This window comes from Musca autumnalis, unplaced genomic scaffold, assembly GCF_047663935.1.
Source record: "Musca autumnalis isolate F117 unplaced genomic scaffold, ASM4766393v1 scaffold_3, whole genome shotgun sequence".
NCBI classification, from domain to species: Eukaryota; Metazoa; Arthropoda; class Insecta; order Diptera; family Muscidae; genus Musca; species Musca autumnalis.
Genome location: NW_027411866.1, coordinates 83733894 through 83878072, shown reverse-complemented (window position 1 = coordinate 83878072; position 144179 = coordinate 83733894). Strand labels below are relative to the sequence as shown.

Genomic DNA, 144179 nt, shown 5'->3' with positions numbered 1-144179 from the left:
TAACCAGGTAATTGGATAGTCTTGGGAAGCTCAATTGTCCCTTCATTGCATTACCAGTAACCAGTTAAATCGATAGTTAGAAATGATAGCCAATATCACTAGTATGTTTTGATCAACTAAATGGGTAAATGCTTAACGCGTAACGGATATTATATAAGTTTAAAAAAGATAATTATAACAGTTAATATGTATATGCGCTAACCACGCTTTATTTATTTTCATGACGTGTATATACGTACATATATCACAAAGGACAATTTAATGTTAATCTTTTGATTCTTGTTATTGAAACTTGTGTGTGAATCCATTAACTAGAACTGTATATTTGGTCCTGGGAATGTTCATCTCAAGTGTCCTTCAGATAATTCAGAAGTACCTGAAATAAAATGTACAAAATGTAATGAGATAATAAAAAAATATATTGTCCCAAAAATATCGAACTTACCAAATATTCTTCTGTTCTTCACGTTTGATGTATCTTCATTTAACAACAAATTTTTGCACATCAACGCATCAAAATACGTCTTTTATAAATTCAGAAAAAATATTAAATTAAATTGACATTTTTTTATTTTGTTTTCAAAAAGAGAAATAATTTTGAAAAGAGATTACAAGAGAGAAACATTGTTGATTACACTATCCATCGGTAGTCTATAAAATAGTCAATATATTACACTCCGCATTACCTGTAACTAGTGAATTGACATGATAGTTAGGGAAGCCTATTTCCAGTGACAAAAGCAGGCTATAGGCTATTTTGAGTGCCATTTTGGGTGTAAAGTAACTAGGATCAATGAGTAACTAGTTACATGCCTATGTCAAAGTAGACAATTGCTATTTCTTGAACAACTGGGTTGCAAAGGAAAATTATTTGTTTTACGAATGAAAACATTTAAGTAAGTTTCGGTCGCGGATATTGTGTTTTAAATGTGAATTGGGACTCAACGTATTTGGGTAATACAGACGCTCAGAGAGCGTTGTTTTGGTAGGTTGGTGAAATATTTGTGTACCACCCGTCGTTATTTAGGTTTAGCAGTAACAATTATATTTATAAATTAAATTACAGTTGAAACTCGATTATCCATGAATCGATTATCCGTGATAGAAAAGAAATGTTGGACTTTTTTCCATTTCTTCTATCTTCACGGTGCTCTTGAATCAAATTTAAATGGAAGGTGCTTACACCTGGGAAGTTTTTGCGGATTCTGAAACTACAATGTTCATAGGTGAGATAAATATAAAAAAAATCGCCGGAGCGCTTTTTAAATAAATCGCGATTCAAGTTGACATTTTTATGGGTTTTTTAGGTTTTTGCGATTTTGTTTGAAAACCGCAAGCCCTATCAAAATGGAAATAAAGAAAATGTTGTAGCTATCAAAATTCTCTACAAGATTGACCTTAATGATATTTTCGTAGGTTTTACAACTTTTGAGATATAGAAGTTGAAATTGGGACAATTCAAATTCAATTCTGTATCGTCTCCTTATAAAACAATGCCACGACTGCAATTTCCCAACTTAAACTAAAACCAGTAAGGAAAAGACCAAAGTCGGGCGGGGCCGACTATGTGATACCCTACACCAGTCGAAATATGTAAACATGTAGAAAATAACAATATCCAGGTGTACTGCAGTAGGTACCATTTAAGTGCTACCTATTACAACAATTGTAAACAACATCATAAAACAAGTACAATCGGCAAAAACATGTTACAACCAATTTTCTTTTTTTTAAATCAAATTCCATTGAATTTCCCAAATTTTGTAAAAGCAATCGAACTAGAACATTATATGTATATATGGATTGGGTAACGCAATTAAATATAGCAAAAAGGTCAATACATTAAAAACTACCCTTGCCAGATTTGATGCACTAAGCACGCTAAGTTTGTCGGGATTTGCTCTATAAACAATGTTGTTATTATCGTCGAAATTGAACAGGAATAGGGCGAAAATATTAAAGGAAACCGATTTGAACCGATTTCGATATAATTTGGCAAATTTGTTTCTAGACCGAATTCCGTTGCACATTCCGAATTTCATAAAAATTGGGAAGGTGTTTCGTGCATCAAATTCATGAAATCGGCCGAAAACATATATGGAAGCCGAATCTGAACCGATTTCGATATAATTTGGCACATTTGTTTCTAGACCAAATTCGGTCACATATTCAAAATTTATTGAAATCGAGCATATATAGTGTATTAGTGCATCAAATATATGAAATAGGGTGAACATATATGTGGGAGCTACATCCAGATCTAAACCGATTTCAATGCAATTTAGCAAAATTATTTCTAGACCAAATTCGGCCACACACTCCGAATTTCACTAAAATTGGAGAGATATAGCGTGATTCTAGCATCAAATCCATGAAATCGACCGAAAATATATACGGGAGATATAGCTAAATCTGAACCGATTTCGATATAATTTGACATAGCGTGTTGCATGCATGAAATACGTGATATCGGCCGAAAATATATATGGGAGCTATATTCAAATCTGAACCGATTTCGATATAATTTGGCACATTTATTTCAAGACCAAATTCGGTCGCACATTCCAAATTTCATTGTTTTTAGTGCATCAAATACATGAAATCGGCCGAATATATATATATATATTTTCAAATTTCATTGAAATCGGATATATATACCGTGTTTCATGCATCAAATACATGAAATCGGCCGAAAATATACATGGAAGATATATCGTAATCTGACCCGATTTCAATATAGTTTAGCACATTTATCTATAGACCTAATTCTCTCATACATTCCACATTTCATCAAAATCTGGCAGATACAACGCGTCTGCTGCTTCAAATGCCTTAAATCGGACGACCATATATATGAGAGCTATATCCCAATCTGAATCGATTTCGATATAATTTGGCACATAGATAAATATGACCTAATTCAGTCATAATTCTAAATTTCATCAAAATTGGACAGATACAGCGTGTTTGGTGCATCAAATACCTAAAATCGGACGAACATATGTATATATGGGAGCTATATCCAAATCTGCACCGATATCGATATAGTTTGGCACATTTATCTATAGACCTAATTCCTTGATACATTCCAAATTTCATCAAAATTGGACAGATAGAGCGTGCTTGCTGCTTCAAATACCTTAAATCGGACGAACATATATATGGGAGCTATATCCAAATCTGAACCGATTTCGATACAGTTTGGCACATTTATCTATAGACCTAATTCCGTCATGAATTCCAAATTGCATCAAAATTGGAGAGTTACAGAGTGTTTGGTGCATCTTACTTACTTACTTAGTTGGCCCATTACAGAACATTTGTTCCATAGACCGAACTAAGAAAAGATCTCCATTCCTCTCTGTTTTTCGCTTGACTTTTTGGAATACCGCGCCTTTCCATTTCTTAATCCACTTGTTTGCTCCATCGATGCTTAGGCCTGCCGATTCTGCGTGCACCGCCATGGGGCATGTATTCATACGCCTTTTTAGCGGGTTCATCATCGCTCATTCTCATGATATGGCCTAGCCAACGCAATCGTTGCATCTCGATACGTTTAACTATATTAATTTCTTTGTATAGCTTATATAGCTCGTGGTTCATACGACGTCGATATTCACCGTCAACGCAAATCGGCCCGTAGATCTTTCGAGTACCCATGCTTCGGAGCCATACATTAGCACGGGTAGTATCAGCGTTTTGTATAGTGTTATTTTTGTTTGACGAGATGTGGCTTTGTTTTTAAATTGCTTACTTAAACCATAGTAGCATCTGTTGGCCAATACAATTCTTCTTCTTATTTCACAACTGATGTTGTTTGTTGTGTTTATGGCAGTGCCGAGGTAGACGAAGTCTTTAACTACCTCAAAATTGTAGGTACCAACTTCCACGGTTGGTCCGAGCTCTATGGACGCTTTGCGCGTCGACACCATCAATTTGGTCTTTTCGCCGTTTACCGCCAGACCCACTTTCGCAGATTCTGCTTCGACCTTCATAAAGGTATCAGTTACTTCCTTTAGTGATCGTCCCATGATGTCTATGTCATCAGCATAGGCAAGTAACATGTGGCTATTGGTGTAAATTGTGCCATTTCTTTTGACATTTGCATCTCGTATTACCTTTTCCAGCAAAATGTTGATAGATCACACGAAAGGCTGTCTCCTTGTCTGAAACCTCTTTTGGTACAAAATTCTTCGGAGAGGTTCTTTCCAATTTTAACTGAGGACCTAGTATCAGTTAAAGTCATCTTACAAAGCCGGATGAGCTTTGCGGGGATACCAAATTCAGACATTGCGTGGAATACCTTTGATCGGAGGGGACTGTCGAATGCTGCTTTATAATCGACAAAAAGATGAAATGTGTCGATCTGCATCTCTTGGGTCTTCTCTAGGATTTGCCGCAGGGTAAATATCTGGTTAATGGTGGACTTGCCAGGTCTAAAGCCACATTGGTATGGTCCAATTATTTCGTTGACCATTGGCTTTAGTCGTTCGCACAATATCCCTGACACTATCTTATAGGCAATAGGGAGAAGACTTATGCCCCTATAGTTTGAGCATACAGTCTTATCTCCTTTCTTGTGGACGGGACATAGGATACTCAGGTTCCAATCGTCGGGTACGCGTTCTTCCTGCCAGATGGTGCTAACTAGCTGATGCATACACCTTATCAGCGCGTCGCCTCCGGTTTTAAACAGCTCGGCTGGTAAGCCATCGGCTCCTGCTGCTTTATTATTCTTCAGCCGGTTGATTGCTGTTTTTACCTCATCTTGGCCGGGCGGTATACATTCTATACCGTCTTCTGGAATTGGATCTGTGGTATCATCGTCTTCACTACTATTGGATACCAGCAGATGGGAGAAATGTTCCTTCCATATCCTGAGCACGCTATCTGTATCTGTTTCCAGATTACCTTGCTCGTCTCTACAGGAGGATGTGCCTGTACCAAAGCCATCTGTTTGATGCTTCACTCTTTGGTAGAATTTTCGGACTTCGTTCTGGCTCCTGTACATCTCGATTTTTTCACACTCCCGCTTTTCCATTTCTCTCTTTTTCTTGCGGAAAAGATGTTTCTCTTCTCTCCCGATATCTCTCTCGTGCGCTACGCGTTGCTACTGATTGTAAAGTAGCTCTATATGCCGCATTCTTCTCTTCGGTAGCAGCACGACACTCCTGGTCATACCATGAATTCCTTTGTGGAGGTCTCTGGAATCCAAGTATGGATTTTGCGGCTGTTTGCATGGAGTGGGCAATATGTTGCCATTGTGTTGTTATGTTATCGGGACAAGGAATGCTCGCGTTAAGCAATTGGGCTAGTTGAGTGGAATATGCTGTGGCTATCTGTTGTGTTTGCAGCCTATCGATGTCCAACTTCCGCGTTGTGTCTGTTCGTGCTTTATTTGCAACGTTTAGACGGGTACGTACCTTTGCTGCAACAAGGTAGTGGTCCGAATCAATGTTTGCGCCTCGGAACGATCGTACATCCAACACGCTGGATGAATTTCTTCCATCTATCACAACATGATCAATTTGATTACTTGTTCTTTGATCTGGAGACAGCCAGGTGCACTTATGCATATCGAGATGATTAAATCTGGTACTGCTAACTACCATGTTTTTTGCAGCTGCCAAGTCTATCAGTCTCATACCATTGTCAGATGTTTCACTGTGGAGACTGATTTTCCCGACTGTTGGGCCAAAGATATTCTCCTTTCCAATTTTGGCATTAAAATCGCCTTGAATGATTTTAATGTCATGGGCAGGGCAACGGTCATATGTTTCTTCTAAGCACTCGTAAAATATATCTTTGGTCTGTTCGTCCTTTTCTTCAGTGGGAGCATGAGCGCAAATAAAGCTGATGTTGAAGAATTTAGCTTTTATTCGAATTGCAGCAAGTCTTTCATTCACTGGGGTGAAGCTGGATACCAGATGTTTTAGTCTCCGACTAACTACGAATCCGTAACCAAACTCATGCTTTACTCCATGGCAGCTATAATACAGTGCGTCGCCTTTAGGTGTTGTTGTGACGCCTTTCCCAATCCATCGTATTTCCTGTATGGCAGTACTATCGGCCTTGTACTTTTCAAGTACGTCTGCCAATGCGAAGACTGCACCTTCTCTATAAAGAGTGCGAACATTCCAGGTGCAGATTCGCAGATCATGGTCCTTAAAACGTTTGCGGGGTTCGTCAACTTTAGAGGGGTTAGTTTTTCTTTTCTTTTGTTTTTTCATAGTAGGATGTTTTTTCTAGGGGAGGGTTACTAACCCGACGCCCAAACCCAAGTTTTTAACGTTCTTATGGGTGAACGCGCGGCACATGTTAGCTCACTACCTTTAACGGGTGTTAAAGGCAGTTCCCCAGGTGACACCACGGGGAGGTCAGTGTCCACTTGAGATGAAAGAGGGACCAAGATAAATCCTGGGCTTTGCCGTGTTAAAGCCGGTCAAGACCGTTGCTTGGTATCATTCATCCCCTACGTCAAATGCATCAAATACCTAAAATCGGACGAACATATATATGGAAGCTATATCCAAATCTGAACCGATTTCGATATAGTTTGGCACATTTATCCATAGACCTAATTCCGTCATGAATTCCAAATTTCATCAAGATTGGACAGATACAGCGTGTTTGGTGCATCAAATACCTAAAATCGGACGAACATATATGGGAGCTATATCCAAATCTGAACCGATTTCGATATAGTTTGGCACATTTATCTACAGACCTAATTCCGTCATGAATTCCAAATTTCATCAAAATTGGAGAGTTACAGCGTGTTTGGTGCATCAAATACCTAAAATCGGACTAACATATATATGGGAGCTATATCTAAATCTGAACCGATTTGCACCAAAATCAATAAGGCTCCTCTTATTTTTTAGCCTAATTGGATAATAAATGCGATCTGTGGGCTGCGAACAAAAATACATGGACAGACAGACGGACGGACGGACATGCATAAATCGACTCAGAAAGTGATTCTATGTATATCCCTCAAAGGAACTATATGTCTATCTCGCTTCCTTTTGCACGTTACATACAAATGCACAAAGAAATAATACCCTTACCACATACGAGCCCTAACCACTATTAATTCGTACACATAGCATTTTTCAACAATGTGATATTAAAATATGCATATCTTCAGGACTATAATGACTACACAAACAATTTTTTATTATTCTTAAAGATATTTTTATTCTCTTTAGATACATATTTATAAAAATATATATTATTACAAATAGGTCCTTTTAAGAAACAAAAACGAATGTTCATTATTTTAAACAAAACTATTGTGACCACTATTAATTCGTACAGTAACCAATTATCATTATTAGAATTATGTTACGCCATCATTGTTTTTTACAACGGTCTCGACCCACTTTGGCATGGTACTGGCTAGCTTTTGACAATCTTCTCGGGTTATCTAGTCCCAAATTTTCTGAATTTTGGACTTTAACCCGTTAACAGTCCGTTGGAGTTCATTTCGAAGCTTTCTTTTCATAATAGCCCACAAATTTTCTATTGGATTAAGGTCTGAACAAGAGGATGGCCAATCCAGGACCTCGATTCCATTATCTTCAAGCTACTTTTTCGTATTTTTAGCAGTATCGGAAAAACCACCATCCTGTTATAACATGCATTCCCCATAGCCTGCTAATGTCGATACAGACGGTATCAGATTTTCTTCCTAGATTTTTATATATTTTTCTGCATTTACGATTCCATCTATGAAATGGAGCTGACCAACACCTTTTGAAGGCATACATCCATATACCATAACGCGAACTGTAAACTTTACTGAACGTTTTAAGCAGTTTTTATTGTATGCCTCGGCGCTTTTACGTACTATCCATTTTCTTACATCACCAAAACAGACATATATATAACGTGGATTCGTCACTAAAGATAATGCTGTCCCATTGCCGTTGTACTCAAAATCGTCTCTTTTTAGTCCATAATAGACGTTTATTTCATTTGAAACGCTGTAAGCAATGCCTTTTCCTTGGCATAAAAATTATGTAAATTATCAGGTTGATTTCGAAATACCGGCTTAATCTTTAACTTACTTTATAGAAATTATAACCTTTTCATATGCAGTCGGGTCCACTCGCTTTCCAATTGCTTCAGATCATTTTATGGCTATATCTAAAACAGTGCTTCTACGATTTAGGTTATTGATATTTGCCGAAGCTCTTTTATCGCGAGGACTTATTTTGGAAGTCCGGGCTCCGTTTGAAACATTATTACTGAAATTTCTTAATATTTTCACTTTTTTCATATTTTCTTTTCTCATATTTACTTTGTATTGTAGATCTTGGAATTTTAAGATCAGTCGAAATCTGTCCATATGTCGTTCCAGATTTGAATTTATCGACGATTAAAATTCAAATTTACTCCCAAATAGGTTTGCCACGTGCCTTATTTAGAAACGATGAAAATTAAATTAAAACAAAGTAAAAAATTTTATCTTTTTTGACTCCTTTATAAACATATTCTCTCATTGTAACGATAAATTTACATTTTTTTTTTATTAAATTTTGCTTTTTCGTTTGGCTTTAGCGCAATTTATAAACTGAACGAATAAAAAGTGGTCAAATAATTTGCAGCAATAATTAAAGACCTTTTTGTTTACTTAATATTTTTAGCATTTTAACACCGAGTTTAATATTATTTCTATATCATTTTAGAGGAAATAAAATGACCTTTCAGAAAAGTATAAATATGTCGGTGTTATTATTATAATTAAACCTTTATTCTGGCGTTTGATGCTAAAGAGTGGAAAAATACCTGGTGTACGAATTAATAGTGGTTAGGGCTCGTAGTGGTGTAGGGTATAAAAATGGTACAACCTAGGAAAAATTACATAAGCCAGTCTTGTAGAGAATTTTCACAGCTTTAAGATTTTCTCATGCCGATAAGACTTGTCGTATTCAAGCAAAATCGCGAAAACCTAACCAAAAAACCTACAAATGTAAACTGAGCTTCTTTATCTCAAAAATGGTACAGCCTGAGAACAAATCATAAACGTCAATCCTGTAGAGAATTTTCACAGATACAACATTTTCTTTAGCTTCATTTCGATTGGACTTGCGGTTTCCAAGCAAAATCGTGAAAACCTAAAAAACACCTAAAAATGTAAATTTTGACCGCGATTTATTTAAAAATCCCTACAGCTATTTTTTCTTGTTTTTGGATTTTTCTCATCAATGAACATTACTGTTTCAGAATTCACAAAAACTTCCCATGTGTAAGCGGTTTTCATTAAAAGTTAGTTAAGGCCCACCCTTCATGACATTGTTTTATAAGGGGGCGATACAGTTAGTACATTGTCCCAATTTGAACTTCAATGTCTCAAAAATGGCAAAACCTACGAAAATACCGTAAAGGATAATCTTGTAGAGAATTTTCATAGCTACAACATTTTCTTCAGTCTCATTTTGATAGGACTTGCGGTTTCTAAGCAAAATCGTGAAAACCTAAACAACCCCTAAAAATGTCAACTTGAATCGCAATTTATTTAAAAAGCGCTCCGGCGATTTTTTTTTTGTTTTTTGATTTTTCTCATCAACGAACATTGTAGTTTCAGAATCCGCAAAAACTTCCAAGAGCACCGTGTCTTTCGTTATAAACTTCATTGCCCGGGAGTAAAAACACACTTTCAAATTAATCTGATTAAGGAAACAAAAGGTAAACAATCGAAAACTGGAAATTCTCCCGTATTACACAATTTGTATATTAATGGTATCACAAAAACCATGGCACAAAGTCAATTCAGATGAATCTGATGATGATGATATTATGTATCCTTCTAAAATTTGGTGGATTACCGTAACAAATTTAATAAAAATTTGCAGATTTTCATATTATTGTACAATATTATGTCATTTTTACTTAAAAATATGTTCAAAAACTGCATAAAAGCATTGCCTCCATTATCCGGGAAAATCGATTATCCGTAATGCCTCCGGTCCCGACCATCACGGATAATCGAGGTCCAACTGTACAAATATAATGACAAAGCTCTGGCTACTAAGGCCTTAAGCTTAATTTTTGACTTTATCATACCCTACACCCCACTATGTGGGGAGGGTATTATAAGTTGGTTTTGGCCAAAAAGTTTATAACGCCTCGAAATAATGGTCGTAGACCCATACTTATATATACCAAAATGATTGTCTCGACGAGCTGAGTCGATCTGGCTATGTGTGTCCGTCCGTCCCTCTGTCCATCTAAACCTTTGGGTGTTGATGAGGGTCCCGGAGGGGAAGAAGCCTATTGATTTTGGTGATGGTCGGATAATATTTAGGGGTCGGAATGGGCAAAAAACTTGTTAAAAATTAAAAGCACTCCGAGGATTCTTTTTTATAAAAGAATTACAACGTTTATTATAAAGGGTTGAAAACAGACTGTGAAAATTTGTCAATACAATATTATGAATACACATTTTCAATGACAATAAACATTTACAGAAATCAATGCTACATTGATAAATTTGAACAAGTAGAAATTATTTAAGCTGTTATAAATACATAAAAGTCAACACGCCTCCTCAACTTAAATAGTTTCTTGAATACCCATTGATGTGATAAATTGTTTATGTTTAATTCTTGGTAGTGGTTTTGTTAGCACATCTGCAATCATATCGCTAGTTGGCAGGTATTTGATATCAACAACTTTTTTTTCAATTGCTTGACGTATGAAATGATATCTGTAATCAATATGCTTCGTACGCGAATGATGTCCTCCAAACTTAGCAATCATTTGAGCACTTTGTGAATCACAATGTAATAGGTGCATATCCCAATTCAGAAGTAAAGTTTCGTAAATAGTTTGCCTCCTTTGCTGCTTCAGAAAGTGCTATATATTTAGATTCTGCGCTCGAAGTAGCAACAATAGGTTGTTTGCGTGATTCCCAAGATATTGCAGCACCCGCTAATAAGAAACAAAAACCTGTTTGAGATTTTCTGTCATTAGTGTCAGTGGCCCAACTTGCATCAACGTAGCCGGTTATTGGTAAACCATTTTTGCAATAAGTAAGTTTAAAATTTGGAGTAGAATTTAGATATTTTAAAACGTATAGCGCGGCAGTCCAATGCTGCTTTTGGGGAACGTTATTGAACTGGTTGGTTGGTTTACGTGGTGGCTATACTTTATAGCCTCAATTAGTATGTAAGAGATACCGTTTTGAAAAACCACACCACTCGTTCAGAGATTGCTATTTCGTTGTTGCATGTTGGCAGTTAAATCCAGCCTGATGAGTTAAGGAATCGCAGAAGGTCTCCCAGACCTACTTCTGTTATCTCTGTGATATCACGAAGGAACGGTTGTCCTAGAGCTTTAAATCGTCGTTGCATTTGTGCAGGACAGGAACAGAGGAGGTGCTCAACAGTTTCCTACTCTTCTTCATTCCCGCAGCTACGGCAGTGGACATTGTGCGGTAGATTTAAACGTTTTTCATGGTTACCAATTGCCCAGTGACCGGTTAACACTGCAATAAGTCTTGCAAGGTTCCGTCGCGTTTGATTGATTAGGAACTTAGTTCGTTTGGCGTTGTATTGAGGCCACGTTAATTTTGATATCTTGCATGTTGCCGTTTTGTCCCATCTACTTTCAGCCAGTGATAGATAGTGTTTGAAGATATCCCCTTTAACTACTCCCATTGGAATTGCGACTGACGCCTTTGGGAGTTCGTTAGAGGCGGATCCTGCTCTAGCAAACTCGTCTGCTTTTTCGTTCCCAGCAAGTCCCTTGTGGCCCGGGATCCAAGTGAGAACTACTCTTGACAGACGCCCTAGTTTGGCAAGTTCTTCTTTACAATCTTTCACTAGCTTTGATGTGACAGCGTTGGATTTTAGTGCAAGGAGCGCCGCTTGAATGTCGACGAAGATTCCTATTGAGTTTGCTGTGTCATGCTGTAAAAGTTATTGAACTGAGACAACATATTAACACTGCAAGCTATGTCTGGTCGGCTAAATACTGATAGATGTAGTAATGATCAAATAAGTTCCTGCTATTTTGTAGAATCAATCTTTTCGGATTCTCCTTCAATTTTTGGTTCTTTCTCCAAGCACAGTTTAGGTTGCATTGGTACTTGTGATAATTTCGAATTTTCTTGACCATACTTCTTAATTAAATTCTTGGTATAACCTGGTTGCGAAATCGATATTGAGTTTTCAGTTACTTCAACTTCCAAACCAATACAATTCTTAGGTTGTCCCAAATCTCGTATTGGGAATTGTTTTTCAAGTTCCTTAATTAAACGTTCTACTTCTTTTGAATTATTGGATGCTATGAGGATATCATCAACATATAGAGTAACTATCATTGTGCATCCGTTGACTCGCTTGTAATAAAGGCATTGGTCGTATTTCGATTGAATTAAGCCAAATAATTTGAAAACAGAATCTATTCTTTTGAACCACTGTCGTGCCGCCTGTTTTAGGCCGTATAGAGCCTTTTTCAGTTTGCAAACTTTGTTTTTATCTTCCACAAAACCTTCTGGCTGGTGCATGTAAATTTCTTGTTCAAGGTTTCCATTGAGAAAAGCTGAAGAAACATCCAGCTGTCTTTACTTCAATTTGTGTTCAACGGCTAATGCATATATAAGTCGAATAGTACTTTGACGAACTACTGGTGCAAAAGTATCCATATAATGGACTCCGTATTCTTGAGCATATCCTTTTGCGACCAATCTTGCTTTTCTCTTTTCAACACTGCCATCCGCTCTACATTTAATTTTGTATACCCATCTGCAGTCTATTGGTTTTTTACCATCAGGCAAGTCAACAAGCTCCTAAAAATCATTTTCAAGAAGAGATTCTATTTCTTTCGCCATTGCTTCTCTCCATTCCTCAGAATTTGATGAATTTATTGCTTGCTTAAATGTCTTTGGGTCTTGAAAATCATTATTCACAGCTGCACTTGCTACATTCTTTCCTTTAGTCCACGATCTAAGACTTTGCCTTATTGAGCTTACCAATGGAATGTTTGATTCCTTCTCTTCAGGTTCATTATCTATTTCTTCAGTACTTTCTTAGTCTTCAGGTTAATTTTCTACTTCATGTTCAGTACTTTCTTCGTCTTCGCTCATATTGGCATTATTTGTACTATTATCAACAATCGGATTTTCTTCTTCTATTAAAGGTTCTTCGATTTCTTCATTTGATTTTGAATCGCTAATATTCTTAAATTCATATTCATATAACCGTATTTTCTTCTCAAATTTTTCGTTGTCAAACTTATTTTCCAAAAATTTCACGTTTCTATTCTTGTAAATGTTCTTAGTTTCTTTCTTCCATAAACGATAAGCTTTCGAATTTTCGTCATATCCTACCATGATGTAATGTTCACTTCTGGCTTCAAATTTCGACTTTGTAGGTTTTTTCTTCAGTCCATACGCAATACAGCCAATTCGACGAAAATGAGACACTGTTGGAGTTTTTCCTGTCCAAAGTTCTTCTGGAGTTTTATTCATATTTAATTTTGTTGGACAACGATTCCGAATATATGCTGCAGTAAGAACTAGTTCGCCCCACAATTTTTCTGGTAAATTTGCATCCGTCATAAAACAGCTTATCATTTCCACAAGAGTTCTATTCATTCTCTCTGCAACTCCGTTTTGTTGAGGAGTGTATTCCACGGTCAGTTGGCGTTTTATCCCACATTTTTTAAGAAAAATTTTAAATTCACGACTCACCAATTCTAGAGCATTATCACTGCGTAAACATTTTTCTTCTTCTATTAAAGGTTCTTCGATTTCTTCATTTGATTTTGAATCGCTAATATTCTTAAATTCATATTCATATAACCGTATTTTCTTCTCAAATTTTTCGTTGTCAAACTTATTTTCCAAAAATTTCACGTTTCTATTCTTGTAAATGTTCTTAGTTTCTTTCTTCCATAAACGATAAGCTTTCGAATTTTCGTCATATCCTACCATGATGTAATGTTCACTTCTGGCTTCAAATTTCGACTTTGTAGGTTTTTTCTTCAGTCCATACGCAATACAGCCAATTCGACGAAAATGAGACACTGTTGGAGTTTTTCCTGTCCAAAGTTCTTCTGGAGTTTTATTCATATTTAATTTTGTTGGACAACGATTCCGAATATATGCTGCAGTAAGAACTAGTTCGCCCCACAATTTTTCCGGTAAATTTGCATCCGTCATAAAACAGCTTATCATTTCATTCTCTCTGCAACTCCGTTTTGTTGAGGAGTGTATTCCACGGTCAGTTGGCGTTTTATCCCACATTTTTTAAGAAAATTTTTAAATTCACGACTCACCAATTCTAGAGCATTATCACTGCGTAAACATTTGATCTTTTTCCCAGTTTCCAATTCCACTCTCGCCTTAAATTCCTTGAACACCTCCAAGTAGTCGCTTTTGTTGCGCAAGCAGTAAACAAAAATTTTTCGGGAAAAGTCATCAATAAATGTAGCAAAATACAAATTTCCTCCTAGTGATGGAACGAGCATTGGTCCACAAAGATCCGTATGAACCAAGTCCAAGATTTCATTTTCCGATTTACTATTTTTGTTAGGAAAAGGGGATCGTGTTTGTTTTGCCGTAATACACACATCGCAAAATGGATCCGAAGAATTAATTTTAGGCAATCCACGAACAATTTTCTCCTTGTGTAGTTTCACCAAATCATTGTTATTCAAGTGACCAAAGCGTTTAGCCAAATTTCGAATGTGACGTCAGATTCAGAAGACTTTTTACATTTGAAATCATCAGTTTTTGACCTTACCATATACAATCCATTCTCCTTGATTGCTGTTCTTTTCGTACATACGCTTTATTTCCTTTCATTAACACCTCGAAGCCTAAATCAGTAATCTTCGATATTGAAATTAAATTTCCTCCAAGTGATGGTACAAACAGCGTATTTTGCAATTTTTAGGACTTCATTTTGTTTTCCACTAACACGTTTAGTTGTATAGTTCCAATTCCTTCTGCTTTGACATTAGTATCATCAGCTAGTGTTACTTTACTATTATAATTTTTATTTAATTCCATAAATAAAGATTCATCGACGCACATGTGAGATGTGGCGCCACTGTCAAGACACCATGTTGACAGATTTTGTTTGCTTTTCACACTCCTTTCTCTGCATCCCTTTGCCCTGTCAGATATTTCACAAGCCGTTTTTATAGAATGATTGCCACCACTGATGTTTACTCTGCAATCCTTTGTTTTGTGGCCTTTTTTACCACACCTATGACACTTAAACGGGAATCTTTTATCTGACATACCTGATTCAGGTTCATGATATTTGCTTTGCTTTGGATTAAACTTCTTTGCCTTCATTGCATTTTCTGCATCTTCATCACTTTTTTCAGATCCAACTTCCTATAAACGGGACCTTAACACATTGAGCGATGGGAACTCATTGGCAGTATCAAAAGCGGCACGGATTTCTTTAAATTTATCCGACAAACCATCCAGCAAAATAACGCTTAGGAGACTTTCGTCAATTTCTGACAAACTCGACACACAAATATCATATTCAATGAGATATTCGGACAGATTTTGGGAAGGGGCCATTTTCAAATTGAGTAACTTACGAAAAATTTCAGCCTTACGTCTCGTTGATTTTCGTTCATATGTTTCTTGAAAGTATTTGCAAATTTCTCGAGCAGTCTTGAAATTCCTTACCATTCTTACTATATTTGAATCCAGCGAAATAATTATTTCTGAACGAGCATCGAGTGCCAATTCATCGTAGGCTATTTGTTCATCCAATTTCTTTTTATATTCAGCTCGTTGCGCTGGTGTTGCTGATTCTTGTACTTCTGGAACGATGTGCCTGTTTTCTTCTCCAATTACATATTTCAACAATCTTGCCTTTTGAAGAACTGCTTCCATTTGAGTTTTCCATGTGGCGTAATTTGACCCATTAAACAATGGAATTCGTCCATTAAAATTGGCCATTTCTATTCCTTGATTCTTCGTTATAATATTTCCAACACTATTTCTTCGCGATGGTTACGGATTAAGGCCCATAACCTGTTAAAAATTAAAACACTCCGAGGATTCTTTTTTATAAAAGTATTACAACGTTTATTATAAAGGGTTGAAAACAGACTGTGAAAATTTTTCAATACAATATTATGAATACACATTTTCAATGACAATAAACATTTACAGAAATCAATGCTACATTGATAAATTTGAACAAGTAGAAATTATTTAAGTTGTTATGAATACATAAAAGTTTTATTTCAAAGCGAATATCTCTCCTCTGTAAGAGGAATATCGAAAGAAAATCTGGCAAGGAATGAAGAAAATATCACGTTTACCACGATGTGAAGTAGGTTGTCATAGGTGGTCAAACAACAGAGATATCGCAATAGTCGGTAATGCATCCCTTTTTCCATTTTTTGTGCAATCACACTACAGATCGGAATTTTGATCGGATCCTCAGGAAATTTTGGGGGTTGATGGGGGTCTAAGAGGGAAAGAAGGCTATTGATGGTTGGCGTACATCCCACTTTTCCATTTTTTTTTATTTGAGTTGAACTGACGATGCACTTAAATGAGTTTCAACAAAACTGACATGTATTAATGAAGACATTCAGAGCAAAGGCGCTAAGCTATCCCAATTTTAATACTTTGAATGTTACCAGTCAAAAGCTTATGCACAGGGGTAGTTGTGTAGGGTATCACATAGTCGGCCCCGACCCGACTATAGCCTTGGCTCACTTGTTTTGTTTTCCTTGTATATTTCTTATATAAATTGGATTTTAATGCAAATGAATGACTAAGTTTACTCCAAACACATGAAGTAAAATATACTAAAACTTAAAAACTTCATATCTTGTATAATTCGGAAAAAATGGAAGTTGAAAAAAATTTTGCAGGGGGGTTCTATTCAAGTGAGCGGCAGTGTATGTTTCCTCTAATTATTGATATGAATCATGGTGTAATAATATAACGTGTAATTGACAATCATACGGTTACTTTTTTTATAAACTGAATTGTCAGAATATATTAGGATCTACACCGAATATTACAAAATTTTATAAATAGATTTCCAATCTATTCTATTCAGTGCCGCATAATAAATATATAAAATGTATTCACATTATGTATATAGTAATTATGTATATTGTAATTGGGTGCCACCGTGGTGCAATGGTATGCACACCCGCCTTGCACGCTAAAGGTGGTGGGTTCGATTTCCCGGTCAGGCAACATCAAACATTTTTCAACGGTGGCAAAATACCCCTCAGTAATGTTGGCGACATTTCCTGAGTATTTCAGCCTTGTAAAACTTTTCTACAAGTGGTGTCGTAGACACGCCGTTCGGACTCGACGATAAACAGTAGGCCCCATATCATTGAGCTAATATGAATCGGGGTGCACTCAGAGAAGTCTCCCTTGTCCCGCATGGGATGTTTGTGGAACAATTATATATTATAATTTCGATGCCAATTAAAATTAAATTTTAAATCTTTTCATTTGTTTCCTGTAAATTTTTCTGAACTATTTTGGAAAGACCCTAGTATTCAAATGTTGCCATTAGGTGTGTTCGTTTACTCAACAATTTGTACAAATTTGTACATGTTCAGTAAATGCTTGTAATCGGCTAAGGTATTTTGCATTGTACTGTAGAGTAAACGAAAAACATCCAGTAACAATTCGTACCAATCTTGAGTAAACGAACACACATATTGCCATTTAGTTCCCATAAAACCATGTTGTTATTGTAAAATTGTTAGTTGTTGTAATTCATGCAAACACCTTACTTCTTATAGTACGGTTACACTAAAGTTTTTTTGCCGGGTTAACCCACTTCATGAGGATTTATTTGACGTTTGCGCTATGGAATTGACATTTGAAACCCAAACCCACTGGGTTAATCCGGTTAAGTGTTACCGAGGTATAATATGCTGTTTATAGCTTTGTTCCTTTACTTTTTTAATGGTAAGAGTGGTAAAAGAGAAAAGTGTCAAAATTGCTATCTCATGAACATTTTTACCAGAAAAGAAAGTAAGGGAACGGAAAAATGGCAGATCTGGCAGCAATGTCAAAAAGAAACATAAAAAATCAAATTTCGTCTTTTATTTTACAGTTTTTAATTTAGTTTTGTCAGCGTTCGACTTTTTCTTCTGTTTTTCGTCCATTTTCTTCTTCATTGTGAAATAATCGTCAAACAAAAGTCGAAAAATCAGTTCTGCCATTTTTGACCTGCAGAAATTTTGCTGGTAGCCTGTGGTAGAAGAATTGCTCTTAAAAATTGCTTCCAGTTTTGCAACTTCTTGGGGTTAAGGAACGCTTTGCAGGTTAAAAATGGTAACAAATGGTAAAAATTGTAACCTCAGGTAAGTAAAGGAACACAGCTTATATTAGAGCTTTTGCAGGGTTAACCTTCTTTATAAGGATTTGTTTGAAATATAAGCAATGGAATTGACATTTAAAACCCAGTCGGTTTGTTAAATCCGGTTATATATAAACGGGGTATAATAGTACGTTTATATATAACCAGATTTAACAAACCCACTGGGTTTCAAATGTGAATTCCTTTGCGCATACGCAAATAAATCTTCATTAAGAAGGTTAACCATGCAAAAGGCTATAATATAAGCCCTGTTTCTTTAGGTGCAAGAATCTTCAAGTTTTACAACTTTTTACTCGAAAAACGTTCCTTTACTTCAGACACCATACAATTCATATGGAAGTAGATTACAACTTTTGCTACTTTTGCCAGTTTTACCATTTTTAAAAGTAAAGGAACAGACCAATAAACATGGAATACCACCATGGTATATGTAAATGAAATGGAAATGATTTCAATGTACCTCTTATGCCATGTTCATACCAGCATTTGAATAACGTTGTTCGCTCTCATAACTACGTACACGAATTAACCCGTTCATACGACATGGTACTCAATTCATAGCAACATAATTCGCATTTTCATACTTTTTATTTACTGATTTTAAAGAAAGTTTCAGGCAAAAGACGAGTAAAATTAATTGAAATGAACTGTCCTTGAAATGAATATGTCCTTCTTTCAGATATCTATTTAATATTAAATTATATTATTTTCATTCATGTTTTCTATTTTTCTCACAATTTTGGTGTTTTCAGAACATTTTTTAATTTTTCTATTTTCAACATTAACGAGGGAGAGACTTGCCAAAATAACTTTTTGGTATACAGATTTTTTTCAAAGAATTTGATTTTTGTTTCTAAATTTATACCCGTTTGGGTTTTAATAAATTTTTAAATTTTTTATTTTTCCTGTCATAATTAATTTATTTTGATAAATTTTCTCATTTGTTAGAGATGGGACATATTTTATCGGAGAGTAATTTAAATTGAACAAAGTACAAAAATCGTTCGTTCTCAAAATTTTGTGTGGGAAATGAAGTAATTATATCGTATTTGGATTCGAACAACGAATAGAGAACGAATTAGCCTTAGTATGAACAAGGCATTAGGTCATAACAGCTCAACTCGAAAGATAATTAAATAAAATCACTATAAATGACCTTCGCCTTAATAAGACAAAAATAAAATGATTTCAGACTTGGCGAGGAGTATAAACTCAATTTCAACAAAGTTCAAATAAGATTTTGTGCACAAAGATTTCTCAACAGGATTTTGTGCAAAAAAAAAATCGTTTTCAAGTCACCACCGTCAACTTGTCAAAACTTTAGTAGACAATAGGTGTGTTCGTTTACTTAACAATTTGTACAAATTCAGTAACATCTTGTAATCGGCTAATGTCTTTTGTATTGTACTGTAGAGTAAACGAACAACATTCAGTAACAATTTGTACAAATTTTAATTAAACGAACACACATAATAAGTGATGATAAAAAACTTCGGTAGTGCGATGCTCTAAAACGCCTGTTATCTCAATTTATTTGACATATTATGCATGGTATAATAAAGTAGACGTAGGCCAGGTATGAAAATCGCTGAAAAATACAACCCTGTAGAGGTATATGCGTAGTAAGTCGGTTTTACAAAAACATGTGACACGGTGCGCCTTAACTAATATTAAATGAAAGGTGCTTACACCTTGAAAGTTTTTGCGGAATTTGAAATTCCAATGTTCATAGATGAGAAAGATACCCAGCAAAAAGTTTGCCTCCAAAGAGGCAATTAAATGATATGTACAAGTGATCTGGAAGTGCATCAAATTATGCATTTTCACTCATGATTTTTACAAGAGCGTGACTACTGAAAGAGGCACTCCATTGCACTGCATTTTAACTGACCCTTTGGCACTGCATTCTAACTGACCCTCTGGCACTGCATTTTAACTGACCCTTTGGCATTGCATTTTAACTAACCCTTTGGGGTAGAATAGGAGGCAGTCCAAAGCACGTGTTTTGATACAGGCATTCTGCGGAAATTGTGCAAGCCATTACAAAATATGCCAGAACAAATAAAATGCATTTATTATTTGTGTAAAACAAAAATATTAAGAACTTTATTACATTAACACAAATTATGAAAATTCTCCATTGAATTCAATCGCAAACATGCTGTTTCCTCCGCTCTCCATTTGTTCCAAGCTGAACTGTTTTTACTTCACTTGCTTAATGGGTTGTCTTCCCTTCACCAGTTAAGATTTCGACATGTACTCCAACAGCACTCCACTCGGAAATTTTCTTCTCGTGAGTTACCGGAAAAATGTTCACAAATTAAATATTATTTAGTTTGTATTAACAAATGTTTGGAAATGTTAACACGCTTATCTCTTTTTGGAAAATGTATGTAGAGATGTACAAACTGATTTATGTACATGTAGGATCTCTAACAACTGCTAATAAAATGTAGCAAACGGAGTGCCTTTTTCAAGACTCAGCTTGGACTGCATCCGGATGCTCTTAAATTGTGAGGAATTGGAGTGCCTTTTTCATGACTCCGCTGAACTGCATCCGGATGTTGTTAAAATGTGACAAGTGGATGTGATTCTTTGGATTGCATCCAAATGCGGTTAAAATGTGAGGACTGGAGTGCCTTTTTCACGACTCCGGTTGAACTGCATCAAAACATGCCGTGACAGAACTAGTCCACATTGCACTACTTCCAATTTATTTTGCTGGGTATGTTTGTGGATAATAATATAATTATGGATAATAATGGAAATAATTGTGTGGCCCTTTGGTGTGAAATTTGCTGAAATTTTGTGGTGCAGAAATTCAATTGCATCCATTTGTGGAGAGTTTGCCGCCATTTTGAAAAATTGTTCGTTGCAAAGATTATGTGTTTTGCTGCCATTTAAAAAATTGTAATACTTTTTTTGTAATACCTAGTGTGGGTGCCACCGTGGTGCAATGGTATGCACACCCGCCTTGCACGCTGAAGGTCGCGAGTTCATATTAACTGTGGCCAAAAATAGAAGGAGTTGTCGTAGATGCATCAATTTTGGTACACGTACCTATTATTGACTTACAATCTTCAGGACAAAAAATTGGGTTTGTCGGTCCACGTATTGAGATAGCCCCCATAGAACCGTACCTCCCGATTTTCGGTATTTTGAATGTCTTAGACACAATGACCAACCGAAATATTCAAATTTTGTGGTTAGTCTTCGGCAGAGGTATGAAACATTCCAACAGAGAATTGTGGGCTTAGGTCCACGTTATGATATAGCCCCCATACAACGGTACCTCCCGGTTATCGGTATTTTGAAGATTTTAGCCTCATTATTACACCGAAATTGCTGAAGTTTGGTATTTAGTCTTCGTAGAGGGCATTATACCTTCACATTGAAATTTGTCTGCATAGGTCCAAGCCTTCATATAGCCCCCATAGGACGGTACCTCCCGATTTTCGGTATTTTGGAGCTTTTAGCCTGATTATCACACCGACATGGCTGAAAATTGGTATTAAGTCTCCGTTGGTGGACTTATAACCTTCCACCAGAAATATGCCGGTATAGGTCCTCGTCTTCCTATAGCCCCATAGAACCGTGCCTTCTCATTTTCGGTATTTTGAGTGTTGTATCCTCAATATCCACCCGATATGACTGAAATTTGGTGTTTAGTCTTCATATTGTTTGTGAGCATATTGAATATATCAAATGGTCCGTTCCAGTACTGCAAGAATCTACTAATTTTTACTATTTATTTCGATAACATAAAGGAAAAAATGTTATCGTAGTAAAAAATAGTAGCTTCTTGCAGGTTCTGGAACAGAGCGAATCTCTTGTCTTTATATATAAGAAATTTCCTTTAATAATTTTTTTGACCGATTAGTGGTCAAAAAACCGTCAATTTTTTTGTAAAAAATCGAATTTTGATTTTCGCTGTTCACAATTTTTTTAAGAATATATTTAAAATTCTCTCGTTTTGAAGCAAGATTATTAGGTACTTAACAAGCCCATAAAAATATATTTGTTTTCGCGCTATAGCCAACACCGCAAAACGATTTGTTAAAAAAGGGGTATCCTCTCAGTGAGGTGGTCGCTGAAAAAGAGAAATGACACATTCGTCTGCAAACCTCTGCAGCTGGGACCTTTATATATTTGAAGTACTCACTTTTTACTACTCATACAGCAAAAAATATCGATATACACTTTTATACCATTTTTTTCCCACTCCACTCAATTTAAAATTTGATTCAGAAAATTAATAAACTTATGGCCTGTTCCCAACTTTTACGACATTTACCACTTTATAACGTACGGGAACAGGCCATTAGTAATACATGTTTGGGTAAATGTGAACACCATGTAGTCAAGTTTATTCATCCCAAGAGAACTTAGGAACCATTTTTGCAGCGACCGTTACTTTTAAGTTTTAAATATTAACGCATAATATAATTTTTTAATTTTAGAAAAAAAAAAACACAAAAATACGTATTAACAAAAATTGTCGGATTTAAATCCTCATATAGCAAAAACTACTTCACGTATCAGTACCAAAATGCAGATTCTTTTTAATTAATATGTTTTCTATTACTCCCCATCAATAAATTTGTTCAACGAAGTATTTAGTTTTTACCATTTTTGGCCACGGTCGTGACACTGTGGGCCGTGGGGTCGATTCCGCGGCCAGTCAACATCAAAAAATTTCAACTGTGGAAAAATACCCCTCAGTAATGTTGGCGACATTTCCTGAGTATTTCCGCCATGTAAAACTTCTCTACAAGTGGTGTCTTATGACACTCCGTTTGGACTCGGCGATAAACTGTAGGTCCCATATCATTGAGCTAATATGAATCGGGGTGCACTCATTGATATGAGGGGAGTCTCCTTTGTCCCGTATGGGATGTTTGTGGAACAGCAGCAGCCGAGATCAGCACCAAATAAAACAAACGCGAGATGTACTAAAAGTGTTCCAGTGGGTGCCTCCGCTTCAGCCGGAGAGTCAACTGTGGCTACCACTGTTGGAACTCCTAGTACGCCAATTACAATTGTCGCTACAACAATAGGTGTTTTCAGGCAGTCGATTGCAGGAACAACAATGCAAAGTGTTTCCCAAGGTAAAATGCAAAGTTTGAGGAAACAAATTGATGTGTTCCAGTTACAATTGCAAAATTCACAGCGTGCATTGAAAGTTGCAATGACTTCCGCTAACGGATCAACGCCATGTTCAGCACAATTGGTTACTGGTAACATTTTGAGTGAGTATGGTGGTGGTTCCAGCAGTGCCCAGCATGAAGTAGACACAAATGTTCCGAGTCTAACACCACAATCTTACGTAACCAGTGATCAGCCTACAGTCTCCCGTAATAGCCAGCCGCCGCCTCTGTAACCAGCTCCGTCGTCCGTTGCTCAACCGTCGCTGCCAGCGTACCAGTACCATTGCAGAAAGCATTGAAGGGTGACGCTAGGGAATGTGTGAAGTCGTTGCTCATACATCCCGACAATGTGAGTACCGTGATGAAACAACAGAAATTCCAATATGACCGACCAGAGTTGTTGATACGAGGGCAGTTAAAGCAGGTGAGGGAAATTCCGTCCATTAGTGAAAATACCGTGGAGAAGTTGGTGCCATTTGCAATAAAAGTAGAAAATATTGCCGCCTTTTTGGAAACAGCAAATGGTAATCAACATTTATCAAACCCAACACAAATGGATGAGTTAATTCAAATTGTGTTGTTAGTCGGAATGATCTAGATGCCGAGCCAGTGTTGAGTTGTGTTTCCAGTATTTGTGAAAATTCAAACTTGTTGTTCCGTGTGGTGCCTGTGAAGCTTTATAGTCCGAACTGTGTTGTTGAAACTTTTGCCTTGTTGGGTGAAGGTTCGTCGGTGTCCATGATAGACAGTTCGTTGGTGAGGCAGCTTGGACTTAGTGGCAGGGGTACCAAGTTGGTGTTTTCCCGATAATTGTGGTGATTTTTGACGTACAAAAACTACTTTTTAGGGGTTGTATCGATTTTTTATTTTAAATCGCTACAGTAGCGATTGAAGAAATAGATAAAAACATGTATGGCATTTTTTTTTTTAAATTTCACTCTTTCATTTTTGTAGTGTTTTTTGGTTTTACTCAGTAGAGATTTGTGGTGGTTTTTAACACATCTTTTCTGTAGCGATTTTTACCTCGGAACAGTTGGCATCCCTGCTTAGTGGCCGTCAAGGCAAGTTGAATTTAAGCTGGTATGGTGGTAAGTCGTCTCAAGAAAGTGCACTGGTGGTTGATCTTCATGTTAGTGGTACTTCTAAGAGGAGGAAGTATGCTTTGAGTAATGTGTATGGTGTTCCAAATTTGAAGTTACCCACTCAAAGTTTCAACATGAAGTCAAATAAGCATAATGATGTGCCCGTGCAGCCACACAGCAACGTTACGCCTAAGATGCTTATCGGACTTGATCATTGCCATTTGGGGTTGCCAGATGATGTCGTGCTATTGGAAGAAGGTGGCCTTTTGCAGCGAATACACTCCTAGGATGGGTAGTTTTATGTCAGTTGTGTGGAAGACAGCCTGCATCCCACACATGATTACTGACAGCTCAGCCAGAGCAAAATGTATATGATTTGGTGTCAAGTTACTTCGAAAAGGAAAACTTGGTTTGAATGCCCTGCTGACAATATATGGTAAGAATGATGTTCGTGCTAGACAGTGGCTCAAGGATTTTATGATAAAGGTTGCCGGAAGATTTCAATCCAGACTACTATGGCCTGAAGAAAATTTGGTTTGGTTCCGACTACAAGCGAATCATTCAAGATTATGTCACCAAAGGGTTTGTACGAAAGTTAACTTCATCTGAAATATCTATTTTTAGCCCGAGAACTTGGTATCTGCCACATTTTGGCGTGTTGAATCCTGGGAAACTTCGCCTCGTGTTTGATGCTGCCGCCAAAGTAGAAGGAGTTTCACTGAATTCGAAATTATTGTTATTATTGAAATTATTGTTCAATTTTCGAATCGGGAATCTGGGGAAATGGTTATTGCCCCAGAAGATAGGTGTTCTCAAAGATTTCTTTGGCGTGAAGATGAATGTTGTTCCCCAAATGTTTATGAGATGATTGTGATGACGTTTATAGCCGCTTGCTCGCCTTGTATTGCCCAGTATGTGAAAGAGACCAATGCCCTAGAATTTCGTGATCGTTACCCCAGAGCAGTGAAGGCAAATATCGACATCCATTATGTTCATGATTTTGTTGACAGCTTCGAAACTTTAGAGAAAGCCATAGAGATATCGATGCAAGTGGGTGAAATACATATGTCAGCTGGTTTCAAGTTGTTTCAATTTCACATCGAATTCAAAAGGGGTTGTCGTGGCTCTGGAGGGTAACTTAAAGCTTTGCTTGCTTCTTTAAATGTCAAATTATAAAGGAATGCCAGATCCTCTTTGCAAATCCGTCTGCGTTCCCCTTTAGGAGGCTCTAGCATTCCTTTATAATTTGACATTTGGGAAGCAAGCAAAGCAAGCGACGATTGATTCTGTTCTGGCCATTAGGAAGAATTGTTAACTTCTGTGATAATCTAGCCGACGTCCAGTTTTCCACAGAAAAGATTCTAGGAATGTATAGGAATCCTGGTGAAGACGCATTTAAGGGGTCGATTATGGAAAGCAACTCAACTGTAGTTGCGTTGCCAGAAGAGAAAATCATACAATTAAAATAAATGAAACGACACAAATTGTTGTAAAATTTATTCAATATCAGTGTTTTGAACCTTCAGCTATAAATTTAATTAAAAAGTATGAATTTCAATGCAGAAATGGAAATTCCTATTACTAAATTTGTTGGTGGCAACGCAACTGAAGTTAGGTTGCTATCCATAATCGACCCCTAAGTTTTAACTGAGATTTACGTGTAATCCTGCACTGTAATTTATAAGATCTTGATCTTGTTGTGCAGGAAGTAAAATAAATAAATAAAATAAATTTCATCGAGTCAAACCAGACATCATCAGTGAGAAAGGTGTCCAACAAAAAGAGAATTGTTGAGTGTTGTCATGTCGGTATACGATCCTTTGGGCTTATTAAGCCACGGGGCCCGGATGTCGCTGCCGCTCATGTATTTTTATGTTTGTTTACATTTTTGTTTGATCTTGGTTTCCACACAGCATCATACGGGTGAAGGTGTGACGTCATAGACACAGCCATCCATATGTTTGCATATGTGTGTTTCTATGTTTACATTTATTTAGTTTTGAGTCGTCTCCTTATTGATCATTTGAGCCTTTCTTTATTATTGTCGCCTTTTTTCATAAATTTAGTTCGTGACGGATAAAGACTGCGGTATGTCGTGTTGCTCCTTAAGCTGAAAACAGATACAACGTTTGATTAAAGTTTTGCGTTGGGCGTCGAGAAAAAAACAACAACAACAGGGCGACGACGCTGCCAAAGTCCAGCGTTTATCTGTTTGTCGGCATATATTTCAAATGAATTTGAATTTTTCGGCATCATGCCCAACAGTGTAAAAACGGCCAAAACGACACAAAACTTTACCCAAACGTTGTATGTGTTTCCAGCTTTATATTTATTTTTAATTATAATTTTTGGTTAGAAATAAACGCCCATTTACACAGCATATACATTTATGAAAGTGTTTTATTTGGCCCATGGGTTTGTGGTTCAGTCGGGAGTAGTTAAATTCACAGCCAGCGACAAATATACGTATATCCCTAATATACATCGAAAATAGAAATATATATATAAAATGTTATACGGAATTTGACACTAACATTACAGCTCAGTTCAGTCAGCTGGGTGTTGCCGTTAGCTTATATTGTGCACCGAAAACCCACAGTCTATCTCTGGAATGTGTGACATATATTTGATAGCGATTTCCTATTTTCCTCGTGTTTACCCAACTTTTCAGACCATTTTCCTTTAAAATTTAATGTCGTGCTTCCAAATTTCGAGATAGTTTTGCAACCCCCTTCAAGTTTTGTTAGTTATCGTAACTGGAATTGGGAAAATTTTAAGTATGATGTAACTGAAAATATTTTGAATCACTATCCAAATTCAGTTACAAACTTGTCTAACAATGAGATCGACGATTATATGCATGAATTTGTTCGTACCATAACTTCTGTTTCCGATGATCATTCAGAAAAAGTCGTAACTGGGAAAATGATAGAATAAAAAATCTGTACAGAATTTACCAAATTTCTGGTAACAGGCACAGTCCTGAATATCGTTTATTATCTAAACAAATTCAATTATTGGGAACATGTTGCGGGCGCCCCATACCCGCAAATACGGCCCTGACGCAAAAAAAAATTTTGCGTGGAGCTTCGCTAGGGTGTAGCTTTTTTCCATGGTGGAAGCTACAAAAACCACCTTCAAAAAAACCATTATTCTTTTTATATATCTTAGGGGACCGGGTGCTTTGCTTTGGAGGGTCTAATCTTCTCCCACCGGGGGTCCCCTAGTCCAACGTTGCGATGCCGCCAGCGCGTTGTTATGCCAAATATTATAAGCTGGAAGGGCACCGTCTGTTTATGGTTTCCATCGCTGGAAACCATTCCCAAATATAGTCCACCTGAAAAAGAAAAGAAAAATATGTTAGTAAGGGCGAAATAAATATAAATAAATAAACTAAATACAAAAAAAGTAAACAATGCAGACGACTGCATGTGGAAACTTTGCAAATTGACAGAAACTTAATGCATGAGGCAAAACAGCTGATTAGGGTAGGGAGTCATAAGCTGAAAAATGGTTTGGGGATACGACCTATAAAAATGTAGGGCGTATAGCGTAAGGGCTTACGCCTTGGCATACGTTGGGGAAAATTTATGAATTTGAATTTTCAACGGGTATAGATATGGTTGTTGTCCGGAAAAACTGAGGGGCGCAAACATTTTTACTTTAATTTTCCAACTGAGGAAATAAATAGGGACGAATGTTGTTTATTTATACGCCATGAAGAAGACAACAAGAGGTGGTAAAACTAATAGAAAAATGGCTAATTTTTGGAAGCTGACTAAGCATTTGGCGCTTGTTTGTGGCCATTTCTAAGGTAGCCAGCATACGAAACAGTTTAATAAGCGAACGTGTTAATACAAAAAAAGAAGAAACGTTCAAATACAAGCAAACATATTAGAGCCTTGTTTGGAAAAAAAAAATAAAAGGACATTAACATATAAAATTGAGTGCTAACTATTATTACACAGAGGTTAGTATAGTGAAAAGTGGCCCAATTAAAGAAAAATGGAAAATTTATAAGAGAAATTGTATGTTCCATACAGGTTAACCTGAGAAGTCGTGAACCAACATTTTAATCATCCAAGCCCGAAAGCTTCCATAAAGGCACCTTGAAAGAGGGAAGCACAAATATCCTGAATGACTCCAGGTAACCTCTGTTATCTTTTTGTCCCGAGCAAAAACGAGCAGAGGATTTTTATTATCCCTATATCTAAGCCGTTAACAGGACATAATACCAAAACGACAAATTTCCCTTTAAGAGTGCGCAAACTAAAGAATATACCGGCAGAAAAAAAAAAACAAATTGATTGAAACATTACCGATACATTTTTTACCGATTAATATGATTTGATAACCTGCAAAACCATTTGATAGTGACAACAAGAAGAAAAAAGTTAGTGTTAAAATAAGTAGGGCAGCATTAAGGAGTTTTGTTTTGTGTAAACTGAGATCATATTGGCGTAGACCAAAAGTTAGTGCACGGTAGCTGTTGGAGTTAGCCCATTTTATGATATAAGTTGCTAGCGTTTGAAACCATAAGTATTGAGCTCCTTTAGGTCGATATATGATCAACATTTCCGCAGGCAATAGGGTATCGTAAGAGAGTGGACAGACAGTGATTAGTGGTGCCGAGTTAAATGAGATTAAATTGACAAGAGCATAATATGATTTCAGGGATTTTAGTCCTGTTTTATTTAGTTTGAGATTTATAAAAAAATACATTTTTTTGTTTGATATTAGATTGATAGTTCAAAGATAATTGTACTTTGATTTGAGAATTTGAAGTGCAGTCACTACATTCCGGAACATCCGGGTTCGAATTGGCCAGTGAGCCTGAAAAGTAAAAAAAAATAAATATAATAAAGATTAGACGATAAGAACAAAGATAAAAAAAAAAATAATAGATATATTTTAGTTTTAAGCGAAAGTTTATAATAAAATTATGTTGTCTTAATGAATAGTGAAAAAGTAACATAATTATGTGTTGGTAAAGTGACTTGAGGGGCGTATGGAAGAGTGAAGTGTAAGTGTAAAAGTGTGGGCGGTCTTATGGGAGTCACTTCAATGCATTTCAAAGGAATCAAGTGACCATGGTTGGGATGGGCGATTGGTAGGTCCACCTCCACCCTACTTCTGTGTGTTTCCGTGATAGTTGTGTTCATTTGGTTTAGGATAATTGTGACTGCCGTGGGTTGCCAGATGGGATGGACCTATACCCAGGAGAGGAAGCCGGTTGAGCTAGCTGGTCCTGAATCTGGTCAACGCCTATAGCGGCACGTAACAATATGGCGCCCAAAACGAAAGTTTAATATGATTTAGAACAATGTGTATTCCATCTACACACATTATAATAGCCCACTAGATTGAAACGACAATAGACCAGTATCAGGGTGGAAGGATTTCTGGAGAGGAATTGTTGGGAGCTCTATATCCTGTCCACTCTTATCGTGGATGAAAGAAGTATAGAAGTTTACAACAATTCCAACCCAGATGTCTAGAAACCAGGATTCCAATAGCATATTGTGCAAAGTACAGCCTAGTCGTCCGTAAAATACTAGCTAGGACATTAGTAGTATATGAAGTGCAATATTTTTGTTTTAGGTTTAGATTTTTTTATGTGTAGTATAGGTATTTTGTGCAATAAATTAATATATCGATAGCCGCTCCAGATCGTATTCTAGAGGACAGGTGTATCGGAGTGATTTATTGATCTTTGGTGTCATAAATTTAGACTACCAAAAGAAAGCCTTTTACTATATGAAATAGTTATGTTAATGTTGACTAGAAACACACTCTAAGGAGTAGCTTTCTTATGAAAGAGTCAAATTTTAAAATTTTAGTAAAAACCGCACACACTACCATTCAATAATTGCCAGCCCCCATTTATATCTATCAAAGAAAAACGAAAGACTTAAGTGATAAACTTGATTTGGGAAAATATTAGGTTATTAAGATAATTTTTTTGGACTTTTCAGTTGTGAAAAGTAATGCTAGGAAAAACTAGATCACAAACAAGAAAAAGACAATTAGAAAAGGATTACAGTGATATTGATTGTGTGGAACATACGGCACCGAAATTAAGTAAAATGGCTAACAGTGGAATGAACATGGCCACTGGTAATGAAAATTCAAATGAAGCAATAACCGTGTTTGGAGAAGGGGATGCGAATATGGCCTTTAGACAGGCTTTTGCTTCGCAGTCCACCTCGAGTAGTGAGGCAAGCTCTAGATGTAGCTCTGAAGTCCCTGAGACTCCAAATACTGATATTTTACTATCCCAAAAGGCACTACAAGAAGAAATGAATAAGATCAGGAATGACATGTCAGTTTTAATGAGAACTATGGGTCAACTAACAAAAAGCTTTGAGGCCTTAACAAAAACTAGCAGCCCCTCTTTGGACAACAACCAACCACATAATACCCCAATAACAAACCCGATAAATAACTTACCAAATGTCAATAATAATCCGGGTACCAGTACAGGTCAGGCACAAGCATGGTACAATAATACAGGTAGCATTATCATGCCAGCTGATGGTAACATAATGTGTCAATTGCATTGAATTTATGTCAAATTTTGACATCTTATGTTGCCAACAATTGCCGATGCGGCTACCTGTGTATTTGTACCATGGGCACAAGCATCCAATAAAGAAAGTGAAAAGGGTTACCCTGTTCGTCAAAATCGTGACCTAAATGGGGAACAGATAAGAATTAGGGTTGATAAATTTGGTATAGAATTTGATGGTATTACCTCCCATATGAGCGTGGATGACTTCATTTTTCGTTTGGAACGTCTTCAGGCTCAATATGACGTTCCATGGTCTGAAATTTTGAGGGATTTTCGCCTTTTAGTTGTTGGGCAGGCACATGAATGGTATTGGCTGTATACGAAGACACATTATGTACGTGATTGGCCTGAACTTCGGCATGCTTTGGAGAGCCAATACAAAGTTGAACGTTCAAACTTTGAGATCATATTGGCGTAGACCAAAAGTTAGTGCACGGTAGCTGTTGGAGTTAGCCCTTTTTATGATATAAGTTGCTAGCGTTTGAAACCATAAGTATTGAGCTCCTTTAGGTCGATATATGATCAACATTTCCGCAGGCAATAGGGTATCGTAAGAGAGTGGACAGACAGTGATTAGTGGTGCCGAGTTAAATGAGATTAAATTGACAAGAGCATAATATGATTTCAGGGATTTTAGTCCTGTTTTATTTAGTTTGAGATTTATAAAAAAATACATTTTTTTGTTTGATATTAGATTGATAGTTCAAAGATAATTGATTTGATTTGAGAATTTGAAGTGCAGTCACTACATTCCGGAACATCCGGGTTCGAATTGGCCAGTGAGCCTGAAAAGTAAAAAAAAATAAATATAATAAAGATTAGACGATAAGAACAAAGATAAAAAAAAATAATAGATATATTTTAGTTTTAAGCGAAAGTTTATAATAAAATTATGTTGTCTTAATGAATAGTGAAAAAGTAACATAATTATGTGTTGGTAAAGTGACTTGAGGGGCGTATGGAAGAGTGAAGTGTAAGTGTAAAAGTGTGGGCGGTCTTATGGGAGTCACTTCAATGCATTTCAAAGGAATCAAGTGACCATGGTTGGGATGGGCGATTGGTAGGTCCACCTCCACCCTACTTCTGTGTGTTTCCGTGATAGTTGTGTTCATTTGGTTTAGGATAATTGTGACTGCCGTGGGTTGCCAGATGGGATGGACCTATACCCAGGAGAGGAAGCCGGTTGAGCTAGCTGGTCCTGAATCTGGTCAACGCCTATAGCGGCACGTAACAATATGGCGCCCAAAACGAAAGTTTAATATGATTTAGAACAATGTGTATTCCATCTACACACATTATAATAGCCCACTAGATTGAAACGACAATAGACCAGTATCAGGGTGGAAGGATTTCTGGAGAGGAATTGTTGGGAGCTCTATATCCTGTCCACTCTTATCGTGGGTGAAAGAAGTATAGAAGTTTACAACAATTCCAACCCAGATGTCTAGAAACCAGGATTCCAATAGCATATTGTGCAAAGTACAGCCTAGTCGTCCGTAAAATACTAGCTAGGACATTAGTAGTATATGAAGTGCAATATTTTTGTTTTAGGTTTAGATTTTTTTATGTGTAGTATAGGTATTTTGTGCAATAAATTAATATATCGATAGCCGCTCCAGATCGTATTCTAGAGGACAGGTGTATCGGAGTGATTTATTGATCTTTGGTGTCATAAATTTAGACTACCAAAAGAAAGCCTTTTACTATATGAAATAGTTATGTTAATGTTGACTAGAAACACACTCTAAGGAGTAGCTTTCTTATGAAAGAGTCAAATTTTAAAATTTTAGTAAAAACCGCACACACTACCCTTCAATAATTGCCAGCCCCCATTTATATCTATCAAAGAAAAACGAAAGACTTAAGTGATAAACTTGATTTGGGAAAATATTAGGTTATTAAGATAATTTTTTTGGACTTTTCAGTTGTGAAAAGTAATGCTAGGAAAAACTAGATCACAAACAAGAAAAAGACAATTAGAAAAGGATTACAGTGATATTGATTGTGTGGAACATACGGCACCGAAATTAAGTAAAATGGCTAACAGTGGAATGAACATGGCCACTGGTAATGAAAATTCAAATGAATGACCTAAATGGGGAACAGATAAGAATTAGGGTTGATAAATTTGGTATAGAATTTGATGGTATTACCTCCCATATGAGCGTGGATGACTTCATTTTTCGTTTGGAACGTCTTCAGGCTCAATATGACGTTCCATGGTCTGAAATTTTGAGGGATTTTCGCCTTTTAGTTGTTGGGCAGGCACATGAATGGTATTGGCTGTATACGAAGACACATTATGTACGTGATTGGCCTGAACTTCGGCATGCTTTGGAGAGCCAATACAAAGTTGAACGTTCAAACTTTGAGTTGATGCGTGATTTGATAGATAGAAAACAACAAAGTCACGAATCCATAGATGCTTTTTTCTTCACCATGGGTCAACTTCGTTCCAAATTGTTGCAGCCTATATCGGATTATGAAATGATAAGGATTATGAAACGAAATATGAGAGAGAGTATTGGACGAATAATTTACCCGATGACTGTTTCTTCAGTGGAGCAATTGAGAATGGAGTGTATCGAGGCTGAAAGAAATTTTCCAAGGAGGGATACACGAACATTTGCCCAACCACCACAACGTGTTAATAGGCATGTGAACGAGGTTTACGTTCAGGATCTGGTAAGTGATGAAGATGATGAATCGAATTATGAAACAGCCGATGTTGCTGCCATCGATTCAGGCCGTGGACAACAAAGACCGTTTGTGTGTTGGAATTGCCAAGCATCGGGACATGGTTTCATGGAGTGTCCTTCGATGCAAAGATCCTTGTTCTGCTACAAGTGTGGAAAGCAAGGGGTCACAAAAGTTCGGTGCCCAAACTGCAACCCGGAAAACGTGAAAAGGGGCTTGGGAACTGCAGGAAACCAACGCCGAACCGAGAACCCTGCGAAGGAGAAACCATAACGATATTATCATCCAAATCTGAAAAGAAAAATATAAACGTTAAATCCAGACTAATGAAAGCTAATGATGAAAAATGGAATCCGAATGCAAGGCATTGTTTTCCGGTTGAAATAAGGAAACAAAACTATGAAGAAACTAGGAAACGTATTTTTGATAGTTCTACTAAAGTCAATGTTTCAAACAGAATCCTCAAGGTCCGTAGGAAATTTGCTGAACGCAAGAAAAATAGAAAGTTAGTAATAGAAACTATAAAAAGGGCTTCAGTGGGATCTAAAGACCCTAGAGTTTTCTTAGAAGTCAGTATAGAGGGTAGAAAACTTAATGGTCTTTTGGATTCAGGAGCATCTGTCAGCATCCTAGGTAAGAATTGCCGAGAATTTATAGAGGAGTTAGGCTTAAGTATTCAACCAATGGTGACCGATGTGAAAACTGCTAGTGGTCAGCATCATAGAATACTAGGCAAAGTAAACCTATCCATAGAGTACAAAGGTGAACAGCATGAACTGTTGTTGTATCTTTGTCCTGATTTGGAACAGTTTCTCTACTTAGGAATAGACTTTTGGAGAATTTTTCAATTGGCTCCAGATGTAATTGGGATTGAGGAAATAAATATGGAACAAATTCAGAAAGATATGGTAGAAGAGAATGTAGAATATAAGTTAAAACCACATAACCTTACACCTGAGCAAAAATCACAGTTGGATATGGTGATAAAAAGTTTTGATAGCTTCGAAGAAAAGGGTCTAGGGCAAACATCACTAGAAAAACATTCAATTAAACTTATAGATGGCGCTGTACCCGTAAAAGGTAGATATTACCCCATCTCTCCGGCAATTCAAGAGATAGTTTATAAGGAAATTGATATGATGTTAGAATTAAATGTGATAGAATTAAGTGATAGCCCATGGAGTAATAGAACTACGGTAGTTAGGAAACCTGGAAAGAATAGATTTTGTTTAGATGCTAGGAAATTAAATAAGTTAACAATTAAAGATGCGTACCCATTACAAAATATTGATGGAATTCTGAGTCGAATTGATGAGACGCACTTTATCAGCAGTGTCGATCTAAAATATGCCTTTTGGCAGATCGAACTGGATGAGGAGAGCAAACAATATACAGCATTTACAGTGGCCGGGCGACCTCTATACCAGTTTAGAGTAATGCCATTCGGCCTCTGTAATGCCGCTCAACGCCTTTGTCGTCTAATGGATAAGGTGATACCTCAGAAGCTGAAAGACAATGTTTTTATTTACTTAGACGATTTGTTGGTGATTTCTAGTAGTTTCGAAGAGCATCTACGTTTATTAAAAGAGGTGGCTGATTGTCTACGAAAAGCCAACCTAACTATCGGGCTGAAGAAATCGCAATTTTGCTTTCAAGAACTTCGCTACCTTGGTTTCATTATTGGAGGAGGCACTTTAAAAACTGATCCCGAAAAAGTACAAGCTATAAAGCAAATCAAAATGCCAAAGAGTACAAGAGAAGTGCGCAGCTTTCTTGGTACTGCCGGTTGGTATCGGCGATTTATAAAAGATTTTGCCACCATCGCCGCTCCACTCACCAATACACTTAAAAAGACCAAAAAGTTTGAAGTTACACCAGAAGCAATTGAGTCATTCGAAAATTTGAAAAAGGCTTTGACTTCGGCTCCAGTTTTGCGGCATGCAGATTTCACGAAAAGATTTTATATCCAATGTGACGCATCTGATTATGGAGTAGGAGCAGTCCTCTATCAACTCAATGACCGAAATGAAGAACATCCAATTGCGTTCTATTCGCAGAAGCTAAATTCCTGCCAAAGAAAGTACAGTGTTACTGAAAAGGAATGCTTAGCTGCGGTATTAGCTGTTAAAAAGTTCAGGCCATATGTCGAAATGATGCCTTTTACGGTCATTACCGATCATGCCAGCTTGAAATGGCTTATGTCGTTGAAAGATCTAAGCGGTAGGTTAGCTAGATGGTCTCTGCAACTACAGGCCTTTGATTTTGATATTGAACATAGGAAGGGATCAGACAATGTAGTTGCAGATATGTTATCACGGTTGCAAGTAGAAGAGTTGTCCAAATTCGACTTACTAGATTTTGAAACAACCGAATTTGAAAGCGACGAATATCTAGATCTGATTAAAACAGTCCAAGATAACCCCGATCGTTTACCAGACTTAAAGGTAGATGAAGGTATGGTATTTAAGAAATGTAGAGTTGATTTAGAATTGGAAGATGAATACATGTGGAAGTTATGGATACCATCGAATATAACCTCTACCATTATTGAAAACGCCCATACGACAAATACTGCTGCTCATGGTGACATTAGAAAAACTTTAGATAGGGTTAAACGATTTTTCTACTGGCCAAATATGGCATATCAAGTCCGGGAATACGTTAGGTCATGTCAAATATGTAAGGAAACTAAGCCGGCAAATCAAAACCTTATGCCAGAAATTGGCCAAGAGGTCAAAACAGATAGACCCTTCCAAAAACTCTATCTAGACTTTTTGGGGAAGTATCCACGATCGAAGAAGGGAAACTGCTATATCTTCATCGTGGTAGATCATTTTACAAAATTTACCTTCCTTAAGGCTATGAGAGATGCTACCACAAATAACATAAAAAAATTCCTAGTTCATGAGATCTTCCACAAATTTGGAGTTCCCGAAGTTATCCATACGGATAACGGGGCCCAATTTGTAGCTAAAGGATTTAAAGAAATGATAGAGATGTATAAAATCACACATATGCGTACCGCGGTTTACTCCCCTCAATCTAACGCCTCTGAGAGGGTTAATCAGTCGGTGTTAGCAGCTATCAGGGCCTACCTCAAAGACGACCATAGAGATTGGGACCTCTATCTGTCGGAAATCGAATGTGCTTTACGCACTTCGGTACATTCTGCCACTGGAGTATCCCCATTCTTTGCCCTTTTTGGGTATCATATGTTCTCCAGTGGTAGCGACTACAAATTGGCCCGAAAACTGTCGTCAATGTGTGACCACGAATTAAAGGATTTGGATAGAGGAGATAGATTGACACTAATCAGAAAAAAAATTAAATCAAATATGCATTCAGCTTATCAAAAAAGTGCCCAAAGGTACAATAAAAGAGCCAGAGTGGTCCGATTTGTACCTGGTCAAGAGGTGTATCGGAGAAATACTGTGCTTAGTGACTTTGAAAAGAATAGAAATGCAAAATTTTGCAAGAAATTCGTAAAGTGTAGAGTCACGAAGCCAATTGGGAACAATTTGTATGAATTGGAGACGTTGCAAGGGAAAACTATCGGTGTATATCACGCCAAAGATATCAAGGTTTAGTATTAAGATAAGGTGCAATAGTATTTCTATCGGTCTGTGATATTTTAGTGCAATATTAGGGTTAAGAACACTTAGCCTAATATGCCTGTTTTCATGTTCCTGATAGAATTAAGTACCGGTTTTAATTATACACCTAGTGTCCTTGTCCTGCAATTATACATTCCTTTTTTTTCTATTATACACCTAGTGACGTCGTGCCCATTTATACACTTATTTGTTTCAATTATACACCGAGTGCCCGTTAGAAATTTATACACACATCCATGTTGAATTATACACCAAGTGTCCAGTTTATTATTTATACACCTCTATGTCTAAATTATACACCTAGTGTTTCCCGTCCATTACTTATAACTTTTTGCATTTATACACCTAGTGTTTCTCGTCCTTTTTTTATTTCTTTACCACAATTATACACCTAGTGTTTCTCGTCCCTATAATTATACATTTTTGCATTTTTACACCTCTATGTCCAAATTATACACCTAGTGTTTTCGTCCTTTAATTATACCTTTTTTATCGCATTTATACACCTAGTCTCTTCGTCCGTAATTCTACACTGTCTGTTTTAATTATACACCCACTTATTCTTAAACCCTTATAAGTCTTAATTAAACATCAATGACAAACTGCATATGCATATCTACTTGCATTGTGGCGGTACTCACGGTGTATACAAAAAGATTGAGGAAATCCCATGATCATTTTCAGGCCCACGAAGAAGTCATCTCATCTATGGGTATACCTAAAATGACACAATAATACCACCAAGTAAATGCTTAAACTCCTATTTACATTTACAATACTTCCCTAAAAATCATCAAGAATTGCCCGGCTGTGTTCTCAGGGTGTGGGAGTTCCCCACGTTGGGCACAGATCCATATAAACCCCGCACACCGTCCCTGTCATCGTAAATTCGCCAGGTTCGGAGTTTTGTTGCGGGCGCCCCATACCCGCAAATACGGCCCTGACGCAAAAAAAATTTTGCGTGGAGCTTCGCTAGGGTGTAGCTTTTTTCCATGGTGGAAGCTACAAAAACCACCTTCAAAAAAAACCATTATTCTTTTTATATATCTTAGGGGACCGGGTGCTTTGCTTTGGAGGGTCTAATCTTCTCCCACCGGGGGTCCCCTAGTCCAACGTTGCGATGCCGCCAGCGCGTTGTTATGCCAAATATTATAAGCTGGAAGGGCACCGTCTGTTTATGGTTTCCATCGCTGGAAACCATTCCCAAATATAGTCCACCTGAAAAAGAAAAGAAAAATATGTTAGTAAGGGCGAAATAAATATAAATAAATAAACTAAATACAAAAAAAGTAAACAATGCAGACGACTGCATGTGGAAACTTTGCAAATTGACAGAAACTTAATGCATGAGGGACAAAGACGTATAGCAATAAAGACCCGAACAAATGCATTTTCCAAAAACATATGCTAATAGTTCCATATTTTGGTTACAGATGGCTACACAACTCACTGGAATTGATAACAGCAATGCCAATCGTTTTTGATTCCCATTTCTCGCGGCAGAAAAAATTAACGTCGTGTTTTGTGGCTGAAATTTATTTCTTCACTATTTCTTATTTTTTATTTAATAAAAAATCAAAAGCGAATGCCGTCAAACTTGAGTTTTAATGTTTTTCTTGTCAATATTCCAATGAGTAACAGTTTTCGTTTAACAGAATGTTGCTATGATGTCGTAGCAACAGAGGTTAACTCCCTCTACAGTTAATTTTTCACAATTGACTTTTCCTATCTTATAATATTGACATCTTTGTGAGGGATTAGGGTAGGGAGTCATAAGCTGAAAAATGGTTTGGGGATACGACCTATAAAAATGTAGGGCGTATAGCGTAAGGGCTTACGCCTTGGGATACGTTGGGGAAAATTTATGAATTTGAATTTTCAACGGGTATAGATATGGTTGTTGTCCGGAAAAACTGAGGGGCGCAAACATTTTTACTTTAATTTTCCAACTGAGGAAATAAATAGGGACGAATGTTGTTTATTTATACGCCATGAAGAAGACAACAAGAGGTGGTAAAACTAATAGAAAAATGGCTAATTTTTGGAAGCTGACTAAGCATTTGGCGCTTGTTTGTGGCCATTTCTAAGGTAGCCAGCATACGAAACAGTTTAATAAGCGAACGTGTTAATACAAAAAAAGAAGAAACGTTCAAATACAAGCAAACATATTAGAGCCTTGTTTGAAAAAAAAAAAATAAAAGGACATTAACATATAAAATTGAGTGCTAACTATTATTACACAGAGGTTAGTATAGTGAAAAGTGGCCCAATTAAAGAAAAATGGAAAATTTATAAGAGAAATTGTATGTTCCATACAGGTTAACCTGAGAAGTCGTGAACCAACATTTTAATCATCCAAGCCCGAAAGCTTCCATAAAGGCACCTTGAAAGAGGGAAGCACAAATATCCTGAATGACTCCAGGTAACCTCTGTTATCTTTTTGTCCCGAGCAAAAACGAGCAGAGGATTTTTATTATCCCTATATCTAAGCCGTTAACAGGACATAATACCAAAACGACAAATTTCCCTTTAAGAGTGCGCAAACTAAAGAATATACCGGCAGAAAAAAAAAACAAATTGATTGAAACATTACCGATACATTTTTTACCGATTAATATGATTTGATAACCTGCAAAACCATTTGATAGTGACAACAAGAAGAAAAAAGTTAGTGTTAAAATAAGTAGGGCAGCATTAAGGAGTTTTGTTTTGTGTAAACTGAGATCATATTGGCGTAGACCAAAAGTTAGTGCACGGTAGCTGTTGGAGTTAGCCCTTTTTATGATATAAGTTGCTAGCGTTTGAAACCATAAGTATTGAGCTCCTTTAGGTCGATATATGATCAACATTTCCGCAGGCAATAGGGTATCGTAAGAGAGTGGACAGACAGTGATTAATGGTGCCGAGTTAAATGAGATTAAATTGACAAGAGCATAATATGATTTCAGGGATTTTAGTCCTGTTTTATTTAGTTTGAGATTTATAAAAAAATACATTTTTTTGTTTGATATTAGATTGATAGTTCAAAGATAATTGTACTTTGATTTGAGAATTTGAAGTGCAGTCACTACATTCCGGAACATCCGGGTTCGAATTGGCCAGTGAGCCTGAAAAGTAAAAAAAAAATAAATATAATAAAGATTAGACGATAAGAACAAAGATAAAAAAAAAAAAATAATAGATATATTTTAGTTTTAAGCGAAAGTTTATAATAAAATTATGTTGTCTTAATGAATAGTGAAAAAGTAACATAATTATGTGTTGGTAAAGTGACTTGAGGGGCGTATGGAAGAGTGAAGTGTAAGTGTAAAAGTGTGGGCGGTCTTATGGGAGTCACTTCAATGCATTTCAAAGGAATCAAGTGACCATGGTTGGGATGGGCGATTGGTGGTCCACCTCCACCCTACTTCTGTGTGTTTCCGTGATAGTTGTGTTCATTTGGTTTAGGATAATTGTGACTGCCGTGGGTTGCCAGATGGGATGGACCTATACCCAGGAGAGGAAGCCGGTTGAGCTAGCTGGTCCTGAATCTGGTCAACGCCTATAGCGGCACGTAACAAACAATGATAAAAAAGAGGTAGAATATGAACAAATTTCGTTGTTTAAAGAAAAACTTAAAGGCATTAAATCGGGCCCGAAAGCGCACCGACAAGTTTTTAATATTGTTACGAATGTAACTGATAGGTTTAAGTTAGTTTAGTTTAATTTCCGTTAATTTAAAAATTTGAATCGTAACGTAAAGTTTTTATTACGCAGTTACTTTATTTAAGCAACAACAACTACCATGTAGAACTCTCTTCATTATTCTAGATGTTACTTTTCCTTTCATTAATGTGCTTTTATTTTGTTTTGCCATAATCATGTAATTATCGTTTAGTTGCTACTTCTTTCTTGCATTTGTTTGTTGTTGTAATTACGTCATTACTTTGCTTGTCGTCCGCCTGTATTCCCCCCATGTATGTATGTGAGTAAGGTTGTTCGCTTAGTGCGAATGTGCGTCTGTTGCACAGATTCGAGGTGTTGCCAGACTTTCTGGATAATTCTAGACCAAGGAGACTTTGGGGACTTTGGGGGAACTGGCAATGACAAGTGAGTTGTGTTTTAAGCGTTGAATTGAACAGATCGGTAAAAGGATAGCTGCGTGCTAACTAGAGACTTGCTGTGTGCTTAGTAATTAAAGTCGGTTCCGAATAAGTGTAATAAAGTAAATAAAGCATTGTAGAAACGTAATCTAAAACGAACCCTGTTTTATTTGGTACAAATCGTACTGGGGAATAAAACAACGTCTACACGGAGATTAGTTAAATCTAATTCCGTAACAATTGGTGTCAGCAGTGAGATTACGATCATCCTACAATGAAGTTTAAGGATCTACGAATGGAAGACTTGAAGAAGGAGCTAAGTAAGTTGGAGTTGTCTTCTACTGGCAACAAGGCCGAACTACAAAAACGCTTGTTGGAAGAGTTCGAGCGCCGTGGAATGAACATCGATGCATATGAGTTCGACAGTAAAGAGGAAGTCGAGTTATCGGCAAAGGGCGAATCCAGCGTTAAGGAAGTTTCGTCGTTAGCTGCCAGGGGTGACGATTTGAAATCAATGCTGGCTATGATGATGGACAAATTAGATGCTAAAATGGAAAAAAATTCCAGAAAGAGTGAAGAATATTCCAGGAAATTAGAGGAAAAATTAGAGGTAAATTCTAGAACAATTAACGAGAAACTCGAGAACATCACGATGGTGATTGAAAAGAGAGTAGAAAACGTGGAGGTACAAATTAAAGAGTTGGATAAAAAGATTTTGTCTGTTGACGAGAAATTTCTGGCTCAAGATGAGAAGATTCTGGGCATAGAAAAGAAAATGTCGGAACTGGAAATTAAAGGCGGTCCAGTGAGAGCTATCCATAACGCGTTAAAAATTAAGCCTCCAGTGTTCGACGGCTCTACCTCTTTCAATGTGTTCAAATTACAGTTCGAGACAGTGGCTGCTAGAGATTCTTGGAACGACAACGACAAGGCGGTATCACTCCTTATGGCATTGAAGGGTGATGCTGCTGATGTATTACAGAGTATTCCCGCCGCTTCTAGGAACAACTATGGAGATATAATGGCTGCTCTTGAACGTAAGTACGGTAGTGAACACAAGCAAGAGATCTACCGAATGGAACTGAGGGGAAGAGTCCAGAAGCCAAATGAGACCTTACAAGACTTTGCGGCTGATATAGAGCGATTGGCGCAGCTGGCATATCCAGGAGAGACACATCCATTGGTGGACCGCATAAAGATTGAGACATTTGCTAGTGGTATTCGTGATCCAGAGATAAAATTTGCGACGTATGCGGCACCGATGGGAACATTTGCAGAAACCGTGTCATTTGCCCTGGCCCAAGAAACCGCGAAGATGCTGGTGAAACCTAAAGCTTACAACGTGAGGAGGCTGGACGTTGAGGACTACAATTCCCAGACCGTTGTCGACCCGCTGAAAGATGCACTAATGCATGTGAAACGAGGGGCTGCTAGAACGAAAAAGACTTGTTATAACTGTCGGAAACCTGGACACATGGCCCGAGAATGCAGATTGCGGCAAGCAAGGCCCATATCCACCTCACCGCCTTCAAAAAGCGACGACCGACCGGTGGCCAAGAATCTGCAAAGAGAGACATCAAGTGAATCAGATACAGCAAGTTCTGCTAATCACGAGACGCCGCCGGTAGATGATGAAAACGATGGTCCCACAATTTCTATAGCCATAGTCCAGCAAAAGAATCACAACTTAACGGTTAAAGGCTTCATCAATGGTGTATTGCGTACCTTGACATTGGACACCGGTGCAACAAAGTCCATTATTAGACCGGATTTGGTAAAAGGGAAGGTATTGCCGTTAAATGGAGTCAAATTGCGGACGGCCACAGGCGAGAGTACAACGGTGCATGGAAAGGCCTACCAAAGGCTGAGCATGAGTAGAAAATCTGTAACTTTCGATTTTATAGTGGCCGATATTGTGGACGAAGTTATACTTGGCGTGGACTTCATGATTGCCTTCGACATCAACCTGGACATAAAGCACCGTGTGATGACTTGGTCCAATGTGGAAATACCGATAAATGTGGGCTACAACGAGAAAAGCAAACATCGCCCAAAGGCAGAATCCGGCGAGATCGCTGTCGATGTCCGTACGCTGAAGGTGGAAGCCGCCGACAAATGGCCCGTAGGAAAATGGCAAAATCTCGCAACGAGGAGGAAAAAGCGAAGATGTACGTCGAGGAAAGGTCCATCGAAAAGTGGCCGTACAACAAGGAAGGACAAGCCCGATGAAGACCAGGTGGCACTTAGGAAGGTGACCACACAGAAAGAAGGTATAACGTCAAGATTCCTGAAGAGAAAGCAACGTTGTCCAGTAGAGGGTACATCTAAATCAGTTGCCACCTCTACGAAACGAGAACTGCGTCTAGTCAAGAGGAGCAGGCTTAAGCGGGAGGCAGTGTTACCAATGCCCATACCACCGAGAGGGAACTGTGCCTATTCGGGACGAACAGGCTTAAGCGGGAGGCAATGTTACGAATGTAACTGATAGGTTTAAGTTAGTTTAGTTTAATTTCCGTTAATTTAAAAATTTGAATCGTAACGTAAAGTTTTTATTACGCAGTTACTTTATTTAAGCAACAACAACTACCATGTAGAACACTCTTCATTATTCTAGATGTTACTTTACCTTTCATTAATGTGCTTTTATTTTGTTTTGCCATAATCATGTAATTATCGTTTAGTTGCTACTTGTTTCTTGCATTTGTTTGTTGTTGTAATTACGTCATTACTTTGCTTGTCGTCCGCCTGCAATGACAAGTGAGTTGTGTTTTAAGCGTTGAATTGAACAGATCGGTAAAAGGATAGCTGCGTGCTAACTAGAGACTTGCTGTGTGCTTAGTAATTAAAGTCGGTTCCGAATAAGTGTAATAAAGTAAATAAAGCATTGTAGAAACGTAATCTAAAACAAATCGTACTGGGGAATAAAACAACGTCTACACGGAGATTAGTTAAATCTAATTCCGTAACAATATTATTGGTCATCGGAAAAGTAAACCCATTGAAAAGTTATCCGTCGATGGCACCATTATAGCCAATGATTCAGAGTGTCTTAATGCATTAAAATCTTATTTTTCGAACATATACAATAATTCATCTCCTAATTCTCCATCTAATGAAGAAGTAATAGACAATTATATTGCAAACATTCCCCAACACAGTTTTTTATTTTCAATGGATTCGGATGCAAGGAATCAGGACAGATGTGAAGCCCTTACAACTACAAATTAAGTCTTTGGTATTGTAGCTAACTTAAAAAATAATAAATCGTCAGGAATTGATTCGCTTTCCAACTTTATTATTCGTAAACTTCCTATGAAAGCATTAGAATTTTTAGCAATAATAATTAACAATTATATTTCCAATGGCTACTTTCCTGATTCTTGCAAAATTTCGAAGATAATCCCAATAAAGAAGAAGCGCAATAGTGAAGATATTTCTAACTTGAGGCCAATATCTTTGTTATCCAACTTAGGCAAACTATTTGAGATGGTTCTTCGTGCTAAAATGGATATTGAAGTTAACCTTCCGTATATACCAAATTCCCAGTACGGTTTTCAGAAGTGTCACTCGACCTTTGAAGCCATGTTGAAATTCCACAACGACATCGTCTTGAATTTAAGGGAAAAAAATTGTACCGTCGCAGTACTGTTACATGTGGAAAAAGCTTTTGATCATGCCAGTCATATTGGAATACTGACCAAAATGATCAGAATCGGGTTTAGTCCCTTTATTATTAATATATTTAAATGTTTTTTCACAAATAGACAGTTTTGTGTTCAATTTCAAAATCAGGTGTCAGATTTATCTAATGTAAAATGTGGGGTCCCTCAAGGGTCTGCATTGGCTCCCCATTTATACAACATTTTTATGTACGAATTTCCTCACAACTTTCAAAATTCATCTGGTATTTTGTATGCGGATGATTCTCTATTGTATTCGCACAATGAATCCCCTGCTGGTGCATTGGTAAACATTTCACATTATCTTGACAAAGTGAAACAGTTTTATGATAAATGGGGTATACAAATTTATTCTGCCAAGAGCGAAGCCATTTGTATCAGAAATGCTTGGGGAAAATGTTAAATATTCGTTGTTCCTGAAAGCAAATCCTTACAGCTGTTTTTAAATGGGGTTGAAATACCATTTAAAGATGAGGTCAAATATTTGGGTGTCGAATTTAATAAACTTTTTAAATTTAATGGACATGCCAGGAAGGTCCGAAATAAAGCTCAAGGTATTTTTGCCTCTTTTTTTAAATTTTTCAATAACAAAAATTTACCTACCCCCACAAAATGTATGTTATATAAGACTTGTATTCGGCCAGTCATTCTTTACGGGTTCCCTATTTGGTTCAACATATCCCGACTGTTATGAAAGAACTTGAGATTCTAGAAAGAAAAATTCTGAGACTATGCATCGGTAAAAATTTCAAATCCGTTAATAGAAGATTTTCTAATAATTTCACTTATACACATTCTAAAATTAAGCGGCTTTCTGGCTACGTATGCGACCTCTTCAAGATGCGACCTCACGTATGCGACTCATTCAAAGATTGGCTCTTCATGAAAATTCACATATGGTTGAAGTTTTAAATAGCCAGGTGAACATTGGTTGGTCAAATACTTACTATTTGTCCCCAATGGGATATACCTACCTAATGGTATTTCTGGGTTTTTAAAAAGGCTCTTGCCGGAACTCACCGAGGGTAGTATATTGTTTACCCTCTTGTGTCTGTTTAATTTCTTTTCTTTCCGTTTGTTTTGTTTTTATTTATATCTTTTTTATTAATCTTCTTCCCTTAGTTTTAAGTACACAACCTCTAGAATTAAGAAACTCTTTAATCAGCCCCTGGAGCAAGGGCGATATTCATTTCTGTAACAAGCTCTACAACCTTCTCACATTCATGTTAAAGCCTGATGCTGAAGACACCTTGATATAATTACGATAATACATTATAGTCGTAAGTGTTCATTATTATGTGTAAAAATATCCTTTAATGTTATTTATTTGTCTCAACTAAATTAATTCCTATCAAATAAAAAAAAATGTTGAGATCCCCTAACACCGGGGTGTTAAGCGACCACGTGCCCATCGGTGTTCTCAAGGTAAGGAGGCTATGCCATAGTAGACCTCAGCTCCTCCATAACTCAATATCCCATGGACATTCGAACTAATAATAAAAAAAACCCAAAACCCTCAAAATGAACCTTCGACTGATTTAGGTGTGGATGCGTTGGCACCCTCAGTCTTTTCACTCACAAGTGCAATCTCCTCTTTATCCCTGACAATCACAAACATGGACATTGACAACGATTCCCAAAATATTACTGCCAGCAGCTCTAAATCTGCTACAACGCGGACTTAAAGTATGGGCGGGGACGACACTCCGAAACTGGACCATATAAACGACAGTTTAAAGAGACAGAGCCTACTATTCCTCAATTTAATTGAGGAAAGCGTCCCCTTGACACTCAAGGAGGAAAGCATCCCGGATGAAATGTGGGAAAAATTGTCGCTGACTGAGGAGGTGGAAGATATAGACGCGACAGTGATCCATGTCCCTACATCTAGTCTAGCTAATGAGCCTCTGCTTCTAAGGCAAAAAGCAGTAGAGAAGTAGCGCGATCGAAGAACCTATCGATAAGATGGATGATTCGCTGAATCCACAGACCTCCAATTCTGTCAAAGCCAAGGAAGCAAGAGACAAAAATTCATACCGAAGGGCAACTAAATATTGCAATCGGTATGCCAATAAAGACCCTAACACCATCAGCGTAAGGGAATTTCAAATGATACGTTCTAATCTCAAGTTCGTGAGAAGATTTGAAAGCGAATATCCTTATGTAACCCGAGCCAGAAATACTGGAAAAGGATAAGGGGCATAATCCGACACCAAAAGATTCTCGTAAGAGTAGTCAACTGGAGAAGGTGACTGTCCCAAATCCGGATCCTACCCCAACTGACGAGGGTAAAGCGAATGAACAGTAGGTGTCTAAGACCTGCGCAAGCCACTCGGGAGTAACGACGGGTGGATCGACTGGGACACCATCGACTTCGGAGAAGACTAACAAGTCCTCGCAGTCAAAGACTTTGAAGCGGATTCGCTCTTCAGAAGGCCCACAGCCTTTGCCAAAGAAGACGATGATCTCCCAGACGGTCAACACGGCGGACTCCTATGCTGGTGTCCTTGCTCACAAAGCCAAGGGAAGAAGCACCAGTACTGAGAAGGCGTCCACCTCTTCAGGAAAAGCTGCTACCTAGGCCCGTGATCAAGGACGCAGGAAACCCTACGCCAAAACGGCCACGGTGGCAAACGATGACGAGCTCCTAGTTGCAATCATCGACCGAGCTGACCCCTTCGGGAAAATCAGCGGAAGTCACTGGTTGCTCTTCGAGACTCGGCTTCGTTTCGCCATTGTGTCCACTGAGGCGAACCAGGGTGACCGCCAGTTTGGTGGTGCCTTCCTTCATAAGGGAGTTAAAGTTATTAAATGTCTCAACAGGAGCTCGCAAGAGTACCTTAAGAAGACCGTTAATGGCTCTGATGAACTTTGGGAGGGCTGCGGTGTCTATAACGGAGATTCCGTCTAGGAAGGTATTCCCAGCATGGGTTCCCCCACCTACCGTGGATGAGGAACTTCTGCTGAGGATGCTGGAGCTCCAGAACCCAGGTCTCCTTACTAAGGACTGGACTGTAATGAATCTAACCCCTTGTAAGGAGAATGGAGGGATGGATGTCAAGATGGCTATAGACTCCTCAGGAGAGGAGTACCTTATGGTTCGTGAGGGAAAACTGAACTTTGGTTCAGGATGGGTGAAAATCAGTAGGAGTAGGTAGGCGGCAGGTGCTTCGCATTTTGCAGATTAATCTGCATCATTGTAAAGCAGCTGCCGCCGAACTACTCCTGTCCCTCAGAAATTCAGAGGTAGACATTGTTCTAGTCCAGGAACCTTATATATACAAAAATAAGGTCTCTGGACTGAACAATGCCAACTTCGAGATCTTCGCATCGTCCGAAGGGGACAAGGTGAGGGCCTGTGTGGTAGGTAGGAAGAACCTCAATCTAATCTTTCTATCTAATTATAGTAATGGAGACATGTGCACGGTGCGACTGGAGAACGGCAGAGAGAAGGCGACTCTCCTGTCCTCAATCTACATGCCATATGAGGTCCCTGATCCACCAAATCAGGTGGTACACAGGCTGCTAAAGGAGAACCTGGGCGTTTGTAACGTAATCCTTGGATGTGACGCCAACGCCCACCATTTTCACTGGGGCAGCAAAGATACAAACACTAGAGGTGAGTCGATTTTCAACTTTATATTATCTTACAATCTAAGAATATGTAATAAAGGAAACGACCCTACCTTTAAAATTAGAGACAGGGAGGGGGTCATTGATCTAATCCTGTCAAATTTAAATGATTCTGTCGTCAAGAACTGGAGGGTATCCAACAAATGTTCCTTTTCGGATCATATGAGGATATACTTTGAAATCTCTTTCTACGGAGTCCGCCAAAATCCTTATAGGAACCCGAGGGGCAGGTTCACTGATCTGACGAACCATCAACTGTCACTCTCCGGAAGGATAGAAACAGTTGCTGAGCTTAACAGTAAGGTGTCCAACCTAACAGAAATCCTTTTTCGCTGCCATAAGGATGCCTGTCCATTAACTTATCCCGGGAAGAAATCCCAACCGGTGTGGTGGAACAAGGATCTTGGCGAACTGCGGAAAAACACCAAAAAGCTGTACAACAGGGCGCACTCGACTAAAACTTGACAGTGACTGGGAATCGTATAAAGCGAGTTTCACCAAATACAAGAGTGAAATCAAGCGCGCCAAAAAGAAGTCATGGGTTTGTTTCTGTGAGTCTGTAGAAGGGGTAAACGACGCTGCCAGATTCCGGAAGATACTCTCGAAGGACCCCAAAGCCATTGGTACTGTCAAATACCGGACGGCACGTGGACAGACTCAGGTCTTGAGACTCTAAACCTTCTAGCTGAGACCCACTTCCCAGACTGCACGGACGCCAGTAACCTTCACATTGAATGTGAAAACTTCCAAGTCCAAGAGTCAGTGGACGAGAGCCTCATTGATAAGGTTGTAAGCAGAAACAAAATAAAGTGGGCAGTAAGTACATTCAAACCCTATAAGTCACCTGGTCCAGATGGAGTAATTCTGCGATGCTTCATTTTGCCGCACCCCAGATATACCAAATTCTGGAGGAGATCTTTAGGGCCTGTTTGTTTCTTTCCTGCGTACCAGATCTGTGGAAAGAGGTAAAGGTAACTTATATCCCCAAGGCGGGGAAAGCCAGTCACTCTGCACCGAAAGACTACAGACTTATTAGCCTATCCTCCTTTCTCCTCAAGACACTCGAACGACTGATCGATCTGGAGATTAGGAGCTTTGTAGACACTGCCTCGCTGAGCGACTCGCAGCATGCCTACATGAAAGGTAAATCTGTCGAAACTGCTCTTCATGAGGTCGTGGGTTTCATTGAGAGAAACATGGAGGATTCAAACTTTACCTTGGCGGCTTTCCTGGATCATTAATTCCAGCATTGGGGAGTTGACAACAAGGAAGACAGTAACTAGAGGTACTCCCCAGGGAGGTGTACTCTCACCGCTGCTGTGGCTACTTGTGATAAACAATATTTTGTCGGAATTCTACAATCAGGGCATCAAGGTTGTCGCATACGCGGATGATGTAGTTCTACTAATAACTGGCAAATTCTTGTCCACAATTTCGGAGCTTATGCAAAGAGCCTTATCAAGGCTGTCCCGTTGGGCCACCACAAATGGCCTTGGTGTAAATCAAACGAAAACAGAACTGGTATTGTTCACCAGAAAGCGTAAGCTCGGCGACTTCATACCACCAACATTGGATGGAGTGCAGTTACATCTATCTCCTGAGGCCAAATACCTATGTAGGTACAATCCTGGATTCTCAATTGAGATGGAAAAGGAACGTCGAGGAACGGACGAAGAGAGGTATGATCGCACTCTATTCATGTAAGAATTCGATTGGGAAAAGTTGGGGGTTAAATCCAGCTATTATACACCGGTTGTATAATACTGTTGTGAGACCCATCCTATCCTATGGATGTCTTGTCTGGTGGCATGCGCTTCGACATAAATCGAACTCTGGCAACATAGACAAGGTGCAAGGGCAGCCTCTGTCTTGATAACTGGAGCTTTTAGAAGTACACCACAAGCAGCTCTGAATGCGATGCTAAACCTCTTGCCCACGAGACTTAGCATCAAAGTTCAAGCAGCACGTAGTGCCCTAAGGCTACATGAATTGAATCGTTGGCGTGACAGCACCTATGGTCATGCATGCATTCTTCGGGAGCTAGGGCCAAACCTTAGCTTGAATCAGCAGGGGAAATTCAGCGACTACTTATCACCAATCCATAGATTTGATGATTTTGAGGTCGTTATCCCTAGTAGAGATGACTGGATCCGTAGTAACCCTCCTCTGGACGGTCTGGCTTTCTATACAGACGGTTCCAAGATGGAAGAAGGTACCGGAGCTGGCGTCTACTGCGAGAAGCTTTGCCTCGAATACTCATATAGGTTGAACAGCGACTGTAGTGTTTTCCAAGCAGAAATCTTCGCGATCAAAATGGCCGCAGAGTTGATAAAAAGTCTGGATGCTGAAATCTTTGAACCGGTGACTATCTTCGTTGATAGTCAGCCGGCACTTAAAGCCATCAAATCCACCAATATCAAGTCTGAGGTCGTTCTGGAGTGTAGAACTGCTTTGGCGAACCTCACTAACGCTGTCCGACTCTGCTGGGTACCGGGACACTGTGACATTGTGGGAAACGAGAAGGCAGATGAACTGGCAAGACATGGATCTCAATCAACAAGTCAAGCTATCACTGATTCTATCAAACCACCCATATGTCACGTTTTTCGGAAGGTGGAGACGTTCTTTGAAGAACAGTCAGTTGGCAACCCTGTTCGCTGTAGTGTCAAATTTTTGTGTGCTCTGTGCATTTTCTAAAAAAATTAAATTTTTAATTAAATTAGCGTGTATACGTTATCAAAAGTTTATTAAAATTATTAAATAACTTATTGTCTAAATATTGTGCTAATTGGTGAAGTGTTATTAATTACATTTGTGCTAATAAGCTCCTTTTTTGTGTTGAATTTGTCTAATTGGCTATTTCGTTTTGTGCATATATTCTGTTACATTAGCTTATTGTGTTGTTGTAACAGCTTGGTTATCATATCAAAACAGAGTTGCCAAAGATTGCTTTTTTTTAATTAAAGGATTAAGAAATTCAGCTACAAAATCTCCAAAAAATTTTAACTTATTAGTAAACTGAAATATAGTTAACATGGTCTGTTCATACGAAATATGTAATATTCGTGATGATAGTGAAGTTTGTGTTACATGTTGGTTTTGTTTAGATCAATGGCATTGTAAGTGTGCTCGTATGAGAGTAATAGTTACTGACATAATTAAAGAAAATGATGGAATTCGTTGGTGCTGTCCCAATTGTAGAAAAATCTCTGCTGATTTTTACAATTTTGCAAAGAATCTACATTCCGAACTAGTTTCAATTAAAGGGGAACTTTCCATAATTTGTTCCCGTTTTGATAAAGTTTCAAATTTGTTTAGCAAATATCCGGATTTGGACGAATTTCCATCGTCACCATCGGTTATCGGGCAGAAACGCAAAAGGTCGACGAAAAAGAGTACAGGTAAAACTGTTTCTAGTCGTAAACCTAGTGTTTCTCGGGATACTGTAGTACAATCGGATCCAGTTAATATTTCTGATACAACTGAATCTGGTCGTGCTCAGTTATACGCCAATGTTGTGTTGGATAAGCCTTTGGAAGTAAGCAAGCAGTTAAAGGAGGTTGTAGCAACTCCTGAGTTAATGAGTACTGATGGTGCTAGTCTTGAAAAGACCTCACAATCTGCTCAAGGTATTCAGGAGTTGGCAACATCCTTGCCTGTTGTCTCTTCAAGGGGCTCATCTGCCAATGTAGGCCATACCCAATAACCTGTGCAAAGATCATTATCTATGCCTCCAGCTATGAAAATGGTATTTGCGTCAAGGTTCCCTCCCGAAACGACGGCTGACGAAATTTATGATTATATAAGATCAAGTATTCAAGGAGATTACTTTCTTAAATGTTACAAGCTTCGTTCAGCATTTTCGGAAAGTAGATCTTCTTTCAGGATTGTTACTAATCAGTCAATATTTAATCAAATTATATCGAGAGAATTTTGGCCTGTAAATGCTTTTATAAAAGAATTTGTGGAAAGAAACGACAAGTTAGCACATTTGCCTCCGCGAACAGCTACAGTTTCAAAAAACTAAAAAATTCTATTTCTATATGCTATCAGAATGTAAGGGGTTTAAATACAAAATTAACTCGCTTATATACTGATAGCTTCGGTTTTAATTATGATGTAATTGTTTTATCTGAAACTTGGTTAAAAAAAGCTGTATTAAATAGTGAAGTTTTATGTCCGAAATATCAAATATTCAGAAATGATCGTGTTGCTAAAAAAGGTGGTGGAGTCCTTATTGCAGTTGACTCCTCTTATTCCACTAATTTAATTGAAATAAATAATATTCCTGATATTGAATTTTTAAGTATATCCATTGAACTAGGCAATTTTAAATTATTTATAACTTGTTCCTATATTCCTCCTTCTTCTCAACTTGACATATATAAAAAACATATATCCGCAATCAGTTCAATCGTTGGAAATATGAATGAAACCGATCGAATTTTGGTTCTGGGCGATTTTAATATGCCCTCTGTTAAATGGCTCTTATTACCAGATTCTGAAGCTCTAACACCACTAACATCCCGGGCGAATGCTAATCAAGATACATTCGAAATTGTTAGTCGATTTTGTGACCTCAATCTTCATCAAATAAACGATATACTGAATAGTTACGATAGAATCCTTGATTTAGCATTTGTAAATGTTACTCAATATTTTGAAATAATTAGAATTCCACCAATTTCTATTCCTGAAGATATTCATCATCCCTCATTATGTATAACCATGACCCATACTCATTCCTTTGGGGAAAATCAGTCCAAAGTGTTAAAAACTGTCCTTAATTATAAAGCCAAGGAACTATGGCATAATGAACCAAGGTGCAACGTGTCAAGGGCCATTTGGCCGAATCTTTCAACAAAGAGAACAACTTCACTTTTAAGTTTGAGTAAATCAGAAATCAGGGTATTGACGGGAGTCATTACCGGCCATTGCAACATCCGAGCTTTTATCGGCAAATGGCAGGATGATGGCGCGGACTATTGCAGGCTCTGTGAAGATGAGGAGGAAACGGAGACGATCGAGCATATTTTATGTCGTTGCCCCATGTTAACTCGAAAGCGATATAGATTAACAGGAATACGCTTTCCTCCAAGCTTAACCTTCTACTCAAACATGGAACCAACAATCTTAAACAACATCATCAAAAATCTGAATTGGCTGGGACGGCGCGACCCATAAGCGTAACTACTTCTCTGACCGTTTTTCCACCATCGGCAAATAAACCACCCTCTCTTTCTTTATTATATCTTCATTTTTTCTTTTTAATAATTCATTTATTACTACTTTCCAAACCACACCCTTTTTTCTTTATTCTTTTCTCTTTTCTCTTCTCTTGTCTTTTCAGGTAATTCTGAACCTCTTTTTTCTTTATGGATGATCACAATGGACCGAAAGGTCTCCGAGTGGCGTAGTCAATATATATATATATATATATATATATATTGATTACACATCCCCAAACCTAACCTAACCTACGTAACAAAGAGGGAAGTGCGTGTCAGTGAAATCCCTACGTCAAGAGCGGGAGTAACCCCCATCTAAGTGACTGCATTGACTTCCTCAATGGATAACGGACCTCGGTCGACCGATCCAAAATCACAACCAGTGTTTGTGAAGAGGATGAGGTCGTCTGAGGAACAACCTCCTTCTGCGAAGAAGTCTACGTTGTCACAGCGGGTCTATCCGTCGGCATCGTTTGCTTCGGTGACGAGGAAGGCTAGTGAGAGGATCACTATTGTGAAGGTTAAAGCCTCCTCATCAAGTGCTTCTTCTCTGAAGCCTTGTACGTCTGAAAAGGCGAGGATACCGCGGAGCATAGTGCGGAACATAGACTCCTTGTTCATCTGTAAAGGCGAGTGAGGACAAGGCAGAACCTAGTGCTCTGCAGACTCCGTGCTCGTCCACAAAGGCGAGTAAGGACAACTCGGAAACTAGTGTTTTCCATAATACAAGCTCGTCTGTGAAGCCGAGTAAGGAAAATGCAGGACCTAGTGGTCTGCAGATTCTCTGCTCGTCCACGAAGGTGAGTAAGGACATCGCGAAGCCTACTTGCTCGTCAAACCCGAAGCAGGATGACATCGCTGCTCGACGGATTGTCCCAGGTGATATCCGGCTGGCAATCATAGACAGGGCTGACCCCAATGGGAGTATTAGCGACTGTCATTGGTTGCTAGTTGAGGGTCGTCTTCGGGACATCCTCATCTCGGACGTGGTTGACCAGACCAATGTGTGGCTAGGCCAGGCTGCTCTTGACAAGGGAGTCAAGGTAATTAGCTGTGAAAACAAGGAATCGGCAGATTTCCTTGTTAAAACAGTTAATGACATTGGCGGTTGTTCCTTTGTCTGAGATACCATGTGGGATGATAACCTCAGTATGGGTCCCTCCTCCTTCAATGGAGCTAGGACGAATACTGAAGTTGGTTGAGAAGCAGAACGTCGGTCTTCAGATGGGAAATTGGAGGATTCTCGCTTCCTTTAAGAAGAACGACGGACTGGTCATCAGATTCGCCACTGACAAGTCCGGAGAGGACTTTTTAAGGAGTCGAGGAGGGGTGCTGAACTTTGGATTAGGACGATTATGTTTCCAAACCAGTAGGTAGGAAGCGGCAAAAGCTTAGCTTTGTGCAGATAAACCTGCATCATTGCAAAGCTGCTGCTGCTGAACTACTGAAAAACCTCTCGACTCAAGATATCGATATCGCCCTAGTCCAGGAACCTTATTTATAAAAATATAAGGTGAGTGGGCTTAGCGGCAAGAACTATTCTGTTTTCGCGGCCTCGAATGGGGACAAGGTGAGGACATATATAGTTGCTAAAAAAATCTTAACCTAATCCTTCTGTCCAATTACAGTAGAGGTGATATAACCACGGTACGGATGGAAGAAGGTCGGAGCAAACCCTTAGTTTTGTCTTCGATTTACCTGTCTTATGAAGACCCCGAACCACCAGGCAAGGTCACTCAGGATCTAGTGGATGAACTAGGAAGCATAGGCTGGAACGTCCTTGAATGTGATGCCAATGCCCACCACTTCCACTGGCGGCCTCAAAATTATGTGGAAATAACACTCTCCACACTGTCGAGGAGGTCGAGAGAGCTCGCCTATCCGGGGAAGAAATCCCAACCGGTGTGGTGGACCAAACAATTAGCCAAGCTGCGTAAAGCAGCAAGGCAATCCTACAATAAAACCAGTAAGACGAAACTCAGTACAGATTGGGATGACTACAAGGTCAATTTCAATAAGTACAAGAGTGAAATCAAGAAAGCTAAGCGAAATTCTTGGGTTAGATTCAGTGAGTCGATAGAAGGAGTTAGTGATGCTGCCAGGTTCCGTAAGATACTATCTAAGGACCCAAAATCCAAAGGTAGTATCAAACGAAGCGATGGTTTCTGGACTAACTCCGGTCTAAAGACTTTGGATCAGGGGTTCATTTTTCCGGTTGCGTAGACTTCGACGGAGCCTTGCCAACAGCAAGTCACAGTCGAGTCCGAACTGTCGAAGATAAACAGCTGATTGACAGAATAACTAATCACACAAGAATTCGGTGGGCGATCAACAGTTTCCAGCCTTATAAATCACCGGGACCGGATGGTATAATACCGGCAATGCTACAGAATGTGGCTGAGCTGGCGCTATCAATCCTCGTAGAAATTTTCAAGGCTTGTTTATTGTTATGGTACATACCTGGTTTGTGGAAGGAGGTAAGGAAGCCAAGTCACACTCTACCAAAGGACTACAGACCAATTTGTCTTTCTTCCTTTCTTTTAAAAACGTTAGAAAGGTTACTGGATCTTGAAATTAGAACACAATTAAACCTCAATAACATCAGCAAATCACAACATGCCTACACTGAAGGCAAATCAGTGGAGACTGCCTTGCATGAGGTGGTCGGAAGATTGAATCAATCCAAAATCCTACATCCCCAAAGCGGGGAAGCCAAGTCACACTCTACCAAAAGACTACAGACCAATTTGCCTTTCTTCCTTTCTTTTTAAAACGTTAGAAAGCTTACTGGATCTTGAAATTAGAACACAATTAAACCTCAATAACATCAGCAAATCACAACATGCCTATACTAAAGGCAAATCTGTGGAGACTGCCTTGCATGAGGTGGTCGGGCATGTCGAGAAGCATATGGAAAATTCAGGCTTCACGCTGACGGCCTTCCTCGATATAGAGGGGGCTTTCAATATCGTGAAGCTTAAATCAATCCACAATGCTCTCAGAAACACAGATATTTCCTCCATCCTTATGGAATGGATTGATGAGATGCTGAAAAGTAGAATCATCAACTCTTGCATAGGAGAGAGTTCCGTGAGGAAATCTGTTAACAGAGGAAGATCAAGGTGGTTGCCTATGCTGATGATGTGGTTGTGCTGATAAGTGGCAAATTCCTGCCAACCCTGTCTGAACTCATTCAAAGAGCCTTAGTACAACTTGCAAACTGGGCCCAGAACAACGGTCTGGGAGTAAACCCGGAAAAAACAGAGATATACTATTCACTAAGAAACGCAAAATTCCTAATATCGAGCCTCCAATCCTCGACGGGGTGGCCCTGGAACTTTCTACGGAAGCTAAATACCTCGGCACTATTCTGGACGATCGCTTGTCATGGAAAAAAAATGTTGAGAAGCGAACGAAGAAGGGACTCATGACACTCTACTCCTGTAAGAACTCCATTGAGAAAAGCTGGGGATTGAGACCACAGATCATACACTGGCTGTATGTAACCATGGTCCTGCCCATACTTACCTATGGTGGACTGGTCTGGTGGCAAGCACTTGGGAACAAAGCGTTACTCTCCAAACTACCAAGTGTACAAAGAACCGCGTCTCTGCTGATTACCGGATCGATTAAAAGCACTCTTCAAGCTGCTTTAAACGTCATCCTGGATCTCCAACCTTTGGATAACCTAATCCAGTTTCAGAACTACCTTTAGACTCCGGAAGTTAGGTGTTTGCGTGGTTAACACTTTGGACACTCGAATGTCCTAAAACTAATTGATAGTCGACTTGAGTTAGGTGAGGTTGCGTAAGCGATTATATGCCTACCTCATTCAAGTTTGACTCCTTAACCGTTATCTTCCCAAGCAGAGACGCATGGTGCATATCTCCTCTGGACGGTCTGGCAATTTACACAGACGGGTCCAAGATGGAAGAAGATACTGGGGCTGGCGTCTTCTGCGAGAATTCACTAATTAAGAACTCATACAAGCTCAACGATAACTGTAGTGTTTTTCAGGCGGAAATTCTTGCTATCAGGAAAGCGGCTGAATTGGTGAAAGGGCTTGAAGGCAGCCTTACAGGACCGGTGACTATATATGTCGATAGTCAAACGGCCCTCAAGGCTCTCAAGTCATGGAACATAAATTCAACAGCTATTCTTTATTGTCGGAGAGCAGGTTCCGGGTCACAGCAACATTATGGGAAACGAGGTAACACATGAACTGGCTCGATGTGACTCTAGGTCTATCGACTTATCAGTTGATGAAACCGTTCGGCCACCGATGTGCCACTACATCGCAAACAGCGGGAGATCTTCAATGAGAGAGCACATCAAAGGCTATTGGAACCTGGTTGTAGGGTATCCAAGGCGATCTTGCCTGTGGTTTCTCGTCGAAGAACGGCTTCCCTCCTCTCACTTGATAAGTTAGGGATGAAAATCGCGGTGGGACTTCTAACAGGTCACTGCAAACCTACAAACCACGTAAAAGGGCGTTTGCATTTGAGATTTTTGACGGGTTAACCTTCTTTGTGAGGATTTATTTGACTTTTACGCTATGGAATTGACATTTGAAAATCAGTCGCTTTGTTAAATCCGGTGTTCTATCAATCACACTAAACGTCAAAATTTGTTCACAATAATGCATTGCTGTGTTAGAAATGCATAAGTATTTTATATTCTTTTGGCCGCCCGTACAGAGGACATCTCTATATTTTCCCTTCATTACCTTTGAAGCATTATTTACCCCTCGGTTAGAAAAATATGTTGCAGAAGCTGTTCAGAGCATTGGTGCTCGCGCCTTTACGCTACCATAAATGCAAGATACTCTTAAGTTTTGTTAAGCAATCAACACATAGAATCGGTTGAATTTTTTGTAAATAATTTATTTTAGAAACTTAAAATAAAGTTAAGGTTTAAAAATGTAAAATAACTTTTGAAAACTGAAGAAAAACGGCATTGTAGGTTTCTCTTAAATACAATTGTGAGCACCCCTGGTTCAGAGTATGCCCCATACATTTCTAATAAATATTCGTCTCCAATGTTGTCATTTCGTTGTTTCAGGGAATCTTCTTATCTATTTATTAATTTTGGTCTGAGACACCTTGTCATTATTGAGAACTAAAATATTCATAAAAAGTGTTAATATATTCATTTTTTTAGTTACCGACAAAAACCGTTAACATTAAAACGCAAAATTATAAAAAGTTGAAATAAAAGTTGACAACGCTCTTGCTATCGGTAGAACTTTACGAATACTTTTTATTCGTCGCTTAACTTACCGAAGAATATCGTTAATTGCCGTAATTATAAGCATTTTAATTTTACTGATTTTGGTCGGTAACTCAAAAATGTGTTAGAGAATCGCAGTTCAGGTTTGATACCTATAGTGCACTGTCTACCTCTAATTTTTGCAAAAAATTCGACATGTTTGCTACAATCATTTGAAATTTTTCGTTTTTTTTTCGAAAACATTATCCTGACAAACTGTATGTTACTCTTTTTGGTCAATTCTTATAATATTCGAAAATGTGAATTTATCCATCAACTTGAATTGTTTCAAATTGGTTAAAAAATATGTCGATATTATTGAAACACAACAACTACAAATTTCGGATATAAGTATGTATTTCTTTATTAATCTACTATAATTTAATATGAATTAATACTTACATAACTATTTGATTGGTTACTTCTAAAATATTAACTTTAGGCAATTGCAAACGATTTTTCCTAGCTTCTTCCCATTCGATTGGATGAGCCCTTTTACGATGATGATGCATATTAGCGCTGACTTTAAATGTCTGCGGGCAATGGGGACATTGATACAAATCGACACCAGTGTGGGTTGCTATGTGTTCCCGCAGGTCTTTTGGTCTTTTAAATGCCTTTTCACAATAAGTACATTTGTGTTTTCGATTTTCTTCGTGTACTCTTTTTTTATGAGCTCGCAATGCGTTTTCACTTGATGAAACTTTTCCACAGATACTACAAATGTAAGCCGTTGATCCATCATGGTGATAAGCGGCCTTGTGCCGTCGCAGGTTATTATTAGTGTTCAGTTGAGCGCCACAAATTTCGCAGGGGTACTTACGTTTTGGAACACCAGCGTGATCCAATAAATGCTTTTTGAGGGCATTGGCACTGTGAAATGTTCGCCCACATTGATCACAAACACAATCGACACCATGAACTGTTTTGATATGTGAATTCAATTGTAGCTCCAAAACATATCCTTTGCCACATTCTTTGCAGAAAAACTTGTTTTCTCCTTTTACATGAGTTAACATATGACGATCCAATGTGGGTTTTTGATTGAATAGCCGATGACATACTTCACATTCGAATTGGTTCAAGTTGCCATGCATTACCTGTTTGTGTAGCTTCAAATTGTGTTTGGTCGTACTGGATCGACCACAAATATCACATTTGTGCGTTTCCGGATTTATATGAAGCCGAATGTGATCCATAAGCACACAACGACGGTAAAATTTACGGTCGCAACATTTAATGTAACATCTAGTTTTATGAACTTCCCGAAAGTGTTCCCGCAGGTTATTGAAATTAGTTGCTGTGACTGGACATAAATCGCAGTCCAAGTTGGGTTTCCATTGGGCTATAAAAGAGTCATTCTCTCGACATTTATCCATATATGATGTACGATTAGGATCCTTAATTTTTTTAGGTACTTTGTTTTTACCTCTAGATTTCTTCTGTTTTATCGCTGAAGGTGTTTCTTCTCCATTTCCATCCTTTGTTATACTTTTGGGTTTCCTTCCTCTTTTTGCCTTTTTATCGATATTATCTTCAGTTGTATCGTTCAAATCGTTTTCTGTTTCTGGGCATACGTCTCTTTTTTCATGTAAAGTTATGTCTGGCGATTCCGTTTTCATTTCGAAAATCTCGTCCATAGTAACTTCTTCTTTAAATTGCGACAAAACCATGGGCATTTCTTCTCTACCCTCCGAAAAATTATTTATTTCCATCTTATCCACATTTAGTGTATTATCTTCTAGTATTTGTAGTTTTTGCTCATTATTACCTTCATTCTCCGCCAAATTATTTGGAGATGGTGACAAAACTTTTATGTCTCCATGCGCTTCCAACGTCGGCTTATTTAAAAACATTTCATTTTTAAATAATTTTGTTAGCGGAACATCATCAATATCAGAATCAGTTTCATCCATACATCCCCTATCAGACATTTCATCCTCACTTATTTGCTTATTATGTCCCAGCTGCCCTAGCATAACTTCCAACATTTCAGTTCGAGTTTTATGAACTTGCAATTGAAAATCATGGAAGTCGCTAATATGTGTCCAGCAGTTATCACATAAAACTTTTGTCAAGGATGTGTTTGCTTCATGCTGTTCCTCACTAAGAATCTAGAAAGGAAAGGATATATGAAACAAAATTTTTAACAATTCTAATAAGTACAAACCATTATAGGATCGAAATATTTAACTGTGACATCGTATGCTTCAGTGCTCTCTCCTTTCTCATTTTGGATTAATTTATAGCTGTAGCTTGCTGTGTAGCACAAACAACAACATACTTTTGTTGTCATTGTACTGCTATATTTATATTTTTCTATAAATTAAATTCTAATTTAATTTTTTAATTAAAATTAAAATAAAAATTTTTGTTTGTAAACATTTTCTATGTACGGGTTACCAGATTGAAGAATCCTGAATTTGCCATAATATCCCCCAAACAGTTGAGCTAAATTATATAGTCGTGTTTTATTTGCCCAATTATTATTTTGAATAAAAATTTTGACTTTTAATTTATTTATATTAATGAAATCAACTGGTTTGCAGATGAGGATTTATTTGACGTAACACAATGTCGCTTTGCAAATAGGCCTGTTCGATAACTTGCAAGTAAAAAGCCTTTGCAAGTTCTTGCAAGTACTTGTAACTACTTCTCATTTCTCTTTTACTGAACAGGTTTGTTATCGAACGGCATTTTGTAAAAGTTTGTACAAATAATGGCCCAATAATAGGTCCTCCAAAAACATCAGATGATTTCGATTTTAGCTGTCAAAATTCATATTTGACATTTGAATTCGCTTTGAGGTATAGAAGTGTCAAACTGTACAGAAACAGGTAGATGTATCTCTAAAAAAGAAAATAAATAAACTTATGCCAAGTTTACGCTTGCGCTCCAAAATCCACTGGATTTCACGAAATCCTGAAATACACCCCGGTGTTTACACTTATTTTTTGTTGATTTCAAAGATATCACAATGATCAAGGTAGACGCATATGCGAAGCTGATCAAACATGAATTTTCAAATCAAGTTTTTGCAAATTGAAATAATCATCAAAAATATACGACAATATAGAATTTTACAGCTTTCTTTGGAAAATTATAGTAAAATGATCTATATATCGTATTATTTGTGTATAGTACTAACAAATGAAAAAATAAAAAAATGATTTTATCGTTGAGACATCGTTATAATAAATTTTGTTAGATAAAAGTTGTGCTCAGATCCTGCACAATATTAGTACTTGCAGTAGTTTTCCCGTTTAGTGCTAAAAATGCGCTCCAGTAATCCGAAATCTAGTAATACTTGCACTTCTCTTCCAACAAAAATCGCGCCGAATAACACCCTCTTCTCCTGTTTTCTGCCATACACTTTTGGCCTAGTAGAAACTAGCAGCAAGCATGTTCATTGGTTTCTAATATGATAGCTGATACGTTGATTTTGACATTTATGCTGGAGTTTTTGCAATTTCCGTCATTTTTCCGTTTCCGTATTTTTTAAGAAATTTGTATAGGGAAGCAATTTTTGACAATTCGCTCTTTTTTCTAACATTACCTTTAAAAAAAGTACGGGAGCACAATGAAAAATAGCATTGTAACAAAATAATTTAATATTTTTCACATTGTTTACAATTTTTAATACTAAAATTTTTTGTTGCAGCAATTGACCATCTACCTTATTTATTGTGATACGTGAAAAGTGTTGCAACTTTTGGAACTTTTTTATGCAAATACAGGGTTGTATATCATGTGTACTGTGATTTCGATGTTGATTTCGCTGAAATCACGAAATGAGATGATTTCATTTTTGTATGCGAAATCATGAAAAATTTTGTTTAATTCCGCGCGAAATCACGAAACGCCTTCGAAATCACGAAACGACGCCAAATGTAAACTAAGCATTAATGTTGTAGACGTAGAATGTCAACATTTGTTGTGTTTTGTATGATAATTTAAGCTCTGTTCCAGAACTAAAAAGTTTTTACAATTTTTACCATATTTACACATTTTGCGTTCCCGTACACAAAATTTATATGAAAATCGTTTACGACTTTTACAAGTTTTACGACTTTTACCACTTTATAAAGTACGGGAACAGGCCATTAATTTACAATAACTTATTTTAGCAGTTCAAGTTCGATCAGCTGGTATATTCTGTTTCGTCAAAAAAAAAAATAACTCTTCTTCAACTTCTTCTTTTCTCGGAAAATGTTTTGTATGTATCTACCTGAAATGACAGAAAAGAAATTCGCCTCAAAAATTTTTTTCATCTAGAAAGGAAAGGATATATGAAACAAAATTTTTAACAATTCTAATAAGTACAAACCATTATAGGATCGAAATATTTAACTGTGACATCGTATGCTTCAGTGCTCTCTCCTTTCTCATTTTGGATTAATTGATAGCTGTAGCTTGCTGTGTAGCACAAACAACAACATACTTTTGTTGTCATTGTACTGCTATATTTATATTTTTCTATAAATTAAATTCTAATTTAATTTTTTAATTAAAAATTAAAATAAAAATTTTTGTTTGTAAACATTTTCTATGTACGGGTTACCAGATTGAAGAATCCTGAATTTGCCATAATATCCCCCAAACAGTTGAGCTAAATTATATAGTCGTGTTTTATTTGCCCAATTATTATTTTGAATAAAAATTTTGACTTTTAATTTATTTATATTAATGAAATCAACTGGTTTGCAGATGAGGATTTATTTGACGTAACACAATGTCGCTTTGCAAATAGGCCTGTTCGATAACTTGCAAGTAAAAAGCCTTTGCAAGTTCTTGCAAGTACTTGTAACTACTTCTCATTTCTCTTTTACTGAACAGGTTTGTTATCGAACGGCATTTTGTAAAAGTTTGTACAAATAATGGCCCAATAATAGGTCCTCCAAAAACATCAGATGATTTCGATTTTAGCTGTCAAAATTCATATTTGACATTTGAATTCGCTTTGAGGTATAGAAGTGTCAAACTGTACAGAAACAGGTAGATGTATCTCTAAAAAAGAAAATAAATAAACTTATGCCAAGTTTACGCTTGCGCTCCAAAATCCACTGGATTTCACGAAATCCTGAAATACACCCCGGTGTTTACACTTATTTTTTGTTGATTTCAAAGATATCACAATGATCAAGGTAGACGCATATGCGAAGCTGATCAAACATGAATTTTCAAATCAAGTTTTTGCAAATTGAAATAATCATCAAAAATATACGACAATATAGAATTTTACAGCTTTCTTTGGAAAATTATAGTAAAATGATCTATATATCGTATTATTTGTGTATAGTACTAACAAATGAAAAAATAAAAAAATGATTTTATCGTTGAGACATCGTTATAATAAATTTTGTTAGATAAAAGTTGTGCTCAGATCCTGCACAATATTAGTACTTGCAGTAGTTTTCCCGTTTAGTGCTAAAAATGCGCTCCAGTAATCCGAAATCTAGTAATACTTGCACTTCTCTTCCAACAAAAATCGCGCCGAATAACACCCTCTTCTCCTGTTTTCTGCCATACACTTTTGGCCTAGTAGAAACTAGCAGCAAGCATGTTCATTGGTTTCTAATATGATAGCTGATACGTTGATTTTGACATTTATGCTGGAGTTTTTGCAATTTCCGTCATTTTTCCGTTTCCGTATTTTTTAAGAAATTTGTATAGGGAAGCAATTTTTGACAATTCGCTCTTTTTTCTAACATTACCTTTAAAAAAAGTACGGGAGCACAATGAAAAATAGCATTGTAACAAAATAATTTAATATTTTTCACATTGTTTACAATTTTTAATACTAAAATTTTTTGTTGCAGCAATTGACCATCTACCTTATTTATTGTGATACGTGAAAAGTGTTGCAACTTTTGGAACTTTTTTATGCAAATACAGGGTTGTATATCATGTGTACTGTGATTTCGATGTTGATTTCGCTGAAATCACGAAATGAGATGATTTCATTTTTGTATGCGAAATCATGAAAAATTTTGTTTAATTCCGCGCGAAATCACGAAACGCCTTCGAAATCACGAAACGACGCCAAATGTAAACTAAGCATTAATGTTGTAGACGTAGAATGTCAACATTTGTTGTGTTTTGTATGATAATTTAATTTACAATAACTTATTTTAGCAGTTCAAGTTCGATCAGCTGGTATATTCTGTTTCGTCAAAAAAAAATAACTCTTCTTCAACTTTTTCTCGGAAAATGTTTTGTATGTATCTACCTGAAATGACAGAAAAGAAATTCGCCTCAAAAATTTTTTTCATCTAGAAAGGAAAGGATATATGAAACAAAATTTTTAACAATTCTAATAAGTACAAACCATTATAGGACCGAAATATTTAACTGTGACATCGTATGCTTCAGTGCTCTCTCCTTTCTCATTTTGGATTAATTTATAGCTGTAGCTTGCTGTGTAGCACAAACAACAACATACTTTTGTTGTCATTGTACTGCTATATTTATATTTTTCTATAAATTAAATTCTAATTTAATTTTTTAATTAAAAATTAAAATAAAAATTTTTGTTTGTAAACATTTTCTATGTACGGGTTACCAGATTGAAGAATCCTGAATTTGCCATAATATCCCCCAAACAGTTGAGCTAAATTATATAGTCGTGTTTTATTTGCCCAATTATTATTTTGAATAAAAATTTTGACTTTTAATTTATTTATATTAATGAAATCAACTGGTTTGCAGATGAGGATTTATTTGACGTAACACAATGTCGCTTTGCAAATAGGCCTGTTCGATAACTTGCAAGTAAAAAGCCTTTGCAAGTTCTTGCAAGTACTTGTAACTACTTCTCATTTCTCTTTTACTGAACAGGTTTGTTATCGAACGGCATTTTGTAAAAGTTTGTACAAATAATGGCCCAATAATAGGTCCTCCAAAAACATCAGATGATTTCGATTTTAGCTGTCAAAATTCATATTTGACATTTGAATTCGCTTTGAGGTATAGAAGTGTCAAACTGTACAGAAAAAGAAAATAAATAAACTTATGCCAAGTTTACGCTTGCGCTCCAAAATCCACTGGATTTCACGAAATCCTGAAATACACCCCGGTGTTTACACTTATTTTTTGTTGGTTTCAAAGATATCACAATGATCAAGGTAGACGCATATGCGAAGCTGATCAAACATGAATTTTCAAATCAAGTTTTTGCAAATTGAAATAATCATCAAAAATATACGACAATATAGAATTTTACAGCTTTCTTTGGAAAATTATAGTAAAATGATCTATATATCGTATTATTTGTGTATAGTACTAACAAATGAAAAAATAAAAAAATGATTTTATCGTTGAGACATCGTTATAATAAATTTTGTTAGATAAAAGTTGTGCTCAGATCCTGCACAATATTAGTACTTGCAGTAGTTTTCCCGTTTAGTGCTAAAAATGCGCTCCAGTAATCCGAAATCTAGTAATACTTGCACTTCTCTTCCAACAAAAATCGCGCCGAATAACACCCTCTTCTCCTGTTTTCTGCCATACACTTTTGGCCTAGTAGAAACTAGCAGCAAGCATGTTCATTGGTTTCTAATATGATAGCTGATACGTTGATTTTGACATTTATGCTGGAGTTTTTGCAATTTCCGTCATTTTTCCGTTTCCGTATTTTTTAAGAAATTTGTATAGGGAAGCAATTTTTGACAATTCGCTCTTTTTTCTAACATTACCTTTAAAAAAAGTACGGGAGCACAATGAAAAATAGCATTGTAACAAAATAATTTAATATTGTTACGAGTGTAACTGATAGGTTTAAGTTAAGTTAGTTTAGTTTAATTTCCGTTAATTTAAAAATTTGAATTGTAACGTAAAGTTTTTATTACGCAGTTACTTTATTTAAGCAGCAACAACTACCATGTAGAACTCTCTTCATTATTCTGGATGTTACTTTACCTTTCATTAATGTGCTTTTATTTTGTTTTGCCATAGTCATGTAATTATTGTTTAGTTTGTCACTTCTTTTCTTACATTTATTTGTTGTTGTAATTACGTCATTGATCATCCCCCATGTATGTATGTGAGTATGGTTGTTCGCTTAGTGCGAATGTGCGTCTGTGTGTTCGTTGTACAGATTCGAGGTGTTGCCATATGCTCTAGATATTTCTCGAACAGGGAGACTTTGGGATATAAATTACCGGGGAAATGGCAATGACGGAGTAGTTGTGTTTTGAGCGTTGAACTGAACAGATCGGTAAAAGAATAGCTGCGTGCTAACTAGAGACAATCTGCGTGCTTAGTAATTAAAGTCGGTTACGAATAAGTGTAATAAAGTAAATAAAGCATTGTAGAAACGTAATCTAAATCGAACCCTGTTTTATTTGGTACAAATCGTACTGGGGAATAAAACAACGTCTACACGGAAATTAGTTAAACCTAATTCCGTAACAATTGGTGTCAGCAGTGAGATTACGATCATCCTACAATGAAGTTTAAGGATCTACGAGTGGAAGACTTGAAGAAGGAGCTAAGTAAGTTGGAGTTGTGTTCTACTGGCAACAAGGCCGAACTACAAAAACGCTTGTTGGAAGAGTTCGAGCGCCGTGGAATGAACATCGATGAATATGAGTTCGAGAAGGAGGAAGTCGAGTTATCGGCAAAGGGCGAATCCAGCGTTGAGGAAGTTTCGTCGGTAGCTGCCAGGGGTGACGATTTGAAATCAATGCTGGCTATGATTATGCAGGAAATGAATAAGAAAAGTGAAGAAAATTCCAAAATGATGGAGAAATTAGATGCTAAAATGGAAGAAAATTCCAGTAAAATGATGGAGAAATTAGATGCTAAAATGGAAGAAAATTCCAGGAAGAGTGAAGAATATTCCAGAAAATTAGAGGAAAAGTTAGAAGAGAACTCTAGAAAAATCGCTAAGGGCATGGAAGAGAAATTAGAGGCAAATTCTAGAACTATTAACGAGAAACTCGAGAACATCACGATGGTGATTGAAAAGAGAGTAGAAAACGTGGAGGTACAAATTAAAGAGTTGGATAAAAAGATTTTGTCTGTTGACGAGAAATTTCTGGCTCAAGATGAGAAGATTCTGGGAATAGAAAAGAAAATGTCGGAACTGGAAATCAAAGGTGGGCCAGTGAGAGCTATTCATAGCGCGTTAAAAATTAAGCCTCCAGTGTTCGACGGCTCTACCTCTTTCAATGTGTTCAAATTACAGTTCGAGACAGTGGCTGCTAGAGATTCTTGGAACGACAACGACAAGGCGGTATCACTCCTTATGGCATTGAAGGGTGATGCTGCTGACGTATTACAGAGTATTCCCGCCGCTTCTAGAAACAGTTATGGAGATATAATGGCTGCTCTTGAACGTAGGTACGGTAGTGAACACAAGCAAGAGATCTACCGAATGGAACTGAGGGGAAGAGTCCAGAAGCCAAATGAGACTTTACAAGACTTTGCGGCTGATATTGAGCGGTTGGCGCAGGTGGCATATCCAGGAGAGACACATCCATTGGTGGACCGCATAAAGATTGAGACATTTGCAAGTGGTATTCGTGATCCAGAGATAAAATTTGCGACGTATGCGGCACCGATAGGAACATTTGCAGAAACCGTGTCATTTGCCCTGGCCCAAGAAACCGCGAGGATGCTGGTGAAACCTAAAGCTTACAACGTGAGGAGGCTGCAAGTTGAGGACAACAATTCCCAGACCGTTGTCGATCCGCTAAAGGATGCACTAGTGCATGTGAAACGAGGGGCTCCTAGAACGAGAAAGACTTGCTACAACTGTCGGAAAACTGGACACTTGGCCCGAGAATGCAGATTGAGACAAGCAAGGCCCAGATCCACCTCACCGCCTTCAAAAAGCGACGACCAACTGGTGGCCAAGAATCTAGAAAGAGAGACATCAGGTGAATCAAATAAAGGGAATTCCGTCAATCACGAGACGCTGCTGGCAGAGGATGAAAATGATGGTCCCACAATCTCTATAGCCATAGTCCAGCAGAAGAATCACAACTTAACGGTTAAAGGCTTCGTCAATGGTGTATTGCGTACCTTGACATTGGACACCGGTGCAACAAAGTCCATTATTAGACCGGATTTGGTAAAAGGGAAGGTATTGCCGTTAAATGGAGTCAAATTGCGGACGGCCACAGGCGAGAAGACCCCGGTGCATGGAAAGGCCTACCAAAGGCTAAGTATGGGTAGGAAATCGGTAAATTTCGATTTTATAGTGGCCGATATTGTGGACGAAGTTATACTTGGTGTAGACTTCATGATTGCCTTCGATATAAACCTGGACATAAAGCACCGTGTGATGACTTGGTCCAATGTGGAAATACCGATAAATGTGGGCTACAACGAGAAAAGCAAGCATCGCCAAAGTGCAGAATCCGACGAGATCGCTGTAGATGTCCGTACGCTGAAGGTGGAAGCCGCTGACAATTGGCCCGTAGGAAAGTGGAAAAATCTCGCGACGAGGAGGAAAAAGAGAAGATGTACGTCGAGGAAAGGTCTATCGAAAAGCGGCCGTACAACAAGGAAGGGCAAGTCCGAGGAAGACCAGGTGGCACTTAGGAAGGTGACCACGAAGAAAGAGGGTATAGCATCGCGATTCCTGGAGAGAAAGCAACGTCGTCCAGAAGAGCAAGAGTCCAAAGCTGACGCAGTAGAGGGTACATCTAAATCGGTTGCCACCACTACGGAACGAGAACTGCGTCTAGTCAAGAGGAACAGGCTTAAGCGGGAGGCAGTGTTACCAATGCCCATACCACCGAGAGGGAACTGTGCCTATTCGGGACGAACAGGCTTAAGCGGGAGGCAATGTTACGAGTGTAACTGATAGGTTTAAGTTAAGTAAGTTTAGTTTAATTTCCGTTAATTTAAAAATTTGAATTGTAACGTAAAGTTTTTATTACGCAGTTACTTTATTTAAGCAGCAACAACTACCATGTAGAACTCTCTTCATTATTCTGGATGTTACTTTACCTTTCATTAATGTGCTTTTATTTTGTTTTGCCATAGTCATGTAATTATTGTTTAGTTTGTCACTTCTTTTCTTACATTTATTTGTTGTTGTAATTACGTCATTGATCATCCCCCATGTATGTATGTGAGTATGGTTGTTCGCTTAGTGCGAATGTGCGTCTGTGTGTTCGTTGTACAGATTCGAGGTGTTGCCATATGCTCTAGATATTTCTCGAACAGGGAGACTTTGGGATATAAATTACCGGGGAAATGGCAATGACGGAGTAGTTGTGTTTTGAGCGTTGAACTGAACAGATCGGTAAAAGAATAGCTGCGTGCCAACTAGAGACAATCTGCGTGCTTAGTAATTAAAGTCGGTTACGAATAAGTGTAATAAAGTAAATAAAGCATTGTAGAAACGTAATCTAAAACGAACCCTGTTTTATTTGGTACAAATCGTACTGGGGAATAAAACATCGTCTACACGGAAATTAGTTAAACCTAATTCCGTAACAATATTTTTCACATTGTTTACAATTTTTAATACTAAAATTTTTTGTTGCAGCAATTGACCATCTACCTTATTTATTGTGATACGTGAAAAGTGTTGCAACTTTTGGAACTTTTTTATGCAAATACAGGGTTGTATATCATGTGTACTGTGATTTCGATGTTGATTTCGCTGAAATCACGAAATGAGATGATTTCATTTTTGTATGCGAAATCATGAAAAATTTTGTTTAATTCCGCGCGAAATCACGAAACGCCTTCGAAATCACGAAACGACGCCAAATGTAAACTAAGCATTAATGTTGTAGACGTAGAATGTCAACATTTGTTGTGTTTTGTATGATAATTTAATTTACAATAACTTATTTTAGCAGTTCAAGTTCGATCAGCTGGTATATTCTGTTTCGTCAAAAAAAAAAAAACTCTTCTTCAACTTTTTCTCGGAAAATGTTTTGTATGTATCTACCTGAAATGACAGAAAGAAATTCGCCTCAAAAATTTTTTTCATCTAGAAAGGAAAGGATATATGAAACAAAATTTTTAACAATTCTAATAAGTACAAACCATTATAGGATCGAAATATTTAACTGTGACATCGTATGCTTCAGTGCTCTCTCCTTTCTCATTTTGGATTAATTTATAGCTGTAGCTTGCTGTGTAGCATGGTACAATAATACAGGTAGCATTATCATGCCAGCTGATGGTAACATAATGTGTCAATTGCATTGAATTGATGTCAAATTTTGACATTTTATGTTGCCAACAATTGCCGATGCGGCTACCTGTGTACTTGTACCATGCTGTGTAGCACAAACAACAACATAGTCCCAATTTACATTGGGCGAGTTTACTTGCGGCAATTGTCATTTTGTAGGAGAGAGAGGTGAGGCATATGGTAACCCTTTACCTCTCAGCACCCTCTCTCACCTACAAACTGACAATTGCCGCAAGTAAACTCGCCTAATGTAAATTTGGACATACTTTTGTTGTCATTGTACTGCTATAATATTTTTCTATAAATTAAATTCTAATTGAATTTTTTAAATTAAAAATTAATTTTTTAAATTGATACAAAATAGGTGGTAATGGTGGGTAGTGTGACGTTTGTTTTTTGGAGGTTATGCTTTCGTTGTTGGCACAATTACCAGGTAGGGGAGCATCAGCCAACAACCACAGCAAAATTTTTGTTAGGCAGGTATCAAATCAAAAAAGCAGTATTAAAAAAAGCGTCAAAAATTCACTATTTTAAATTTTGTGTTTTCTTCAACAACTTTTTTGACAGCTCGCAGTACATCAGCTGGGCTGATGCGGGGGGTATATGATTGTTGTGCCATGTACTGCTATTGTTATGCATCCGAATTTTGAATGATTTTCCGAATCATGGCTGATTTTTGTGATTTTTGTTCAAGTTTTGAAGAGAAATTTTGAATTGCATGTTCAATTTTTCTCTTCTTTTTTATTTGATTCTCCTCCCTCATAATTAATTTTTCTCTTTTTTTTAAGGTACTCTTTGTTCTCTAAAAGGCGGGCATTGAGACAATTTCTTCCGACGTTGTATCTTTCACTGACAGCTAATACTGACATACCCCGACACCCGAAATTAGTGATACATTCATTCATGGCGATTTTCATTCTCTCCTCTAAGTTTTCCTTCTCGACTTGTGCATTTAAAGCCGTACCAAGAGATGAAGCAGAAATTGTACTAATTTCATCATCTTTATATCCTTGCATTCTTCGTTCCAACTCCTCTTGGGAGACGTTATAAATTGATGCCGCCTCTGCCTCGCTTCTTTTGGTGTATAGGCATCTACGCACTGCACGTGCGTAAACATTTTCTATGTACGGGTTACCAGATTGAAGAATCCTGAATTTGCCACAATATCCCCCAAACAGTTGAGCTAAATTATATAGTCGTGTTTTATTTGCCCAATTATTATTTTGAATAAAAATTTTGACTTTTAATTTATTTATATTAATGAAATCAAATGGTTTGCAGATGAGGATTTATTTGACGTAACACAATGTCGCTTTGCAAATAGGCCTGTTCGATAACTTGCAAGTAAAAAGCCTTTGCAAGTACTTGTAACTACTTCTCATTTCTCTTTTACTGAACAGGTTTGTTATCGAACGGCATTTTGTAAAAGTTTGTACAAATCATGGCCCAATAATAGGTCCTCCAAAAACATCAGATGATTTCGATTTTAGCTGTCAAAATTCATATTTGACATTTGAATTCGCTTTGAGGTATAGAAATGTCAAACTGTACAGAAACAGGTAGATGTATCTCTAAAAAAGAAAATAAATAAACTTATGCCAAGTTTACGCTTGCGCTCCAAAATCCACTGGATTTCACGAAATCCTGAAATACACCCCAGTGTTTACACTTATTTTTTGTTGATTTCAAACATATCACAATGATCAAGGTAGACGCATATGCGAAGCTGATCAAACATGAATTTTCAAATCAAGTTTTTGCAAATTGAATTAATCATCAAAAATATACGACAATATAGAATTTTACAACTTTCTTTGGAAAATTATAGTAAAATGATCTATATATCGTATTATTTGTGTATAGTACTAACAAATGAAAAAATAAAAAAATGATTTTATCGTTGAGACATCGTTATAATAAATTTTGTTAGATAAAAGTTGTGCTCAGATCCTGCACAATATTAGTACTTGCAGTAGTTTTCCCGTTTAGTGCTAAAAATGCGCTCCAGTAATCCGAAATCTAGTAATACTTGCACTTCTCTTCCAACAAAAATCGCGCCGAATAACACCCTCTTCTCCTGTTTTCTGCCATACACTTTTGGCCTAGTAGAAACTAGCAGCAAGCATGTTCATTGGTTTCTAATATGATAGCTGATACGTTGATTTTGACATTTATGCTGGAGTTTTTGCAATTTCCGTCATTTTTCCGTTTCCGTATTTTTTAAGAAATTTGTATAGGGAAGCAATTTTTGACAATTCGCTCTTTTTTCTAACATTACCTTTAAAAAAAGTACGGGAGCACAATGAAAAATAGCATTGTAACAAAATAATTTAATATTTTTCACATTGTTTACAATTTTTAATACTAAAATTTTTTGTTGCAGCAATTGACCATCTACCTTATTTATTGTGATACGTGAAAAGTGTTGCAACTTTTGGAACTTTTTTATGCAAATACAGGGTTGTATATCATGTGTACTGTGATTTCGATGTTGATTTCGCTGAAATCACGAAATGAGATGATTTCATTTTTGTATGCGAAATCATGAAAAATTTTGTTTAATTCCGCGCGAAATCACGAAACGCCTTCGAAATCACGAAACGACGCCAAATGTAAACTAAGCATTAATGTTGTAGACGTAGAATGTCAACATTTGTTGTGTTTTGTATGATAATTTAATTTACAATAACTTATTTTAGCAGTTCAAGTTCGATCAGCTGGTATATTCTGTTTCGTCAAAAAAAAATAACTCTTCTTCAACTTTTTCTCGGAAAATGTTTTGTATGTATCTACCTGAAATGACAGAAAAGAAATTCGCCTCAAAAATTTTTTTCATCTAGAAAGGAAAGGATATATGAAACAAAATTTTTAACAATTCTAATAAGTACAAACCATTATAGGATCGAAATATTTAACTGTGACATCGTATGCTTCAGTGCTCTCTCCTTTCTCATTTTGGATTAATTTATAGCTGTAGCTTGCTGTGTAGCACAAACAACAACATACTTTTGTTGTCATTGTACTGCTATATTTATATTTTTCTATAAATTAAATTCTAATTTAATTTTTTAATTAAAAATTAAAATAAAAATTTTTGTTTGTAAACATTTTCTATGTACGGGTTACCAGATTGAAGAATCCTGAATTTGCCATAATATCCCCCAAACAGTTGAGCTAAATTATATAGTCGTGTTTTATTTGCCCAATTATTATTTTGAATAAAAATTTTGACTTTTAATTTATTTATATTAATGAAATCAACTGGTTTGCAGATGAGGATTTATTTGACGTAACACAATGTCGCTTTGCAAATAGGCCTGTTCGATAACTTGCAAGTAAAAAGCCTTTGCAAGTTCTTGCAAGTACTTGTAACTACTTCTCATTTCTCTTTTACTGAACAGGTTTGTTATCGAACGGCATTTTGTAAAAGTTTGTACAAATAATGGCCCAATAATAGGTCCTCCAAAAACATCAGATGATTTCGATTTTTTTAATTAATTGGATTAATCGAGCTAACATGGCCTAAGGAGTTTTGTATTGAAAAATGAATTCTAGCGAAATACCACACACTCAACCATTACGCTACGATCGTTTCGCCTGGTGGTTTAAGCCAGGCTCATCAGGCGTATTTGAATGCTAATGGCTAGAAGACAAAGGCTGATTTTGATAACTTCTATTTATACAAACATTTTTACAATTTTGTAATTATGAAGTATTTATTGAAGTCTTTTTTCTTTATCAAGTCACCCTAGTGTCTTGTCTAGGAATCATTTTATCAATACATACACATATACAATCGAAGGGGGGTTTCCTTCATGAATTGTAATGCCTTCAGTTTTTGAAGTTTTTTGGATATCATGTCGACTAGTTTGTTGATATGATACATTGGCATCATGTCGACTAGTTTGTTGATATGATACATTGGCAGTGGCTTAGAACGCTGAGATCTCGACAACATTGTCTGTTTGTTGGAGAGGACCCAGGTTCAAACCTCAGCCAGGGCAGCCGGGCTCTGCTGTGAAGATTTTTATTTATTATTGTCTTTTTAGGACGAAGGCCATTATTTATGAAAGTTTTTAATTAATTGGATTAATCGAGCTAACATGGCCTAAGGAGTTTTGTATTGAAAAATGAATTCTAGCGAAATACCACACACTCAACCATTACGCTACGATCGTTTCGCCTGGTGGTTTAAGCCAGGCTCATCAGGCGTATTTGAATGCTAATGGCTAGAAGACAAAGGCTGATTTTGATAACTTCTATTTATACAAACATTTTTACAATTTTGTAATTATGAAGTATTTATTGAAGTCTTTTTTCTTTATCAAGTCACCCTAGTGTCTTGTCTAGGAATCATTTTATCAATACATACACATATACAATCGAAGGGGGGTTTCCTTCATGAATTGTAATGCCTTCAGTTTTTGAAGTTTTTTGGATATCATGTCGACTAGTTTGTTGATATGATACATTGGCATCATGTCGACTAGTTTGTTGATATGATACATTGGCAGTGGCTTAGAACGCTGAGATCTCGACAACATTGTCTGTTTGTTGGAGAGGACCCAGGTTCAAACCTCAGCCAGGGCAGCCGGGCTCTGCTGTGAAGATTTTTATTTATTATTGTCTTTTTAGGACGAAGGCCATTATTTATGAAAGTTTTTAATTAATTGGATTAATCGAGCTAACATGGCCTAAGGAGTTTTGTATTGAAAAATGAATTCTAGCGAAATACCACACACTCAACCATTACGCTACGATCGTTTCGCCTGGTGGTTTAAGCCAGGCTCATCAGGCGTATTTGAATGCTAATGGCTAGAAGACAAAGGCTGATTTTGATAACTTCTATTTATACAAACATTTTTACAATTTTGTAATTATGAAGTATTTATTGAAGTCTTTTTTCTTTATCAAGTCACCCTAGTGTCTTGTCTAGGAATCATTTTATCAATACATACACATATACAATCGAAGGGGGGTTTCCTTCATGAATTGTAATGCCTTCAGTTTTTGAAGTTTTTTGGATATCATGTCGACTAGTTTGTTGATATGATACATTGGCATCATGTCGACTAGTTTGTTGATATGATACATTGGCAGTGGCTTAGAACGCTGAGATCTCGACAACATTGTCTGTTTGTTGGAGAGGACCCAGGTTCAAACCTCAGCCAGGGCAGCCGGGCTCTGCTGTGAAGATTTTTATTTATTATTGTCTTTTTAGGACGAAGGCCATTATTTATGAAAGTTTTTAATTAATTGGATTAATCGAGCTAACATGGCCTAAGGAGTTTTGTATTGAAAAATGAATTCTAACGAAATACCACACACTCAACCATTACGCTACGATCGTTTCGCCTGGTGGTTTAAGCCAGGCTCATCAGGCGTATTTGAATGCTAATGGCTAGAAGACAAAGGATTTCGATTTTAGCTGTCAAAATTCATATTTGACATTTGAATTCGCTTTGAGGTATAGAAATGTCAAACTGTACAGAAACAGGTAGATGTATCTCTAAAAAAGAAAATAAATAAACTTATGCCAAGTTTACGCTTGCGCTCCAAAATCCACTGGATTTCACGAAATCCTGAAATACACCCCGGTGTTTACACTTATTTTTTGTTGATTTCAAAGATATCACAATGATCAAGGTAGACGCATATGCGAAGCTGATCAAACATGAATTTTCAAATCAAGTTTTTGCAAATTGAAATAATCATCAAAAATATACGACAATATAGAATTTTACAGCTTTCTTTGGAAAATTATAGTAAAATGATCTATATATCGTATTATTTGTGTATAGTACTAACAAATGAAAAAATAAAAAAATGATTTTATCGTTGAGACATCGTTATAATAAATTTTGTTAGATAAAAGTTGTGCTCAGATCCTGCACAATATTAGTACTTGCAGTAGTTTTCCCGTTTAGTGCTAAAAATGCGCTCCAGTAATCCGAAATCTAGTAATACTTGCACTTCTCTTCAAACAAAAATCGCGCCGAATAACACCCTCTTCTCCTGTTTTCTGCCATACACTTTTGGCCTAGTAGAAACTAGCAGCAAGCATGTTCATTGGTTTCTAATATGATAGCTGATACGTTGATTTTGACATTTATGCTGAAGTTTTTGCAATTTCCGTCATTTTTCCGTTTCCGTATTTTTTAAGAAATTTGTATAGGGAAGCAATTTTTGACAATTCGCTCTTTTTTCTAACATTACCTTTAAAAAAAGTACGGGAGCACAATGAAAAATAGCATTGTAACAAAATAATTTAATATTTTTTCACATTGTTTAAAATTTTTAATACTAAAATTTTTTGTTGCAGCAATTGACCATCTACCTTATTTATTGTGATACGTGAAAAGTGTTGCAACTTTTGGAACTTTTTTATGCAAATACAGGGTTGTATATCATGTGTACTGTGATTTCGATGTTGATTTCGCTGAAATCACGAAATGAGATGATTTCATTTTTGTATGCGAAATCATGAAAAATTTTGTTTAATTCCGCGCGAAATCACGAAACGCCTTCGAAATCACGAAACGACGCCAAATGTAAACTAAGCATTAATGTTGTAGACGTAGAATGTCAACATTTGTTGTGTTTTGTATGATAATTTAATTTACAATAACTTATTTTAGCAGTTCAAGTTCGATCAGCTGGTATATTCTGTTTCGTCAAAAAAAAAAAATAACTCTTCTTCAACTTTTTCTCGGAAAATGTTTTGTATGTATCTACCTGAAATGACAGAAAAGAAATTCGCCTCAAAAATTTTTTTCATCTAGAAAGGAAAGGATATATGAAATAAAATTTTTAACAATTCTAATAAGTACAAACCATTATAGGATCGAAATATTTAACTGTGACATCGTATGCTTCAGTGCTCTCTCCTTTCTCATTTTGGATTAATTTATAGCTGTAGCTTGCTGTGTAGCACAAACAACAACATACTTTTGTTGTCATTGTACTGCTATATTTATATTTTTCTATAAATTAAATTCTAATTTAATTTTTTAATTAAAAATTAAAATAAAAATTTTTGTTTGTAAACATTTTCTATGTACGGGTTACCAGATTGAAGAATCCTGAATTTGCCATAATATCCCCCAAACAGTTGAGCTAAATTATATAGTCGTGTTTTATTTGCCCAATTATTATTTTGAATAAAAATTTTGAATTTTAATTTATTTATATTAATGAAATCAACTGGTTTGCAGATGAGGATTTATTTGACGTAACACAATGTCGCTTTGCAAATAGGCCTGTTCGATAACTTGCAAGTAAAAAGCCTTTGCAAGTTCTTGCAAGTACTTGTAACTACTTCTCATTTCTCTTTTACTGAACAGGTTTGTTATCGAAGGGCATTTTGTAAAAGTTTGTACAAATAATGGCCCAATAATAGGTCCTCCAAAAACATCAGATGATTTCGATTTTAGCTGTCAAAATTCATATTTGACATTTGAATTCGCTTTGAGGTATAGAAGTGTCAAACTGTACAGAAACAGGTAGATGTATCTCTAAAAAAGAAAATAAATAAACTTATGCCAAGTTTACGCTTGCGCTCCAAAATCCACTGGATTTCACGAAATCCTGAAATACACCCCGGTGTTTACACTTATTTTTTGTTGATTTCAAAGATATCACAATGATCAAGGTAGACGCATATGCGAAGCTGATCAAACATGAATTTTCAAATCAAGTTTTTGCAAATTGAAATAATCATCAAAAATATACGACAATATAGAATTTTACAGCTTTCTTTGGAAAATTATAGTAAAATGATCTATATATCGTATTATTTGTGTATAGTACTAACAAATGAAAAAATAAAAAAATGATTTTATCGTTGAGACATCGTTATAATAAATTTTGTTAGATAAAAGTTGTGCTCAGATCCTGCACAATATTAGTACTTGCAGTAGTTTTCCCGTTTAGTGCTAAAAATGCGCTCCAGTAATCCGAAATCTAGTAATACTTGCACTTCTCTTCCAACAAAAATCGCGCCGAATAACACCCTCTTCTCCTGTTTTCTGCCATACACTTTTGGCCTAGTAGAAACTAGCAGCAAGCATGTTCATTGGTTTCTAATATGATAGCTGATACGTTGATTTTGACATTTATGCTGGAGTTTTTGCAATTTCCGTCATTTTTCCGTTTCCGTATTTTTTAAGAAATTTGTATAGGGAAGCAATTTTTGACAATTCGCTCTTTTTTCTAACATTACCTTTAAAAAAAGTACGGGAGCACAATGAAAAATAGCATTGTAACAAAATAATTTAATATTTTTCACATTGTTTACAATTTTTAATACTAAAATTTTTTGTTGCAGCAATTGACCATCTACCTTATTTATTGTGATACGTGAAAAGTGTTGCAACTTTTGGAACTTTTTTATGCAAATACAGGGTTGTATATCATGTGTACTGTGATTTCGATGTTGATTTCGCTGAAATCACGAAATGAGATGATTTCATTTTTGTATGCGAAATCATGAAAAATTTTGTTTAATTCCGCGCGAAATCACGAAACGCCTTCGAAATCACGAAACGACGCCAAATGTAAACTAAGCATTAATGTTGTAGACGTAGAATGTCAACATTTGTTGTGTTTTGTATGATAATTTAATTTACAATAACTTATTTTAGCAGTTCAAGTTCGATCAGCTGGTATATTCTGTTTCGTCAAAAAAAAAAATAACTCTTCTTCAACTTTTTCTCGGAAAATGTTTTGTATGTATCTACCTGAAATGACAGAAAAGAAATTCGCCTCAAAAATTTTTTTCATCTAGAAAGGAAAGGATATATGAAACAAAATTTTTAACAATTCTAATAAGTACAAACCATTATAGGATCGAAATATTTAACTGTGACATCGTATGCTTCAGTGCTCTCTCCTTTCTCATTTTGGATTAATTTATAGCTGTAGCTTGCTGTGTAGCACAAACAACAACATACTTTTGTTGTCATTGTACTGCTATATTTATATTTTTCTATAAATTAAATTCTAATTTAATTTTTTAATTAAAAATTAAAATAAAAATTTTTGTTTGTAAACATTTTCTATGTACGGGTTACCAGATTGAAGAATCCTGAATTTGCCATAATATCCCCCAAACAGTTGAGCTAAATTATATAGTCGTGTTTTATTTGCCCAATTATTATTTTGAATAAAAATTTTGACTTTTAATTTATTTATATTAATGAAATCAACTGGTTTGCAGATGAGGATTTATTTGACGTAACACAATGTCGCTTTGCAAATAGGCCTGTTCGATAACTTGCAAGTAAAAAGCCTTTGCAAGTTCTTGCAAGTACTTGTAACTACTTCTCATTTCTCTTTTACTGAACAGGTTTGTTATCGAACGGCATTTTGTAAAAGTTTGTACAAATAATGGCCCAATAATAGGTCCTCCAAAAACATCAGATGATTTCGATTTTAGCTGTCAAAATTCATATTTGACATTTGAATTCGCTTTGAGGTATAGAAATGTTAAACTGTACAGAAACAGGTAGATGTATCTCTAAAAAAGAAAATAAATAAACTTATGCCAAGTTTACGCTTGCGCTCCAAAATCCACTGGATTTCACGAAATCCTGAAATACACCCCGGTGTTTACACTTATTTTTTGTTGATTTCAAAGATATCACAATGATCAAGGTAGACGCATATGCGAAGCTGATCAAACATGAATTTTCAAATCAAGTTTTTGCAAATTGAAATAATCATCAAAAATATACGACAATATAGAATTTTACAGCTTTCTTTGGAAAATTATAGTAAAATGATCTATATATCGTATTATTTGTGTATAGTACTAACAAATGAAAAAATAAAAAAATGATTTTATCGTTGAGACATCGTTATAATAAATTTTGTTAGATAAAAGTTGTGCTCAGATCCTGCACAATATTAGTACTTGCAGTAGTTTTCCCGTTTAGTGCTAAAAATGCGCTCCAGTAATCCGAAATCTAGTAATACTTGCACTTCTCTTCAAACAAAAATCGCGCCGAATAACACCCTCTTCTCCTGTTTTCTGCCATACACTTTTGGCCTAGTAGAAACTAGCAGCAAGCATGTTCATTGGTTTCTAATATGATAGCTGATACGTTGATTTTGACATTTATGCTGAAGTTTTTGCAATTTCCGTCATTTTTCCGTTTCCGTATTTTTTAAGAAATTTGTATAGGGAAGCAATTTTTGACAATTCGCTCTTTTTTCTAACATTACCTTTAAAAAAAGTACGGGAGCACAATGAAAAATAGCATTGTAACAAAATAATTTAATATTTTTTCACATTGTTTAAAATTTTTAATACTAAAATTTTTTGTTGCAGCAATTGACCATCTACCTTATTTATTGTGATACGTGAAAAGTGTTGCAACTTTTGGAACTTTTTTATGCAAATACAGGGTTGTATATCATGTGTACTGTGATTTCGATGTTGATTTCGCTGAAATCACGAAATGAGATGATTTCATTTTTGTATGCGAAATCATGAAAAATTTTGTTTAATTCCGCGCGAAATCACGAAACGCCTTCGAAATCACGAAACGACGCCAAATGTAAACTAAGCATTAATGTTGTAGACGTAGAATGTCAACATTTGTTGTGTTTTGTATGATAATTTAAGCTCTGTTCCAGAACTAAAAAGTTTTTACAATTTTTACCATATTTACACATTTTGCGTTCCCGTACACAAAATTTATATGAAAATCGTTTACGACTTTTACAAGTTTTACGACTTTTACCACTTTATAAAGTACGGGAACAGGCCATTAATTTACAATAACTTATTTTAGCAGTTCAAGTTCGATCAGCTGGTATATTCTGTTTCGTCAAAAAAAAAATAACTCTTCTTCAACTTTTTCTCGGAAAATGTTTTGTATGTATCTACCTGAAATGACAGAAAAGAAATTCGCCTCAAAAATTTTTTTCATCTAGAAAGGAAAGGATATATGAAACAAAATTTTTAACAATTCTAATAAGTACAAACCATTATAGGATCGAAATATTTAACTGTGACATCGTATGCTTCAGTGCTCTCTCCTTTCTCATTTTGGATTAATTGATAGCTGTAGCTTGCTGTGTAGCACAAACAACAACATACTTTTGTTGTCATTGTACTGCTATATTTATATTTTTCTATAAATTAAATTCTAATTTAATTTTTTAATTAAAAATTAAAATAAAAATTTTTGTTTGTAAACATTTTCTATGTACGGGTTACCAGATTGAAGAATCCTGAATTTGCCATAATATCCCCCAAACAGTTGAGCTAAATTATATAGTCGTGTTTTATTTGCCCAATTATTATTTTGAATAAAAATTTTGACTTTTAATTTATTTATATTAATGAAATCAACTGGTTTGCAGATGAGGATTTATTTGACGTAACACAATGTCGCTTTGCAAATAGGCCTGTTCGATAACTTGCAAGTAAAAAGCCTTTGCAAGTTCTTGCAAGTACTTGTAACTACTTCTCATTTCTCTTTTACTGAACAGGTTTGTTATCGAACGGCATTTTGTAAAAGTTTGTACAAATAATGGCCCAATAATAGGTCCTCCAAAAACATCAGATGATTTCGATTTTAGCTGTCAAAATTCATATTTGACATTTGAATTCGCTTTGAGGTATAGAAGTGTCAAACTGTACAGAAACAGGTAGATGTATCTCTAAAAAAGAAAATAAATAAACTTATGCCAAGTTTACGCTTGCGCTCCAAAATCCACTGGATTTCACGAAATCCTGAAATACACCCCGGTGTTTACACTTATTTTTTGTTGATTTCAAAGATATCACAATGATCAAGGTAGACGCATATGCGAAGCTGATCAAACATGAATTTTCAAATCAAGTTTTTGCAAATTGAAATAATCATCAAAAATATACGACAATATAGAATTTTACAGCTTTCTTTGGAAAATTATAGTAAAATGATCTATATATCGTATTATTTGTGTATAGTACTAACAAATGAAAAAATAAAAAAATGATTTTATCGTTGAGACATCGTTATAATAAATTTTGTTAGATAAAAGTTGTGCTCAGATCCTGCACAATATTAGTACTTGCAGTAGTTTTCCCGTTTAGTGCTAAAAATGCGCTCCAGTAATCCGAAATCTAGTAATACTTGCACTTCTCTTCCAACAAAAATCGCGCCGAATAACACCCTCTTCTCCTGTTTTCTGCCATACACTTTTGGCCTAGTAGAAACTAGCAGCAAGCATGTTCATTGGTTTCTAATATGATAGCTGATACGTTGATTTTGACATTTATGCTGGAGTTTTTGCAATTTCCGTCATTTTTCCGTTTCCGTATTTTTTAAGAAATTTGTATAGGGAAGCAATTTTTGACAATTCGCTCTTTTTTCTAACATTACCTTTAAAAAAAGTACGGGAGCACAATGAAAAATAGCATTGTAACAAAATAATTTAATATTTTTCACATTGTTTACAATTTTTAATACTAAAATTTTTTGTTGCAGCAATTGACCATCTACCTTATTTATTGTGATACGTGAAAAGTGTTGCAACTTTTGGAACTTTTTTATGCAAATACAGGGTTGTATATCATGTGTACTGTGATTTCGATGTTGATTTCGCTGAAATCACGAAATGAGATGATTTCATTTTTGTATGCGAAATCATGAAAAATTTTGTTTAATTCCGCGCGAAATCACGAAACGCCTTCGAAATCACGAAACGACGCCAAATGTAAACTAAGCATTAATGTTGTAGACGTAGAATGTCAACATTTGTTGTGTTTTGTATGATAATTTAATTTACAATAACTTATTTTAGCAGTTCAAGTTCGATCAGCTGGTATATTCTGTTTCGTCAAAAAAAAATAACTCTTCTTCAACTTTTTCTCGGAAAATGTTTTGTATGTATCTACCTGAAATGACAGAAAAGAAATTCGCCTCAAAAATTTTTTTCATCTAGAAAGGAAAGGATATATGAAACAAAATTTTTAACAATTCTAATAAGTACAAACCATTATAGGACCGAAATATTTAACTGTGACATCGTATGCTTCAGTGCTCTCTCCTTTCTCATTTTGGATTAATTTATAGCTGTAGCTTGCTGTGTAGCACAAACAACAACATACTTTTGTTGTCATTGTACTGCTATATTTATATTTTTCTATAAATTAAATTCTAATTTAATTTTTTAATTAAAAATTAAAATAAAAATTTTTGTTTGTAAACATTTTCTATGTACGGGTTACCAGATTGAAGAATCCTGAATTTGCCATAATATCCCCCAAACAGTTGAGCTAAATTATATAGTCGTGTTTTATTTGCCCAATTATTATTTTGAATAAAAATTTTGACTTTTAATTTATTTATATTAATGAAATCAACTGGTTTGCAGATGAGGATTTATTTGACGTAACACAATGTCGCTTTGCAAATAGGCCTGTTCGATAACTTGCAAGTAAAAAGCCTTTGCAAGTTCTTGCAAGTACTTGTAACTACTTCTCATTTCTCTTTTACTGAACAGGTTTGTTATCGAACGGCATTTTGTAAAAGTTTGTACAAATAATGGCCCAATAATAGGTCCTCCAAAAACATCAGATGATTTCGATTTTAGCTGTCAAAATTCATATTTGACATTTGAATTCGCTTTGAGGTATAGAAGTGTCAAACTGTACAGAAAAAGAAAATAAATAAACTTATGCCAAGTTTACGCTTGCGCTCCAAAATCCACTGGATTTCACGAAATCCTGAAATACACCCCGGTGTTTACACTTATTTTTTGTTGGTTTCAAAGATATCACAATGATCAAGGTAGACGCATATGCGAAGCTGATCAAACATGAATTTTCAAATCAAGTTTTTGCAAATTGAAATAATCATCAAAAATATACGACAATATAGAATTTTACAGCTTTCTTTGGAAAATTATAGTAAAATGATCTATATATCGTATTATTTGTGTATAGTACTAACAAATGAAAAAATAAAAAAATGATTTTATCGTTGAGACATCGTTATAATAAATTTTGTTAGATAAAAGTTGTGCTCAGATCCTGCACAATATTAGTACTTGCAGTAGTTTTCCCGTTTAGTGCTAAAAATGCGCTCCAGTAATCCGAAATCTAGTAATACTTGCACTTCTCTTCCAACAAAAATCGCGCCGAATAACACCCTCTTCTCCTGTTTTCTGCCATACACTTTTGGCCTAGTAGAAACTAGCAGCAAGCATGTTCATTGGTTTCTAATATGATAGCTGATACGTTGATTTTGACATTTATGCTCGAGTTTTTGCAATTTCCGTCATTTTTCCGTTTCCGTATTTTTTAAGAAATTTGTATAGGGAAGCAATTTTTGACAATTCGCTCTTTTTTCTAACATTACCTTTAAAAAAAGTACGGGAGCACAATGAAAAATAGCATTGTAACAAAATAATTTAATATTGTTACGAGTGTAACTGATAGGTTTAAGTTAAGTTAGTTTAGTTTAATTTCCGTTAATTTAAAAATTTGAATTGTAACGTAAAGTTTTTATTACGCAGTTACTTTATTTAAGCAGCAACAACTACCATGTAGAACTCTCTTCATTATTCTGGATGTTACTTTACCTTTCATTAATGTGCTTTTATTTTGTTTTGCCATAGTCATGTAATTATTGTTTAGTTTGTCACTTCTTTTCTTACATTTATTTGTTGTTGTAATTACGTCATTGATCATCCCCCATGTATGTATGTGAGTATGGTTGTTCGCTTAGTGCGAATGTGCGTCTGTGTGTTCGTTGTACAGATTCGAGGTGTTGCCATATGCTCTAGATATTTCTCGAACAGGGAGACTTTGGGATATAAATTACCGGGGAAATGGCAATGACGGAGTAGTTGTGTTTTGAGCGTTGAACTGAACAGATCGGTAAAAGAATAGCTGCGTGCTAACTAGAGACAATCTGCGTGCTTAGTAATTAAAGTCGGTTACGAATAAGTGTAATAAAGTAAATAAAGCATTGTAGAAACGTAATCTAAAACGAACCCTGTTTTATTTGGTACAAATCGTACTGGGGAATAAAACAACGTCTACACGGAAATTAGTTAAACCTAATTCCGTAACAATTGGTGTCAGCAGTGAGATTACGATCATCCTACAATGAAGTTTAAGGATCTACGAGTGGAAGACTTGAAGAAGGAGCTAAGTAAGTTGGAGTTGTGTTCTACTGGCAACAAGGCCGAACTACAAAAACGCTTGTTGGAAGAGTTCGAGCGCCGTGGAATGAACATCGATGAATATGAGTTCGAGAAGGAGGAAGTCGAGTTATCGGCAAAGGGCGAATCCAGCGTTGAGGAAGTTTCGTCGGTAGCTGCCAGGGGTGACGATTTGAAATCAATGCTGGCTATGATTATGCAGGAAATGAATAAGAAAAGTGAAGAAAATTCCAAAATGATGGAGAAATTAGATGCTAAAATGGAAGAAAATTCCAGTAAAATGATGGAGAAATTAGATGCTAAAATGGAAGAAAATTCCAGGAAGAGTGAAGAATATTCCAGAAAATTAGAGGAAAAGTTAGAAGAGAACTCTAGAAAAATCGCTAAGGGCATGGAAGAGAAATTAGAGGCAAATTCTAGAACTATTAACGAGAAACTCGAGAACATCACGATGGTGATTGAAAAGAGAGTAGAAAACGTGGAGGTACAAATTAAAGAGTTGGATAAAAAGATTTTGTCTGTTGACGAGAAATTTCTGGCTCAAGATGAGAAGATTCTGGGAATAGAAAAGAAAATGTCGGAACTGGAAATCAAAGGTGGGCCAGTGAGAGCTATTCATAGCGCGTTAAAAATTAAGCCTCCAGTGTTCGACGGCTCTACCTCTTTCAATGTGTTCAAATTACAGTTCGAGACAGTGGCTGCTAGAGATTCTTGGAACGACAACGACAAGGCGGTATCACTCCTTATGGCATTGAAGGGTGATGCTGCTGACGTATTACAGAGTATTCCCGCCGCTTCTAGAAACAGTTATGGAGATATAATGGCTGCTCTTGAACGTAGGTACGGTAGTGAACACAAGCAAGAGATCTACCGAATGGAACTGAGGGGAAGAGTCCAGAAGCCAAATGAGACTTTACAAGACTTTGCGGCTGATATTGAGCGGTTGGCGCAGGTGGCATATCCAGGAGAGACACATCCATTGGTGGACCGCATAAAGATTGAGACATTTGCAAGTGGTATTCGTGATCCAGAGATAAAATTTGCGACGTATGCGGCACCGATAGGAACATTTGCAGAAACCGTGTCATTTGCCCTGGCCCAAGAAACCGCGAGGATGCTGGTGAAACCTAAAGCTTACAACGTGAGGAGGCTGCAAGTTGAGGACAACAATTCCCAGACCGTTGTCGATCCGCTAAAGGATGCACTAGTGCATGTGAAACGAGGGGCTCCTAGAACGAGAAAGACTTGCTACAACTGTCGGAAAACTGGACACTTGGCCCGAGAATGCAGATTGAGACAAGCAAGGCCCAGATCCACCTCACCGCCTTCAAAAAGCGACGACCAACTGGTGGCCAAGAATCTAGAAAGAGAGACATCAGGTGAATCAAATAAAGGGAATTCCGTCAATCACGAGACGCTGCTGGCTGAGGATGAAAATGATGGTCCCACAATCTCTATAGCCATAGTCCAGCAGAAGAATCACAACTTAACGGTTAAAGGCTTCGTCAATGGTGTATTGCGTACCTTGACATTGGACACCGGTGCAACAAAGTCCATTATTAGACCGGATTTGGTAAAAGGGAAGGTATTGCCGTTAAATGGAGTCAAATTGCGGACGGCCACAGGCGAGAAGACCCCGGTGCATGGAAAGGCCTACCAAAGGCTAAGTATGGGTAGGAAATCGGTAAATTTCGATTTTATAGTGGCCGATATTGTGGACGAAGTTATACTTGGTGTAGACTTCATGATTGCCTTCGATATAAACCTGGACATAAAGCACCGTGTGATGACTTGGTCCAATGTGGAAATACCGATAAATGTGGGCTACAACGAGAAAAGCAAGCATCGCCAAAGTGCAGAATCCGACGAGATCGCTGTAGATGTCCGTACGCTGAAGGTGGAAGCCGCTGACAATTGGCCCGTAGGAAAGTGGAAAAATCTCGCGACGAGGAGGAAAAAGAGAAGATGTACGTCGAGGAAAGGTCTATCGAAAAGCGGCCGTACAACAAGGAAGGGCAAGTCCGAGGAAGACCAGGTGGCACTTAGGAAGGTGACCACGAAGAAAGAGGGTATAGCATCGCGATTCCTGGAGAGAAAGCAACGTCGTCCAGAAGAGCAAGAGTCCAAAGCTGACGCAGTAGAGGGTACATCTAAATCGGTTGCCACCACTACGGAACGAGAACTGCGTCTAGTCAAGAGGAACAGGCTTAAGCGGGAGGCAGTGTTACCAATGCCCATACCACCGAGAGGGAACTGTGCCTATTCGGGACGAACAGGCTTAAGCGGGAGGCAATGTTACGAGTGTAACTGATAGGTTTAAGTTAAGTAAGTTTAGTTTAATTTCCGTTAATTTAAAAATTTGAATTGTAACGTAAAGTTTTTATTACGCAGTTACTTTATTTAAGCAGCAACAACTACCATGTAGAACTCTCTTCATTATTCTGGATGTTACTTTACCTTTCATTAATGTGCTTTTATTTTGTTTTGCCATAGTCATGTAATTATTGTTTAGTTTGTCACTTCTTTTCTTACATTTATTTGTTGTTGTAATTACGTCATTGATCATCCCCCATGTATGTATGTGAGTATGGTTGTTCGCTTAGTGCGAATGTGCGTCTGTGTGTTCGTTGTACAGATTCGAGGTGTTGCCATATGCTCTAGATATTTCTCGAACAGGGAGACTTTGGGATATAAATTACCGGGGAAATGGCAATGACGGAGTAGTTGTGTTTTGAGCGTTGAACTGAACAGATCGGTAAAAGAATAGCTGCGTGCCAACTAGAGACAATCTGCGTGCTTAGTAATTAAAGTCGGTTACGAATAAGTGTAATAAAGTAAATAAAGCATTGTAGAAACGTAATCTAAAACGAACCCTGTTTTATTTGGTACAAATCGTACTGGGGAATAAAACATCGTCTACACGGAAATTAGTTAAACCTAATTCCGTAACAATATTTTTCACATTGTTTACAATTTTTAATACTAAAATTTTTTGTTGCAGCAATTGACCATCTACCTTATTTATTGTGATACGTGAAAAGTGTTGCAACTTTTGGAACTTTTTTATGCAAATACAGGGTTGTATATCATGTGTACTGTGATTTCGATGTTGATTTCGCTGAAATCACGAAATGAGATGATTTCATTTTTGTATGCGAAATCATGAAAAATTTTGTTTAATTCCGCGCGAAATCACGAAACGCCTTCGAAATCACGAAACGACGCCAAATGTAAACTAAGCATTAATGTTGTAGACGTAGAATGTCAACATTTGTTGTGTTTTGTATGATAATTTAATTTACAATAACTTATTTTAGCAGTTCAAGTTCGATCAGCTGGTATATTCTGTTTCGTCAAAAAAAAAAAAAACTCTTCTTCAACTTTTTCTCGGAAAATGTTTTGTATGTATCTACCTGAAATGACAGAAAAGAAATTCGCCTCAAAAATTTTTTTCATCTAGAAAGGAAAGGATATATGAAACAAAATTTTTAACAATTCTAATAAGTACAAACCATTATAGGATCGAAATATTTAACTGTGACATCGTATGCTTCAGTGCTCTCTCCTTTCTCATTTTGGATTAATTTATAGCTGTAGCTTGCTGTGTAGCATGGTACAATAATACAGGTAGCATTATCATGCCAGCTGATGGTAACATAATGTGTCAATTGCATTGAATTGATGTCAAATTTTGACATTTTATGTTGCCAACAATTGCCGATGCGGCTACCTGTGTACTTGTACCATGCTGTGTAGCACAAACAACAACATAGTCCCAATTTACATTGGGCGAGTTTACTTGCGGCAATTGTCATTTTGTAGGAGAGAGAGGTGAGGCATATGGTAACCCTTTACCTCTCAGCACCCTCTCTCACCTACAAACTGACAATTGCCGCAAGTAAACTCGCCTAATGTAAATTTGGACATACTTTTGTTGTCATTGTACTGCTATAATATTTTTCTATAAATTAAATTCTAATTGAATTTTTTAAATTAAAAATTAATTTTTTAAATTGATACAAAATAGGTGGTAATGGTGGGTAGTGTGACGTTTGTTTTTTGGAGGTTATGCTTTCGTTGTTGGCACAATTACCAGGTAGGGGAGCATCAGCCAACAACTACAGCAAAATTTTTGTTAGGCAGGTATCAAATCAAAAAAGCAGTATTAAAAAAAGCGTCAAAAATTCACTATTTTAAATTTTGTGTTTTCTTCAACAACTTTTTTGACAGCTCGCAGTACATCAGCTGGGCTGATGCGGGGGGTATATGATTGTTGTGCCATGTACTGCTATTGTTATGCATCCGAATTTTGAATGATTTTCCGAATCATGGCTGATTTTTGTGATTTTTGTTCAAGTTTTGAAGAGAAATTTTGAATTGCATGTTCAATTTTTCTCTTCTTTTTTATTTGATTCTCCTCCCTCATAATTAATTTTTCTCTTCTTTTTTAAGGTACTCTTTGTTCTCTAAAAGGCGGGCATTGAGACAATTTCTTCCGACGTTGTATCTTTCACTGACAGCTAATACTGACATACCCCGACACCCGAAATTAGTGATACATTCATTCATGGCGATTTTCATTCTCTCCTCTAAGTTTTCCTTCTCGACTTGTGCATTTAAAGCCGTACCAAGAGATGAAGCAGAAATTGTACTAATTTCATCATCTTTATATCCTTGCATTCTTCGTTCCAACTCCTCTTGGGAGACGTTATAAATTGATGCCGCCTCTGCCTCGCTTCTTTTGGTGTATAGGCATCTACGCACTGCACGTGCGTAAACATTTTCTATGTACGGGTTACCAGATTGAAGAATCCTGAATTTGCCACAATATCCCCCAAACAGTTGAGCTAAATTATATAGTCGTGTTTTAATTGCCCAATTATTATTTTGAATAAAAATTTTGACTTTTAATTTATTTATATTAATGAAATCAAATGGTTTGCAGATGAGGATTTATTTGACGTAACACAATGTCGCTTTGCAAATAGGCCTGTTCGATAACTTGCAAGTAAAAAGCCTTTGCAAGTACTTGTAACTACTTCTCATTTCTCTTTTACTGAACAGGTTTGTTATCGAACGGCATTTTGTAAAAGTTTGTACAAATCATGGCCCAATAATAGGTCCTCCAAAAACATCAGATGATTTCGATTTTAGCTGTCAAAATTCATATTTGACATTTGAATTCGCTTTGAGGTATAGAAATGTCAAACTGTACAGAAACAGGTAGATGTATCTCTAAAAAAGAAAATAAATAAACTTATGCCAAGTTTACGCTTGCGCTCCAAAATCCACTGGATTTCACGAAATCCTGAAATACACCCCAGTGTTTACACTTATTTTTTGTTGATTTCAAACATATCACAATGATCAAGGTAGACGCATATGCGAAGCTGATCAAACATGAATTTTCAAATCAAGTTTTTGCAAATTGAATTAATCATCAAAAATATACGACAATATAGAATTTTACAACTTTCTTTGGAAAATTATAGTAAAATGATCTATATATCGTATTATTTGTGTATAGTACTAACAAATGAAAAAATAAAAAAATGATTTTATCGTTGAGACATCGTTATAATAAATTTTGTTAGATAAAAGTTGTGCTCAGATCCTGCACAATATTAGTACTTGCAGTAGTTTTCCCGTTTAGTGCTAAAAATGCGCTCCAGTAATCCGAAATCTAGTAATACTTGCACTTCTCTTCCAACAAAAATCGCGCCGAATAACACCCTCTTCTCCTGTTTTCTGCCATACACTTTTGGCCTAGTAGAAACTAGCAGCAAGCATGTTCATTGGAAATTTGTATAGGGAAGCAATTTTTGACAATTCGCTCTTTTTTCTAACATTACCTTTAAAAAAAGTACGGGAGCACAATGAAAAATAGCATTGTAACAAAATAATTTAATATTTTTCACATTGTTTACAATTTTTAATACTAAAATTTTTTGTTGCAGCAATTGACCATCTACCTTATTTATTGTGATACGTGAAAAGTGTTGCAACTTTTGGAACTTTTTTATGCAAATACAGGGTTGTATATCATGTGTACTGTGATTTCGATGTTGATTTCGCTGAAATCACGAAATGAGATGATTTCATTTTTGTATGCGAAATCATGAAAAATTTTGTTTAATTCCGCGCGAAATCACGAAACGCCTTCGAAATCACGAAACGACGCCAAATGTAAACTAAGCATTAATGTTGTAGACGTAGAATGTCAACATTTGTTGTGTTTTGTATGATAATTTAATTTACAATAACTTATTTTAGCAGTTCAAGTTCGATCAGCTGGTATATTCTGTTTCGTCAAAAAAAAAAAAAAAAATAACTCTTCTTCAACTTTTTCTCGGAAAATGTTTTGTATGTATCTACCTGAAATGACAGAAAAGAAATTCGCCTCAAAAATTTTTTTCATCTAGAAAGGAAAGGATATATGAAACAAAATTTTTAACAATTCTAATAAGTACAAACCATTATAGGATCGAAATATTTAACTGTGACATCGTATGCTTCAGTGCTCTCTCCTTTCTCATTTTGGATTAATTTATAGCTGTAGCTTGCTGTGTAGCACAAACAACAACATACTTTTGTTGTCATTGTACTGCTATATTTATATTTTTCTATAAATTAAATTCTAATTTAATTTTTTAATTAAAAATTAAAATAAAAATTTTTGTTTGTAAACATTTTCTATGTACGGGTTACCAGATTGAAGAATCCTGAATTTGCCATAATATCCCCCAAACAGTTGAGCTAAATTATATAGTCGTGTTTTATTTGCCCAATTATTATTTTGAATAAAAATTTTGACTTTTAATTTATTTATATTAATGAAATCAACTGGTTTGCAGATGAGGATTTATTTGACGTAACACAATGTCGCTTTGCAAATAGGCCTGTTCGATAACTTGCAAGTAAAAAGCCTTTGCAAGTTCTTGCAAGTACTTGTAACTACTTCTCATTTCTCTTTTACTGAACAGGTTTGTTATCGAACGGCATTTTGTAAAAGTTTGTACAAATAATGGCCCAATAATAGGTCCTCCAAAAACATCAGATGATTTCGATTTTTTTAATTAATTGGATTAATCGAGCTAACATGGCCTAAGGAGTTTTGTATTGAAAAATGAATTCTAGCGAAATACCACACACTCAACCATTACGCTACGATCGTTTCGCCTGGTGGTTTAAGCCAGGCTCATCAGGCGTATTTGAATGCTAATGGCTAGAAGACAAAGGCTGATTTTGATAACTTCTATTTATACAAACATTTTTACAATTTTGTAATTATGAAGTATTTATTGAAGTCTTTTTTCTTTATCAAGTCACCCTAGTGTCTTGTCTAGGAATCATTTTATCAATACATACACATATACAATCGAAGGGGGGTTTCCTTCATGAATTGTAATGCCTTCAGTTTTTGAAGTTTTTTGGATATCATGTCGACTAGTTTGTTGATATGATACATTGGCATCATGTCGACTAGTTTGTTGATATGATACATTGGCAGTGGCTTAGAACGCTGAGATCTCGACAACATTGTCTGTTTGTTGGAGAGGACCCAGGTTCAAACCTCAGCCAGGGCAGCCGGGCTCTGCTGTGAAGATTTTTATTTATTATTGTCTTTTTAGGACGAAGGCCATTATTTATGAAAGTTTTTAATTAATTGGATTAATCGAGCTAACATGGCCTAAGGAGTTTTGTATTGAAAAATGAATTCTAGCGAAATACCACACACTCAACCATTACGCTACGATCGTTTCGCCTGGTGGTTTAAGCCAGGCTCATCAGGCGTATTTGAATGCTAATGGCTAGAAGACAAAGGCTGATTTTGATAACTTCTATTTATACAAACATTTTTACAATTTTGTAATTATGAAGTATTTATTGAAGTCTTTTTTCTTTATCAAGTCACCCTAGTGTCTTGTCTAGGAATCATTTTATCAATACATACACATATACAATCGAAGGGGGGTTTCCTTCATGAATTGTAATGCCTTCAGTTTTTGAAGTTTTTTGGATATCATGTCGACTAGTTTGTTGATATGATACATTGGCATCATGTCGACTAGTTTGTTGATATGATACATTGGCAGTGGCTTAGAACGCTGAGATCTCGACAACATTGTCTGTTTGTTGGAGAGGACCCAGGTTCAAACCTCAGCCAGGGCAGCCGGGCTCTGCTGTGAAGATTTTTATTTATTATTGTCTTTTTAGGACGAAGGCCATTATTTATGAAAGTTTTTAATTAATTGGATTAATCGAGCTAACATGGCCTAAGGAGTTTTGTATTGAAAAATGAATTCTAGCGAAATACCACACACTCAACCATTACGCTACGATCGTTTCGCCTGGTGGTTTAAGCCAGGCTCATCAGGCGTATTTGAATGCTAATGGCTAGAAGACAAAGGATTTCGATTTTAGCTGTCAAAATTCATATTTGACATTTGAATTCGCTTTGAGGTATAGAAATGTCAAACTGTACAGAAACAGGTAGATGTATCTCTAAAAAAGAAAATAAATAAACTTATGCCAAGTTTACGCTTGCGCTCCAAAATCCACTGGATTTCACGAAATCCTGAAATACACCCCGGTGTTTACACTTATTTTTTGTTGATTTCAAGGATATCACAATGATCAAGGTAGACGCATATGCGAAGCTGATCAAACATGAATTTTCAAATCAAGTTTTTGCAAATTGAAATAATCATCAAAAATATACGACAATATAGAATTTTACAGCTTTCTTTGGAAAATTATAGTAAAATGATCTATATATCGTATTATTTGTGTATAGTACTAACAAATGAAAAAATAAAAAAATGATTTTATCGTTGAGACATCGTTATAATAAATTTTGTTAGATAAAAGTTGTGCTCAGATCCTGCACAATATTAGTACTTGCAGTAGTTTTCCCGTTTAGTGCTAAAAATGCGCTCCAGTAATCCGAAATCTAGTAATACTTGCACTTCTCTTCAAACAAAAATCGCGCCGAATAACACCCTCTTCTCCTGTTTTCTGCCATACACTTTTGGCCTAGTAGAAACTAGCAGCAAGCATGTTCATTGGTTTCTAATATGATAGCTGATACGTTGATTTTGACATTTATGCTGAAGTTTTTGCAATTTCCGTCATTTTTCCGTTTCCGTATTTTTTAAGAAATTTGTATAGGGAAGCAATTTTTGACAATTCGCTCTTTTTTCTAACATTACCTTTAAAAAAAGTACGGGAGCACAATGAAAAATAGCATTGTAACAAAATAATTTAATATTTTTTCACATTGTTTAAAATTTTTAATACTAAAATTTTTTGTTGCAGCAATTGACCATCTACCTTATTTATTGTGATACGTGAAAAGTGTTGCAACTTTTGGAACTTTTTTATGCAAATACAGGGTTGTATATCATGTGTACTGTGATTTCGATGTTGATTTCGCTGAAATCACGAAATGAGATGATTTCATTTTTGTATGCGAAATCATGAAAAATTTTGTTTAATTCCGCGCGAAATCACGAAACGCCTTCGAAATCACGAAACGACGCCAAATGTAAACTAAGCATTAATGTTGTAGACGTAGAATGTCAACATTTGTTGTGTTTTGTATGATAATTTAATTTACAATAACTTATTTTAGCAGTTCAAGTTCGATCAGCTGGTATATTCTGTTTCGTCAAAAAAAAAAAAAAATAACTCTTCTTCAACTTTTTCTCGGAAAATGTTTTGTATGTATCTACCTGAAATGACAGAAAAGAAATTCGCCTCAAAAATTTTTTTCATCTAGAAAGGAAAGGATATATGAAACAAAATTTTTAACAATTCTAATAAGTACAAACCATTATAGGATCGAAATATTTAACTGTGACATCGTATGCTTCAGTGCTCTCTCCTTTCTCATTTTGGATTAATTTATAGCTGTAGCTTGCTGTGTAGCACAAACAACAACATACTTTTGTTGTCATTGTACTGCTATATTTATATTTTTCTATAAATTAAATTCTAATTTAATTTTTTAATTAAAAATTAAAATAAAAATTTTTGTTTGTAAACATTTTCTATGTACGGGTTACCAGATTGAAGAATCCTGAATTTGCCATAATATCCCCCAAACAGTTGAGCTAAATTATATAGTCGTGTTTTATTTGCCCAATTATTATTTTGAATAAAAATTTTGACTTTTAATTTATTTATATTAATGAAATCAACTGGTTTGCAGATGAGGATTTATTTGACGTAACACAATGTCGCTTTGCAAATAGGCCTGTTCGATAACTTGCAAGTAAAAAGCCTTTGCAAGTTCTTGCAAGTACTTGTAACTACTTCTCATTTCTCTTTTACTGAACAGGTTTGTTATCGAACGGCATTTTGTAAAAGTTTGTACAAATAATGGCCCAATAATAGGTCCTCCAAAAACATCAGATGATTTCGATTTTAGCTGTCAAAATTCATATTTGACATTTGAATTCGCTTTGAGGTATAGAAGTGTCAAACTGTACAGAAACAGGTAGATGTATCTCTAAAAAAGAAAATAAATAAACTTATGCCAAGTTTACGCTTGCGCTCCAAAATCCACTGGATTTCACGAAATCCTGAAATACACCCCGGTGTTTACACTTATTTTTTGTTGATTTCAAAGATATTTGTATTTGTATTTGTATTTATTTATTGATATCCCGCACAACAACACTAATGTGTTATAAGTTAAAGTGTGGGGTGTTAAAATTTTGTGTACATCAAAGCAAAATGAACATTAGAATTAAATATAAAAATAAAAGCATTACACGAAAAAATAGGATTGAAACTTATATATATAACTACTTTAAAATAATTTGAAAAGTGTATACTTTGTATCTTTTTAGGACAGAGCAAAAATAATTAGCGATCAAGTTTGTGAGAAAGGAATGATTTTCTAATATTCTAATAATTTTTAAAGAATGTGTATAATGATATATGGTAAATCGAAGATAGTCTCCATGAGCGCTATGTTTGTCCAAAACGGTTAAATAGTGCCTTTTTAAACGTTACAGCATTGCCAAGGAGTTGGATGCTATTGGGTAATTGGTTCCAAAGTTTTGTCGAGTATATGAAAAAATGCCACTCGGAAAATTTGCCTCGATGACGTGGTATGATTAATTTTTTCCTCTATTAGATAAAGCAAATTGCAGATTATCAAATAGGTATCTCGGTTCCATAGTATATATGATTTTGTGAAGATATGTCAGCACTTTTATTTTCAGTAGACTATCAAAGGTAACACCGTATAGTTTATGCGAAAATGATGAAATGCTATCATATCTTCCCAGACAGTAAACATATCTCAGGACAGCATGACTTTTTTTGTCGCATGATGCAAAGAGCTCACATCCGTATAATAATTGCGGAACTATATAAGTTTTTGCCAGTAGTATTCTGATATGAAGTGGTGTCACATTTTGTGTTGCGTAAAGTGATCGGAGCATTCCGAATGCTCTACCAGCGGAAATTTGAATGTGGTTTTGCCATGTTAGACGATCGTTGAAGAATATTCCAAGATTTTTAACTTCTTTTACCACACTTACAGCCTGTTTCTGTATGTCGAAAGAAGAATGTGTGCGAAAGAAACACGTCCAAACTCTTATGTGTTTTTCAAATTTGTTTTTTGTTTTGAAGCAAAAGCAAAGGTAAAATAATTTCGAAAACTAAAGTTCGGGCGTGTTTCATTCGCACACATTCTTCTTTCGACATACAGAAACTGGCTGTTAATGTCTGGTTGTTCAGGATGATGTCGTGTTGCACTAGGGATTGTGTGTTCTTCATTTTACTTATTATAAGGCATTTCGTCTTGGATGGGTTTAAAAATAATCCGTTGCTTTCTGCCCACGAGTGAACACTTCGCAAGTCCTCATTTAGCATTGCAATGCTTTGTTGGATATTGTTTTTTGGGCTACTCAGATAGAGTTGTACATCATCAGCGTATACGTGGAATTTTGAATGTGTGATGTGATCCTGTAGGTCCTGTATGTACATAGAGAAGAACAGTGGCCCAAGGATCGAACCTTGGGGAACCCCAGTTTTAAGATGTAGTGCACTGGATACTTTTTGGTCACCAACAACAGCTTGGGATCTGAGATGCAGATAGGATTGTATAAGACGAAGCGCAGTATTAGAAAAGTTAAAAAGTGTTTTCAGTTTGGAACACAACAACGTATGATTTACGCAGTCAAAAGCTTTCGAGTGGTCTAATAAGACCAGTAAGGTTATATTTCCGGAGTCAATGCTTTTCCTAATTGATTCGCATACATCCGTTAGTGCTGTAATACAGCTGTGGTGGGCTCTAAAGCCTGATTGACGATCAAATAGTAGTTTGTGAGCATGAATATAGTCCGTGATTTGCATGTGGATAATTTTTTCAAATACTTTAGAGAGGTATGGTAGTATTGCGATTGGCCTATATTCTTTGTTTGGTTTCATGACAGGGATAATTTTGGCATGTTTCCAAATGTTTGGATATGTGCTTGTTGTTATTATCGTATTAAAGATATGAGTAACATGACTAAGGATGAAACGTAGAAGTAGTTTAAAGAATCTTGGATGCATCATATCAAATCCCATGGCATTAGATTTCACTGCCAAGCAGCTCGACAGAACCTCAGATGGTGTGATACAATTGAAGTCAAGAGTCCTCACAGAAATATCCGTTGCATTACGGCTTGGTAATTCTGCAGGGTGTGTTGATTGCGAAAAAGAGTTTCGTGCGACAGGAGAATTTATATTAAGATCCACAAATTGTTTATTAAGTTAATTTACATTAACTGTATCATCTAGGGAATGATTTTTACTTATGCCAATGCCAATTTCTTTGATAACTTGCCATTTCTTTTTTGAGCCTGCTGCGTAACGAAATTTGTGTTCGTAAAACGAAGATTTCGCTCGTTGTATTTGTCTTGTAACCTCTTTTCTGGCTTCTTTGTATTCGTCGTGGAAAGAAGATACTTTGTAGCGTTTCCAACGGGCGAAGAGTCTGTCTCTATCATCAATGAGTTTTTTTATGGAACGGTTGAACCATGGTTTTGTTTTATGACTTTTGACGTGTCGTAGAGGAACATGATTGTTGAACAGATGTGTTATTTTACTTTGCAAACAATCAAGCTGATCGTCAGCAGATAGTTTGTAATATATCTCATCCCAGTTCATCAGCGAGATATCGGATTCAAGTTGTGAAATATTGATTTTACTAAAATCGTGATATGTTTCGTTGGATTTTTCAATGTGAAGATTGAATTCATATATCATGAAAATAAGGTCATGCTTGGAAAAACACGGAGCCGATAATTGATCACACAGCAGTACTTTGTAGTGTCAACGATGAATAGATCCAGTAAGGTGTTGCAGGTAGAGGTATAATGCGTTGGTATACTCGAGTTTGCCACATAGAGACCTATAGAATTCAGAGAGTACTGAAAGTTATTCGGTTTCAAGAGGTTACAATTCAGATCGCCTGCAATAATGATATTGGAGTATTGAACTGTGAAATCTCCGAGAAGAGTTAATAACTCGTTATATTCAATGTGTCGATTAGGTCTGTAAATGCACGCCAGAAACAATTTATTTCCATTTGAGGCTAGTTCAATAAATATGTGTTCGATACGATCATGTGTGCCTGACTGACTCAACACTTTACATGAGATGTTTGTTTTTACGTATATTGCTACCCCGCCAGCGTGGGTAGATCTATCAGTGCGAAATAACTTGTATCCATCAGTTTGTACTAAAGAATCTGTAATGGATTTGTTAAACTAAGTTTCGGATATGCAAATGACGTCAATAGTAGATTCTTCGAAGATGTACCGAAACTCGTCAATTTTATTGGTCAAACTTTGCGCATTAATATGGCATATACTTATTCCATCTTTCTGCTTGCTTAGTATACGAATGAGGCTTTTGACATTATCTTTGGAACCACTTACGGAGCTGTCATACGGTCCAGGCATTAATGTATAAAGTTGTGGCAATATTTTGACAGGCTATATGTACTGAGAGGTGCATGTGGGCACTATTTAAGAATGAGTTTAACCAGATTTCTATATTTTTTGTATGGTGGAGGTGAACGGAAACTGGATAGAATTGTATACTTGGAAAGTTTGCTGTGAATTTTTCATGGGTAACGAATGACGTATGATATACAAATGCAGGTTTATTCGGGTGTGGTGTCACAAGGGCGAAAAAAATGGTTTAATTTCTCTGGATCATCAATGTGTATGGGTTCATCTGTCTGTTTGACCCTGATGTAAACGAGTCCTCGCAGGGAGTAGGCAGAAGATATAGCATTTTGTTTCCGTAGTTTTATCGCGGCTTGTAGTATTTTATAGTTTAGACTCGTGAGGTTTTCATTAATGTATATAGCTTTGTTTGAATCTAAGCCGATATGGGATAAGATCAAATTACATTTAGAACTTTTCCTAAAACGAGCGTGACATTTTAGAATATAGTTTTTGTCATAAGCCGATGAAAGTTTTACAATAATAACATCGGATTTAGTGTTATTACGACGCATGCGAAAAATGGAACTGTATGCGGGGACATTAACATTAAGCACGTTACAAATTACTTGGAAACATTCGTGTAGGTTTTCATTATTAATATATGGTACACCAGTTATTCTAAGGTCGCAGGACACAGCCAAATTTTCATGACGCTGAAGTTGTGTTTTTAGGTCTTTAATTTCATTTGCGTACAAATTTTCTTCGTTGTTCTCTAACTGGGTTAAACGCTCTTGAATTTTAACAATGTTTTGGTCAATTTCAACAATTTTTGTGTTTATTTTATTTATGAATTCTTGCTCCAGTTCAGAAAGTCTTTTGTCTAACGTATTGATTTGATCGTTAATACTCGAGACGATCGAATTTTCAGTATCTTTCATTAAAATTGTTATCTTCACAAAATGTTCTTCTAGACGCCTTTCCACCATATTTATTGTACGGAAGGCAGAGTCCGAGAAAGATAGCCGGGGTGTTTTTACGGTGTTATTAAGGGTTTGGTTTGTGTTGGATTCTCTTGCACGTTTTGCAGAGCCATTTTCATCTGCAATTTGCAAGTACACTTCACTATTGGCTTTATTTTCTAAATTGGCCATCGTTATAAAAATATTAATATTTAAAGATATATTTAAATTAACTGCAACGTTATTAATTTTATGGTACGACACGTGGTGAGTAATCACAGATTTAAGTGGTTGCGGAATATCATAGGTACTCGGGTATTTAGTTTTTGATTTACACTAATATCAGTATTTGCCCGAAAGAGTCAGCTGATATTATTGTTTACATTTGTTCGTGAAGTTCAACTTCTTTTTTACACGAATTGAGTGAAAAAATTATTCTTAAAAACAATAATGATTTATTTCATATAAAAAACTCGCGAGTATTTACGGTAAAATATATATTTTTAAGTTATTTGAATAATACACAATGTGATATTGAAAAAGGTGCGTTTTGGTGTATATTTTATATGTGTTCGATGGCTATAACCAGAAGAAATCCAATTTAGTTTGGAGCGAAAACAAAATGCGACCGCACACGTAAGTTTAAGTATATGGTGTGTGATATGGTATCACAATGATCAAGGTAGACGCATATGCGAAGCTGATCAAACATGAATTTTCAAATCAAGTTTTTGCAAATTGAAATAATCATCAAAAATATACGACAATATAGAATTTTACAGCTTTCTTTGGAAAATTATAGTAAAATGATCTATATATCGTATTATTTGTGTATAGTACTAACAAATGAAAAAATAAAAAAATGATTTTATCGTTGAGACATCGTTATAATAAATTTTGTTAGATAAAAGTTGTGCTCAGATCCTGCACAATATTAGTACTTGCAGTAGTTTTCCCGTTTAGTGCTAAAAATGCGCTCCAGTAATCCGAAATCTAGTAATACTTGCACTTCTCTTCAAACAAAAATCGCGCCGAATAACACCCTCTTCTCCTGTTTTCTGCCATACACTTTTGGCCTAGTAGAAACTAGCAGCAAGCATGTTCATTGGTTTCTAATATGATAGCTGATACGTTGATTTTGACATTTATGCTGAAGTTTTTGCAATTTCCGTCATTTTTCCGTTTCCGTATTTTTTAAGAAATTTGTATAGGGAAGCAATTTTTGACAATTCGCTCTTTTTTCTAACATTACCTTTAAAAAAAGTACGGGAGCACAATGAAAAATAGCATTGTAACAAAATAATTTAATATTTTTTCACATTGTTTAAAATTTTTAATACTAAAATTTTTTGTTGCAGCAATTGACCATCTACCTTATTTATTGTGATACGTGAAAAGTGTTGCAACTTTTGGAACTTTTTTATGCAAATACAGGGTTGTATATCATGTGTACTGTGATTTCGATGTTGATTTCGCTGAAATCACGAAATGAGATGATTTCATTTTTGTATGCGAAATCATGAAAAATTTTGTTTAATTCCGCGCGAAATCACGAAACGCCTTCGAAATCACGAAACGACGCCAAATGTAAACTAAGCATTAATGTTGTAGACGTAGAATGTCAACATTTGTTGTATTTTGTATGATAATTTAATTTACAATAACTTATTTTAGCAGTTCAAGTTCGATCAGCTGGTATATTCTGTTTCGTCAAAAAAAAAAAAAAATAACTCTTCTTCAACTTTTTCTCGGAAAATGTTTTGTATGTATCTACCTGAAATGACAGAAAAGAAATTCGCCTCAAAAATTTTTTTCATCTAGAAAGGAAAGGATATATGAAACAAAATTTTTAACAATTCTAATAAGTACAAACCATTATAGGATCGAAATATTTAACTGTGACATCGTATGCTTCAGTGCTCTCTCCTTTCTCATTTTGGATTAATTTATAGCTGTAGCTTGCTGTGTAGCATGGTACAATAATACAGGTAGCATTATCATGCCAGCTGATGGTAACATAATGTGTCAATTGCATTGAATTGATGTCAAATTTTGACATTTTATGTTGCCAACAATTGCCGATGCGGCTACCTGTGTACTTGTACCATGCTGTGTAGCACAAACAACAACATAGTCCCAATTTACATTGGGCGAGTTTACTTGCGGCAATTGTCATTTTGTAGGAGAGAGAGGTGAGGCATATGGTAACCCTTTACCTCTCAGCACCCTCTCTCACCTACAAACTGACAATTGCCGCAAGTAAACTCGCCTAATGTAAATTTGGACATACTTTTGTTGTCATTGTACTGCTATAATATTTTTCTATAAATTAAATTCTAATTGAATTTTTTAAATTAAAAATTAATTTTTTAAATTGATACAAAATAGGTGGTAATGGTGGGTAGTGTGACGTTTGTTTTTTTGGAGGTTATGCTTTCGTTGTTGGCACAATTACCAGGTAGGGGAGCATCAGCCAACAACTACAGCAAAATTTTTGTTAGGCAGGTATCAAATCAAAAAAGCAGTATTAAAAAAAGCGTCAAAAATTCACTATTTTAAATTTTGTGTTTTCTTCAACAACTTTTTTGACAGCTCGCAGTACATCAGCTGGGCTGATGCGGGGGGTATATGATTGTTGTGCCATGTACTGCTATTGTTATGCATCCGAATTTTGAATGATTTTCCGAATCATGGCTGATTTTTGTTCAAGTTTTGAAGAGAAATTTTGAATTGCATGTTCAATTTTTCTCTTCTTTTTTATTTGATTCTCCTCCCTCATAATTAATTTTTCTCTTTTTTTTTTAAGGTACTCTTTGTTCTCTAAAAGGCGGGCATTGAGACAATTTCTTCCGACGTTGTATCTTTCACTGACAGCTAATACTGACATACCCCGACACCCGAAATTAGTGATACATTCATTCATGGCGATTTTCATTCTCTCCTCTAAGTTTTCCTTCTCGACTTGTGCATTTAAAGCCGTACCAAGAGATGAAGCAGAAATTGTACTAATTTCATCATCTTTATATCCTTGCATTCTTCGTTCCAACTCCTCTTGGGAGACGTTATAAATTGATGCCGCCTCTGCCTCGCTTCTTTTGGTGTATAGGCATCTACGCACTGCACGTGCGTAAACATTTTCTATGTACGGGTTACCAGATTGAAGAATCCTGAATTTGCCACAATATCCCCCAAACAGTTGAGCTAAATTATATAGTCGTGTTTTATTTGCCCAATTATTATTTTGAATAAAAATTTTGACTTTTAATTTATTTATATTAATGAAATCAAATGGTTTGCAGATGAGGATTTATTTGACGTAACACAATGTCGCTTTGCAAATAGGCCTGTTCGATAACTTGCAAGTAAAAAGCCTTTGCAAGTACTTGTAACTACTTCTCATTTCTCTTTTACTGAACAGGTTTGTTATCGAACGGCATTTTGTAAAAGTTTGTACAAATCATGGCCCAATAATAGGTCCTCCAAAAACATCAGATGATTTCGATTTTAGCTGTCAAAATTCATATTTGACATTTGAATTCGCTTTGAGGTATAGAAATGTCAAACTGTACAGAAACAGGTAGATGTATCTCTAAAAAAGAAAATAAATAAACTTATGCCAAGTTTACGCTTGCGCTCCAAAATCCACTGGATTTCACGAAATCCTGAAATACACCCCGGTGTTTACACTTATTTTTTGTTGATTTCAAACATATCACAATGATCAAGGTAGACGCATATGCGAAGCTGATCAAACATGAATTTTCAAATCAAGTTTTTGCAAATTGAATTAATCATCAAAAATATACGACAATATAGAATTTTACAACTTTCTTTGGAAAATTATAGTAAAATGATCTATATATCGTATTATTTGTGTATAGAACTAACAAATGAAAAAATAAAAAAATGATTTTATCGTTGAGACATCGTTATAATAAATTTTGTTAGATAAAAGTTGTGCTCAGATCCTGCACAATATTAGTACTTGCAGTAGTTTTCCCGTTTAGTGCTAAAAATGCGCTCCAGTAATCCGAAATCTAGTAATACTTGCACTTCTCTTCCAACAAAAATCGCGCCGAATAACACCCTCTTCTCCTGTTTTCTGCCATACACTTTTGGCCTAGTAGAAACTAGCAGCAAGCATGTTCATTGGAAATTTGTATAGGGAAGCAATTTTTGACAATTCGCTCTTTTTTCTAACATTACCTTTAAAAAAAGTACGGGAGCACAATGAAAAATAGCATTGTAACAAAATAATTTAATATTTTTCACATTGTTTACAATTTTTAATACTAAAATTTTTTGTTGCAGCAATTGACCATCTACCTTATTTATTGTGATACGTGAAAAGTGTTGCAACTTTTGGAACTTTTTTATGCAAATACAGGGTTGTATATCATGTGTACTGTGATTTCGATGTTGATTTCGCTGAAATCACGAAATGAGATGATTTAATTTTTGTATGCGAAATCATGAAAAATTTTGTTTAATTCCGCGCGAAATCACGAAACGCCTTCGAAATCGCGAAACGACGCCAAATGTAAACTAAGCATTAATGTTGTAGACGTAGAATGTCAACATTTGTTGTGTTTTGTATGATAATTTAATTTACAATAACTTATTTTAGCAGTTCAAGTTCGATCAGCTGGTATATTCTGTTTCGTCAAAAAAAAAAAAAAATAACTCTTCTTCAACTTTTTCTCGGAAAATGTTTTGTATGTATCTACCTGAAATGACAGAAAAGAAATTCGCCTCAAAAATTTTTTTCATCTAGAAAGGAAAGGATATATGAAACAAAATTTTTAACAATTCTAATAAGTACAAACCATTATAGGATCGAAATATTTAACTGTGACATCGTATGCTTCAGTGCTCTCTCCTTTCTCATTTTGGATTAATTTATAGCTGTAGCTTGCTGTGTAGCACAAACAACAACATACTTTTGTTGTCATTGTACTGCTATATTTATATTTTTCTATAAATTAAATTCTAATTTAATTTTTTAATTAAAAATTAAATAAAAATTTTTGTTTGTAAACATGGTATAAGTAAAGAGGTAGATTTAAATGAAAACAATCTATAGAACCCTTGTTTTTCCTGAATTCCTAAAACGTCAAAATTAGAAAACTCAAATGCAACAAGTGTGTTTGTTTACGATACCATTTTTGAGCATTTTATAAAAAACGCGAAAAATGAATGAAGTGTCAAAGTTTCTCTACATAATCGAGTTGTGGATATTATAAAATGTGTGTTTCAATGCAAAGCTAACGAATTTCTTCCATACAAATGTTCTAAACACAATTTTAAAAACCATTGAATTCGATTGGTTTTAAAATTGTTTGGTATATTTTTCAAACAGCACACACACATACACAGATTGTGTATTTTGTTTTGACGTTTTAGGAACGGTCGAAAGAAAAAATTTAAATTCACAGAAAGCTTTAGCTAACCTTTCTTATTAAACCATGTTTGTAAACATTTTCTATGTACGGGTTACCAGATTGAAGAATCCTGAATTTGCCATAATATCCCCCAAACAGTTGAGCTATATTATATAGTCGTGTTTTATTTGCCCAATTATTATTTTGAATAAAAATTTTGACTTTTAATTTATTTATATTAATGAAATTAACTGGTTTGCAGATGAGGATTTATTTGACGTAACACAATGTCGCTTTGCAAATAGGCCTGTTCGATAACTTGCAAGTAAAAAGCCTTTGCAAGTTCTTGCAAGTACTTGTAACTACTTCTCATTTCTCTTTTACTGAACAGGTTTGTTATCGAACGGCATTTTGTAAAAGTTTGTACAAATAATGGCCCAATAATAGGTCCTCCAAAAACATCAGATGATTTCGATTTTAGCTGTCAAAATTCATATTTGACATTTGAATTCGCTTTGAGGTATAGAAATGTCAAACTGTACAGAAACAGGTAGATGTATCTCTAAAAAAGAAAATAAATAAACTTAATGTTGTAGACGTAGAATGTCAACATTTGTTGTGTTTTGTATGATAATTTAATTTACAATAACTTATTTTAGCAGTTCAAGTTCGATCAGCTGGTATATTCTGTTTCGTCAAACAAAAATAACTCTTCTTCAACTTTTTCTCGGAAAATGTTTTGTATGTATCTACCTGAAATGACAGAAAAGAAATTCGCCTCAAAATTTTTTTCACTTCTGTTTATGAATTTTGACATTTAAAATCTTTGTTTTTCTTTGAATTCGCTTGCTGGAGGACCTATAATTGGGCCATGCATACATTACATACATTCATACCATGTAAATAATTAGCTCCGTTCCCGTACTTTTTTGGTATGTTCCTTTACTTTTGAAAGTGGTAAAACCGGCAAAAGTAGCAAAAGTTGCAATCTGCTTCAATATGAATTGTATGGTGTCTGAAGTAAAGGAACGCTTTTCGAGTAAAAAGTTGTAAAACTTGAAGATTCTTGCACGTAAAGGAACAGAGCTTTTAATAGTAAATCTCGTAAAGGAGAGAACTGCAAAAAATTTGTTCTCACACACAAGTTTTTTGAAATAGTTCGGGAACGGAAAAATGGAAAATACGTCAAAAAAAAACTGGAACAAATGTCAAAGTCGGCGTATCAGCCAATCAGACGCCGGCAACCATGTTACTATTTTTTTACTCGCCCAAATTTGTCATGTAAAAAGTTTTTAAAGAGAGCGTCATTCAGCGCCATTTTTGTTTAAAGAGAACTGAACATTTTACAACTTTTTTGTGTACGGGAACGCTTTTTCGAGTAAAATGTGTAAAAGTCGTAAAAATTGTATAAACTTTTTAGTTCTGGAACACAGCTATTGTAAACAAATAATAAATAAAGAATACTTCATATGGGTCAAGTAACCAATAACCAGTATTGGTGAAAGAACACGATGTGTTCCCCAACAGACTTCACGATGTGGAAAAAGTGGCAGTCTAGGAGGAACGTGGCTGCTTCGATGTGATGTAACCACAGATCTACTGGAGTTCGATTAGTAGGTTTGGCAGGTCAGTTGAAAGATGCTGTGTGTTGTGCGGGCCCATGACGCATACTGGGCAGATGTTTTGCACGGTGCGATCGATTCCCGCCCAATAGGAATTTAGCCGACTGCAATATCCCGAGCGTAATTGAGCCAAAACTACTCTGGGGCTCAATTCTGTTTCTACGAAAATGTGAAATGAAAAATTTTATAAAGGAAATAAATGTCAAATGAAAAAATTATAAGGAAAATATTTTTCATTTCAAGTTTTCATAGAACAAGAATCCAGCCCCTCGTTTGTCGAGGCAACTGACGCTCTTCAGCTGCAATAAATGGGGGATTTACTCCGATGACTGCATTCACACAATCACCCTTATTACGGCTGGCGTTGTCGTATCCAAAATTGCAAGCTGACGTGTCGTAACGTCTAATTGGTATTATGAATGTTTGTCCCAATTTACATTAGGCGAGTTTACTTGCGGCAATTGTCAGTTTGTCCCAATTTACATTGGGCGAGTTTACTTGCCGCAATTGTCATTTTATAGGAGAGAGAGGTGAGGCATATGGTAACCCTTTGCCTCTCAGCACCCTCTCTCACTTACAAACTGACAATTGCCGCAAGTAAACTCGCCTAATGTAAATTGGGACTTTGTTGGTGAGAGAGGGTGCTGAGAGGCAAAGGGTTACCATCAGCGTTGCCAGTATTTTTTAGCCTCTTTTCCCCAACTTCCCCAAAATTCCCCAAATTTTATTGAATTTCCTCAAAAAAATCCCCAAACATTTTTTAACAAATAATTACAAAAAAATCTGAACTAGTTTTACTTTACTATTGAAATTCATATCATTAAACTTGGAAAGTATTCTATACACTTATATATTAATTAAATTAACGATATTGAAAACTTCACTTTCAAGTGATTCTGAATCATTAGTCTCATTGGATTTATATAAATTTTTATAATGAATGAGTTGTAACATTTTTTTAGGTGGGTCAAAATTTCTACAACAAATGGAGTTGTTAGAAAATTGATTATTTATTATAGTAACTCGTACTACATTTTATTTCTGAATATGGTTCAATATAGAAGATTCTTTCTACTTAAGAATTACTTATTGGAACAGAAAGCATATTTAATACCATCTACAATTTACGAATGATAACTTTCTCCATTGCGATTCGTAAACATCCGTGGAGATTTTTGTGTTGACAACTGGTTCAAAAAAGGTCCGTATAGAGCTAAAATTGTGTTGACCCAGTGAATTGCTGCAAATATTGGGATAAATTTGCTTGTAAGTTTGAAAAATTGCATATTTGTAGGCATCGGTTTCAGCATTTGTATTAACAGCGTTTAAGATATTCAGCACTGGTCTTTTTAACTTTAGTAATTGTTTACTCAAAAAAGTACAAGTCAAAATTAAAGCCTAGGTCCATGGCTCCTCATGGGAAATTTGCCGAGTCGTTTTCGATCGATTCCACTATGCATATTAGCAATGTGCATCGGTTTGAAAACTTAGATTAAGGCCCGTTCTTACATCTTTTCTTTAAAATCCCATTTTGTTATACCTTACTCTAAGAAAAATAAGGAATAAAGTTCGCATTACCAGGTATTTGTTATTAGATCTTCCATTCCATTCCAAGCAAGACAGTCTGTATACATCAAATTTAATCAACTCGGATTGGTTGATTTTAATTTGCACTCAAATGTTTCTTGTTTTTGGCACACTTTAAATTTTAGAAGGAACACAAAGTTCCTTTTAATTTGTCTGACACTTATTATTAAAGCAAACTTGTAGGAATAAAAAAACGGGTAATCTGTCCGATATCGACCAATATTTAACTACAAAAAGGATATAATAACGGGCCTAAGCATATTTATCTCTTTTATAATTGGAGCCATGAATGTTAAATAAAGTTTAATTTCCTCATTGCACATCAATCCAGAAATCATTTCTGCAGTTAAGTCCCCTTCAGCAGTATAAATGATGGAAAATGTTATTTCAATTCAACCCACTGTTCTAGTACACTGTCAGTCGTCGAACCGCATGATAACACTTCAAATCTGTCGTAAATTATTGCTGCTGCGACCAGTAAGTATATGATGCATGTTATTTGTGCGTCACGCGTGCTCTACTACTATTGACGTACTGAAATTAAAAAAAAAAATCAGATAATCTGAAGTAATTAGTCAAAAAAGAAATTCCCCAAAAATCCCCAAATATTTTTCAGATTTCCCCAACATTTTCCCAATTCCCCAAGTCGACATTTTTTCCCCCATTTCAAATAAAAATTCCCCAATTTGGGGAAAAATCCCCAATACTGACAACGCTGGTTACCATATGCCTCACCTCCATGGTACAAATACACAGGTAGCCGCATTGGCAATTGTTGGCAACATAAGATGTCAAAATTTGACATTAATTCAATGCAATTGACACATTATAGCTGTGTTCCAGAACTAAAAAGTTTTTACAATTTTTACGACTTTTACACATTTTTCTCCAAAAACCGTTCCCGTACACAAAAAAATTGTAAAATGTTCACTTCTCTTTAAACAAAAATGGCGCTGAATGACGCTCTCTTTAAAAACTTTTTACACGACAAATTTGGGCGAGTAAAAAAATAGTAACATGGTTGCCGGCGTCTGATTGGCTGATACACCAACTTTGACATTTGTTCCAGTTTTTTGACGTATTTTCCATTTTTCCGTTCCCGAACTATTCCAAAAAACTTGTGTGTGACAACAAATTTTTTGCAGTTCTCTCTTTTACGAGTTTTATGCTTGGTTTACATTTACGAAATCCACTCGATTTCAACTGTCAAATCCATAGGTTAAACGTCAAATGAAATCCAGATGAGATTTCATTTGACGTTTGAGCTATGGAATTGACAGTTAAAATCGAGTGGATTTCGTAAATGTAAACTTAGCATTACTATTAAAAAGTACGGGAACGAAGCTTTAACTGTCAATTTCTTTGCGTATACGTCAAATGAAAACTTATCTGTAATCCAATGGATTTTATTTGACGTTTGAAATCAAGTGGATTTCGTAAATGTAAACGTACTATAAGTTTTTACTTTTTTTGTTTTGATTTGACATTTTACACAAGAAGTACCGTTATATTTTTGATAATAAAATAAAAAATAAATATATGTACGTATGTATGTACTGAACATTTATTTTTGTGGTGATTGCTTCAGTTTTTGGGTGTTCAGTTAAACTAAATTGTACAATTTTACCGAATTTTATTTTACGTGAAAATATCAATTTTTCAAGTTGAATTGGGTTGTTGCCCAAAGTATATTGTTGGCTATTTCATATCTGTTAAGATCGATAGTATGAGATCATATAGGAATTTGAAACATCAACAATTTATTTGTAAGATTATTTATTTATTTTATTACCAAGATTAGGTTTGGTAAACGTTAGTTTGAAGACGTTAGTAGATAATAGATAATACTCCAAAACTTATTAATATTTTTAGAATCAACACCCGATCAGGAAATGGTATCGACACTGAAAATTTCCTAGAATAACCATGTATCATAGGAAGCGGGCCAAGGGGGTTAACATATTGAGGGAAGCTGGCAAGGAATCTCTAGGTTTACAATCACCATCCTTTTCTGTAATTAAACAAACAACCAAATGAAAAATATTCGTCATTCCCTTTATATTCTCCACAATACGACAAGTAATTTCTTGTTTTAAATATTTCTTAAGCATTAATAATTTCAACTCACTTCAATTTCTAACCAAAACTTTAAAGAAACAAATGCTTCTTCTTCCGTAACAAATGCTTCTGGTTGTGTTCTTCCACGTTGAATCTAGAAGACTAGCATTTGTTTTAATTATTTTCATCTCGAACGACATTGGTTAGTCAAAATTAATCCTGAAAAAATATAAGTTAATTTCATGCAGAATATTTTTGCCCCCGCCTTTCTACGACCAACGACGACGGACACGACAATAATAGGTCCTCCAGCAAGCGAAATCAAAGAAAAACACAGATTTTAAATGTCAAAATTCATAAACAGAAGTGAAAAAAATTTTGAGGCGAATTTCTTTTCTGTCATTTCAGGTAGATACCCAGCAAAAAGTTTGCCTCCAAAGAGGCAGTTAAATGATATGTACAAGTGATCTGGAAGTGCATCAAATTATGCATTTTCACTCATGATTTTTACAAGAGCGTGACTACGGAAAGAGGCACTCCATTGCACTGCATTTTAACTGACCCTTTGGCACTGCATTTTAACTGACCATTTGGCACTGCATTTTAACTGACCCTCTGGCACTGCATTTTATGGGCCGATTCCGTACAGCGAGGCGAGTCGTGTCGCGTCGCCAAATGCAATTTTTCGATTCCGTATGGCAATATCGCCTGACGTCGTCAAATTTTGTCGCCGAAATGTTCATTTTCCGGCGACAACAAATTAGCTGTCGCCGTACATTTTTACTAACGAATAAAAATAAAATAAAAATAACTTGTTATCAACGATTATTTTCTATCGCTGTACGTAGTACATTTTTTAAATTTTGTCACAGAGACGATAGACGACGCGACATGACTCGCCTCGCTGTACGGAATCGGCCCATTAACTGACCCTTTGACATTGCATTTTAACTAACCCTTTGGGGTAGAATAGGAGGCAGTCCAAAGCACGTGTTTTGACACAGGCATTCTGCGGAAATTGTGCAAGTCATTACAAAATATGCCAGAACAAATAAAATGCATTATTTGTGTAAAACAAAAATATTAAGAACTTTATTACATTAACACAAATTATGAAAATTCTCCATTGAATTCAATCGCAAACATGCATGTTTCCTCCGCTCTCCATTTGTTCCAAGCTGAACTGTTTTTGCTTCATTTGCTAAATGGGTTGTTTTCCCATCACCAGTTAAGATTTCGACATGTACTCCAACAGCACTCCATTCGGAAATTTTCTTCTCTTGAGTTACCGGAAAAATGTTCACAAATGAAATATTATTTAGTTTGTATTAACAAATGTTTGGAAATGTTATTAACACGATTATCTCTTTTTGGAATTGTATTCCGCTGCCTGTAGAGATGTACAAACTGATTTATGTACATGTAGGGATCTCTAACAACTGCTAATAAAATGTAGTGAACGGAGTGCCTTTTTCACGACTCCGTTTGCACTGCATCCGGATGCTGTTAAATTGTGAGGAATTGGAGTGCCTTTTTCACGACTCCGTTGAACTGCATCCGGATGTTGTTAAAATGTGACAAGTGGATGTGATTCTTTGGATTGCATCCAAAAGCAGTTAAAATGTGAGGAATGTAGTGCCTTTTTCACGACTCCGGTTGAACTGCATCAAAACATGCCGTGACAGAACTAGTTCACATTGCACTACTTCCAATTTATTTTGCTGGGTATGTACATACAAAACATTTTCCGAGAAAAAGTTGAAGAAGAGTTATTTTTGTTTGACGAAACAAAATATACCAGCTGATCGAACTTTAACTGCCAAAATAAGTTATTTTAAATTAAATTCTAATACAAAACACAACAAATGTTGACATTTTACGTGTACAACATAAAGTGCATTTGTTTTCTTTTTTCGATATACATCTACCTGTTCCTCTACAGTTTGACATTTCTCTACCTCACAGCGAATTCAAATGACAAATATGAATTTTGACAGCTCAAATCAAAATCATTTGTTTTTGAGAGAGGACCTTTATAATTGGGCCATGCTCTTGCCACTAACGCCACTACTACTACTCACTCACAACTCAACTCCATCCATTCATTCCATTCATCATCGTTTCGGTCGGCAAGAATTAAAAAAAATTAAAAATTAATTAAATTTAATCGTAAATTACGAAAGAAAAAGATATCTAGTCTGTCTGGTTACTTTCCCAGCAAGAATTGTCCAGCAAGAACTTTCTCAGAGAGTAAGGGGTTTTTATTCTCTTTTGCTAGAAAATTGTAAAAAGTAAAAAGACACTTTCCCAGCAAGATGAGATTTTTCAGAATCCAAATATTCTACGAAAATGTTGCTCAGAAGATTTTAGGTACGGTTTTCTTTGACAACTAATCGATTTTGTCCCGTTTTCATTGTCCTTTTTGACATTTAATCGGTTTTGGTTCAGAAATAAACTATGTTTTGTTTTTCTGTATATTCGTCATTGGTTATTTATTGGTATGTAGACATAACCATTGGTTATTGCTTATGTAGACATCTGGGTGCTTCTGAAATATTTACCACAAATAGCTATTGTAATGGTGAACACGCTAATAACAATTTTTCTTGGAGGATAGATCCGGTTATCTCAATTTTGGAACCGGATATTCCGACATTAAAACTGATTTTGAACCGGTTTTAAGTAACCGATTAAACTTATATGTATACCGTTCAAAAGCTTATAGAGTTGTCAATCAAAATTAAATTAATTCGCTTCTGAAAACTTTGTTAGTTGCAGTTCTAGAACAAAAAACCGTTTTCTTAAACCGTTTTTAAGGAAAAATATCAGTACCCGCAAATATGGAGATCAAAGGCTGGGGGCGAACAATTCTTTTTGGCGATGAAAGTCGATGAAGGTAATATTACGAACCCGGAAGGACAGTTATGCCGTAGGTCAAACTTCTGAGATATAGCGAAATGAATTCTTTCTTGACAAACTATACATACCAACGTGACAAAAACCTAACGCCATAACTCAGAAGTTTGACCTACGGCATAACTGTCCTTCCGGGTTCGTAATATTACCTTCATCGACTTTCATCGCCAAAAAGAATTGTTCGCCCCCAGCCTTTGATCTCCATATTTGCGGGTACTGATATTTTTCCTTAAAAACGGTTTAAGAAAACGGTTTTTTGTTCTAGAACTGCAACTAGCAAAGTTTTCAGAAGCGAATTAATTTAATTTTGATTGACAACTCTACAAGCTTTTGAACGGTATACATATAAGTTTAATCGGTTACTTTAAACCGGTTCAAAAATCAGTTTTAATGTCAGAATATCCGGTTCCAAAATTGAGATAACCGGATCTATCCTCCAAGAAAAATTGTTATTAGCGTGTTCACCATTACAATAGCTATTTGTGGTAAATATTTCAGAAGCACCCCAGATGTCTACATAAGCAATAACCAATGGTTATGTCTACATACCAATAAATAACCAATGACGAATATACAGAAAAACAAAACATAGTTTATTTCTGAACCAAAACCGATTAAATGTCAAAAAGGACAATGAAAACGGGACAAAATCGATTAGTTGTCAAAGAAAACCGTACCTAAAATCTTCTGAGCAACATTTTCGTAGAATATTTGGATTCTGAAAAATCTCATCTTGTGGTACTTTCACTACGGTTCAAGAAATAAAGGACGAAAAGGACATGAAAGGAATTGAGTTAGAAGAATGAAATGTTCTACAAAAAGATTCGCCAATCGATTTGGCTGAAGACATGTCACCTCAAAATGAAGCTACAACAACACCAAACAGAGATATGGAGCTCTTTTCCCAAGTATTATAGGGAAAAAAACCAAAAACTTCATCGCGCGATATCTCAGAAACTTGACCTATGGCGAAAATTTCCTTTTGGGTTCTTAGTATGCTCATCAAGGGCTTTCACATTCAAAAGAAATTTTCCACCCCCCAAAAATGCTGCTGCACAGTGTAATAAAGCATAGTATTTGTGTTTGTTTAAAACACATGAGTTATTATTTTTTGTTAAAAGTTTATTTTCTTTTTACGTTGGCTATGGCGGCAATGGCTTTTTGCTCCATTTGACCTTTTAGATGACGCTTTCCTTTGAGATGTTGTTCCAGACTAAGAAGATTGGTAATGGTCAGATTACACGTTTGGCAATAATATTGACCGCTAGGAGTACGATACATTGATAAATCGATTGTATCCAGTTTCTGTTCATTGATAACGGAATTAAGAACATTATCCTTGAGAGAAACGGCAGCAGCTTGAATTGTTGCATCAGTTGTAGTGGTAGACGTTGGAGCATGGCCAGTATTTGTTATTTCAACACCACTTGCCTTTAGTTTTTTCTGATGCTTTATACCGCTTAAATGCATTGCCAGTTGTAAAGCTGATGTTGCACTTACATTACAGACAGCGCAGTAAAGGTTCGAATCTGGTTCGGTAGTTTTTGCAATTTTAGATGGTTTTACTTCTGTATTCTCCTCTGGCAATTGTGGTGGCGAACTAACAACAGAACTTGAGGACTCATCTGCGGTAGTTGTTGTAACATTATCGTTTGATGATGAGTAAAAAAATTGTTCGCCAATTCCAAAACGGCGATCTGCACTTTTGGGAAAAGCTTTTGTAGAAACTCTTACCCATTTGCCTTCGTTATTGTAATAGCCGGCACCGGAAGGTTTAGATCGTTGACTTAAAACCATTTGATGCTTCTTGCCGGCATAATGTTGTTGAGCATGTGTCACAGACGTTAGCTTCAAATCACACAGATCGCAATGGAATGCGTTTGGTCCCACAGGTCCTTGCTTATAAAAGCGCACTATTTCAGGAGGATTAATTCCTTTTTCCGTATAGTTCTGAAATGATATATACACATATTATATTGGCTAATTAATTTCTTCTATTAAGATTTATAATTGTTTGCCTAAATGGTGTTGTCATTTATATATTTGCTTCTGGTGTAACCTTTTCCACAAACACACGCGAATCCGTCATGTCCATACTCCATTCATTCCCATTTTAAACTGTAGTGAAAACAATGGATAAGGAGGTCCCGCTACAAGCTGTGTTTAAAAAGAAACGTTAGGGTACCATAATCCTAAGGTTTCTTTTCAAACGCTGCTTATGGACTGTCAAAGTTCAGAAAGAAAGATTTAAGGCACTAATTTGACTACATGTTTTAGGTAAAAGGAATGTTAATTCCATGATGTTAATTCCTTGCTAAGTTTGGCTTATGTTCTATCTGGTCGGATACTTATTACATTTTGAAACATGGTACATATTTGTTGAACTGCGCTGCACATACCTTTGTAATCCAATTTGTAATACTCTTATCATGCGATTTCGATTCATAATGATCCTTTGCAGATATTACCTAAAATTATTTAGAAATTAGAGATATGTATGTACTTAACAATGCATATCCATACACATAACCGTACTCACAGAATTCATTTTCAGTTTACACAAGTCGCATGATAATGGATGTATTAGTCCATTCAATTCATCTGGATATGTTGGATGACGCCCAGTAAACATAGCCAAATCGCCTTTCTCATCTATTTCGGCAATGGGTTCGTGCTTCTTAGGCGTACGAAAAGAGTCCACATATTTCCTTTTCAATGAGGACTTGTATTCCCCATAAGAGTGTGGTACTTCCGGTAAGACGGTCTCTGCGACAGGGTATGTTAGATTACTTACATTACCATATCCATGAGGCACATCAGATGGTGTAGATGGCACTCCAAGGTATGCAGTTGGAGTTGGGTAGCTCATCACTTTATTTAATAACCTTTTTCCCGAAACTTCACTTCAGCAAATCTTCGTGTGTATAACATGAGCGGTTTACTTTGGTGAATACAAGTTCACCGAAGCGAAACAAGGAGATAAAAGAGAATAGCCGATAATAATTTATACATTTATTTAGAATGAAGAAGGAGGGGAATGTAAAAAGTTGGCGATGGATCTATAGATCGAAAATCATGGTGTCAGATGGATCTACAGATCGCAACAGTTCTAGTATTTTAAACATACTTTATACACCCACTGGATTTCACATGATGCTATCGTTGCAGTACTTGCTCGGGTGTTACCGTGAGAGCCATCCCAATCACCATCTGCTGGACACCGATACAGCCAGACATATCAGGAAGGATATTCACCCTTATTACGGTTGGCGTTGTCGTATCCAAAATTGCAAGCTGACGTGTCGTAACGTCTAATTGGTATTATGTATGTTTTTGTACAAAAAAGCAAAAATTTCAATTTTTAAAGAATTCTTTTGGTAACTAACATTATTAGAATTATTAGTAGATGATTTTTAAACTTTTAATTCAGAAGAAAAACTAACTCTACAGTTTTTACAATCAAAATAAGTGTTTGGCGTAGACGTTTTTGTGGTCGTTGGCGTAGTCGTTGTCGTAGGGATATTTTTTGGTACCACGTAACCATGGTACAATAATACAGGTAGCATTATCATGCCAGCTGATGGTAACATAATGTGTCAATTGCATTGAATTGATGTCAAATTTTGACATCTTATGTTGCCAACAATTGCCGATGCGGCTACCTGTGTATTTGTACCATGCACGTAACATTTACGACAACGACAATTTTTTTCTCATACAAAATTTAAAAAATATATTTTTTTTAATTGTAAAACAATTCGTTTGAAATCATCTTTTGAGCAAGAACTAAGAAATTTACATTGCATTAATCGTTATATGAGGACTCTAACAGATTTTCAATAGAAAGTTTGTCATCTGATAAAGACACGAAATTTATCTTATGAAAATGAATCAAAGTAGTAAAATTTGTATTTATTATAGTTATTTTCCAATATATTTTAATAACCATTGCCAAAAAATTCTTTTGAAATTAATTTGTTTTTATTTTTATATGCTGTCGTTTAAAAAATCGGTCACGACTCTTTCCTCGTATTTCAACGTCATACGTAATACCAATTTGTCGTGATACGCCAAACGTAATACCGATTTGTCGTATCAAAAAAAAAAAAATGTTGTATTTAAACCAAGAAATTCGATTTGGGAATTACAAATGTATTTCTTTCGATTTTTTAGGATATAAAATGCTATAAAAGACAAAAAATTTCGTTGTATATAATTTTTCATCATATAAAAATGTATCTTACGACTACGCCTACGACAACGTCTACGTCACTTGAACGTCTACGACTACGCCAACCGTAATAAGGGTGATTCATGCTCTAGAGAGGGAGGTCCAACAATACAGGCAATACAGGAGAGAACCTCTAGACCTACAGCCATATCAGTAGTGGGATTCTGTAACTCATTTTTGCTGTTACCGACAAAAATCGGTAAAATTAAATCGCAAAATTATGACTAAAAACATAAAGAAAAGTTGGCATCACTGTTTGTGTCGGTAGAGGCTAGCGACTACTTTTCATTCATCGTTAACTTAGCGAAAAATTTCGTTAATTATCGAAATTATAAGCATTTTAATTTTACCGACAATTATCGATAACAGCAAAAATGAGTTACAGAATCCCACTACAGGTAGGTTTGAATATGCGCGTTTTCAGACGATAAGGTTTGACTGCTCAAAAACGGGGTTTCCGTTTTAACTCTCATTCGTAATTTCCACATCTAGTGTTGCGTTTTTGAAGTCATTTTATACAAGCGTACTTTTTGAACAAAAAGAAGTACGGTTTTACATAAATGTACCAAAAATATTTATGTGTGTATTGTATTTTAACATTTTAAAATAGAGTAATTCTTGTAAATTCCACAAAATCAGGAAAAACGAATGGGTTAAAATTGTTAATAACGAATACCGTAATAATTGTTAACACCTGAGGGTAAGAAGATTCCTGCGTTACCGGCGTAAAATTCTTACATTTTTTTATTTCAAAACATTTAACATAATTTAAATCACGATAAAATAAAAAAATAAATAAATTTTACAAAATCATAACATGTACATGAACAAATTTTTACAAAAATTATTTTATGTCATTAACTAATTTATTAAAAAAGTACTTATGTACGTTTTCGTTCACTTAATTCCACATTTTGTTTCAACACTGGCACAATTTGCGAATGAGAACCAAAACGGACAACGAGTTTTTGAGCTGTCAAACCGTATCGTCTGAAAACGCACAATCATTCACACGGATGCAGTTGCTAAGACCATAAGCAATTATTCACCCTTATTACGGTTGGCGTAATCGTAGACGTTCAAGCGACGTAGACGTTGTCGTAGGCGTAAGTTACATTTTTTATGTGATGAAAAATGATATACAATGAAAATTTTAGAGTTTTATAGCATGTTATATCCTTAAAAAAATTGAAAGAAATACATTCGTAATTCCCAGAACGGATTTCTCGTTTAAAATATAAGCTATGTTCCTTTACGTGCAAGAATCTTCAAGTTTGACCATTTTTTACTCGAAAAGTGTTCCTTTACTTCGGACACCATACAATTCATATGGGAACAGTTTACAACTTTTGCTACTTTTGCCCATGGTAGAATAAGACAAGTAAGAAAAGCGTTAAGTTCGGTCGGGCCGAACTTTTTATACCCTCCACCACAAATTTCAGCCATTTCAGGTTGATTAATGTGGCCACAACCTTCAAAATACCGAAATTCGGAAGGTACCGTTCTATGGGGGCTATATGATGGCGTGGACCTATACCTACAAATTTCTGGGGGAAAGTTTTATACGCCATAAGAAGACTAAATACCAAATTTCAGCCATCTCGGTGTGATAATGAGGCTAAAACGTTCAAAATATCGAAAATCGGGAGATATTGTATTATGGGGGCTATATCAACACGTGGACCTATATAAACATTTTATGGTAGAAATGTTTCTTAGCCTCTATAAACACAAAATACAAAGTTACAACTGATTCTTTGGTTAAGTGGGTCTAATACATTCAAAATATATTAAAATGACGCGTACTTTATAAGGGGCCTTATGTGGGGGCTATACCAAAACGTGGACCTATATAACCCAACTTTGGTAGGAATGTTTTCTGGCCTCTGAAGACACAAAATACCAAATTACAACCAATTCTGTGGTCAAATGGGTCTAATACATTCAAAATATATTAAAATGACGCGTACTTTATATGGGGCCTTATATGGGGGCTATACCAAAACGTGGACCTATATAACCCAACTTTGGTATTTTTTGGCCTCTGGAAATACAAAATACCAAATTACAACCAATTCGGTGGTAAAATGGGCCAAATATCTTAAAAATTCCTTAAAACGACGACGCGTCACGCGTCATTTTGTATGGGGGCTATACGAAAGCGTGGACCTACATAGCCCACTTTCAATACCAAAAGTCCTACGTAAATATAACATATTTTCCCAAAATTTCATCAACCTACGTCAATCCGTTCGGACGCTAGAGTGATTTCCACAGACGGACAGACGGACGGACATTGCTATATCGATGTAGAATTGCACGCTGATCAAGAATATATATACTTTGTGGGGTCTACAATGATTATTTCGAGTAGTTACAAACGTAGTGACAAACTTAATATACCCCCATCCTATGGTGGAGGGTATAAAAAGGTAGCAGCAATACACAGCTGACTGAACTGGGTTGTAACGTTAGTGTCAAATTTCATATGACATTTTATACATTTATTTCTATTTCGATGTACATTTGGGACATATATTTTTTGAGAAAAAAAAATATATCATTCGGAAAAAACCATTTCCCAGAAAGACTTCTTCATATTAATGATATGTAACCTCATCCAAGTTCGAACGATAAGCCGCGCAGTAAATCCCCGCTTGTAGAGGCGATACAACGTTTGTTAATATGTGAGGTATTTTGTTAAAATTTAAAAAAATAAAGCCCTAATAAACATGTGCTTCTTTGATTTCTAAAACAAAACATTGAAACAGCTTCTCCTTTTTCTATGAATTTCCAGCGACCCCAAACTTTTCTGCAAGAATTCTACTTTCTGCGAGAATTTATGCATTTAGTGGAATGATGTGGAAACATTAAAATTGAAAATGTAACGAATTTTCATTCATGTTTTCCAAAATATTCAATCAAATGTGAAAAATTATTAGTTTTTTAAATTCCAATAATTTATAGACATTTTCTTGTTTTGTTTACAAATACAACTGGCAGTAACATTACAAACAAAAACAAATTCATTTGTGGTTGTCGTTAACTTTACCTTAGTCTGTGTTTAGACACACAAATTTCTCGGGAAAGTAAATTGAGTTTTTGGGAGAGAGCGGAGAGGAAAGAGCTCTTCAACACTCTTTCCTACCCCCTATTGCCTAAAAACTGAATTTACTTTCCCGTGTGTCTAAACACGGACTAATATTTGTTCTACCATGACTTTTGCCGGTTTTACCATTTTCAAAAGTAAAGGAACAGACCAATAAAGGGCTGCGTACATAAGCTGCCTTGCCTGCCTACCTTGCTTACTTCTGATAAAAGAATAAAAAAGGAAAGGGCTACCCAGTTCGAAATTTCCTCGGCCTTCTTTATTCTTTTATTTTTATTATGTCAAAAATGAAGCAGGAAAGCAAGGCAATCAGGCAGAGCGGCTTATGTACGCAGGCCTTAACACTTATTTATTTATTTATTAATTTTTTTTTGATACGACAAATCGGTATTACGTATGGCGTAATACGACAAATGGGTATTACGTAAGGCGTTGAAATACGAGGAAAGAGTCGTGACCGATTTTGTAAACGACAGCATATAAAAATAGAAAAAAATCAATTTCAAAAGATTTTTGGCAATGATTATTAAAATATATTGGAAAATAACTATAATAAATACAAACTTTACTACTTTTATTCATTTGCATAAGATAAATTTCGTGTTTTTATCAGATGACAATCTTTCTATTAAAAATCTGTTAGAGTCCTCATATAACGATTCTTGTTCAAAAGATGATTTCAAACGAATTGTTTTACAATTAAAAAATACATATTTTTTAATTTTGTATGAGAAAAAAATTGTCGTTGTCGTAAATGTTACGTAGTACCAAAAAATATATGTACGACAACGACTACGCCAACGACCACAAAAACGTCTAAGCCAAACACTTATTTTGATTGTAAAACCTGTAGGGTTAGGCATGGTAGAACAAGAAAAGGCAGCAGCAATACCCAGCTGTCTGAACTGGGCTGTAATGCTAGTGTCAAATTCCATACGACATTTTATATATTTATTTCTATGTTCAATGTATATTGCATTGTTCCACAAACATCCCAGGCGGGACAGGGGAGACTTCTCTCATATCAATGAGTGCACCCCGATTTATATTAGCTCAATGAAATGGGACCTACTGTTTATCGCCGAGTCCGAACGGCGTGTCTATAGAAGCGGTACGGTTCAAAAAAGGTCCGTATAGAGCTAAAATTGTGTTGACCCAGTGAATTGCTGCAAATATTGGGATAAATTTGCTTGTAAGTTTGAAAAATTGCATATTTGTAGGCATCGGTTTCAGCATTTGTATTAACAGCGTTTAAGATATTCAGCACTGGTCTTTTTAACTTTAGTAATTGTTTACTCAAAAAAGTACAAGTCAAAATTAAAGCCTAGGTCCATGGCTCCTCATGGGAAATTTGCCGAGTCGTTTTCGATCGATTCCACTATGCATATTAGCAATGTGCATCGGTTTGAAAACTTAGATTAAGGCCCGTTCTTTCATTTTTCTTTAAAATCCCATTTTGTTATACCTTACTCTAAGAAAAATAAGGAATAAAGTTCGCATTAACAGGTATTTGTTATTAGATCTTCCATTCCATTCCAAGCAAGACAGTCTGTATACATCAAATTTAATCAACTCGGATTGGTTGATTTGAATTTGCACTCAAATGTTTCTTGTTTTTGGCACACTTTAAATTTTAGAAGGAACACAAAGTTCCTTTTAATTTGTCTGACACTTATTATTAAAGCAAACTTGTAGGAATAAAAAAACGGGTAGTCTGTCCGATATCGACCAATATTTAACTACAAAAAGGATATAATAACGGGCCTAAGCATATTTATCTCTTTTATAATTGGAGCCATGAATGTTAAATAAAGTTTAATTTCCTTATTGCACATCAATCCAGAAATCATTTCTGCAGTTAAGTCCCCTTCAGCAGTATAAATGATGGAAAATGTTATTTCAATTCAACCCACTGTTCTAGTACACTGTCAGTCGTCGAACCGCATGATAACACTTCAAATCTGTCATAAATTATTGCTGCTGCGACCAGTAAGTATATGATGCATGTTATTTGTGCGTCACGCGTGCTCTACTACTATTGACGTACTGAAATTAAAAAAAAAAAAATCAGATAATCTGAAGTAATTAGTCATAAAAGAAATTCCCCAAAAATCCCCAAATATTTTTCAGATTTCCCCAACATTTTCCCAATTCCCCAAGTCGACATTTTTTCCCCATTTCAAATAAAAATTCCCCAATTTGGGGAAAAATCCCCAATACTGACAACGCTGGTTACCATATGCCTCACCTCCATGGTACAAATACACAGGTAGCCGCATTGGCAATTGTTGGCAACATAAGATGTCAAAATTTGACATTAATTCAATGCAATTGACACATTATAGCTGTGTTCCAGAACTAAAAAGTTTTTACAATTTTTACGACTTTTACACATTTTTCTCCAAAAACCGTTCCCGTACACAAAAAAATTGTAAAATGTTCACTTCTCTTTAAACAAAAATGGCGCTGAATGACGCTCTCTTTAAAAACTTTTTACACGACACATTTGGGCGAGTAAAAAAATAGTAACATGGTTGCCGGCGTCTGATTGGCTGATACACCAACTTTGACATTTGTTCCAGTTTTTTGACGTATTTTCCATTTTTCCGTTCCCGAACTATTCCAAAAAACTTGTGTGTGACAACAAATTTTTTGCAGTTCTCTCTTTTACGAGTTTTATGCATGGTTTACATTTACGAAATCCACTCGATTTCAACTGTCAAATCCATAGGTTAAACGTCAAATGAAATCCAGATGAGATTTCATTTGACGTTTGAGCTATGGAATTGACAGTTAAAATCGAGTGGATTTCGTAAATGTAAACTTAGCATTACTATTAAAAAGTACGGGAACGAAGCTTTAACTGTCAATTTCTTTGCGTATACGTCAAATGAAAACTTATCTGTAATCCAATGGATTTCATTTGACGTTTGAAATCAAGTGGATTTCGTAAATGTAAACGTACTATAAGTTTTTACTTTTTTTGTTTTGATTTGACATTTTACACAAGAAGTACCGTTATATTTTTGATAATAAAATAAAAAATAAATATATGTACGTATGTATGTACTGAACATTTATTTTTGTGGTGATTGCTTCAGTTTTTGGGTGTTCAGTTAAACTAAATTGTACAAAATTATGCCAGCACGTCTTCGTCTTCCAACGATATCCAAAGTAACCAATGAAGCTCTATTGGATGCAAGAAAAGGTAACAAAACTTTGGAAATCATGGAAAATAGACAATATTCAATATAAATTTCAGGCGGATACCCTCAAACTTGCTTAAGTCGCTCTTAATTGTGATGTAATACATTCTTTCCCCCCTTAGGCATAACATTGGTGGGCATTTACAAGGCAATTGAAAACAAATACTCAGCAGATATAACCCCACTTAGAAAAAGATTGATAAAGAAACACCTCAATGGCTTAATAGCTTCTAAGGAAGTTAAAAATATAACAGGTCGTGGCTTAACAGGACACCTAAAATTGGTTAATAAAAAAGAATTCAGTAATAAAATAAATTCAACTCGTGCTGTTAGAAGGAAAACTGTTACAAATCCTGATGTTAGAAGTCTGAGACGGCCGAAAACAACTGAACAACCTGTTAATACAATTACTACTGTTCCAGACTACCAGTCACCACCACCCTTAAGTCAAACTTATGATTTTGAAGAACCCGGAACAAGTCAGCAGCTAATACGTAGAAGAAATATGCCACATTTATTTAATTTAAATGAACACGATTTGGATACACCACCAATGGCACCGCAGCATGCATCCACCCCAATACCACAAACGCAATTCTTACCCTTAGCTCCAAATCGTCAACACATTAGTCATCCCAGACAATTATCTTCAGATGTTTTGGAAGGAACTCCACGTACATCATTACCATCTTCGGGAAGGAAAAAAGGAAAAAGAAATCTACGCCAAAGTGTAAACTGATGTGCATTTAAATGGGAGGGCTTTATTTGTAGATATGTAACATATATAGTTTATAATTGTTATTAATTTTATAAATTATATTTTTAATTATTTTTGTATACATTTGTATGTACTTTATTTGTTATAGTAATAATTTTTAAATAATAAGTATGAGGTATTCAGTTCTATATATAATTATTTTGCCTTTTGGTTGTTTTATTATTACGTTGTTGTTTTATTATTTTTTAATAAAAATTATTTATATATAGTTAAACTTCCCTATAAGATATTTGATTATTTTCTTGCCGACAAAGATATGAATTTGAATGAAAGCTCAAAAGTTTTCAATATTGCTTTTTGCGACACCGCAACTTATATTAAAGCTGTGTTCCAGAACTAAAAAGTTTTTACAATTTTTACGACTTTTACACATTTTACTCGAAAAAGCGTTCCCGTACACAAAAAAGTTGTAAAATGTTCACTTCTCTTTAAACAAAAATGGCGCTGAATGACGCTCTCTTTAAAAACTTTTTACACGACAAATTTGGTCGAGTAAAAAAATAGTAACATGGTTGCCGGCGTCTGATTGGCTGATACGCCGACTTTGACATTTGTTCCAGTTTTTTTGACGTATTTTCCATTTTTCCGTTCCCGAACTATTTCAAAAAACTTGTGTGTGATAACAAATTTTTTGCAGTTCTCTCTTTTACGAGTTTTACCATTAAAAAGTACGGGAACGAAGCTTATGTTACCATCAGCTGGCATGATAATGCTACCTGTATTATTGTACCATGCTCACCTCTCTCTCCGACAAAATGACAATTGCCGCAAGTAAACTCGCCCAATGTAAATTGGGACTATTTGTACAAAAAAGCAAAAATTTATATTTTTAAAGAATTCTTTTGGTAACAGAAATTAATAGAACTATTAGTATAACATTTTTTAAACTTTTAATCCAGAAGGAAACCTAAAGGCCTGCGTACATAAGCTGCCTTGCCTGATTAACTTGCTTTCCTGCTTCATTTCTGACATAAGCTGTGTTCCTTTACTTACCTTAGGTTACCATTTGTTACCATTTTTAACCTGCAAAGCGTTCCTTAACCCCGAAAAGTGGCAAAACTGGAAGCAATTTTAAAGAGAGTGAGAGTGGAGAGAGAACGAAAATGGCTTTCTCTTCTACCACAGGCTACCAGCAAAATTTCTGCAGGTAAAAAATGGCAGAACTGATTTTTCGACTTTTGTTTGACGATTATTTCACAATGAAAAAGAAAATAGACGAAAAACAGAAGAAAAATTCGAACGCTGACAAAACAAAATTAAATACTGTGAAATAAAAGACGAAATTGATTTTTTTATGTTTCTTTTTGACATTGCTGCCAGATCTACCATTTTTCCGTTCCTTTACTTTTCTGGTATAAATGTTCATGAGAGAGCAATTTTGACACTTTTCTCTTTTACCACCCTTACCATTAAAAAAAAGTAAAGGAACAAAGCTATAATAAAAATAAAAGAATAAAGAAGGCCGAACAAATTTCGAACTGGCTTGCCCATTTCTTTTTTATTCTTTAACAGAAGCAAGCAAGGTAAGCAGGCAAGGCAGCTTATGTACTCACCCCTTTACCCTCATGGTAGAACAAAACCAGGTAAAGTAAATACTACAACAAATACAATTCAACAACAACCACATAGAAATTTGTTTTTGTTTGTGAACATTAGTGTCAACGTACATGTAAACAAAATAAAGAAATGTCTATAAATTATTGGAATTTAAAAAACTAATAATTTTTCACATTTGATTGAATATTTTGAAAAACATGAATGAAAACTCGTTCAATTTTCAATTTGAATGTTTCCATATCATTCCACTAAATGCATAATTTCTTGCAGAAAGTAGAATTCTTGCAAAAGTGTTTGGGGTCGCTGGTAATTCATTGAAAAAGAGAAGCTGTTTCAATCGTTTGCTTTTGAAAACAAAATATCACATGTTTATTAGGGCTTTATTCTTTTCAAGTTTAACAAAATACTACACATATTAACAAATATTGTACCGCCTCTATAAGCGGTGTTTTAGTGTGCGGCATGTCGATCAGACCTGGAGGAGGTTACATGTCAATGATATGAAGGAGTCTTTATGGGAAATAGTTTTTTTCTGATGAATAAATTTGTTCTTCAAAAAATATATATCACTAATATACATACACGGATGCCACCGTGGTGCAATGGTATGTCCACCCGCCTTGCACGCTATAGGTCGTGGTTTCGATTCCCCGTCCAGTCAACATCAAACACTTTTCAACGGTGGCAAAATACCCCTCAGCATGGTACAAATACACAGGTAGCCGCATCGGCAATTGTTGGTAACATAAGATGTCAAAATTTGACATCAATTCAATGCAATTGACACATTTTGTTACCATCAGCTGGCTTGATAATGCTACCTGTATTATTGTACCATGCCCCTCAGTAATGTTGGCGACATTTCCTGAGTATTTCAGCTTTGTACAACTTCTCTACAAGTGGTGTCCTAAACACGCCGTTCGGACTCGGCGATAAACAGTAGGTCCCATTTCATTGAGCTAATATAAATCGGGGTGCACTCATTGATATGATAGAAGTCTCCCCTGTCCCACCTGGGATGTTTGTGGAACAATGCAATATACATTGAACATAGAAATAAATATATAAAATGTCGTATGGAATTTGACACTAGCATTACAGCCCAGTTTAGTCAGCTGGGTATTGCTGCTACCTTTTCTTGTTCTACCATGCCTAACCCACAGGTTTTACAATCAAAATAAGTGTTTGGCGTAGACGTTTTTGTGGTCGTTGGCGTAGTCGTTATCGTACGTATATTTTTTGGTACTACGTAACATTTACGACAACGACAATTTTTTTCTCATACAAAATTAAAAAATATGTATTTTTTAATTGTAAAACAATTCGTTTGAAAACATCTTTTGAACAAGAACTAAGAAATTTGCATTGCATGAATCGTTATATGAGGACTCTAACAGATTTTTAATAGAAAGATTGTCATCTGATAAAAACACGAAATTTATCTTATGCAAATGAATAAAAATAGTAAAGTTTGTATTTATTATAGTTATTTTCCAATATATTTTAATAATCATTGCCAAAAATCTTTTGAAATTGATTTCTTTCTATTTTTATATGCTGTCGTTTACAAAATCGGTCACGACTCTTTCCTCGTATTTCAACGCCATACGTAATACCCATTTGTCGTATTACGCCATACGATTTGTCGTATCAAAAAAAAATAAATAAATAAATAAGTGTTAAGGCCTGCGTACATAAGCCGCTCTGCCTGATTGCCTTGCTTTCCTGCTTCATTTTTGACATAATAGTCGTGTTCCTTTACGTGCCTGAGGTTACCAGTTTTTACCACTTTTTACCCGCAAAGTGTTCCCTTACTTTCAAAAGCATACAATTTATATGATAGCAGTTCACCACTTTTACCATTTCTTGCCACTGTTACCATTTTTAAAAGTAAAGGAACAGACCAAATAAAAATAAATGGTCTGTTCCTTTACTTCTGAAAGTGGTAAAACCGGCAAAAGTAGTAAAAGTTGAAAACTGCTCCCATATGAATTGTATTGTGTCTGAAGTAAAGGAACGCTTTTCGAGTAAAAATTTGTAAAACTTGAAGATTCTTGAACGTAAAGGAACAGGGCTAAAATAATAAAGAAGGACGAGGAAATTTCGAACTGGGTTGCCCTTTTCTTTTTTATTCCAAAGATGTCAATATTACAAGATAGGAAAAGTCAATTGTTAAAAATTAACTGTAGAGGGAGTTAACCTCTGTTGCTACGATATCATAGCAACATTCTGTTAAACGAAAACTGTTACTCATTGGAATATTGACAAGAAAAACATTAAAACTCAAGTTTGACGGCATTCACTTTTGATTTATTTATTAAATAAACAATAAAAAAAGTAACGAAATAAATTTCAGCCACAAAACACAACGTTAATGTTTTCTGCCGCGAGAAATGGGAATCAAAAACGATTGGCATTGCTGTTATCAATTCCAGTGAGTTGTGTAGCCATCTGTAACCAAAATGTGTAACTATTAGCATATCTTTTTGGAAAATGCATTTGTTCGGGTCTTTATTGCTATACGTCTTTGTTTATTCTTTTATCTGAAGTAAGCAAGGTAAGAAGGCAAGGCAGCTTATGTACGCAGCCCTTTATTGGTCTGTTCCTTTACTTTTGAAAATGGTAAAACCGGCAAGTCATGGTAGAACAAATATAAGGTAAAGCTAATACTACAACAAATACAACTCGAACAACAACCACAAAGGAATTTGTTTTTGTTTGTAACGTTAGTCCCAATTTACATTAGGCGAGTTTACTTGCGGCAATTGTCAGTTTGTAGGTGAGAGAGGGTGCTGAGAGGCAAAGGGTTACCATATGCCTTACCTCTCTCTCCTACAAAATGACAATTGCCGCAAGTAAACTCGCCCAATGTAAATTGGGACTTATGCTTGGTTTACATTCGGCGTCGTTTCGTGATTTCGAAGGCGTTTCGTGATTTCGCGCGGAATCAAGCAAAATTTATCATGATTTCGCATACAAAAATGAAATCATCTCATTTCGTGATTTCAGCGAAATCAACATCGAAATCACAGTACACATGATATACAACCTTGCTTTTGCCTTTGCCATCTACAATTTACGAATGATAACTTTCTCCATTGCGATTCGTAAACATCCGTGGAGATTTTTGTGTTGACAACTGGTTCAAAAAAGGTCCGTATAGAGCTAAAATTGTGTTGACCCAGTGAATTGCTGCAAATATTGGGATAAATTTGCTTGTAAGTTTGAAAAATTGCATATTTGTAGGCATCGGTTTCAGCATTTGTATTAACAGCGTTTAAGATATTCAGCACTGGTCTTTTTAACTTTAGTAATTGTTTACTCAAAAAAGTACAAGTCAAAATTAAAGCCTAGGTCCATGGCTCCTCATGGGAAATTTGCCGAGTCGTTTTCGATCGATTCCACTATGCATATTAGCAATGTGCATCGGTTTGAAAACTTAGATTAAGGCCCGTTCTTACATCTTTTCTTTAAAATCCCATTTTGTTATACCTTACTCTAAGAAAAATAAGGAATAAAGTTCGCATTACCAGGTATTTGTTATTAGATCTTCCATTCCATTCCAAGCAAGACAGTCTGTATACATCAAATTTAATCAACTCGGATTGGTTGATTTTAATTTGCACTCAAATGTTTCTTGTTTTTGGCACACTTTAAATTTTAGAAGGAACACAAAGTTCCTTTTAATTTGTCTGACACTTATTATTAAAGCAAACTTGTAGGAATAAAAAAACGGGTAATCTGTCCGATATCGACCAATATTTAACTACAAAAAGGATATAATAACGGGCCTAAGCATATTTATCTCTTTTATAATTGGAGCCATGAATGTTAAATAAAGTTTAATTTCCTCATTGCACATCAATCCAGAAATCATTTCTGCAGTTAAGTCCCCTTCAGCAGTATAAATGATGGAAAATGTTATTTCAATTCAACCCACTGTTCTAGTACACTGTCAGTCGTCGAACCGCATGATAACACTTCAAATCTGTCGTAAATTATTGCTGCTGCGACCAGTAAGTATATGATGCATGTTATTTGTGCGTCACGCGTGCTCTACTACTATTGACGTACTGAAATTAAAAAAAAATCAGATAATCTGAAGTAATTAGTCAAAAAAGAAATTCCCCAAAAATCCCCAAATATTTTTCAGATTTCCCCAACATTTTCCCAATTCCCCAAGTCGACATTTTTTCCCCCATTTCAAATAAAAATTCCCCAATTTGGGGAAAAATCCCCAATACTGACAACGCTGGTTACCATATGCCTCACCTCCATGGTACAAATACACAGGTAGCCGCATTGGCAATTGTTGGCAACATAAGATGTCAAAATTTGACATTAATTCAATGCAATTGACACATTATAGCTGTGTTCCAGAACTAAAAAGTTTTTACAATTTTTACGACTTTTACACATTTTTCTCCAAAAACCGTTCCCGTACACAAAAAAATTGTAAAATGTTCACTTCTCTTTAAACAAAAATGGCGCTGAATGACGCTCTCTTTAAAAACTTTTTACACGACAAATTTGGGCGAGTAAAAAAATAGTAACATGGTTGCCGGCGTCTGATTGGCTGATACACCAACTTTGACATTTGTTCCAGTTTTTTGAAGTATTTTCCATTTTTCCGTTCCCGAACTATTCCAAAAAACTTGTGTGTGACAACAAATTTTTTGCAGTTCTCTCTTTTACGAGTTTTATGCTTGGTTTACATTTACGAAATCCACTCGATTTCAACTGTCAAATCCATAGGTTAAACGTCAAATGAAATCCAGATGAGATTTCATTTGACGTTTGAGCTATGGAATTGACAGTTAAAATCGAGTGGATTTCGTAAATGTAAACTTAGCATTACTATTAAAAGATACGGGAACGAAGCTTTAACTGTAAATTTCTTTGCGTATACGTCAAATGAAAACTTATCTGTAATCCAATGGATTTCATTTGACGTTTGAAATCAAGTGGATTTCGTAAATGTAAACGTACTATAAGTTTTTACTTTTTTTGTTTTGATTTGACATTTTGCACAAGAAGTACCGTTATATTTTTGATAATAAAATAAAAAATAAATATATGTAATAAGTGTATGTACTGAACATTTATTTTTGTGGTGATTGCTTCAGTTTTTGGGTGTTCAGTTAAACTAAATTGTACAAAATTATGCCAGCACGTCTTCCAACGATATCCAAATTAACCAATGAAGCTCTATTGGAAGCGGATGCAAGAAAAGGTAACAAAACTTTGGAAATCATGGAAAATAGACAATATTCAATATAAATTTCAGGCGGATACCCTCAAACTTGCTTAAGTCGCTCTTAATTGTGATGTAATACATTCTTTCCCCCCTTAGGCATAACATTGGTGGGCATTTACAAGGCAATTGAAAACAAATACTCAGCAGATATAACCCCACTTAGAAAAACATTGATAAAGAAACACCTCAATGGCTTAATAGCTTCTAAGGAAGTTAAAAATATAACAGGTCGTGGCTTAACAGGACACCTAAAATTGGTTAATAAAAAAGAATTCAGTAATAAAATAAATTCAACTCGTGCTGTTAGAAGGAAAACTGTTACAAATCCGGATGTTGGAAGTCTGAGAAGGCCGAAAACAACTGAACAACCTGTTAATACAATTAATACTGTTCCAGACTACCAGTCACCACCACCCTTAAGTCAAACTTATGATTTTGAAGAACCCGGAACAAGTCAGCAGCTAATACGTAGAAGAAATATGCCACATTTATTTAATTTAAATGAACATGGGTATGGTAATGTAAGTAATCTAACATACCCTGTCGCAGAGACGGTCTTACCGGAAGTACCACACACTTATGGAGAATACAAGTCCTCATTGAAAAGGAAATATGTGGACTCTTTTCGTACGCCTAAGAAGCACGAACCCATTGCGGAAATAGATGAGAAAGGCGATTTGGCAATGTTTACTGGGCGTCATCCAACATATCCAGATGAATTGAATGCACTAATACATCCATTATCATGCGACTTGTGTAAACTGAAAATGAATTCTGTGAGTACGGTTATGTGTATGGATATGCATTGTTAAGTACATACATATCTCTAATTTCTAAATAATTTTAGGTAATATCTGCAAAGGATCATTATGAATCGAAATCGCATGATAAGAGTATTACAAATTGGATTACAAAGGTATGTGCAGCGCAGTTCAACAAATATGTACCATGTTTCAAAATGTAATAAGTAGACATCGGATTTTTGCATGTTTTTTATTTCTCATCCGATTGGACTCAAATTTTGGATCTAGGCGTTTTGAGGGTCAATTTTTCGATATTTAGGGTCATATCAAAAATATGCAAAATATATGCAAAAAATATGCAAAAAATATGCCAAAAAATATGCAAAACATGCAAAAAAATATGCAAAATATGCAAAATATGCAAAATATGCAGAATATGCAAAAAATATGCAAAATATGCAAACAGTTTTTGGGCGAAAATCGTCATAAAAGTCGAAAAATTTACAATTATAGTTGGAAAATATCATCAAAAAAACTTTAAAGTGTCCTAAATTACTAAGACTGTTGGCCATTTAACGTCGATGTTTTAGCAAATTATTATGTTATTGATACCTCTTACGACGGTGTGGTGTAGGGTATATGGTATTGTAATACTGTTTTTTATTATTAAACTACACAAAAATATAAAATTAGATAAAATATCAATAATCAATAATTTATGTAAATTCAATATTTTCTTTGTCTTAATTTGTAGCTTTAGGCTGGTTTAACTCAAAGGGAAGAAATCGATGTCGGCTTTTTTTAGGCGGGGGTGCCGCCTAAACTGTTTTCTTAGATTAGATTTTAGATAGATTTAAGATTAAAATTGGCAATTGAGCATCATTGGAATAAGTTAACACGTGCCTCTGGAGCCTTGAAGTTATGAAAATTTCGTCTCTCGGCGGCCCATATCTGTGGAACGGTTTAAGCTAATTGCCCGTATTATGCATTAAATTAAAGGCCATTCTGTTTATTTTATATTCAAAAACAAACTGCGTAAGTATTACTGAATTCGAGATAGAAAGCCAGTGTCCCGATTAACGTGACTGGCGTACGTAGGGCGAAAATGGAGCCTAACTGGGTATAGCCGACTACTTGGAGAACGCATTGTTTTAGTTGTTCGTCCTTTGTATTTAATTGGTTGTAATCTGTGGTGAGCTCGACTCGGAGTTAATGTGACTTTTTTATGAATTTCGAACAGTTATTCTTTTGTAAGTTTGGGTCGAATATTTCCGGAGAAGTTTCCATCTTCGCTTTGTTAAAATTTTTGTCGCCATTTGACTGTTCACGGTGTTTTGCACTGTCGGATCAAACAATGCCAAGCCAACAAGTTCAGGACTAAGATACCACAGGTGATTTATCATTTTTTTTATTTCCTTTTTCTGTCTATGTTTTCGTATTTCAATAGATTTTCAATGAGGTCTAGGTCTTCTTTTGATGCTAAACGCTTCGTAGAATCTGAAGAACCATCTGTCCCGAAAATAATCAAGCGCAGCTTCAACAAAAACTCCTGTCCATAAAATTGTCATTGTTGCTGGATCCCTGTAAAGTGTCCTATAGGAACGTTAGTCGAATCATTTTATCTACACTAGAAGCTCTCGGAGAGGACCCCAACAAATATATGATCTTTAGAAGCTTTATCCGTTTATTCCGGAGAATAAACGGTGAAAAATACTCGCAACAACTTCAAGGAAGATACCCCAAAACAAGGCTATTTGCGTGCACTGGCATGGAAAACTATTACCAAGTATTCCCAAAACAGTGCAGAAAGAACGGGTTGCTGTTCTGGTATCATCTGGTATGGAGGTAAAGAACAACTCCTGGGCGTTCCTGAAACTGACAGTAGCTCAGGGGAGAAACAAGACTTAGCAGTGTACGAATGCCTAGAATAATGGGGTCTTACAAGCTTGAGCAGATGTTAAGTCGAGAGCTTCTGTACCTGCGTACAGATTTATAAGAAGTATTGTTGAGAAGGATTTTTGACTGCAAGTTTGGCAGCACATCCGGACATCAACCAAACATATTCACGCGATTTCTATAAGAATAGTCTGCGATTGACAAATCCAAGTTCGATGTAGGCGAGAACGTTTTAAAACTACTTCCCAGCTGACTTCCCAAGAACAAGAGGTCGTAGAAGCACTTTGTGCTTTCATCTTTCGAGCCTGGTTTAACGCGCCCAGAACGTTCCTTATTTTCTTTATTTATTTTCTATCAAACGACAACAACTGAGTGTTATAAATGATTTTACAAAACGTATAATGAACAAGATAATGTTTATATAGATATAATATAGGATGGATTGGGTAAACATAATCAATAGGTTGAAAAGGATTAGAGACAATAGATTGAGTTTAATACCAAAAATAGTGAAAACGAAATTCAGAAATTTGTTTAGTTCCAAAATAAGACCTAAACCGCGTTGAAGATTTATTGAAATACGAAACAAATATCAGATAAAGGAAATAACAAAATGATAAATCATCTGTGGTATCTTAGACCTTAACTTGTTGGCCTGATCTGATAGTTCAAACCACCGTAAAGAGCCAAATGCGACAAAAATCTTAACAAAGCAAGCAAAAGAAGATGGAAAAAACCAAACTAATAGTACGGCTACACTAGAGTTTTTTTGCCGGGTTAACCCACTTCGATAGGATTTATTTGACGTTTGCGCTATGGAATTGACATTTGAAATCCAAACCCACTGGGTTAATCTGGCTAAGTGTAACCGGGGTATAACAAAATAACAACTGCCGAAATTTCCAGAAAAAGTCTACCAGGCGTAATTACAGGGTATACTTACTTCTTGTTCAAGAGATTAAGCATTAACTCCGAATTTCTTGAAAAAAATCCTGTAACTTGACCGCAGAACATCAATTACCAGGATGGGTAAAGGATGTTAAACAATTTGAAAGTTGTGAACGACATAGCAGAGCAAGGAGTCGAGTTCATCAACAAGTAATCATCATTACCCAGATGTCTCCAAAATCACATTATGTCAGTCCCTTAAATAAATTTAAATATGAACAAAATGTAAAAAACATTGGTTTTCATTCCCAAAAATTTATAATATGGGAAGAAATAAAAAATAATTTAAAAAATTAAGTTACAATGTTTTATTTATAAAAGCACTTAAAACGAGAACATAATTTTTAATTATGGATTCTCTCAAATAAAAACGCTGGTGGCCGTTTAATATTGCCGTTTAATTTTTAATTCAAATGCAAGCGTATTATTTGAGAGATTTAATCATTAAAAATTATTTTCTAGTTTTAAGTGCATTTGTAAATAAAGCACTGTAACTTGTTTTTTAACTATTTTTTATTTTTAACTTTTCAGCACTTTTTTTTTTGATCACTGGGAACCTCGTAACCAAGTTATAGCCAATTTAGGCCGAACAAACTTTAAAATACCTGAAATCGTGTTGTACCGTTATATAGAGGCTATACCAAAACCTTGACCTAAGTCCAACATTTTTAGTGAGGAAGTTTCTGTACCATTGGGAACCCCAAATGCCAAGTTATAGCCAATTCGGTCTAAAAATTTAAACAGAATCCTTATAATACTTTAAATCGGGTGGTACCGCTATATGGGGGCTCTAAGAAAAAAATGGACCCATATTGGTTTTGGTTTCATATTCATGTATTGTCATCCAAGTTTGAAAAGTGTGCAAAGTTTTAGTTCGATTGGTCAACTACAACTGTGTGGAAAATAAGTTACTAGATTTGATCTAAACAGACAAGTTAAATAAAACACTATAAAACGGGCTTTTTCACAATAGACTCAATTTTCACCCTAAGGCGTTTTCAGGACATTGACTTTATTATCTTGAATTCAGTACTACTTAGGTATTTTGTTGTTCGGCAAGAAATATCAAGAAAAGTATGGCATTTAATTTAATGTATAACACCAGCAAATAGTTTTAACCGTTTCATAGATATGGGTCGTTGAAGTCGTCAAATAGCCAAAGAATCATGATTTTCATAATTACGAGGCCCCAGTGGCATGTGTTAACATATTCCATTGGTGTTCAAACTTTAACAATCTTAAAATCTAACCAAACTAACAACTTTAGGGGAGTGCCGCATAAAAAATTGGACATCGATGTTTTCCCTTTGAGCTAAAACCAGACTTATGCAACAAATTAAGACAAAGAAAATATTGAATTTTACATAAAATATTTGACAATTTAACAAATTTTATATTTTTTAATAGGTTAATAATAAAAAAATGGTATTACAATAAACATATAACCATATTTTTATATCCACACTGTGGTAAGGGGTCTCAATAGCACAATAATCTGCTAAAAAAGCGACGTTAAACGGCCAACAATCCTAATTTAGGACACTTTGAAGTTGTTTTGATGATTTTTTTCCAACTTTAATTGTCAATTTTACGACTTTTATGACGATTTTCGACCAAAAACTGTTTGCATATTTTGCATATTTTTTGCATATTCTGCATATTTTTTGCATATTTTTTGCATATTTTGTGCATATTTTGCATATTTTTTGCATATTTTGTGCATATGCAAAATATGCAAAATAAATACAAAATATGACCCTGCCATTGAATTTAGATTTCTTTGAAACGAATTTTGGTCCAATCAGAATCTTCGTATCTCTATTATTAAAAAAAAAAGCAAATATGCAAAATCCGATGTCTAGTAATACGTATCCGACCAGATAGAACATAAGCCAAACTTAGCAAGGAATTAACATCATGCAATTAACATTCCTTTCACCTAAAACATGTAGTCAAATTAGTGCCTTAAATCTTTCTTTCTGAACTTTGACAGTCTATAAGCAGCGTTTGAAAAGAAACCTTAGGATTATGGTACCCTAACGTTTCTTTTTAAACACAGCTTGTAGCGGGACCTCCTTATCCATTGTTTTCACTACAGTTTAAAATGGGAATGAATGGAGTATGGACATGACGGATTCGCGTGTGTTTGTGGAAAAGGTTACACCAGAAGCAAATCTATAAATGACAACACCATTTAGGCAAACAATTATAAATCTTAATAGAAGAAATTAATTAGCCAATATAATATGTGTATATATCATTTCAGAACTATACGGAAAAAGGAATTAATCCTCCTGAAATAGTGCGCTTTTATAAGCAAGGACCTGTGGGACCAAACGCATTCCATTGCGATCTGTGTGATTTGAAGCTAACGTCTGTGACACATGCTCAACAACATTATGCCGGCAAGAAGCATCAAATGGTTTTAAGTCAACGATCTAAACCTTCCGGTGCCGGCTATTACAATAACGAAGGCAAATGGGCAAGAGTTTCTACAAAAGCTTTTCCCAAAAGTGCAGATCGCCGTTTTGGAATTGGCGAACAATTTTTTTACTCATCATCAAACGATAATGTTACAACAACTACCGCAGATGAGTCCTCAAGTTCTGTTGTTAGTTCGCCACCACAATTGCCAGAGGAGAATACAGAAGTAAAACCATCTAAAATTGCAAAAACTACCGAACCAGATTCGAACCTTTACTGCGCTGTCTGTAATGTAAGTGCAAGATCAGCTTTACAACTGGCAATGCATTTAAGCGGTATAAAGCATCAGAAAAAACTAAAGGCAAGTGGTGTTGAAATAACAAATACTGGCCATGCTCCAACGTCTACCACTACAACTGATGCAACAATTCAAGCTGCTGCCGTTTCTCTCAAGGATAATGTTCTTAATTCCGTTATCAATGAACAGAAACTGGATACAATCGATTTATCAATGTATCGTACTCCTAGCGGTCAATATTATTGCCAAACGTGTAATCTGACCATTACCAATCTTCTTAGTCTGGAACAACATCTCAAAGGAAAGCGTCATCTAAAAGGTCAAATGGAGCAAAAAGCCATGGCCGCCATAGCCAACGTAAAAAGAAAATAAACTTAAAAAAAAAAATAAAAACTCATGTGTTTTAAACAAACACAAATACTATGCTTTATTATTTAAATATTAATATATATATACATACATATATATTCATTATACTATATTAGAATAAGAGTGTTGAAAATGAATAAATTTATGCAGAAAAAATTTCTTTTTTTAAATTAAAAGTGTCATAGCAACAACAACAACAGCAGAATGGTCTTGTCCACGAAAAAACATTTAATCAAGATATAAACTTTTGTGAGGGAGGTACTCGAAGCTGTTTTCCAATATAGACTCGTTGGAACTTTATGTACATTTGGAAAATGTTCACGATGTGCAAAGTATCGATTAATAGAATATTCAATCCGTAAGGTTTTAACAAAAAATAATAACTCATGTGTTTTAAACAAACACAAATACTATGCTTTATTATTTAAATATTAATATATATACATACATATATATTCGTTATACTATATTAGAATAACAGTGTAGAAAATGAATAAATTTTCATTATATGCAGAAAAAATTTCTTTTTTAAACTAAAAGTGTCATAGCAACAACAACAACAGCAGAATGGTCTTGTCCACGAAAAAACATTTAATCAAGATATAAACTTTTGTGAGGGAGGTACTCGAAGCTGTTTTCCAATATAGACTCGTTGGAACTTTATGTACATTTGGAAAATTTTCACGATGTGCAAAGTATCGATTAATAGAATATTCAATCCAAGGTTTCGTGCTCATAAGTCATTTGAGTTGATGCCTGCAGTGTTATTAAGAGCTTTCGGGAAATTGTCTCAGGAAGTATAGACCTGCCCCAAAAAAAATCTACTGCTGCAAAAAATTTCATGCCGACCCGGCAAGAGTTAGGTTCTACCATATGATGAAGGTATTTTGACATTAAATAACACCTTTTTATAAGTTTGTTTTGGTAAAAATTCATGTAACACTGCGAAATATTCGTCGGAGACCCCCCAATGTGGTATACCAATCTTCATATCTCGTCGAGATAAAACGATTTTGAGATGTGTGTCCGTCCGTCTGTCCATTATAAATTGTAAACACGCTCCAGGCCGCAATTAAGGACCGATCGTCACGACATTTTGTATGGAGGTTGGGTTCAGGCCAGAATAGATCCTTATTCTTATTGGTGATGATCGAGAAATATTTAGCGGGTGAAATGGACAAAAAACATAATTTTTATCTGATTTTGTATATGCTCTGTAGGTCGCAATAATAGTCAGATCGCCTCGAAATTTTAAATATGGTAAGTGTATATGAGAAGAAGTAGCTTGTAATTTGAGATGGCGATCAGATAATATTTAGAGGGTTAAATGGACCACAAATTGTGTGTGAAAATTGTGAAAATTTTTAATAAACAGCTTATATCTTAATTCCTGGAAGTGACATTCGGGACAAGTGAGATATACTTGAAAGTGGAACGCTTGACCTTTCAATTGATGCCAATTATGTTGGTGTGCATGATCAGATAACAGAGTTACAGCCGAATATATTCCGTTATTTGTTTGTAGTGTAATAATAAACTCGCTAGAAGTCGCAATTATACATCAATAGTCACGAAATTTTGCACCGGGTAAGAGTATAGGTCGAAACAGATGCGGGTGAAATGGACCATTACATTTATATGAAAAATATAAAAATTTTATTTTTGGTCGATATTTTAATTCCTTGAGGACATATATATTTCGCAAAGTAGCCTACATATGGAAAAATACTACTGACCTTTCCTCTGATGTAAATTGCAATAGTGTTTGCTAGATAACGGGCCTACTGCCTAATATATAATGGGTTCTATGTAGAGAACCACATTTTTATGCCATGCTACATATTGTCTCTCCAAAAGGTTATGTAACACCACGAAATATTCGTGCTAGACCCCTTATTTGGTATGCCAAAATTCATATCTCGACGAGATAAAGCGATTTAGCGATGTGTGTCCGTCCATTACAAATTGTAAACAAGCTTAAGGCGCAATTATGGACCGATTGTAACGAACTTTTTAAGGAGGTTGGGTTCGGGCCAGAATAGAAATGATTAGTTTTTGGTGATGATCGTGAAATGTTCAGGGGATGAAATGCACCAAAAACAAAATTTTAACCAATTTTATAGCGGCTCTGTAGGTCAAAATAATAACCCGCAAAATTTTAAACAAAGTTTGAGTTTATGATGAAGAGGAAGCGTACAAACCAACGCGAAGATCAGATAATACTTAGTGGGTTAAATGGACTGAAACTTTTGTGTGAAATTGGTAAAAATTTCCATAACGTAGCGGTTAAACAACCGAAGTAGTAGTACTACATAAGTGGGTTTCATTACATTTTAGTTTGTGTGAAATAAATTTTCCTTTCCTGCTACAAAAATGTCTTTGTCATGCTAGATAACTTTTTGGTTTTGGCCATAAGAATTATACATTACATCTCTGATATTTGATAATTAAATTTTGAAAAAAATTGCAGTCATGACATTGTTTTATAAGGAGACGATACAGAATTGAATTTTTCAACTTCTATATCTCAAAAGTGGTAAAAACCTACGAAAATATCATTAAGGTCAATCTTGTAGAGAATTTTGATAGCTACAACATTTTCTTTATTCCCATTTTGATTGGACTTGCGGTTTACAAGCAAATTCACAAAAACCTAAACAACCCCTAAAAATGTCAACTTGAATCGCGATTTATTTAAAAAGAGGTCCGGCGATTTTTTTTTTTTTTTTTTTTTTTTTTGATTTTTCTCATCTATGGACATTGTAGTTTTAGAATTCGCAAAAACTTCCCAGGTGTAAGCACCTTCTATTTAAATTTGATTCAAGAGCACCGTGGATCTCTTCAGATTTCTAATTTGTTTTATAAAGTGCAGCATAAAAATAAAGGTATGAAGTATACAGTGTTGGTCACAGAATTAGCACACCCGTTTGGTGCAAAATGATTTCAGTCAGCTAAGAGTTTTGATAGGACAAATTGAAATATTTTCGTAAACAAAATGCTTTTCTATAATGTATTTAACAGATTTAATGATATAAGTGAATAGTATTATCAGTAGTTTTTTGAAAATAAAAGTTTTGTGAAGACGCCCAAATTATCAAGGGGACATTTAATTAGCACACCATAATATTTTTTAATTTAATTCAGTTAATATACAAAAATTAATTTATATTGATGTTAATTCATATTCAAAACGTATTGAACAAATCATTTTTTGAAAGAAAAAATAATTTATCACCCCGGAATCTCAAAATATATCCCAATAGAGGACAATTTTTCGTAATGTACACTTAAACTTCAGAAAGTCGCCACAACTTTAATAACAAATGTACAATTTGATCTGAAATTATTGGAATTGTTAACCGATTACCGAAATTTATATATAAAGTGCAAAAACTTTTCAAAAAGTGTTTAAGGTCGATGATTCATTCAAGAAAATTTTGGATTTGTAAGGGGTTTATAGAAAGAAGATAAATAAAATGCACCCTTATGTGAAGAAGAATCAACTTATAACACCATTTGCTATTCAAAATTTCACGTCTGAATAACACCAAAGACCTATTACTACAAAACTGTCAACAAAGCACTGGGTGAACATGTAGCACATGAGTATGTTTAAAGGTATAACCCCTTTCTAACAATAAAGGATTTTGAGGTTTGCTGAAATTGGTTAAAATCCATGAAAGTAGGCATATACTATTCAAGATAAATGTTCTCTGGATTATTGATTTTAAATTTAATCATTTTAAGCTCGGGGAAACATATTCGGGTATGTGATGAAAACCGAATCGACTCGATTTGCAGAATCGAAATGGTATATAATCGGAGTGCCGTTGATGATACATATAGTATTGCTTCGCAAAAGGCCCTTATTTTAATAATATTCTAAAATTCCATTTTCAGTTTCATTAAAATATTCACGAAAATTAGAGATATACGATTTTGATTTATGGCAAAACGAGTCGAATCGTTTTCCATCACATACCCGATTATCTTGCGTTCTCACCAGACTATCTCCCATTTGCCTTATGTTTAGAAAATTATTGAAATTTGTGTAGGTCCCATAGAGATGAACATAGGTTTATCGTGACATACATCACGACATATCGGTAAAATTCAGTCCAGATGGACAAGTATTTATAAAATCAATAGCTCAACGCATCATATTACAGTTTTTACAGAAAATTTTTGTGTCAAACGGACTT

The 144179-nt window shown here is 35.7% G+C and overlaps 4 protein-coding genes and 2 long non-coding RNA genes across 8 annotated transcripts; 3 read left to right on the top strand and 3 right to left on the bottom strand.

Annotated features, from left to right (window-relative positions):
- The first annotated feature begins 28355 nt into the window (after positions 1–28355).
- On the top strand, positions 28356–31142 carry LOC141396631 (uncharacterized). The gene is made up of 2 exons (XM_073972254.1): positions 28356–28549; positions 28623–31142. Exon 2 carries the CDS (start codon positions 30567–30569, stop codon positions 31140–31142), a length of 576 nt encoding a protein of 191 aa, XP_073828355.1. The 5' UTR covers positions 28356–28549; positions 28623–30566.
- Positions 31143–31196: 54 nt separating this feature from the next.
- Positions 31197–39171, bottom strand: LOC141396632 (uncharacterized). Its single transcript, XR_012411211.1, has 5 exons — positions 38103–39171; positions 33692–34138; positions 33304–33620; positions 31334–31935; positions 31197–31271 (listed from the first exon to the last, which is right to left on the bottom strand). It is a non-coding gene; the product is annotated as an uncharacterized lncRNA (long non-coding RNA).
- Positions 39172–39541: 370 nt separating this feature from the next.
- LOC141396626 (uncharacterized) lies at positions 39542–140026 on the top strand. 2 transcript variants are annotated; one of them, XM_073972241.1, is made up of 5 exons: positions 39542–39706; positions 39780–39883; positions 133396–134075; positions 134147–134215; positions 139153–140026. In XM_073972241.1, the coding sequence occupies exons 2-5, from the start codon at positions 39874–39876 to the stop codon at positions 139978–139980; spliced, it is 1587 nt and encodes a 528-aa protein (XP_073828342.1). In that variant the 5' UTR covers positions 39542–39706; positions 39780–39873; the 3' UTR covers positions 139981–140026. The 2 variants fall into 2 exon arrangements, with proteins under 2 accessions (XP_073828342.1, XP_073828341.1); XM_073972240.1 differs by lacking the exons at positions 39542–39706; positions 39780–39883 and adding an exon at positions 133052–133275.
- Positions 40465–61844, bottom strand: LOC141396625 (uncharacterized). Of its 2 annotated transcripts, none has more exons than XM_073972238.1 (3): positions 61523–61724; positions 59755–61466; positions 40465–40568 (listed from the first exon to the last, which is right to left on the bottom strand). In XM_073972238.1, the coding sequence occupies exons 1-3, from the start codon at positions 61646–61648 to the stop codon at positions 40529–40531; spliced, it is 1878 nt and encodes a 625-aa protein (XP_073828339.1). In that variant the 5' UTR covers positions 61649–61724; the 3' UTR covers positions 40465–40528. The 2 variants fall into 2 exon arrangements, with proteins under 2 accessions (XP_073828339.1, XP_073828340.1); XM_073972239.1 differs by lacking the exon at positions 40465–40568 and adding an exon at positions 61756–61844 and having other exon boundaries at positions 59692–61466; positions 61523–61685.
- On the bottom strand, positions 116238–118705 carry LOC141396628 (zinc finger protein 346-like). Its single transcript, XM_073972251.1, has 3 exons — positions 117701–118705; positions 117561–117629; positions 116238–117111 (listed from the first exon to the last, which is right to left on the bottom strand). The coding sequence occupies exons 1-3, from the start codon at positions 118028–118030 to the stop codon at positions 116284–116286; spliced, it is 1227 nt and encodes a 408-aa protein (XP_073828352.1). The 5' UTR covers positions 118031–118705; the 3' UTR covers positions 116238–116283.
- LOC141396630 (uncharacterized) lies at positions 118706–126620 on the top strand. Its single transcript, XR_012411210.1, has 2 exons — positions 118706–120498; positions 125830–126620. It is a non-coding gene; the product is annotated as an uncharacterized lncRNA (long non-coding RNA).
- Positions 140027–144179: the final 4153 nt, after the last annotated feature.

Coding starts and splice junctions, on each gene's coding strand:
- LOC141396626 (XM_073972240.1), top strand. CDS start 133,206: ATGCCAGCACGTCTTCCAACGATATCCAAATTAACCAATGAAGCTCTA. Junction 133,276..133,395: donor GGAAGCGGATGCAAGAAAAG/GTAACAAAACTT, acceptor TTCCCCCCTTAG/GCATAACATTGGTGGGCATT. Junction 134,076..134,146: donor GTAAACTGAAAATGAATTCT/GTGAGTACGGTT, acceptor AAATAATTTTAG/GTAATATCTGCAAAGGATCA.
- LOC141396628 (XM_073972251.1), bottom strand. CDS start 118,030: ATGAGCTACCCAACTCCAACTGCATACCTTGGAGTGCCATCTACACCA. Junction 117,630..117,700: donor GTAAACTGAAAATGAATTCT/GTGAGTACGGTT, acceptor AAATAATTTTAG/GTAATATCTGCAAAGGATCA. Junction 117,112..117,560: donor TTACAAATTGGATTACAAAG/GTATGTGCAGCG, acceptor ATATCATTTCAG/AACTATACGGAAAAAGGAAT.
- LOC141396625 (XM_073972238.1), bottom strand. CDS start 61,648: ATGACAACAAAAGTATGTTGTTGTTTGTGCTACACAGCAAGCTACAGC. Junction 61,467..61,522: donor AATATTTCGATCCTATAATG/GTTTGTACTTAT, acceptor TTTCCTTTCTAG/ATTCTTAGTGAGGAACAGCA. Junction 40,569..59,754: donor GTAACCAATCAAATAGTTAT/GTAAGTATTAAT, acceptor TTTACTTTTCAG/GCTCACTGGCCAATTCGAAC.
- LOC141396631 (XM_073972254.1), top strand. CDS start 30,567: ATGCTAGGAAAAACTAGATCACAAACAAGAAAAAGACAATTAGAAAAG.